General features: G+C 34.2%; 2 protein-coding genes and 1 pseudogene across 12 annotated transcripts; 2 read left to right on the top strand and 1 right to left on the bottom strand.

Annotated features, from left to right (window-relative positions):
* Window positions 1–10,325: 10,325 nt before the first annotated feature.
* LOC127710464 (fibrinogen C domain-containing protein 1-like) lies at window positions 10,326–57,690 on the bottom strand. 11 transcript variants are annotated; one of them, XM_052216336.1, is made up of 5 exons: window positions 57,514–57,690; window positions 56,426–56,556; window positions 54,949–55,045; window positions 32,428–32,592; window positions 10,326–11,005 (listed from the first exon to the last, which is right to left on the bottom strand). In XM_052216336.1, exons 1-5 carry the CDS (start codon window positions 57,650–57,652, stop codon window positions 10,743–10,745), a joined length of 795 nt encoding a protein of 264 aa, XP_052072296.1. In that variant the 5' UTR covers window positions 57,653–57,690; the 3' UTR covers window positions 10,326–10,742. The 11 variants fall into 11 exon arrangements, 6 of the variants coding, with proteins under 6 accessions (XP_052072296.1, XP_052072298.1, XP_052072293.1 ...); XR_007986201.1 differs by lacking the exons at window positions 10,326–11,005; window positions 54,949–55,045 and adding exons at window positions 22,800–27,305; window positions 32,744–32,840; XR_007986203.1 differs by lacking the exons at window positions 10,326–11,005; window positions 54,949–55,045; window positions 56,426–56,556 and adding exons at window positions 22,800–27,305; window positions 32,744–32,840; window positions 34,106–34,235.
* LOC127710465 (uncharacterized protein KIAA1958-like) lies at window positions 49,870–52,351 on the top strand (annotated as a pseudogene).
* Window positions 57,691–62,482: 4,792 nt separating the features above from the next.
* LOC127710723 (3 beta-hydroxysteroid dehydrogenase type 7-like) lies at window positions 62,483–92,887 on the top strand. The gene is made up of 5 exons (XM_052216683.1): window positions 62,483–62,578; window positions 70,730–70,870; window positions 87,390–87,554; window positions 89,356–89,571; window positions 91,907–92,887. The coding sequence occupies exons 2-5, from the start codon at window positions 70,741–70,743 to the stop codon at window positions 92,461–92,463; spliced, it is 1,068 nt and encodes a 355-aa protein (XP_052072643.1). The 5' UTR covers window positions 62,483–62,578; window positions 70,730–70,740; the 3' UTR covers window positions 92,464–92,887.
* The last annotated feature ends 29,009 nt before the right edge of the window (window positions 92,888–121,896 follow it).

The following is a 121,896-nucleotide window of genomic DNA, read 5'->3' as shown; positions in this document are numbered from 1 at the left end:
TATTCTGACATCGGACTCGGACTTCTTTTAAACTGAGTTTTACTGTGCGTACTGCTGTGTGTTTGTTTATTCTACATTAGCTAGAGGTATAGTGGTAGGGTTGAGATCTCACAAAACATGTTTAACCCCGCCGCATTTTTGCGCCTGTCCCAAGTCGGGAACCTCTGGCCTTTGTTAGTCGTATGTTTTTTTTTAATTTTGGTTCATTTATATGTTTCGGAGTTAAGTGTGACGTACATTTTCGCTGAACTAGTTTACATTTTTGTTAAAGGGCCAGCTGAAGCCCGCCTCCGGGTGCGGGATTTTCTCGCTTTGTTGAAGACCCATTGGTGGCCTTGGGCGGTTTTTCTGCTCTTTGGTCGGGTTGTTGTCTCTTTGACACATTCCCCGTTTCCAATCTCAATTTTATAGTATACGATTGCTGCAAAAAAATAAGTCAGTAAAAAAAAAGAAAACAAAAATTAAAAGAGTTAAGTTTTGACTTCTATGGTGCAGTACTTTAGTTCTCTTCATTACATTCTGTTTTACTTGTCACTTTGTGGTGTTGAGTCTTACCTCTTTGTTTTGAAACGTCTTCCGAAGGAAATTAGCCTCGGATCTGCATAGCTTCCGGTGAAAGTTTTCACTCCTCCCGGCCGGTATATCTCCATCACTACTTGATAGAATATCGGTCATCTTACTGATTGATTTACAAAGAGTTTCATCAAAACTAGTACTGCTGTGTGTGAACGATCGGAGTCTTCGCTCCTGTTTATCTTGTTGAGGAGGAACGTATAAGCTGAAGCACCTTTGCCGCCGTATCCCGTGACGATTCATTGTGCTCAAAATAAATAAAATCTCTATTTATTCGTAAATGATTGCTGTTAAAAGTTATAATTAAAAGTCACAGTGATCTATTCTCGCATGTTTACGTCAGATTTGAAGCATCCATAGTGAAAATCATTTTAAAGTAATTTAAAATTAACTTCGGCAAATATACAGTAATTTGACCATATGCGGCGACATTACACATAATATATCACAATTATTTTACAATAATCTTCGGGATTGATCCGACTGAGACGAACAATTTTATATGTGTTGTTTTTATTATTCGAACACGAGATAAATGGATGAACAATGAATTTACATGATTGTTTAATACAGGTGGTGGAAGCTGTTTACAAGTTAAATATTTCCCCTTCAGGCTGATGGAGCGATATGAAAACAAAATTTCGAAATTTTCGCACATATTTTGGTATTAAAAGATATAAACTTGAATCGCCAACAGCGAGGAAGATGACAATCTTTCACAATTGTGAACACGTGATTACGCCACAAGAAAAAAAAAATGAGAGGGGCTTCATTCAAGGTGTTGCTTGTCATGCATCTGGTAGGAAATATATGTAAATATTCGACATCTCAACCAATTTCTGCAGGTCATTTTCTATAATCGTATTGTTATTAAATTTACATTAATAAAAATCAAAACACCTGTTTTTTGGAAATATATAATTTTGTATAAAAACAAATTGTAAAAATAGCCCTAGTCCTAATTTCTTTAAAACGAATGGCAACACGGGTGGGTTTTCAGCTTGTTTTCAAAATGAAAAATAGTATTTTCCATTTAATGGTCAATATTGGAAAAAGAATATGGCAGCTGTTTTTCGCTTGTTCCGTTGATTGATAGCGTTTGATTTTGTCAATTTTTCATGGACTTTCCCTTTTAGAATATGCCTTGGAGGTCGATATTTTTGTTTTCTAGGTAAATGAATTGCGCATTTTTAGACTTTTGAAAAACAAATTCAGCTTTATATTCCGTAACCTGATTATACAACACAGTAAATGTTTTTTCAACATTTTTGTGTTGTTGGGTTACTGCCCAATTAAAATATACAAACATGTCCTATAATTATCCAATGCAATATCAGCTTTATTTCCCTTTAACCGAAACTTTTGCAAGTAAACAATTTCATACAATAATAAAGTATTTACATATAAATCATTACATTAGAGTGTTTGAATGATTTAAATGTCACATATAAATTAGTCTAAGAGTGATTGAATCAGTTGAATGTCACTTTTAAATAAATGATAATATTTCTGAAAGTAAGTTAACTGTTATAGAAAACGCTGTACATTCGATGATCATGTGTTATACAAGTTTTTGGTGAATAAATACTGTTACCATTATCCAGATGATATTCCGTATCACAAGACAAAAGTGTTGCTGTGAAAGTGGTCGGCGTTAGATTGTCTAGATCAACAATGAACACAATCGGATTACTATTTCTTATGTCCTTCCAAAGCTTCGCTCTTAAGGATGTTCGCTACTCTGTTTCAAAATAACAAGCTTTTTAAAAGACTGTTATATATTGAAAGTATATGAATAAAGGAACTTAAAAAGCAGAAAACATTGAAGGGGCCGTGTACTTGTTTTCGAGATATAAGCCATTGAAAATTTGGCGGGAAGTGATTCTCTCTAGATTTGTCTTATATTTAACATTGGCACCTTTTTTCTTTCAAAATCTTTGAAAAAAAAACCAAGGATTTTATAAGATTTTCAAAAATGGCTTTTAAAACTATATGTTATAAATTATGAAAAGAAAAGTAGGTGTTGTTAGACAAAAATTTTTAATGGCAAAACATGGATAAAACCAGAGGATTCCCAAAATCTGGCAAAAATTCAAAAACAAGAGGAGCGAACATCCTTAAGTCTGATAGACGATCGCCCATCCAAATGAAATGTTCAATTCTGTAATAGAAAAACTGTCCACATTTATCAATTATATGGTCATTTTTATAAATTTCCTGTTACAAAACTTTGAATTTTTTCGGAAAATTCAGGATTTTCTTATCCCAGGAATAGATTACCTTAGCCGTATTTGGCACATTTTTTTTGAATTTTGGGTCCTCAATGCTCTTCAACTTTGTTCTTGTTTGGCTTTATAACCATTTTGATCTGCGCGTCACTGATGAGTCTTATGTAGACGAAACGCGCGTCTGGCGTATTAAATTATAATCCTGGTACCTTTGATAACTATTATCACATTAGACTGGAGACTCTTCTGATTGGATGACGGAATATAGGTCAACAATGTATTTAGCTCCTTCTCTGAAATTGGGATTGAATAATGTTGCATATATATATGTGAGAACGTTCTAACATTGTTGATTCAGTATTTGGTAGTCTTTACCAAAGTTCACAAGCAAACAAAGTTGAAGACCCATTGGTGGCCTTGGGCTGTTTTCTGCTCTTTGGTCGGGTTGTCGTCTATTTGACACATTCCCCATTTTCATTCTCAATTTTATTTTAATGCTTTTGGATAACACATATGCACTACTATCTTGGAGCACTTTAATGGATTAGGAAAGATGGGTGTATTCCGGATTTCATTACAGATAAAGTAGTTGCACGCAAAATTCGACATGCATTTAAAGTTCTAGACATCATCTTAAATTCAGTATTAAATATGATTTCAACATGATTGGTTGAGGTTACTACTTGAATTTCCGCTCCGTAAAGTTTCGATGGCTTACTGATGGTAGCACGTTTTGAAGAACAAAATTTGCAGATGAGAATCTAAAGCCCCAATTTTACTGTACGTTTAGCAAATGTCTATTAAAGTTTTTATACCTTTTGAAGTTGTAAATATAAGGCAATGTGTTCTGCTTATAAAAAAGAAGATGTGGTATGATTGCAAATGAGACAACTCTTCACAAGACACCAAATGAATCAGAAATTATACAACTATGGGCCACCGTACGGCCGTCAACAATGAGCAAAGCCTATACAACATAGTCAGCTATAAAAGGTCATGAAATGACAAATGTAAAAAAATTCGAACGAGAAAATTTCTTCTGCTTGTACAGCACTACTTTCACTTACATGTTTATTTCCGTTTTAAATCCAACCGTTTTGTCCATTTAAGGTGGTACATAACACTACAGGGAGATAACTCTGTAAAAATCAGCTGAACGTTTTAATAACGTTCTATTGTTAAGGAATTATGAAGCTTCTCAATGATCAAAATTAGTGTTTGTCAAAATACTATATATCCAATGAAAATTTTCCGATAAAGTGTGTGGTTCAAGTTTTTTGAAATTTTTATATTTTTGTCAAAGGGTCAATGTTAATATTTTGTCAAAATTTTATGAAAATTAAACGAGCCAAATCAATTTTAATCAAGGTACCACCATAAAAAGAACATTCTTTTATTCAAACTATACATAAGCTCTCGTCACGATGTAGCTTTCGGTGGTGAAACAGCTAAAAACAATCAATCAATCGTATGACAACAATGTTTAACATCTTTAATCGTAACAATATTAACGATTATCTTAATAATTATGCGATAATATTGATTACTCGTATTGATAGTATTGGAAAAATAAACCCAATAATCAATCATATTTGGCAAAGGCGTCACACTGAAATATTTGCCACTGGACGTTAAACGAACGAGTATACTCATTGCTACATTTTTTTCTCTCCAGAAAAAGGCACTGCGCATAATCATTTAAGTTGGAGAACCAAGCAATCATAAAAAAATTACTATCAGTAAAAGTTCTACGTACAACATGTCATTTAATATGTGAACTAACGGGAAATTGTTAAGACATACATTTGTTTTAATGTATGACTGGCCAAATAGATATAAGAAGATGTGGTATGAGTGCCAATGAGACAACCCTCCATCCAAGTCAAAATGTATAAAAGTAAACCATTATAATAGGTCAAAGTACGGTCTTCAACACGGAGCCTTGGCTCACACCGAACAGTAAGCTATAAAGGGCCCCAAAAATTACTAGTGTAAAACCATTCAAACGGGAAAACCAACGGTCTAATCTATATAAAAACCAGAAACGAGAAACACTTATGAACCACATCAACAAACGACAACTACTGAACATCAGATTCCTGACTTAGGACAGGTGCAAACAAATGCAGCGGGATGTTCTTTTATTAATTTTTACATACCATCATCTCATTTCCCGGAAAATCGCTGTGGACACACGAGATTTATAAAGTCTTATTATTATTTATATCTTTTTATTCTGATATGCATCTTGTTTAAAAAAAAGTCTGAAATGCTAATAGCTCATTTCTTGTTTGCTAATTGATGGATTGAATATTGTCATTTAACGTCCAGTGGCTAATATTCCATATCAGGGCCTAGAACAAATCGGTAATAACTCCCAAAAATTGGGTTAAGTAAATTGAGTTGACTTGGATGAAATGAAGGCATTTTGAACAGGACGAAAGGAAATAATTTATTCTGAATAGGGATAGAAATTATATTATAAATTACTTATTTTTTTGTTTGAATTTTTTTTACATTATGAGATGTCGGGGCCGTATAGCTTATAGCTGACTATATGGTATGTTTTTTTGCTCAATGACATTGTTGGAGGCCCTACGGTGACCTTTATAGTTGCCTAAAACTGCTTTATTTGATATCTGTTAGATAGTGATCTCATTGGCAATAACACCACATCTCCTTATTATATATAGCTACTGTTTTTGTCAACTATTGTTTAGTAAAATATTTTTTTATTAAATATTTGATTATGGCGAATGCATGCCGGAACAAGATTATCCACTAGTTTACAGCAACAAACGTCAACCAATGAATTACAGACTCCTGAATCGGGACAGGCACATAAAGACTGTGGCGGAGTAAAACATGTTTGCGAGCACTCAATCGTCCTCTACTAACCTGGGACAATGGTTGAACAACACAACTTTTAAAATGAAGAAATTAAATGAACCAGTAAAATGAGATATCATAGCAATGATATTGAGGAATTTGATTTTTTATCAGTCTTCTTTTACACATATTTCACATTTTAAATTATTCAACCATGTGAAATGACATCCATAAAGCAATATTAAAAATTAAAGAATATAGCGATAAAAGTCATAACACAAAATTACAGCTCACCAATTAAAATTACAAAAACAAAGGAATGGCGCATTTAAAACTGATTTAAATTTTTATGAAATTTAATATTGCAAAGCCAAAAGCAAATGAAAGTCGCTTTTACAATAGTAACAGTAACTGTTCATCATTTATAATTTCCAGCGAGGCCTTCAACTTGTTTTGAAATTTACAGTTTGTATCAAATTAAATTAAATTTGATATTTGAGGCCAAAAGTTCATTGCAAAATATGAAATAGAAAACAATGAGAATTATATTTATAAAATGACCATATCATTCATAATTAAATTATAATAAACAAATGACATGAGTGGTCAGGAAAATAATAATATTTAGCTGCCTACATTCAATATATATCGACCTTTCTACACACCAAAAGTTCATACCCCAGCAGTTCATGAATTCAGCAAGTCGACATTGTTGTCTCATTATTAGTCTATAACAAGAGGTAAGTTTACTTTGTTAACATCAAATGAATATGCATGTTGGGTATACGACAATAAGACACCAACTGGAATAACACGAGGACGAAAATCATTGTGGTTCTCGAATTACAGGAGTAAATTTTACGTTAAATTTATATGAAACGAGTTTCTTGAAATTTTAATGTTATCGAAATTATTGAACCAATGCATGCATATATACTAAACTAAGTTTTGCATGGACGGCAAATAACATTTCATTCAGTGGTTGTTGATCGCAAACTAATTTTACTTTCGAGTTCGTTGCCGAAGTTTACCGGATCGTGACATTAATAAACAATAAAAAGGGAGCACGTGGAATTGATTTGATTTTTGGTGTTTTAACGCCACTTTCAAGCACCACTTTTGGGTTATTTCGTGGCGGCCAGTTTTTATTGGTGGAGGAAGCCGGAGTACCCGGAGAAAACCACCGACCTTCGATGGGAAAACTGACAATCCTAGTCAATTAAGATTGGAGTCGAGTGCACACGCACGAGCGGGGTTCGAAATCACAACCTCAGTGTGGACTGGCTAGTGATTACAGTAGTAACAACTTAGACCACTCGGCCACCGAGGCCCCTGGGAGCACGTGGAAAGCGTGACAGATAAGTAAATTGAAAGAGCAATGCCATTTGTTTTTATATTTTCCATGTATTCCCATTTGTTAATTAAACTATTCCTTAACAGTTGTTAAATCATTTGTTGTATTAAATTTGTTCTTTAAGAATCTGGTATTTCCAATTACCTACAAGAGCACGTGTTTTTACATTCTTTCATCACGGTTTTCCCCCTCGCGCTTGCGCTGTGCGGTGGCCGAAGTTATTACGAGATGTCTCGTAGTTAAGGTCACTGTATACGGGAAAATATCGGAGAATTAGTTTCTGGGAAGTAAATAATTCAATATCGATACATTTATGAAGATTTTGATAGTATAAAGGATTTTCTTTAAAAAAAATCACGTTCACTTCTTTTAGAGTAACACTCAGCCATTTAAGTATATAAAACATGTTCAACTTTCTTTTTAAATTTCAAGTTTCATATGACTTCAATTTCAGATACATGAGTAAAATTCAACATAAAAATGTGAAAAAATACTCATTTTAACATATGTATGCAAGGTTTGTAGAAGCGCGTAATCTTTCTAGAATCGCACTATTCATATTGAATGTGTTATATTTCCCATTTTGTAATTTGAAAATTTCATTTTACATTGAAGCGGAAACGGGTGTACCACTCCTCTTTCATGAATAAGTATTATAAAAATAATTGTCTTATAAAAATACGTTAAAATACATTCACAAATGACAAAAGGACAAGGCATAATTTTGAAGCGGAAACCATTCGTGCCCTCTCCATTTGCAAAAAATACCATAAATACGTTCGAAATTTGGTGAAATCGTGTGAAAAACCTTAACCACATGTATCCACTGTGTGAAGCGAAAAGTACATTTGAAATTGTTCAGTAACCACTTGACGTTAAGTAAACGAAAATCAATTACTTATTTAATATTGTCGTTGATAAACCACTTGTACAAAACCTATATCTTATATATCAATCCCACTTTTATTTCATATTTTAATTTTACAAATCCTTGTTTCAGAACAGAAATGGTTGTTGTTGTTTACATCATGGCAATAGCCTTCTTGGCATTTGGAACTGTATCAGCGGATTTAAAATGTAGAAGTAAATGCGCGACAGATTTTTTCCAGTGCATTGATGCGTTAGGTGTATAGAACGAAAAGAAGATAATCAGTGTCGCAAGTATTGTGATGAACGGTCAAAGAAATGTGAGAAAACATGTGACATTAATGATATAATACAGGACTAATGCTTACTAACTATTTTATTGGTCTGGTGCAAAGATGCATTTGAATAAAAAGATTTTTCGAAAAAAAATAGTTTTTAATTTGCAGGGTAATTAAACCATATATGAAACCTAAGATATTAATATACATTTTTCTTATATTGAAAATATAAATGTATACGGAAAATCTAAGGAATGCCAAAATTATGCGCCTGAAATGATATATTACAAGGAGAATTGTTACAAATAAAAAAATAAGAAGATATGTTATGATTGCCAATGAAACAACTCTCGACAAGAGACCAAATGACATAAGAAAAAATTAACAATTAAAGGTCATCATACGGCCTTCAACAATGAGTAAAGCCCATATCGCATAGTCAGCTATAAAAGGCACCGAAATGACAAATGTAAAACAATTCAAACGAGAAAACTAACGGCCTGATTTATGTACAAAATAATGAACGAAAAACAAATATGATATACAGTGACAAACGACAACCACTGAATGCCAGGCTACTGACTTGGGACAGGCATATATAGAATGTGGCAGGGTCAAAGTCATTTTCTTGACATGATGAGCAGTGTCAGATTCCTATATTAAACAAAGATGTATCAAAATATGAAGTTCTTGCAAAACAAGTGTTTAGTTTCCATGATAATAGACATGAAGCCTACAATCTTGTTGTGAGATTTTACTAATATTGAAAACAGAAAATACAATGACAGATCCAAGGAATGTCATAAAAAATTGTGACATGAATGATATATCATAATGAGAATGATTACGAACTCCTACATGTAACAAAAATGCATCAAAATAAAATGTTCTTGGAAAACATTTATCCATTTTGAAAACAGAAAACTACTTTTTACTTTGCAGCACACAATAAACTGATAGTCGATATTTTTTATGTTATTATCTCTTTCATTCTTTTTTCGCTGTTTCAGAACTTAATCTAATGTATTGTGGGTAAAATTTTCAAAAGCGTACACCAAAACGCCGTGATTGGCTTACAACGTCCCAAACAAATCCTTTGATTGTTGTGTCGGTGTGTTACTGTCTCATTAACATATAACCAAACTCCGCATTCACGATCGAGTTTCATACATTTTATCAAAACGAAAGTTCCTGTTTTGTTACTTTGAGATTGTTCTTTCGTCTTTTTTTGATATTCAAATAGTGGTTTAATGATACAAAAAATCCATAAGTCTGTATTAAATTTCTTTTAGCAAATTGCAACTTCCCGCAAGTAAAACTAACCCCGTACGATTATGTTTTCTTTGTTTCTGGTAAACTTAATTTTCATACTTTTTTCTCTGTTTTAAAAAAAAAATCTCAGTCTAGTCTTAGACAATAACATTCACGATTCAAATTTTACCATATCAGATGCGCATTTCGAAAACAAATGTCTCTTCAGTGATGCTCGAGGCTAAATGTCTAAATGGAATGAATAATGTGTTTCGTTTTTTTCATTGTACAACTATTGGACGCTTAAACATTGGTAAAACATTAAAAAATAAACCTAACGCAAGAGAACGGTTTGAAAAAAGAAAAAAAAAAAAACAACACCAAAGCAGGAACCTTTGACTGGCCAAATTGCAACATAAATCAGTTTCAATTAATACAAACATAATTCTTAAACTAAAAAGTTACATTGAAAATATACCAGTTCTAAAACACAGGGTACTGGGAAATAAAACCTGTGTAGACGAGTTATTTCCGTGTTTCAATGTTAGGTTCTTTCAAAAACAAGAGGCGAAGTTTCTTTTGGTGATATTATTTGCTAAACGAGAATTTTATCCTAAACAAAGAAACAACTAATTAGAACCAATTAACAAATTAACAAATACTTACATCAACTGTATCAATATTTTCTTTTCTATCTATAAAGCTTGGACATTACGTTCTTATACAAGAATAAACAGAGGTGATATGATTGCCAAGGATAACTATTCACCAGAGATCAAATGACGTAGATGTAAGTAAATAAACATCGTACAGCCTTCAAAATGAGCAAAAAGCATACCGCAAACTATCAAAGGCCCAGACAGAAAACCAACGACCTGATTTACGAGCAAAACAAAAAATAAAAAAATGATAGCCATCGATCACCGAAAACTAGAACAAGTCGTGTTTCCAACATGAATTTGAGAATAGATTTTTATTAATTTCCCGTTGTTGCCATTTTTTCATGCTGACAGAATCTAATTTCTATACATTTGAATAAAGAACATTGCGCAAAATAAATCATCGAATGAAAAACAATGGAAACGTTTTCCCTTTCAAATAAAAAAAGAAAACACATGTGAATTGAAAAATATGTAGGACATATATTTGATTAACTTATAACACAACACATACCAGAGTAGTAGCCTACATTGTGGCTAATTCATGTATATGATTACTATTAAGGACCAACCAGCAAATTCAATAGTTATAATATGATATCAGGTATCTAGAATAAGCTTAAGATATTTGATATACATGTATGACCGGAAAGACTTTGTTCAATAATGTTAAATACTGCTTTTTTTTTTATCTTATTAGGTTTTACAGAATTCTACGTATCATCATGGTTGTCTGTTTAAGTGTCAATATATCTAATGTCGGCTCGTGTAACCAGTAAATGCCATGAAAATCATCTGACTTTTCTTTTGAATACTCTCCATTAAGGTTTGTCCACGTACAGTCGATTTCTTCAGTAAACCACCACGGACCACCATCGTATTTTGCACAGTCCAAGTCTTTGAATTTAACATTGTGTTTATCCTTTGTTGAAAATGGCTTATTACTGTTTTTCTCTAAAATATTTCCTGTATAAGACAGATAAGAAGGTTACAATAAAAAATAAACGGAGAATGTGTCCATGGGACACATATGATACCATCGCCTGCAAAAAAATGTTATAAAGGGACACAACTAAAGAACTGTAAAAGTGACGCCAACCAAATTTCAACTTGATCTGTGTTTTTCAGCTCTCGTCACGATGTAGCTTTCGGTGGTGAAACAGCTAAAAAAAATCAATCAATCGTATGACAACAATGTTTAACATCTTTAATCTTAACAATATTAACGATTATCTTAATAATTATGCGATAATATTGATTACTCGTATTGATAGTATTGGAAAAATAAACCCAATAATCATTCATATTTGGCAAAGGCGTCACTGAAATATTTGCCACTGGACGTTAAACGAAAGAGTATACTCATTGCTACAATTTTTCTCTCCAGAAAAAGGCACTGCGCATAATCATTTAAGTTGGAGAACCAAGCAGTCATAAAAAAAATACTATCAGTAGAAGTCTACGTAAAACATGTCATTTAATATGTGAACTAACGGAAAATTGTTAAGACATACATTTGTTTTAATGTATGACTGGCCAAATAGATATAAGAAGATGTGGTATGAGTGCCAATGAGACAACCCTCCATCCAAGTCAAAATGTATAAAAGTAAACCATTATAATAGGTCAAAGTACGGTCTTCAACACGGAGCCTTGGCTCACACCGAACAGTAAGCTATAAAGGGCCCCAAAAATTACTAGTGTAAAACCATTCAAACGGGAAAACCAACGGTCTAATCTATATAAAAACCAGAAACGAGAAACACTTATGAACCACATCAACACACGACAACTACTGAAATCAGATTCGTGACTTAGGACAGGTGCAAACAAATGTAGCGGGATCTTCTTTTATCAAATTTTACATACCATCATCTCATTTCCCGGAGAATCTCTGTGCACACACGAGATTAATAAAGTCTTATTTTTATTTACTATAGTATATCTTTTTATTCTGATATGCATCGTGTTTAAAATAAGTCTGAAATGCTAATAGCTCATTTCTTGTTTGCTAATTGATTGATTGAATATTGTTATTTAACGTCCAGTAGCTAATATTCCATATCAGGGCCTAGAAAAAGTCGGTAATAACTCCCAAAAATTGGGTTAAGTAAATTGAGTTGACTTGGATGAAATGAAGGCATTTTGAACAGGACGAAAGGAAATGATGATTTATTCTGGGTAGGGATAGAAATTATTTTATAACTTACTTATTTTTTGTTTGAATTTTTTTACATTATGAGATGTCGGGGCCGTATAGCTTATAGCTGACTATATGGTATGTTTTTTTGCTCATTGTTGGAGGCCCTACGGTGACCTTTATAGTTGCCTAAAACTGCTTAATTTGATATCTGTTAGATAGTGATCTCATTGGCAATAACACCAAATTTCCTTATTATATATAGCTACTGTTTTTGTCAACTATTGTTTAGTAAAATATTTTCTTATTAAATATTTGAATATGGCGAATGCATGCCGGAACAAGATTATCCACTAGTTTACAGCAACAAACGTAAACAAATGAATTACAGACTCCTGAATCGGGACAGGCACATAAAGACTGTGGCGGAGTTACACATGTTTGCGAGCACTCAATCTTCCTCCACTAACCTGGGACAATGGTTGAACAGCACAACTTAAGAACAAACTATAAAAATCAGTTTAAAACACGTTTTACGGTTAAATAATTAAATTATACTCGAATTTCAAAAAAAGATTTCGTTTAAGATAGTGTTTAAAATGAAGAAATTAATTAAACCAGTAAAATGAGATATCATAGCAATGATATTGAGGAATTTGATATTTTGTCAGTCTTCTTTTACACATATTTCACATTTTAAATTATTCAACCATGTCAATGACATCCATAAAGCAATATTCGAAATTAAAGAATATGGCGATAAAAGTCATGACACAAAATTACACCTCACCAATTAAAATTACAAAAACAAAGGAATGGCGCATTTATAACTGATTTACATTTTTATGACATTTAATATTGCAAAGCCAAGAGCAAATGAAAGTCGCTTTTACAACAGTAACAGTAACTGTTCATCATTTATAATTTCCAGCGAGGCCTTCAACTTGTTTTGAAATTTACAGTTTGTATCAAATTAAATTACATTTGATATTTGAGGCCAAAAGTTCATTGCAAAATATGAAAAAGAAAACAAAGAGAATTATATTTATAAAATGACCATATCATTCATAATTAAATTATAATAAACAAATGACATGAGTGGTCATGAAAATAATTATATTTAGCTGCCTACATTCAATATATATCGACCTTTCTACATACCAAAAGTTCATACCCCAGCAGTTCTTAAATTCAGCAAGTCGACATTGTTGTCTCATTATAAGTCTATAACAAGAGGTAAGTTTACTTTGTTAACATCAAATAAATATGCATGTTGGGTATAAGACAATAAGACACCAACTGGAATAACACGAGGACGAAAATCATTGTGTTTCTCGAATTAAAGGAGTAAACTTTACGCTAAATTCATATGAAACGAGTTTCTTGAAATTTTAATGTTATCGAAATTATTGAACCAATGCATGCATGTATACTAAACTAAGTCTTGCATGGAAAACAAATAACATTGCATTCAGTAGTTGTTGATCGCAAACTAATTTTACTTTCGAGTTCGTTGCCGAAGTTTACCGGATTGTGACATTAATAAACAATCATGAAAAGGGAGCACGTGGAAAGCGTGACAGATAAGTAAATTGAAAGAGAAATGACGTTTGTTTTTATATTTTCCATGTGTTCCCATTTGTGTATTAAACTATTCATTAACAGTTATTAAATCATTTGTTGTATTAAATTTGTTCTTTAAGAATCTGATATTTCCAATTACCTTCAAGAGCACGTGTTTTTACATTCTTTCATCACGGTTTTCCTCCTCGCGCTTGCGCTGTGCGGTGGCCGAAGTTATAACGAGATGTCTCGTAGTTAAGGTCACTGCATACGGGAAAATATCGGAGAATAAGTTTCTGGGAAGTAAATAATTCAATATCGGTACATTTATGAAGATTTTGATAATATAAAGGATTTTCTTTAAAAAAATCACGTTCACTTCTTTTAGAGTAATACTCAACCATTTGAGTATATAAAACATGTTCAACTTTCTTTTTAAATTTGAAGTTTCATATGACTTTAATTTTAGATACATAAGTAAAATTCAACAAAAAGAATTTGAAAAAATACTCATTTTAACTTATGTATGTAAGGTTTGTAGAAACCCGTAATCTACTAGAATCGCACTATTCATATTGAATGTGTTATATTTCCCATTTTGTAATTTGAAAATTTCATTTTACATTAAAGCGGAAACAGGTGTACCACCCCTTTCATAAATAAGTATTGTAAAAATAATTGTCTTATAGAAATACGTTAAAATACATTCACAAATGACAAAAGGACAAGGCATAATTTTGAAGTGGAAACCATTCGTGCCCTCTCCAATTGCGAAAAATACCATAAATACGTTCGAAATTTGTTGGAATCGTGTGAAAGCCCTTAAACACATGTATCCAATGTGTGAAGCAAAAAGTACATTTGAAATTGTTCACCGGCCACTTGACGTTAAGTAAACGAAAATCAATTACTTATTTAATATTGCCGTTGATAAACAAAAGTTAAATCACAAAAATACTGAACTCCGAGGAAAATTCAAAACGGAAAGTTCCTAATCAAAATGGCAAAATCAAAAGCACAAACACATCAAACGAATGGACAACAAATGTCATATTCCTGACTTGGTAAAGTCACCTGTACAAAACCTATATCTTATATATCTATCCCACTTTTATTTCATATTTTCATTTTACAAATCCTTGTTTCAGAACAGAAATGGTTGTTGTTGTTTACATCATGGCAATAGCCTTCTTGGCATTTGGAACTTTATCAGCGGATTTAGAATGTAGAAGTAAATGTGCGATAGATTTCTTCCAGTGCATTGATGCGTATAGGTGTATAGAACGAAAAGAAGATAATCAATGTCGCAAGTATTGTGATGAAAGGTCAAAGAAATGTGAGAAAACATGTGACATTAATGATATAATACAAGACAATTGAGTACGAACTCGTTTCTTTATTAAAGGCAAATTGACAGATTTCTACATGTAGCAAAGATGGGGATTGCAGTTAAATAAAAATCTTATCGAAAAACTAGTGTTTAATTTGCATGATAATAAATATGAAACCTAAAATATTAAATACACATTTAACTTATATTGAAACAAGAAAATGTAATGAAAAATCTAAGGAATGTCAGAAAATATGCGACATGCATGAGATATTATAAGGAGAATAAATACGAACTATTTTCTTTCTGTAATGTACAGTGTCATATTCCTACATGTTAAACAGATGCATCAACATCATAGGTTCTTGCAAAACTCGTGTTTGCATGATAATAAATATGATACACTAAATCTTGATATACATCAACATAATTATCTCTTCCATTCTTTATTGAGTTTAAAACCCATATTCTGTGTCTAAGCATATACACACATAGAGTTCAACTTTATTAATGATGGAAACCCAACTTGTTGCGATATGAAATTTTCTCTGAAGTACAGCTATCGATATAAGATTGCAGGACACATGATTTATTATCATCAGGTTAAATATATTGAGCTTTCTTTAAAAGTAGTTGCGAACATTTGTGTATGTGGTATTGTTTTCCTTGTACTTGTGTTCTGCTTTCTTTTGTAACATTTTTATAGAATGCAGTTCGTTTAAACCTTGTATTCTAATTCTACGCTGCGTTTACTATTTATTTTTTTCTATTTTTGACTTTTAAATACTTTTACCTCAAGCATCGCTGAAGAAACATACATGTAAGTGCTGTAATGTGAATGTTTTATTTGTTTTTAGTACTAATTTTCATACTTTTTTTTTGTGTTAAAAATACTAAGTATTGTCGTAGGCAAATGACGAAATGGAATGCATGCATACTGTGTTTTCTTCGTTTTTTCATTATTATAAAAATATTGAACGCTTAGCATTCGTATTCAATGATGACCTAGCTATTCGACATAAAAATAAACCAACGTTAGAGAGGATTCAATAAAGGGAGCACAAATGTCTCAGATTAACTTTGCCTGGTCTAGTTGCAAGATTAATTAGTTTCAATTTATGTAAATACAATTTATAAACTAAAAAATCATCATTAAAATGTATCATTCAAATCATGGCAGTACTGAAGCATTGGAAACTGGGCGAATTAAACCTGTGTAAGCACTGGATACTGGACGAATTAAACCTGTGTAAGCACTGGATACTGACTAATAAAACATGTGTAAGCACTGGCTACTGGACTAATAAAACCTGTGTAAGCACTGGATACTGGACTAATAAAACCTTTGTAAACGGATCATTTCCATGTTTCAAGTTTGAAATGATACTTTAAGGTTCTTTCAACACATGATACAAATTTCTTTTGAGGATATTATTTTTGCCAGACGAGAAATTTATCCTGAATAAAGAAACAACTTATTCGAATCAATAAATTAACAAATACATTAACTTTATCAATATTTTCTTTTGTACCCCGATAACGTACGGACATTAAGTTATAATATAAGAATATGTAGTATGATTGCCAATCACACAAGTATTCACCAGAGACCAATATGACGTAGATATAAGCAACTATAAGTCACCAAACGGCCTTCAACAATGAGCAAAACCCATTCCGTATAGCAAGCAAAAAAGTCCCGACATGACAAAATGTAAAACAATTCAAACGAGAAAACTTACAGTCTGATGTACATGTATGTACAAAACAAAAAACTTAAAGCAAATGTGATCGACAGCAACTTACGACAACCAGCATAGGTCGTGTTTGTCACATACATTTTTAGGGCAGATGGATTTTATGTAATGAACGATCAATTTCCAGTTGTTGTCACTTTTTATGCTTACGTCGTTATAACAGAATCTAATTACAGGACTAAATATTTGAAAAAAAGAACATTGCGCAAAATAAATCATCGAATGAGATATAAATTAAACAATATCGCGTTCAAAAAAATATAAAAACCCATGTGAATTAAAGGATGTGTAGGATATATATACCAAAAAGATATCACATCAACCAAACTACACAATTAACATGATTAAACAGAATATACCTACCGTTTTTTACCAGAGTATACGTAGTAGCATGAATTTTTACTGGACTTGAAAGTTGTCGGGGAAACATCGTTATTTTTTAAAACGCTTATTATAAATGAGAATTCAACGTTCATTATGAGACGACGAACGGGGAAACATATTCGTAAATGAGACAACAATACAACTTCAGAAATATTTGTAACCAATAGACATATTTTTATCTTGTGAGTTGATATTTTATTGGAATTTGGTGGGATATAACTTTAAACTGAAAGGGAATTTCAAAATGACGCGGCAGTTAATGGTGCGTATTTCTGAAATAAGAACATTATGAAAATATGTTTTATTTATTGTTTCATCAACCATGATAATTCATAAATATGTATGGCTTTAATCTCATAACTTTAAATGTTTTATCATAAACATTAATGTTTCCAGTTAACACAAATAAATAATATTTATTTACAGAAATGTGAAAGTGCGAAACACCCTTTATAGTAGGGTGCCCAGTCAACGAATTTTATCGATTTAGGTTAACGGAATAACACACGGCTGTATTTGATATCATTGGAAAGAGGAGAACAAGACTCATCGAAATATAGATGTCGTCGTTGTCTACAGTGGTCACGATTTTCTTAAATTTGGGTCAAAGGTCAAAGCTAAAATTTCAAGGAAAACACAGAGTCACGTTTAGACAGCTGGTCGCCCCTTCATATATGCAATTATAGCAAAATAAATTCGAATAATTCAAAGGATCATAAACATAGTTTCTATATTTAGGACTAATTTGATATTTATGTTGGCAAATATGGTTCGAGATTGACATTTGTACTTATAGGGTGCACATTTACAATTTTCATTCAGCTGTTAAACAACAGTGACCTTGACCTATTAAAATTTCCAAATTCGGAAATTTTTCATAAGATTCATTACAAGTGATCTCTTGAGATGTTTTTTTTTTTAGATATTAACATGCATAAGTTGTCCTTCCAAAATGTTATTTTCCGTCTTTTGATAGAAGGTGTTCGCAATGATTTTCTGGGAAAATATCAAGTTTTCTTTTGGTGAGTGTAGAAGCACATAAAACTGTACTTAGTACCAAAACTGGTGTAATATTAACGTATAATGAATTGAATTAGCAGGTCTGAGTATATCTATGCTTTATAGAAATAAGAAAGACTGCAAACAGTGAAAAAGGGGGAGTATTGTCCGTCAAAGTTATGAAAACAAAGTGACAATTACAAAGAGGTTAATCAATCTATCTTACAAACTTATATGCCTTTTTGAGCATAAATTGGCCTACAATTGACATGAAGTTAAAGATTATCTACAAAAAGAGGGTTGTAACAACATCAATCTAATTAAAACATAGATCTCTGATTTCGTTATCCTCATGTGAGTTTATGTATACGAACACGCGAGTTAATATAGTTCAGAATTTTAATCAGATTGAAACATAGAAAAATTGCCTAAGCTAGCAGTAACTATTACGTTTCACTGTCGACTGTTAAGTTGAAAGCCCACCGACCAGGTTTAGATTAGAGAGCTAATTTCAGTTGGTTTTTTAAATCGCACTCGAAGCAAGTTGCAGAATGCGAGGCATACAGCATACAATCTGATGGTGGAGGCGGCAACACCGTAAACTATTTGTATATCTTTATATTTCAGAGGGTACAGGAATGGGATGAACCATACTTTGTATATAGATCCTTTGTGTTACGAAGTTCCCGTCTGTCATATAATTATTTTCCTTGACCTCATTTTCATGGTTTAGTGACTGCTAAAAAGCTGTTTTTTTCCCCGTCATGTCCCTTTGGTATCCTTCGCATCTCTTTTATCATGAGTTCTAGGATACATTGTAACAATATTTGGTTACTAATATGTGGTATCCTTGCAAGGTCAACATGTCGGTCATACATGGTTCACCTGGCCTCGACCTCATTTCATTGATCAGTGAACAAGGTTAAGTTTTAGTGGTCAAGTCCTTGTCTCAGATACTGTAAGTACATAAAGTAGTGGGTAAAATATATTTGGTGTATAGAATGGTAGCAAAGTGTACATGTCTTTGTGACCGAGTTCATCTGTCTTTACCTCATTTGCATGGAACATTGATAATGTTAAATTTATGTAATACTTGTATAATATAAAAATAAGGAGATGTGGAAGTAGGTAGTTATAGGCAACCGTACAGCCTTCAATAATGAGAAAAACCCATACCGTATGGTCGGCTATAAAAGACCCGGATATTTAGGCCTCAGACTATATATTGATAACGTCCTTTCATTAGCTTTCAGTAAGGGACCGACCATTTGATTTCAAAAGGAGGGAGGAGAGGAGGATTTTGAAAATCAATAACTTGATCTGATATGAACTGAAAATCAGTGACTTTGCACAAGACCGGATGAAAATGAATACTCTGCAACATGAAATGCAGTATATTTAAGGATATAAATGTGTACAAAAGTGAAAATAAATTTTCGCGCAGCAAAGCCGCGTAAAAATAAGAATGCCTAGTAACAGATAAAAAAAATGGTCAATCCGGAAAAAAAGTTTCCTGCTGCCAGCTTGGCACATATAGGTCATGGGCTTCAGTGGTTTGCTCGAACAAACCTATTGCCAATTCAGCTTTGAAATTATTGCAGTTGTTTCTGCTGGTATTAAATATAGCAGGAACGGTGATACATTTTTGTTGTCTTTCACACCAAGGGGGGTTTAGGTCCAAAACAGCATGCAAGACCATAACATAGACCTGGTGTGCCATATTCCGGATGTGTTACCAAACCGACCGATTTGATTCTTATACTATAATTATAACAAAATTTCATTTCAATAAATAGTTGAAAGTATTAAAAAACTGAAAAAAACATATTCCTCCGAAGAAAATAATAATTTACAAAGTTAGCTGGCTATTCAAAACAAATAAATCAACCACACAACAAGCAAAAAAATGAGAAATGTAATAAGTGACCACTGTCCTTGTTAATGACCTAATAGTGTAAGCAACAAAATGATTGATGTCACGGGATAATCCGTGTTTAACCTATGCCAAAATGATGACTTAACTTGTGTTTTTAATTGCTAATTTCTTCAAAACTACTTTTATTTCACACATGAAATTTGACACACACATGCACCGTGTCTTATTGCTTTAATCAGAGTAAAAATTATTGTGATGATACACGTAGTAATTTTGCCTTCGATGAAAATGTCTGACTAAAATGCTGAAATAATTATACTAAAATCACTTAAATACTTTCCGCTTTTGTTATATGATATATTTAATGTATAAACTATATTATAAGTACTATTTTAACAACCAACAAAGAGCGTAATAATTTTAATTTTCATGTTAAAGATTTCCCGTACAATACGGTATCTGGGGGTACCCTGTAAAAACACGAAATTTAGAAAATCGTGACCATGGGAACTTACGACGACAATCATGATTGTAAAATATAATGATTTTCCTATAATTTGCAAATAAAAATAGCCGTGTGTTATCCGTTAACTTAAGCTCGTTAACAAGAGGACTTTTTGGACACTGGGCATCCTACTATTAAGGTTAGGCTAATTATAAATTATAATAATGAGGAAGTGAATACGTATATGGCTGTTCGATAAGGTTTCCGCCATAATTTGAAAGTTTTAGTGTATAAAGTGGAAAAATTAAATTATACACTAAAAAGAGTATTACTTAATGTGCGCTACTTGCTGAATTAAGATGGGAATGAATAAATAGATTTGTGAATAGACAAGCAATGTTATCCTACTCATCACGAATAAAAAACCTGCCTGAAAATCGATTGAATAAAAAAATCTGGTAACTTAAAAATGTAACTTTAAACAGTAATGAATACGGAATTATATAGATATCGAATGTATTCTACAGTAAAGGAGTAGTTGCACAATAATATATATATATATATATATATAATTATTAGATGGTATGAGCAAATCAGTCTAATACGGATAATTCAGCATGTGCAATACTGGTGACGTTGACTGTCCTGTCGATATAAATCCGGGGTAAATATTGGTCTTCGAACAGGGCCAATACGGGGGCCAATACGGAAAAGGCCGTATTGGCCCCCGTATAAGCCCATGGGCTTCACTTCCTGTTTTAATTTACTTACGCCTAAGCTTACTTTACAGTTAACTTTGGACGTAACGTTATGCATAAAATACATTTGTATTCATATATTTGAACTTAATAGCATTAAAAGTTTAAATGATGTTCAGTGTTTTGTAACAGTCTTGAAACAGAAATATTTCTCAGCCTTTTCGAGTACCACTTCCGATTATTTTTACTGTTTCATTTCCGTTGATCAATCATCAGAACGCAGACGATTCTAGAGCAAGAAAAGTTAAACAGTCGGATTAATTCTTCCCAGCTGCTTAATATTTGCTAGATAAAATAATTTGTAATAGCATAAGATTAAGTACTCGGACGAGAAATCAGAAATGACATCTGACAATGTTGACAAAAAATCCATCGTGAATGCGAAAAGACAAGTTCAGATATGAATTTCTGTATCTTCTACTTTTAAGTAAGTTGCTTAGTTTAATTGAAGAATTAAAATCATTTAATAAAAGTGTTATGAACTGGCTGGTTCTGTATTGGCCCTGTTATAGATTCGAGGTTAGCTGTATTGGACCCGAGACTCGAAGATTTTTTATAAATGTCCATAAAAACGACCAACCAGAAAATTTAAAAGGTATGACACACGGTTGACAAAAAAACCCCGGGTTTTATGAGTATTGCCCAGCCCAGTGGGGAATACTGGGAAAACCCGGGTTTTACCGGGTAATACTGGGCAATACTGGGTAATACATAAAAGATATGTGTATATATATATATCTATATAATGTCTAAAAATAGCAACAATCAACATCTAATCTATTTAGGCGTAGACATTTATATATATATATCCGTTTATTTGGCAATCGCCAATGGCAGTCAGCAGGGTTTAAGAACATTTGTTGTTCGACCTGTTAGTCAAATGCGTTTTGTTAAAATATACTTTTTCACTTTTTTGGTCTTTTGGAAAATGTTGCTTGTGCTGTATTTAGACCCCTCTAACAAGAAATTTGTTTTGCATGCACACGTATAAAAATTGCTGTTTTTATCCAACGCAATCATAGGTTTGAACGTTGTTTTCAATTTAGACCTGTTTATATCTATATATATACATGACATAGTATTTTAATTTATAAGTTCACTTGTTTGAGACTCTTATTATAAAGGGAATTAATCTGAGAAAGTATTGGTCCAGCAACTCTAAGACATACATGTAAACACATAGACAAATATGAAAAGCTTTGTAAAAAATCCTCCTAAAAATCTATTAAATTGCCATTCTGTCAAAATCAGTCAAACTGTTAACACGAAGCCAAAGAATTCAATGTTTTGTTTGTTTAAATATATATAAACTAATATTAAGAATAAACGATTAATTATATGGAATGAAATGACTTTTAAGTAATTTTTGTTCATTGCGTGAACCCCTGGAATTTTTTTTACAAAATGTTAGTACACTTATATGTGCATCACTAATTAATAAGTAATTATTCAGATTATAACAAAGATTTGTTGATAACAATAATCAGCATTTTTCATTAATACAAGTGTTCATGACATGTCCCTTTAGGGTGTTTATTTAGCAATATGATTGTATAACAATTAAAATCTTCATTTCACTATAATACTGCACTAAAAAAATTTTTTTTCAAACTTCGGATTATTGAAACATTGCTTGGTTATAAACAAGGTGTATCAAAAAATGTGTAAAAATCTTACTTGTATTCTGCCTACATAGAATTATTGGAGAAAAGGAAGAAATTGAATATTCAATCCTGAATATGACCCTCAATGGTTATCTGTATAAAATGTATATAAGTTAGCGGCAATAAGTAAAATTATGAATTAGGCTTAAATCCTAGGCAATTAGCTAACGCCTAGGCATTAACTTATTGTCTGAAATTTTCAGGCATTAAGCTTATATCCTAAAATCTGTTGATGATTATTCAACCTATTGCCAAACATCATTTCAGGCAATAACTGAACTTTGGGATAATGTTCCATGTAAATGTACATTTGGTGAAAAATTCTTGATGTAAAGTATTGTTTATATCATATTCCAAATATTAATATACATTAATTTGATGTAGTCACGTTTCTCCAACATTTGATATTTTTGTATACAGGTAAATAATTTCTTGTTGGAGAAACGTGAAGTTTTTGCAATACGGATTAATGAAATTTACCTGTTAGTGGAGTTACAGTGAATCCAGCTCAAATTAACTTTTGAATAATCTGACGGATTGATTATTGAAAAAAAAAAACTGAGTCAAAATTGGAAAAATATTCCCCAAAGAGCACTAATATACAAAACAGTGATTAACATCGAGGATTTTTCTCAATGGAAAATGCTGTAAATTGCTGACACATTAAAAGTGTTATTCAACAATTTAAATTTAAACGGGGTAATGGTAAGATGATCCCTGCAGACAGACATTTACACTTTTCAATCATACCATACACCAAATATAGTTAGCCTATTGCTTAAATATAGTATCCGAAAAACATTTATTGACTGTAGTGCAAAAAGCAGCTTCTCTAAGTAATGCTGACGAATGCTCGTTAGGCGGAATAACGGGTATCTGCCAGTAAAGAATATATGTGGTGCTAGTTAGAGTTGATGCCTTCAACAAGTTGAATAAGCGGTCGTATATATGTCTGCTCACTTTTATTGGATAGAAGACTACAGATGAGTTGGTATATTGCGTGCACTGTAGAGTTGAGCAAACTGGGAATGGTACTTTTTAAAGGAGTTGCATTAGTCCAATTTATTTAATATTATGGGCAATGAGTTATTTTGTTAAATTTCACAATTTACAAATCACGGTGCTATATGGAAATCAGGTTCATGCATTAAGTTTTTACAGAAAAAATACAAGACTAGATAATATATGTAAATTGTGCTCTACATGGGGTTTTGAAATTTCTATAAGTAAAAATGTAGTTATGATACTTACTAGGAGGAAAACTGTAAATACAACTTAATAACTTGGCAGTCTCATATTGGAAATAGTTTTTAGCAGAGGCAGATTATATGTGCCCGGTCTCCCTTATGGACCTACATATATGGTTGATGCATAGACTTTTTATATGTCCCTCCAAACGTTGCTTACTTTGGGGGACCCGGACCCCTTTATCAAAATCCTGGATCCGCATCTGTTTAGGATTAATTTATTACGAGAACATAAATTTGCATTATAATCATATTCAAAATTTACGAACTGAGTGCGTGAATATTATTTTGAAGTGTAGGGCTGGTTGCGCCCAATCTAGTTCTTGTACGTAATTTCATACAATTTAGTATGAAATTTCTTACAAGAATCAGATGGGGCGCAACCATCCATACATTTAGAAAAAAAAATATTTATCTTTGATTGGATGAAAAATTTATCATCTTTGTGAAATATGTAATTCCTTGAAATCTTTACCGGACCAAGCTGCAATGGGTGGGGTGATCCATCTCATAATATAAAAAGACAGAGTCCAACTAAAGATGCGGAACGATACTGTTATCTTTTATTGTAACTCTAAAATTGTCAAACCTTTTTTCAAGCTGTCATAAATATTTTTATTTAATACTATAATCGGAAATTATTAGAAGAATTTTTATAAAAAGTACCCCATTTATTTTTGAATTTTCTGAATTTATTTTTTATTTTACATTTATTTTTAAAAAGTATAATATGAAAATTGTATTATACATTGTATACAGGTCTCACTATAACTTTCTAAAACAACAATTTTAATTGCTGTATAAACACCAAGCCCATCTATTGTTTAATACTTGTTGGATAAACGTTAGTTGGATTTTTAGAATGTTGGAGAAACGTGAATAAACCATTAATTCAACAGATCTTCAAATTTTAGTATTTTTTTTATATTAATAACAGAATTAACTTATATTTCTTTGTGGTATTACAAATATTCATATGTTTCAAACAATGATTGTATCTAATGAAAGGAGAGGGATTGATGATTCTTTTTGAAAATTGTAATTGAAGAAAATTCGCACTTCACTTGTCGAATTGATTTTGGTCTGGTCAAAAGTAGACAAATGCATAGTTATGAGTTTTTACTGACATCTTCTTTCCATTGATTTTATTGGATATATAAAACATTACTGTTAAACATTTTGTTAAATGTCCCCAAGCAATCTTGTCTTTTTCACTTCATAATTTGTATTATTTGCATTTATGTGACATGTCTATTGAGGACAGATTTCTTAGAGTCTTTGCGGTCTAAATTTTAATCAGTGAAAACAAGGAGTATAATGATCTTTTGGCAAAGATTGAACTTTCACCTTTTAGAATCCCCAGAAAAGACGGCTACTATAGACTACTACAATTAAAAACGGTATTGCATTGTTAGCATTGGAGACTTTGAAATGTAAAAAGTAAAGTAAAGGAGGATAATGAGGAAAATAAAAAAAAAAATGTTTTTCTACATGAACTGTATGGCACTTTGGAAAAGGCACATGGACTGGTCATGGCGACAGAGATCGTATGATTTAACCAACTGATAATGGATATGCAAATATTTCTCGTGATTCCATGGCTATGCAAATATTTCTCTTCATTCCATGGCTATGCAAATATTTCTCGTGATTCCATGGCTTTGCAAATATTTCTCGTGATTCCATCGAACTATTTCTTTCACTTTGTGAAAATTGTAACATGAAGAAAAAGTATTTAGGGAAGGGAGTAGTAGTGAACACACATTTTATCCAAATAGTTCAACAGAAGAGAACAGAATGATTTAATGGATTTCAAATCGAACCCAGATGGAAACTATAAATTTCTATAAAATCCCCTTACAAAAGTTTGTAACATTAGAGCTCTCACGTCAAAATGTGTTTCAGATTTGACATTTGATTTAATTGCTGTTTTTACAACTTTTGGTGTGCCCCATAAACTGCAAAGTGACATGGTTGTGAGTTTACAGCTTTGGTCATATCGAGTTAAAACTAAAGTGGCCAGAAATAGTGACTTTATTTCAGGTAAATGACATTTTAAACTTCAATTCTTATCATGTTATTGTGTACCAACTGTATTTTAACTTTGAATAATTGTCTTTTTATTGACTCGCATTTACATTTTAGGCATTGAGATTAATACCTTGACACATTCTTTAGGATTTAAGAATAATGTCCAACATCATCTAGGCTATAGACTTACTGCCTAGGCGTTAGTTAATTGCCTAGGATGTAAGCTTAATGCCTAATGTCACTTATTGCCTCTAACATATATATTTAGCTATAATACTATGAAACTACACCATTTCTTTACTATTTTGTTTAAAAATAAGTTTAAAAATCATATTGCCTAGTATTAACTATTTCTGTGAGTATTGCCCAGACCGGGAAATCCCGGGTTTTATCACCCTGGTAATACTTGGTCAACCCTGGCATGATATCAGGTATCGGATCGTCTAGAATAAGCTTACGACTATTATACATATTTACATGGAAGTGTTATCATTTATCAGCAAAAAGTTCAGATTTTAGCAATCAAACCAGAAAAATACAAGATAGTAGACGATTCATATTGTCACACAAAAGTAGTGATAAGGTATCAATTTGATGACAGAAAGTGTTCCTGCATCTGGAAATTTGAGATAATGACACTTTTCCCGTTTGATCAAATCTATTTGCTCCTTTGAGAACAAGAGAAAAGATAAAATTTTTATGTATTACTAATATGTAAATCAGATGCATGTAATCGTCTCATATCTCATACATAATATATAATCATACGGACTAACGTTACATACTGCTATTATTTATATTATCAGGTATTACAGAATTCTACGTATCATCATCGTTGTCTTTTTAAGTGTCACTTTAAAAGAGTTCTGCAAGTCACGCCAGTAAACGCCACCAAAATCATTTGACTTTTCCTTTAAATACTTTCCATTAAGGTTTGCCCACGTACAATCTCTTTGTTCAAAAAACCACCACGGACCTTCTTCATATATTTCACATTCTTTGCTATCGAATTCTATATTGTGCTTATCCTTTGTTGTAAATGGTTTATTATTGTTTTTCCATAAACTATTCCCTGCATAAGAAATGTAAGAAGCTAAGAATAAGAAAACTAGATTTTAAATGAATGTTTTAAAACATGTGTATACACACATTTTAAATAAGAGAATTTTTTTTCCGTTCAGAGCTGACGCAATTTCAATATAAATTTGTCATCGATGTTTTAAGGACATTATACAAACCGTTACAAATTGTTCAATTCTTGTTAGTGATTACTAAATTATGGTAAATGCTCACTTTCTCATTAAACAATATTTTATAACGTTTTACCGTACATAAAATGTTTCAATATGCACAAGTTTCAGTGCCTATAAAAGAAATTTATTAAAATTGTTTTTAATATTTTCTCATATTTTTCTTTATTCTTTGGTTTGTCCATTCCAGTTTTTTTGCCTGTGAGTTTTATAAAAGTATCATTTTTGATTGCATTTTTGGTATCTTTCGCCTCTAAATTTTTGCTAAATCAAGCTTTAAGAAAGAAACAACGTCGCTTTCTCAACAACAAACAAAATATGTCAGACCTTTCTGTAAACGCTCGTCAGCTATACTTATAAACCGATTCAAATAATATTAGTTTCTTCGAAGAAAAAAAGACAATTTGCTACGTTCCGATACCCTGAGATCACTTCAGTACAAAGCAACTTAAAGTTATTTTCTTGAGAAAAACTGATATCAGGAATTTCTCATTATTAAAATTATCCAAATAAACAAAGAGTATACACAGCCTTATTTGATATTCAAGGCATGTGCAAATAGAACAAACAACGGGACATCTGACGGTCAAATTATCTTCAGATATTTGTGGTGACTATGTTCAGGGAATGCATCTTTTTTGTTGTCAAAGGACATTTATTAAGCTTTAATCAAAACTAACCAATTATATTATATTTTAGTGTGTTATTGAAATATAAAATAAGGAGATGTTGTATGATGAGACAATTATCCACAAGAGACAAAACGACGTCGATGGAAACAACTTTAGATCACCGTATGATCTTCAACGATGAGCCAAATCCACACCGCATAGCAAGATTTAAAAGACATCGACATGATAAAATGTAAAAAAAAATCATACAAGAAATCCAACGGTCTAATTAATTCTGACAGACACTCAGAAGTTCATAATCCATCAATGAATACAAATATCGATTATGCAAAAAGAAGAAATCGTACTTATCGCATGGGTTTCTCTCCATTAAAATTGACACTTTCAGAGTCGGCGTAACAAACATTTAATGATAAAGTTGAACGAAAAACGACGTTTGTGTAACGTTTTTCTCCTCTCGGAAACCGTAGAAAGTTTCGAAAGATTTCCTAAAAAAAGATTTGAAACAAGCATTTCTCAAATTTGATTTGATTTTACATGTACATGTTACTTCAAACGCTGATACATTATTGTTCATCCTTAATTTGTTTTGAACTTGTTGGAAAGATAATTTCATTTTTTGTTGTTTGGATCCAACCTAAACGGCTTTTGGCGAACTTTTCTCAAGAGTAATTTTTAAAACAAATAAAGGTCACATGTCAGACATTTACACTATCTCAAGATTCCCATTTAGTAGACAAACACTAAGAGTTCTTGTGAATATATTATCATTTTTAGACACGAAAAATTCAAACTTAATAAACAACGAAGAAACAGTTTTGACCAATTTTACTGTAGTCATGCTAAGGGGTTCTTACTTATACAGTTTTGAATATGCATGACATAATTGGAGTATGATATAAAGTGTTTTTGAAAATATTTAAAATAGCCAAAGTTCCATTTCTCCTATTAAATGGTGGATTCATAATGACGGTACAATATGGTAAATTTCATATGATTGCAAACAATTAATCCATGTATGAGAGCTTGCTGGCAAAGGATAAGTCCCAATGGTGTAAGATTGTCACATCAAAATTACGGTACAGTATGGACAAGATGATATGACGACAAATAATCCGACCAAGTATGAAATATAAATAAGAAGATGTGGTATGAGTGCCAATGAGACAACTATCCATCCAAGTCACAATGTGTTAAAAGTAAACAATTATAGGTCAAAGTACAGCCTTCAACATGGAGCCTTGGCTCACACCGAACAACAAGCTATAAAGGGCCCCAAAATGACTAGTGTAAAACAATTCAAACAGGAAAATCTATATAATAAACGAGAAACGAGAAACACTTATGAACAACACCAACAAACGACAACCACTGAACAACAGGCTCCTGACTAAGGACAGGTGCATAAAAATGAAAGCTTTCTTTCAAACGGTCTATAAGTATTGATGTGTCTCGGGCAGACGGACAGAATGAGACTATTTCAATATCCCCAGCGGAGCAAACGCAGGTGAGAATATAACGTTTTGTTATAATGTATTTATTCATATGCACAGACACGTAATTGTCATACATATTATGGACATTAAAACATATTTATTAAGACCCAATACAAATGTAAAGGAAAAACAACGATTAGATATAAAGTCACTACTCAATCAATTTTTGAACTTATGAAATACAAGTATGATGGGATTGTGGTTACTTCAATTTACAGCTGTACAACTGAGTTTAACACAACAGAGAAAGGCCAAATATTATGAATGCAGGTAGAAGGCTGCTATTTATAAAGTTAAAAAATATTTCATACAACTTATCATACCTGTTGTTGTTATAACAGTGACCGTCTAAATCATGTTTTTCTTCATATAGTTTTTCGTGGCTTTTATTTGTTCCCGTAATGATTTATTTCTATGTATATAGAATATGGATACAACAATTTTTAGGTTTCTCGAGAATACCAAATAAAGAAAATCTGTATTAAACATTAGGTCAGTATTTATTTTATTCTAAATCCAAGAGTGGACTTCCCGTTGTATGGCTATGCATTGACGAGAGATTTGTTTGGAAAAAGAATTCATTTTCCCCTGAAATTCAATGTATTTATATATTTTATTGGGACGCGGAAATTGTATTACAAACATATTTATGTTTGGCGGGACTTTATGAGTTCCCCATTCATTTGGCAGTTCAAGGAGACAATAAACGGACTTAGAACTGTCCCCCTCTGGAACATATCTCTACCCTACCTGTTCTATGTTGGAGGGTATAAAATTATTTCCTAGGGTTCACTCTTGCCATTGAGAGGAATCCTCTCCACTTCTGGTAACAGAATTGAGGTGTCACCTCCGCAGTACACGTAATTCAGGTTGTTTGCACATAAAACATCGGAGGGACTGTTGTTTTTGCAGAGGTTTGTGTAAACAGAGGGGGGTTCTTCGTGCAGTTCATTCTTGCACGTAGGAAGGCTATTTTGGACACTTATGTTATCATAGGGTCCCCGATATGCTCTTTTCAATTCAAAGGCTATCGGGTTGTTTGTCTCCCTGGAACTGGCAAAACATTTTTATCTGCAAACACACGATGTTGTATATATATATTATTTGCATTATTAGTAATAAATATTCTGTATTCATTTCTCTTTTCTAAAAAAACAAAGAGTTTTACTTGTTTTGAATTATTTCTGTTTATTCCTCTTTTCAATATTTATTTTAAACATTTTATGGTTTTTCAATGGTAACCATTTTCAGACTTCCTATTCAGTGTGGTTGTGATGAAATGTCTCTTCTAATTATATATAATTTGTTATTGCAAATAGTGGAGATCATTTTGTCGATAAAGTGTTTAGTATTGTCTTATTTGAAATACCAAGTATCTATAGGAACTAATATTTTAACATGTGTTTTTGCGCAAAAATGATAGTATTTGGGAAAAGTATTTATTTCATTTATAAATTAATCTAACCTTCACAAGACAATTATAAAGGATTTTGATCATTTAAAATATTCAGTCCTAGACCATATATCAAATTGTCATGACAAAACCTTCACAGTAAAACATATGTTTTGTCCCTGGGAGTGGTGGCCCAACTAATATTTCGCTGCCTTAAGGTGGCTGGGGCGTCTTAATCAAAATTGATAGAATTTTTTGATAATTTGTCAAAATGGAAGTTCTTATCATGCTTTATTCAAAAATATAATAAAAAGTATGGGTCACCGAATTTTTTTTCACGCTAGAGGTTGTGCAAAATTGTCAGATTTTGTATAGATTATGCATGAAATTTTGTGTGATAAATAGAAAACTATTTGATAGAACTTTAAGATAAAATGTGAGAAGATAGCTCTTATGAGACGCTTTCAGATAAGAAAAAGAAAATAGGGGGTCACCGAACTTGTTTTCTTGCTACATATCAAAATAGGTAAATTCACCACACTTTCTATTATAAAAATTACTTTATCTGAGTTATCTCCCCTTATTTAGCAAAGTTGAAAAAAATCTAATCAAACACAAATTAGGTGTTTTTGAGAAATTACAGCCGTACTTATGATAAAACACACAATTTTCTATATTTACATAAAAAGTCTTCTACATAAGTTACATACTACTCTCAAAATTTGCATATTTCATGAAATATCTAGACCAACGTTATCTGCTACTTCGAAATCCAAGATGGAGGAAGACACCCGAGCCACCTTAAACATGTGTATTCTGAATTTACCAGACCAGATGTCTACTGTGCACCTTAGGTTTTGATATTGAAATTAATGCAACACACCGTATGTCGTATATTGGTTAAATTATCAAAAACTGTTCGGATTCCCACACTACGCCATGATTTCTGAATTCTATTTTCTATAATTCACTTTCATTAACAGTGTATATATGCTTGTGTGATATGGCAATATATCTTTCCAGTACTACATTTTGTTTGTTGGGAATCTTTTTACTGGCTTGTCTAATGATGAAGGTGATAATTAGCTTTAGCCCACTTAAACAGTTCACCTAGTTTGTCGTATTGTTACATTTTAATGTTTGTTGTATTACTAGTATTCAATAAACCATTATTACATTTCTATAGACCCTTCCAAAAACTAAAAGATTTCAGGCAAACTTAAAGCAGCCCAGCTTATTTCATGGATTAATTTGAAAACCTTACACGTTGTTTATTCATATGGACTTAATGTTTTAAATCCGACATTTTACATATTATCTAAATGTCTGAAATTTTCCTTTATATCCTGTGAAGATTTTGGGGAAAAAAATTTTGCTAAATAAAAGAATATTTTACTTATTATATACTAGATATTAAATTTACCAGCCGTTCCGCTATATCCTCCAATAGACAGTTTGTAATTCGAAAATACACCGCCTATTTTGAAAGAGTTATATCTGGCAAATGCTTTGTTGTTTTTAAAGTCTTCTATCATTACCATCAATTCATATCTACCTTGGTCTGTAATTATATAAAGGTTACTGTTACCTGAAACAAATATTAACAATTAAAGCACAATATTTCAGATTATGGTGTATTCTGTTTCAAATCCGACATTTTACAAGTTGTCTAAATAAAAATTGTCTGACATTTTCCGTTTATATCAAGTTAAGAATGTGAAAAATAAAATAATACAAACCTAACCAGAATTCTTTACGTAAATTTCCAAAGCCATTCTCATAATCAATCCATTCCCGATTGAAGTCCTCTTCGCCAGTTGCTCTGTGTTGAAAAACCTTAAATCAATCGAAATGGTATTATAAATAACCCGCTAAAATACTATCACTCACCTAGGACCAAATGAAGCGTGAGACTTCACAGAGATATGATAGTGGCATAGCATTTTATATTTATTATAGCGATTTCTCATAAAGAAACCACAAGAAAAGGCAGACACAATTGAGAAAAAAGTTTATAAATTAAATTTTAAACTGCTTAGTTTGCATGTTTAAAAACAATTTTATGCAAAAAAGGGCCGATAACAGATGAGACCGTCTCACCTTTTAGTAAATTTTTAAGGTCAAAGTTCCTTTATTAAATTAAAGTAGCTCATCTACTCTAAAAGCTTAGCTCACATTTTTTTGTTATGTAAAGATCCGAAAAATATATAAAAGATCTTAACAAAATAAAACTTATATTCATTCATTTTATCATTAAAATGTGAAACCAACCAAATGATATATACAATGCAAAAAAAGTCAAATAATCCGGCGTTGTCCGAAGTGCACAGACCCCAATGGTAAAACATCTCTTAGGACAAAAGTTTGTACATGTATAATACACCGTTAATTATCATTGTCATGTCAGTATCCCATGACCTTGTAAGCTATGTAACAATGTCATTGTTGAAGAAGACATTTATATTCCACTTCAATGTCCATCACTTTGGACTGAAAGGTCGATTTTTGTTTCTGATATATTAAAATAAAAATTTACTTATTTTAATGCTTTAGATGACCATACAAAATTCATATGGTAGATGTCAAATGAAGATCCCATAGTTGTTTATTTGAAAATACATTTATTGATTACTTTGATTAAGACTTTAAGAGCAAAATTAAATAGTACGATATGAGTGACCCTCCAGCTCTTTAGACACTTTACAGGAAAATCTATCTACAAAGTTCACACTTTGTCTGTTGTCCCCCCTTTCATATATTCTTACTAATTAAGTTTTTTGATATTCTCCAATTAAAAACAAATATTATAACTATTTGTACACTGTAAAAATAATTGTAATGTATATTTACGTAAATCAGTATAAAGCATTTTTTTGTTCTTTTTATGTGTTTCGGTACTTGTTCAGCGTTGGTTATGGGCGTTACTGATGAATGTAAATCTTGGAAATACATTTTATAAAGTGTTATTTTTGTTTTTCATCTTTACAAGAAAAGTGTAAAATAGCAAAAATACCGAACTCCAAGGAAAATTCAAAACGGAAAGTCCTTTATCAAATGGCAAAAATCAAAACAAACATTTCGATACGTTATACTTTACTTACTGTCCAGCCTCCTTCAATATTGGATGTGTCAAGGTCACAGTAAACGTTAATGCGTCCAATGCCCTTTGATATATAGTATAGATACCACTTCCCTGGCTTACATGAATATCAGTACAGTCGATAGGTGTTTCTAAAGAAAACATGTGTTTTCTACATTGTTTTGTTAACGACAAAAAGGACAAAAAACTATAAAAAAAAGAGCAACGCAATAGTTTATTAAACATTGTATTTGTGTTTTTGAAAGCACTTCTTGTTGTATACTAGTTCTGCAACTGCGATCCTAATACATTGATACAACTTTCGGCTTCTTACTTTCTTCTGATGTTAAAAATTGCTAAATAGAAGAAATTGAAAAAAAACATCTAAGCTTCATGAATATCCGCGTGCTTTCAAACCCGTATTCAAAACACAAATTAAACTGTCGTAAATCTTAATTCATCTTCATCGTTGAGCAGATTCCGTGATTTTTATAAGGTAGACAATGCCTCTTTAGCCAGATTAATCAATAGAGATGCACGTGGACAAGTTTTCAGATGCAATGCTCCTGATGCTAGAAAATAACAAACCAGCTCCAGATCATCTTTACACAGAGACGTTCGGTCATTAGTAAAAGGAAGAAATGTTTGCTCACATTTTCCTATTACATTAAGTTATCTTGTTCAGGAACCTAACCATAATGTAGTCAATAAGTAGGGAAAAAAAAAAAAGAAGTGATTTGTGCTCGTATGAAACTCATGAGCATTTGAAAGAATAAGTGTATATGTCCACGTACATCTTTGTTGAATAGACGAATAAACAGCTACAGAAAATGATAGTTATATTTAAAATGTTTTTTTTTTTTTCTCTAAAATATTCAAATGTGTGAATTTAAGTACCCACCCATATGATAACTTCAAAGTACATTTTAAATCGGTTGATTCTATTTTGTTTTAAATATATAATAGTGCATGTCAAAATAAGTCTCTTTTTTTCAATGTCAAGAAGATAAAAAAAAAAAACAGTTTATTTTTAAACGATTGATAAATAAAACGAGAAATTATCTAAATTGAAATTGTATTTCATGACTGTGCAACCTGAACTTTCAGTTCTAAAAAATACCAATACCTTCAGACACTCGTTCCAATTGCAATGATTTTCTAACATCCTCTTTTAACTGCAATACCAATCGTTCCGTATGATTTACATATATAGCCATCACAAGAATAATCAATGCATTGAGAAATAAAAAAATTGTATCGATCAATTTACTTCCTTTAGTTACGTGTCATACGCAAGTTCTTAACAGTTATCTCCCTTCCATGTAGTTGTATTTTTCCATTAAAATACCTAATTTGTGTTTTTGTAACTGTTAACAATTTTCCTCAAAGTTATTCATACTTTTTACAGTTATTGTAATAAAAAGCAAGATAAACGATCGTCTTATATGGTCCTCTTTATTATTTTCAGGTATAAACGAACATACTTTTATGCTCAAGGAACGTAATAAATGATCAATGTATATTAATATGTTATTAAAGGGTTGATTCTACAAGGTCAAGCTTAGAAACTTCTTCTGTAATAAGCATATTCAAGAACTGTTATAATCACGCTACTCGACATTCTTTCAGTAATTGCAAGCGTGTTTTATTCGTTTGATACTATTGTTTTGCATGTACTTGTGATTTTGCTATCTTTCATGGCATTATTATTGAATAAGAGTGAAGTCCTTTTCCAGTTTTTAGTTTAATTTTAAGTTGTTTTTTTCGGTCCACTTTTGTTTATATGTCCAATTTTGATTATAGGTCCAATTTTGTTTTATCTGCTCTTCAAAGTTGGTAGTAGATTTTGAACTTGAGCATCACTGAAGAGACATTAGTTGTCGAAATACGGATCTCATAACGTAAAATCGGTACCTTCAAAGCTATAGTTATTCCACTGGTTGAAAAAGGAGGGTGTTCCAAAACAAAATACAAAAAAATTTGCTACATGTTCATTTATACTACTTAAAAAAGTTTAGCAACACAACCTCTGACTGAAAATAAAGTAAAACAAACCCTCTATTTATCTTTTAAGTGTTTGTTTTCTTAATCTTCAATCATTTGTGTATTTAAAAGTACTACTGTTATGTTGGTCAAATTTCAGACAGATACACTGTTTGCAGACTTTGAGGAAGGAGTCAACATTGAAAGTCACAATTTAAACAATTTTTTGCTCATGATGTAGTAAAAAATGCATAAAATGAACAAAATGGACGAAGTGGCGAATCTGATGCCATAATTTATTAAATATGAACAGAAACTGACATTTCCCTTGTAAAAGAGATGAAAAAACAGGAATGCTGTTAATTTCAGATGATTTTGAGTATTTTTTGCAAAGATATGAACCCTCGGATACCATTGATGGTGTCTTTGTTTACATGCAATTTGAAATAGTAGTAATCTGCGCTCTTATGCTTTTTTAATTGTGTGTTGTGAGAAGGGGATTGCTTATTCGAAATATCACGGCCTTAATCCTATCTTTTTAACAAAAGTCTAACAAAATAACGAAGGAAATCAATTATGATATACAGCAACAAACTAAGCATATACACTCAGAGCGTTCAACTTTATCAAATGATGGAAACGCAACCTAAAACATTCCGAACAATTGTTTATGCATTATTGTTTATTGTTGTTTTACTTGTACTTGTATTTTACTTTCCATGTAACATTTTTATAGAGTGTTGTCGTTTTCAAGCAATGATATTATTTCTACACTGTATTTTCGAACAATTTGGTTTTATCTGCTGTTTTTAGTTTGTCAGTGCAGTAAACTTGGTACCGTGAAGTTAATGTTATTCAACTGAACAAAGGATCGTGTTGGGTTGAGATGGTAAAAAGAAAGCACCGCCACATGTTCCTTGTCTTTTCCAAGTATTTTTTTGTTTTATCAGAATATGTTTTCATCATTTAGAGAATTCGAAATTGATTGCACGTTTTTTATAGACTCTGTTACATAGTTTTGAAACTTTTTTAGACCATGGGTGATTAAATGTTTGTTGTATTTTAAAGACAACTGTGTTATCCCGAAGAACATAACGTTTTTATTATGACCTCAATAGGTCATTGGATTGTTGTGTCGTTGTGTTGCTGTCTCATTAACATATAATCAAACTCTGCATTCACGATCGAGTTTCACTCATTTTATCAAAATGAAAATACCTGTTTTGTTAATGGGTGTTTGTTTATAAGTTTTTTTTTTGCTCTTTAAACATGTTAAATAAAGGTTTAATGATCCAATCCATAAGAGTAAAATAAATCTGTATTAAACTATTTTTTTTAGAAAATTGAAGTGTAGTGTACTACTATTGGGACAAATAATATCAAAAATATAGAAAAGTCTACCAGCTCTAACTCAAAATATTGACAATTCTATGTTCAGGAGGTCTTAACTTCAGTTTGACAGCTTCAGACATACTAGTTTTTGACCTTTTTTAACTGGACCAAATCACTACTTAACATAAAGATTCAGCACTCAAATGTTTTTAGCGTGTAATTTTATCCCCTTTATTAATATTTCATGCATAAAATATAAAGAAATAAATTTGGAAAGTGTATGAAACAAATTTGCAAGTTATACACTGTCCACGCTAGGGACTATATTTGTAGACAACGAAAATCTAAGGACGATAACTGTGTCCTCGGACCAGATGCCGTTTTCGACAATTAATGTCTCTTCATGCAGTGCTGCACCAGGCAAAATAAAATAACGAAATGAAATGATAAATGTGCTTTTGTTGTTTTTCATTGTACAAATATTGGACGCTTACCATTTGTATTCCATAATGACCTACTTTATATTAAAATAAACCTAACGTTAGAGAATAGTTTGAAAAAAGGGAAAACACAGATTAACTTGCCTGGTCTTTTTGCAACACAAGCACGTTTCAATAAATAAAAACATTATTCATAAACTAAAAAATTAAATTTAAAATGTACCATTCAAATTATGCAGTACTGAAACACTGGATACTTGGCGAATGATTTTCGTTTCTTTTCAAACAGGACTCAAGGTTTCTTTTGAGGATATTATGTTTGCCAAACGGGAAATTAATTTTTAATAAAGAAAAAACTAATTCGACTTAATAAGTTAACAAATATTTACATTAACTTTATATATATATTTTTTCTCTTGTACCCCAAAAACGTGTCATGCTGACAGAATCAATAGTTACTGGACTATACATTTAAAAAAAGAACATAACACAAAACATTCAGTTCTTATATAAGATTAAGAAGATGTAGTATGATTGCTAGTGACACAACTATTCACCAAATAACGTAGATGTAAGCAACTATACCTCACTGTACAGCCCCCCCCCCCCCCCCCAAAAAAAAAATGAGCTTAACACATATACATAGGCAACTATTCCGACAGGATAAATATGAAACTATTCAGACGAGAAAAACCAACGGCCTGTTTTACGTATAAAACAAATATGATAGCCAGAGAACACTGACAACCAGGCTAAGTAAAGTTTATCACAAACAATTGTGAACAGATCGATGTAACAAAAGGTCAATTTCCCATTGGTGCTATTTTGTCATGCTAACAGAATCTAATAACAGGACTATACATTTGAAAAAAAGAACATAACACAAAATAAATCATCGAACGAAATGAAATTGAAGATTTTATTTTCTTTCAAATAAAAAATGAAAACACATGTGAATTAAAGGATGTGTAGGACATAGATTCCAAAGAGACACTAACCCAACTTCTCAATTAACATGATAAGACAACATGTACACTCTAAAAAAAATTACTTAGTAATTTGTTTTTAGTTATTTTGAGTAATGATATTACTTACAGATTTACTTAATATTACTTACTATTACTAAGTATTACTCACTATGCTTATTGAATTACTTGAAATTACAAAATTGAATGTTTTACTTGATTTAAATAATAACTTATAGTTTTAAGTAAAATTACTTGAATTTAGTAAACTTTAAACAAAAATTATTAAGTAATTTATTTTTACTTCAATGCAGAAAAAATTACTGATCTTGCTACTGATTACTTGGGAAAAAAACTTATTACTAGATAGGCTTAGAGAATATAACCTCCAGTACATAAAGTTGTTTACTTGAGTAGGATAAGGTAAATTACTGATAATGCTGACTATTAAATTTTACTCCATAATATTACAACTTCTAAAATAAATAGTGCGTCTTCCGTGTAGATTACATTTCACTGTGGATTGATATAATGAAATTAACGGAGAACACTGATTAGCACAAAAGACCCCCGGGATGTTGGTTTCTAAATTTGTACTTCTTTCTTGCAATTACCAAAGGTGGTGAGGAATCAGTGATTTAAAATATAAATTGAAAGTCTTTACCAATGCAAGTAATAAAAATAAGAAGCTGTAAGCAATATGCAATAAACCAATGACTTACTGTCCTAGCTACATGTAGGTGTCAGTGAATGGCACAAGCTTTGGATAACTAACAATGTTCTTGGAATGTTACTTTGAACAATTTTAAATGTTTGCTTTGGATTACTTGATATTACTTAAAATTACTAAAAATGATTACTATGAATTACTGGCAATTACTTGGATAAAATATCTAAAAGCTATTATTTGTCATTTTAATGTAATGTGTATATTGTAAACTGGGTCTTACTAAAATTGATACTTATTGACCATCTAATGTATCAAAGTATATCATAAATTCCAGTTTTAAATAGGTAGTGTTTGGTTGGAGACTAATATAAAAATTCAGCCAATCAGAATTAAGCTCTAATTTGACTTTGGTCAGCTATTTTTTAAAAATGGCAGGAACTCATGGTTGGTTGGTATTTATGTTTCTGGCTACTGTTTGTGTACTATTTCAAATAAATAAAAATGTAGCACCAAAGCGTGTCTGGGAAGGTAGCCCATGTTGACATAAAGGCAAAAGAGAATAGAAATGGATTAAAATAAAGGATATAGTATATGATCATTCTTTGAAATTTAGGTTTATCTAATTATATGCATTTATAATAAAACAGTGTAGCCTTTTCATACCGATCAATATATACATTCAAATTTTTATAGACCAATGAAAGTATATCTCCTTCGTACTGCATCCTCATTCGAAATACTTTTTTTGGTTGATAAAAACATGTATTGACTAATATGAAAAGGCAATTAATGTATTCGATCCCTCAAAAATACTTCACTTCACTTGGGAATAACTTGTAATATTACCAATTATAACTTATCAATATTTATATCATTACTTGTAAAAATATAATAAATCAATATTTAAATATATCTTGCATTTACAGGAATACTTAGAAGTACTAGAAACATTACTCAGAATAAGAAGAAACTTTACTTGGAATTACAAAAAACATTGCTTGGAATTACTAAAAACTATACTTGGAATTACTTAAAACATTACTTTGAATTACTAAAAATATTACTTAGAATTACTTAAAACATTACTTGAAATTACTTAAAACATTACTTGGATATTGATTTCTAAAATTTATTTAAATTGATTACTTAGAATATTCATGAATTACTAGTATTTACTATGTCTACTAAAAATTACTACCTATGATAAAAAAATTTGACAAATGCAATTACTTAATTTGAGTAATTAAATTACTTGTTTTTAGAAATTTAAAGTAATTAATTTTTTTAGAGTGTACCAGAGTAGTACCTTTACTTTTCGCTGCTTTGGGAATTTTTTGGCGGTGAAACATGGGTCAATATTTTTAAACACTGAAGGAGAATTTTTGTGAAATATGAGACGAGGGTCGAGGAAACATATTCGTAAATAAGACAGCCAGCCAACTTCACACAACTACTTGTAACCAACAGACATCTACAATTGGAATTTGGCGGGATATATTTTTGAACTGATGGGGAATTTCCCGTACAGTATGACGCCGCGGTTTATGCGTATTTTTTTGAAGTGAGAACATTAACACATCATTCTTTAATTCTTCGTGAATTCTATAACCACAATGACAACAAACACATATAAAATGACAAACTAAATATATACGAAAGGCTTAATATATTTCTCATATATTGCACCATGTAAGGTAGCTGTTGACCAAAGATAACTTTTCATGAGATCCTTAAATCACATTTTAAAAAAAGACGGAAGATACCAAAGGGTTTTTCAAAATTAATCAGTCAAAGGGAAACTGAGAATGCCATTGCAAACAAAAAAAAACAACGAAAAACAAGAAAAAAAAAAACAACAAAGAATCTACAAAACACCATACAGAAGTCTAAAGACTGAGCAACGCGAACCTCACCACACTGGGGGTGATTTCGAGTGCTACCTGAGTAATATTAAATGAAAAATTATTTTAGTAGTGAGGAAGAATGGTAAATCAAACTCTCGAAAACAGCTACCTTTTCGGTTTTTGTGATACACCATTATTGGTTTATGATAAATAGTTGATAAATAACCATAACATAAGCTATATTCTGCGTCATCAATCCATATTTTATCATGTGGTAAAAGCGAAGAAATATGTGAAAAACATGTTCTATCCTCTCAGTACTTCGGTGGGGGCATTCAGGAATTGTGTCCAGTCTCGGGTGACTAAGCCTCCAAATTATTATTACGTTGGTAAGCGATTAGGTCAAATTTATCACTCAAGACTTCGAATGCAATGCAGTTCTCTAAATCAACATCTTTTTGGCCTCACAACTTTGTTTATGTGGTGCTATAGAAACAACAGCGCATTACTTGTTGAACTGCCCTCGATTTCACATCATGCGTGAACAGCATTTTTATAACATCAATATCATACATTTCTTGTCGGAAGAAATTTTGCTACACGGTTCAACGGATTTCAGCTACGAACAAAACATTGAAATATTCTTGGCAGTTCAAACATTCATACTCAGTAGCAAAAGATTTGCCATATGATTACAATCATCTTGTTCAACAAGTAATACTTATATCTTAAATAATTGTGTCCGTTCAGAAACATACACTTTATTATTGTAGTTTTGATGTATAATTTTTTTTTCTCTTTTGTGTTCACAACCTAATTACATGTATATGTTTTGTTTGTTTTCCATCAAGTGTAACATTGTTATTTGTTTTACATTCTACTCCTTGAGTATTACAATATGAAATGTTCTTATTTGAATTAGGAAACGGATTAATATAAGCTAACAGCTTGTTTCTAGATCCTATTAATTATTCACTTGTATTAATATGTAAATGCCAATTTGTGTACATAACTTAACCTGAATCTAATTAATAAAATATGTTAACACTAACAATGATTTATAAGCATGTATGTTCGATATGGTTTCCGTCATACAATTACTTGAAACTTTATGATATAAAGAGGGAAAAGTTAACCTGAACACTAAAAAATTAGTATTCATTAATGTGAGCAACTTGTTGAATTAGGATGTAATCAATAAATAGATTTATGGATAAATAAAAAATAAGGATAATCATTTGTCTAAAAAATCACTCTATCTTAAATTTGTAACTTTAAACTGTAATGAATACAGAATCATTAAGATATCGAATGTATTCCACAAAAAGGGATAGTTACACCATTATATAATATACATAATTATGATTAATATGAAGGTATCTACAAACGGGCAAACAGCAAATTCAATAGGCATGATATCAGGAATCTAGAATAAGCTTACAAATTGTATACATATAAAATATACAATCGGAAAGACTATGTGAAATAACGTCAAATACTGATGTCTTGTTTTTATTAGGTATTACAGAATTCTACGTATCATCATTGTTGTCTTTTGAAGTGTAACTTTATAAGATTTCTGCCAGTCATACCAGTAATTGCCACCATAATAAACTGACTTTTCCTTTAAATACTTTCCATTCAGGTTTGCCCCAAAACAACTTTCTTGTAACCACCACGGACCTTCTTCATATATTTCACATTTATTGTCAGTGAATTTTATATTGCGTCTATCCTTTGTTGTAAATGGCCTATTATTGTTTCTTCGTAAACTATCCCCTGTGTAAGACAGATTAGAATCTAAGACTAAGAAAATTAGCTTTTCATTTATTATTTAAAAACATGCAAATACGTACATTGTAAACAAAAGTACTTGGTTCGTTCAGAGGTGACGCAATTTCAATATAATATTAAAGAAGATGTAGTATAATTGCCAATGAGACGACTATCCATCAGAGTTCAAATGAAGTGAATGTACAAATGTAAGCAATTATATACACCAATGACAAAAACCCATGCCTTATAGTCTGCTTTAAAAGGTCCCGATAAGCTTGTCATTGTTGTTTTAAGGACCATATACAGATTGATACAAATATCTTCCAATTCTTTTTGCCATGAAATTGTCGGTTTTTCTGCGACTTATGATTTTTGATTGCCTCTTTGGTATCTCCCGTTTCTTATACCTTAAATCACGTTTTGAGAAAATAACACACATTCCTTTCCATATTTTCTCTGAACAATTTATTTCAGACCTTACTTTTTAAAAAAACTTCTCTACGTTTTTTACTCTTTAACCGCTTAATATAAGTTTAATATCTAACATGTGTTGCGGAACCGAGACCCTTGTGTCACTTTAATTCTAAAATACTTTCCAGAGATTTACTGATATCAAGAATTTCTCATAACCTGTTTAAGCGAAAGACAAAAATGCATACAGCATCCTTTTTAGTCTAAAGAAGTGCTAATAGAACAAACAACATAGCATTTTACGATCTACTTATCTTCAGGTATTGATGGCGACTATATTCAGGTAATGAATCATCAAACTTTAATAATAACAAACCTATCATAAACTATTTTAGTGTATTATTGAAAAACACTTAATAGTTTATAATTAACTAATCAATTAATACAAAATCTCGTTTAATTTAAACAAGATATTGTTCTTGTCGCGTAGGCTGCCTTCCCTTTAATTTAATACTAACAGAAACGAAGTGCTAAAACATGTTGAAAAGCAATATTCTCTCAAAAAGTCGTTTGGGTAACATGTACCTGTTTCTGGACACTAAAGATATTTTTGAAAGTTAAAAAGAAAAGATTATACTTCTAAATTAGTTGTATGTGTAACTTCAAACGATCATAAATTTGATCATCAACCGATTTGATTCATTTTGGACTTGCTGAAAATAAAATAGTTGTTTCTGCAATTATTGAAGCCACCTAACCGGCTTTGGGTTCCCAAGAGTCACTCTTAAAACAAAAGTGTTTACACGTCATCTACACAATCAAACTAATTTCCATTCATAAGACAAACTTTAAGAGTCCTTAAGAATGAATAACACTCTTGAGATACGGAAATATCAAACGTCCGAAACATCTCTCTTTTATCATACCCAGTCCAAAGTATTAGTGTGATCTATTATTTTTACTTTGAGTTCGTGTTGTGTTTTAAAACGATATTTGTCATTTCAGAAAATGAACCGCCAATTTAGACCAATTTCGCAGAGGTCATGCCAATTAGGTTTTACTCAAACAGTTTTATCCTGAATATGCATGAAGCATTTGCCACCGGACATTTAGCAAGCAACAATCAATTAATTGATAACCCCGATGTCTGATACAAAATCCAAACAGCATTTGTTTTTGTTCCTGTTATTCAATAGGCAGAACATAGTGTCGTCGATGTACAACAATGGAAAAATACTCAACGTCCTCTTTCTCCAATACAATGGTGGAATAAAAAAACCCGGTAAAATACGGTTAATTTCACATGATTGCAAACAATTAAGAGCTTTGAGAGCTTTCTGTCAATTGATTGGGGATTTTCCTTTTTGGATTTTCCTCGGAGTTCAGTATTTTTGTGATTTTACTTTTTTCAAAGGGTCTAAGAAAATAATTGCGTTCACAAGGTGCCTTTGTGGTAGGACATAGAAAAAAGTCAAAGTACTCAAATGATCAACTCAAAATGGCAGTGTAATTTGGTGAACTTAATATTATGGCAAACAATCCGAACAAGTATGAGAGTTTGTTTGTCAGAGGGGTTGCATTCAACAGATTTTAAGGTAGAATATTGTCCCAAAAATAGTTAAAGTCTCATAAATCTAATAAAATGGTCAAATATAAATGTCAGTACACTATATGTTCAACTACATATGATGGCAAACAATCCTGCAAAATATTGTCGAGCTCCAATGAAAATAATCAAGTCAAAATGACGTTACAATATCATGATTAATTACATATAGTTGCATAGAATCCTGCTAAATATGAGATATTTCTGTCAAATAGTGGTAGAGAAGTTGCGTCACAATGTGTTATTTTGTCAATACTCCAACACCGTGGTCAAAGTCCCGTACCTCTTATAATTATAGTCGAATCATTACCCAGTACAATATGGTCAACTACACATGATTGTAAACAATTCTATCAAGTATGAGGGCTTTATTTCCAACAGTTTTAGAGGAATTACGTTCATAACGTGTCAAAATACTTCAAACACAGCCAAAGTCCCATAAATACTGTAAAAATTGTCACATAAAAACGATGGTAAAGTATGGTCAAGATAATATGACGACTAATAATCCAACTAAATTTGCAAGCTGTCTTTAAAACGGTATCTAAGAAATTATACGGAGACTATGACCATATCATTCTCGGCGCCAACACAGGAGACACGTAAGTTTTGTTATAATGTGCTTATTGTATAAACAGCAACACGTATTTTTCATACATATTATGCACATTAAACCATATTTATAACAACAGATACAATACAAATGTAAAAAACATATAACGATACGATATATAGTCAGTACATGATTAATTTTTGAACTCATAAATACAAGTACAATTTCGGTAGTAAGTCTCATTCAGTGATATTACAATCGGGGAAAAGAGGATGTTATGGGATTGTGTTTACTTCAATTCTTAGCTTAACAAGTATTATTTGTTGTATTCTTAAACGTACCATAATTTTTGTATCTGATTTACAAGTGGAGGGTGGACTTGTAAATCAGATACAAAAATGATGGTACGTTTAAGAATACAACAAATGATTTGTGACTCGGACCGTTCCGAGTCGGCCCGAGTTTTTCTACGACATGTGGCTTTTAAAAAGCTCCGCCAATGAAAATCTTGTTTTTTGGGGCGAAAATTTTTAAAGTGACCACATGGCAAGCTGATGCGGACATTTAACTTGAAGATGGAAGAGCCAGCAGATTGCGGAATGAATGTAGCAGAAATTGACTTTTTGAATGTCGATATGGTTGACGATGTAGATGACTTAACTTTGTCACAAGTTTGCCAGAATGTGGAAAATGAGTATTTTGCATTTGATGGGTTGCAAAACCTGACGTTGACTCAGACATTGCAAAACTACCAGCAAGGTAATATCGCCATAAGTTTCCACTGCCCAATTCTGGTATATAACGCCCGTCAATTATTTTCAGTAGTTTTGATCAATTTTAAAAAGCAATAACCAAAAAATAGCAACACCGGCAGTAATTTTATCATTCTAACCAAACGAACACACCGCTTGACGTGGCATATTACAATATTTTATTGTTACATATTATGGTTTCATGTCGCCAGTTAATCAATATTAACCTAACAATTCAATTTTATGTTGAAATTAAAGGTATATCCGTTTTAAGACGTATTTTTCCTGAACGAATTTAGGGTGACGAGGGTGCGTTCGAGTGGTTAGATTTTGTTATCATTGCCCACATGAACTCTACCTTTGATTTGTGTGTCACATCATATATATATTTTAAAGTTTGCAGAATAAATTTGTTAAGTACAATTCAAGGATCCCTTTCCGGTGCTATAAAGCTTTTTATGCACTTCAGAACTTGCGTTTAACTGTTTCCATAGCAGGGGCGATTCCATGTTTTTTAAATGGGGGCGTAATTCAAGAAAACGGATTATATACCGCTGAGCGGAGCGATGCAAAAAACGTTTTGGACGATTTTATGATAAAAAAATATAAATCGTGAAAAACATGATATAATTAATTTTTTTTGGCGATCAAAGGGGAATGTACCCCAAAATAATGGGTCATTTTTTAGGCCAAAAAAAATTAAGATAAGAATTTTATCTCCTCCCTCCCAATTAAATGTTCCCCAAAAAATTATCAGAATCACCACTTTTTTGCATTTTTGAGGAAAACTTCTATTTTTTTAAATATATGTCTAGGTAAAAAATACAAAATAAAATAATCGTCCCACCCGCCCCTATTTTTCGACAGAAGGTGGATGAAAATCTATAAATTTGGTCACTTTATAATTTTCGCCCCCCAAACACACGATTTTAATTGGCGGAGCTTTTTTAAAGCCACATGTCGTAGAAAAACTCGGGCCGACTTGGAACGGTCCGAGTCACAATTCATACTTTTGAATTTTATATACTGGGAGTTACTACAGTTGAGCACTGAAATCATATTTACGGATAATGCAATTAAAGCATGTGAAACAAAAGTTCAGAATTTTATAATGGAAACAAAAAATCATTTCAAAACAAATGTGGCGGGTTTTTCGAAAATATTTTTCATCGAATAAGTATTTTTCCGAAAAGTTAAAAATTAAGTTCAGCTGACAAAAAGCTTTTTTTCCGAGGAATAAACATCCAACTTTTGTTTTATTTTTGCCTTTATTAAAAAATATTTACGTTCAATCACATGCGGTTTTTTACACAGCCTCTAGGGTGCGTTTGATTGATAAGTTGTAGAACATGGCCGACTTTATGTAATAAAATAATATCCGTTTCTGGAGGATTGGAAAACGGAACAAGTTCGATACATACACATGCCGTCATATTTTTTAACGTTTTAGTTATCGGGATTAATATGGAATCTTTTTAAATTTGAGACAAAATACAGCTTAAGTTAGATTTTCGTGTCTTTCTTTTTTATACTATTTCCGTTCTTGACTTAGTTAAAAATCGACGTTTTTACAGCAAATAAACTGACCCCCAATTGCTCATTGAATATTGCAACATTGACAGGAGATGGTGTTTTAAACTCCTGGTTGATAAACTGGTATTGAACTGCGAGAGATCTAGAGTTAAATTTCCTATTGGATATTCCTAATAGAGTTCCTATTGTATTGTTGAACAATATCCATTGTCTACCTATTGCACAGCTCGTCACTGTATTATACCTTGGAGAATTATATCACTTTGATTAAAACACAGCTATGGAGATTAAACACACATTCCTCGGTCAATGTTGCAATATTCACACATTTTGGTTATCTGCTGAAAGTTTCCGTCACTGTCTTAAGTATTCTTTAATGGCAGCACTAGTTCGATTGTGCGGATTTTAGCTGTTGTGATTCGTAATTTTCGCAAGTATCCCTCGATATTATCGTATGCAGTTCAAACATCGGGGGCGGATCCAGCCATTTTTAAAAGGGGGTTCAAACACTATAAAAAAGGTGGAGGTGTGGGGGGGGGGGGGTGTCCAACCATTAGGATTAGTTGTCAAACATAAAGGGGGTTCCAATCCCCGGGATCCCCCCTGCCTGGATCCGCAACTGAACATATTGGTGGGATTTTCATTTTTACGCATAATGTTTAGACAAGTTTTATGTTGTACTTTAGTAAGCATATATATACTTATTTTATTCCCATGTTGGAAACGTAATCAACTAAGGCAGAACTTTTTCAGGTTTTAGACTTTGCCAAATCATGGTTTCTTATCAAATGACTGCTGCTGTTTTCGTCCTTTTGTCTTATGTTTAAGCTGTACATAAAAGGAGATATATAGTAGCAAATGAGACAAAATTTAATATACAGCACTGGAACAGCGCTTTAAATGCTGTTATTCATTCCTGCATCAAATATTTTTGAAAAGGCGAAGTAGCATGCAGTGCCCCCTTACTATTTTTTAATAATGGTAAATAGAAGAAATCTAAATCTTTGTTTTTTGATAAATATGAATGTGTGGAAACTGGTTTTGTTAAAAAAAAATATACCATCAACCTTCAAATGCCATTTCAGTGAGTTCATGATTTCTTTATTGTGTACCTTGGGAGAAAAATGAGGTCCACGCGACTCATGCCACTCACGTTATAAATATTACACATATTATTGTTACAAATTAATTAATTTATGGTTTATCATGACCCATTGTAGGGTGTGTTTTGATTGGTTAAATTATTTTTTTCTATTTTGTAAATTACCCCTTAACTTGAAAAGTTTTGTTTGCATTATTCATTAAAAAAAAGTGAATAATCTGATAACTGTTCAGTCCATTTCAACAGTAAATTATGAAGTTTATGATGAGAGCTATATGTCCTGCTACCCTGATTTAAAAAAAATGTCATGAAAAAAAACCCGATTTTATAGTTGGAATTCATCACAAATTCAACATGCAATTCACAAAAGGCCAGTTTTTGTTTTTATCCTTCATTTTTGAAAATCTTGAGGGTGACAAAACACAGCTATTATCATTATCTTCTCAATTTTTTATTTAAATTGTCTGAATAGTTACAAGAGGTTAAGATTCATTTTTTTTAGAATGGGTTTCGACTGAGGTCGTTTGATATTTCATTTAATTAAAGTTATAATGTATAAACCAATCAAGCACACCCTACAATGAGTCAAGATGAACCTTAAAGAACCGCGAGAAAATTCATATCGTTTGGCCATTAAGAAATGTTATGGATTTAAAAGGACAAAGGTTGTCTAAACCGATTTCTTGCTTATTTTTGTAAATTCTTGAATCCGCGTTGTCAGAAGGCACATGCACACATTTACATTGTACGCTGACTTGTGGTATAATAGTCGAGAAAAACGACGTGGACCAATCTAGTGTAAAGTGATTTGAAGAGTCTTTGAAATATTTAATGTAAGCAAAATAGATATATTTTACCTCAATTATTTTTTGGAGAGCAGTAATGATTTGGAAACCGATAGCTATGGGGAATTCGTTGTGGATAGTGAGCTTGGTCAAAATAAAAGATTCGGGGCGCCCGTTTCAGAAGAAGACCTTTCTTTAATGATAAAACAAACTGAGAATCAGAACACTTAAAATAACACAAAATGGGCGTTCAACGTTTTTGAGAAATGGCGTTTAAGAAGAGAAGGGGTGGTGCCAGAGCTTCTAAATATGAATTTAGAGGACATGGATTTCTGGCTGCAACGTTTTATCGTCGAGGCACGTAGAAAGGACGGAATGGAGTACCCACCAAAGTCTCTATATCTCATTACATGTGGATTGCTCCGATATCTTAGAAATGCTGACGTGAACGATAAACATTTCTTAGATGAGCAGAATCTTAACTTCTGTAAATTTCGAAAGGTTTTGGATGCTCGTATGAAGATGCTGATAGAAAAGGGAATCGGAAGCGAGATTAAACAAGCAGAACCAATAACCCAAGAACAGGAAGAATCGATGTGGAGAGAAAAGGTGTTCGGGAAGGAGTCGGCAGAAATGCTTCAACGAACCATGTTTTTTTTTATTCCGCCAAACTATTTGGACTGCGTGCATGCGATGAACATCATGACCTACAATGCAGCCAATTTGTTGTTGGGGATGAAAATGGTACACCATTTGTGCAGTTTATTGGAAGACAATCAAAAACCTTTAAAGGGGGACTTGGTCACATGAATATCACCAATAAGAATATTAAACACTACTGCAAACCAGGTAATATTATGTTATTTCATCAATAGTTTGACAGAATTTTATATCATTAAAATTTCATCACAACGCTGTGCATAAAATAAATCGACTAACAAAAAAAAAAAAAAAAAAAAAACAAGAATCACACATACATTGGAATTTTACAAATAATCCTGTCAATATGAAGTGAAATTGTAGCATATATTTTTTTTTTTTTCATCATTTTCTCAACTTTATAATTTTTTGTAAAAAAATACTCAGTTCTAAAACGAAGGTTTTTGTTAAGTATGCCGCCAAAACATTTGAATAACTTTTATAATTCATTTGTTTTTTTCTTTTACAAGTCTTGTCTTGTCCGTCTGTCCGTCCGTTTGTCTGTCTATAGCGCGACCCCATCGGGTCTCTTCCGAAAACCTTTACATGTTGTTATTACCAGGTGGAAATGTGCATATCGTTGCGGGAATTTAATCAGACTATATTTGAAGGAGTCACTTGATGACATATTTTTTCATCATTTGTCACAAAATTGTTCTGGCAAAACTCTTCTTGCATTTTAAATCAAATATCCTTGAAACTTTTCATGCTTGTGTATTATTATACATGTATAAAGATGCGCATACCGTTTTGGCAGTTGACCAGACTATTTTTAAGGAGTTTATAACCTTTATTACTTAAAACTGTTGATCCTTTGTGACAAAATTGCTGTGAGCGCAACTCCTACATTTTAAATCGGATCTATTTGAAACCATGCTTGCTTATTATTATCTTGTCTGGGTATTTCATTTTCGTTCGCCAGTCAACTGACTTAAACGAAACATTTGAAATACTGTTAAAGTGCGAAACAAACTGTGAAAATCCTCCTTGTTTCTTATTAAATCTCATTATTTTTTTTTGTCTTTATTAAAGCTGGTTTTTTCCTTTATAGGTGAACGTTGTATCGCTGATTTCTTTAAAGTCCACCTTGACGCATTAGCAAACGACGGAATTTTTTTTATAGGAGACCACTCAAAGGTATCCCCGGAACACCAATACGATATGGAAATCAGCCGCTTGGCATAAATAAGTTGAAGTCATTTATGAAGGTGATTTGTACCAAGGCAGGATTGTCCGGTAACTTCATAAATCATAACTGCAAACGCACGTGTGCAACACAGCTGTACAATGCAGGAGTCGATGAGCAGGAGATTATGGCCAGGACAGGCCACACATCTCAAGCAGGGGTAAGGAAATACAAGAGAACATCTGCCGAAATTTCAGCGACCGTGTCGAGAATTTTAGACCCTCCATGCAGTAGTTCAAGCATTGAAGATTCTGCCGAGTCGTCTGTAGCTCCACAAAAGAAACTTCGTACTGACGGAATGGAAGAGGATATTTCGGACAAAGGGTGTGAAAATTCCAACAGTGATCAAATTTTTCACGGATGCAATGTTTACTTTCATGCTTAAACATGAAAAAGAACCAAATCAAAATAAATTCTATAAAATAATCATTATTTTCTTTTTATGAAGTTATTTTAATCGAGGTTTAACACGGATTCATGAATAAGCTATCAGGGAAGTCTTCTCTTGTGCCATTTTATTTGCAGTAAAACATTTTGACTTCTCGCTGGGATCTTGACGAGTGTTTCAAATGGTTAAGTTTTCGTATTTTATGGTGATCCGGAAATTCTTGTCTTGAACAAATATTTGTCTTGTGATATATATATCGAACGTATGTAATAACTGAAGGGGTGGAGCCATAAAACTAGATCATTTGTAACTGTTCTGTAACTCCACCCCTTCACAAGTGTTCTTGTATTGGAAATTGTAGTACACTCAGAACAAAGGAAATTTTGGCTAAACGTGTCACAAATGATTTTATTACAGCACAGAAAGACAAAATATTATGTTTGCAGGACAATGGCTGGTCTTTGTAAAGCTAATGAATACGTCATTCAACTTATTTAAACTGTTGTGGTTATAACAATCCCCTTCTTAATCATATTTTACAATTCTTTTCTATTAACATGTTTTTCTTCATATAGTTTTTTTGTGGCTTTTATATGTTCCCGTAATAATTTATTTCTATGAATATAAAATATGGACAACAATTTTTAGGTTTCTAGAGAATACCAAATAGAGGAAAATCAGTATTAAACGTAAGGTCTCTATTAACTTAATTCTAAACCAAGAGTGGTCTTGCCGTTGTATAGATACGCTCAGACGAGACCCGCTGATATGTTCTACTGTTTCGGCTTCTCAACATCCAAAACTAAACTTATTAGTGTTTTTCAACTTTGTTTTGAAGTAGAATTCATTTGTATCTGAAATTCTTTACATTTTTATATTCTATTGGGACGCGGAAATTGTATTACAAACATATTTTTCTTTTCTACAAAAAAACAAAGGGTTTTACACGTTTTGAATTATTTCTGTTTATTCTTCAGATCAATATTTAATTTTAATTCTTTTTTGTTATTTCAGTGGTTACCATTTTCAGACATCGTATTCAGTGTGGTTTTGATGTAGTGTCTCTCCTAATTATATATCATTTGTTATCTCAAATGGTAAAAAATCATTTCGTCGATAAAGTCTTTAATAGTATTGTATTTTTTTGAAATACTAGGTATCTATAGGAATAAATATTTAATTTGTGTTTTTCCGTGACGGTCATAGCATTTCGGGACAAGTATTTATTTGATTTATGACCTAATCTTCGCTAGAAAAATTACCTGTGTGACGTTTACATTCTGACGTCAAACACGCGATTCTACGCCAGAGTTAATGTTAAAATTACGATTCGGTCCCAGTGCTTAAAATCCCTCGATCCTTTATGGGTTGATTTGGCAAACATAAATAAACTACAAAAATAAGTAAGCAATGAACGAGGTTTTTAAATGTGATATACGCTTTTTTGTGCTTCTTTATTAAATATTTGTTTGTTTTTGTTGTGATTAAGATTGTGACACGGTGTAGACTGCTGTACCCCTATTTTCACATTTTACCTATTATGTCTGTTTGTTTTATTCACGCATCGTTGTCAATATAATGGAATTTGATGCGACTGTCATACAAGTGAGAGGTTTTAATAGCGCTATAAAACCAGGTTCAATCCACCATTTTCTACATAAGAAAATGCCTGTACCAAGTCAGGAATATGACAGTTGTTGTCCATTCGTTTGATGTGTTTGTGCTTTTGATTTTGCCATTTTTGTTTTTGAATTTTTCTCGGAGTTCAGTAATTTTGTGATTTAACTTTTTACAAATGATTTGTTTTCATTTCAAAAATTTCAGTTCTAAACCATTTTTAATTTATTAGATTGTCATGACAAAACCTACACAGTAAAACTACAAAATGTATAATTTGTTTTTAGGAGTGGTGGCCCAACCATTGTTTAATTCGTTGGTTTTTAACATTGCAAAAAAAATTCTGATCACCATGCCTTAACCATGTTAACCATGGGTATTCTGAATTGACGAGACCAGATGTCTATTGCGCACCTTATGTTTTGGTATTGAAAGTAATGCAACACAACGTATGTCGTATATTTTAAAAAATATCAAAAACATTTTGGATTCCCACATTAAGCCATGCTTTCTGCATTCTATTTTCTGTGATTCACTTCCATTAACAGTATACAGTCAATATCTTTCAAGTACAATATCTTGTTTGTTAGGCCGCTCTTTCTTGGCGTGTCTAATGATGAAGGAGCAACATTAACTTTAGCCCACTTAAACGGTTCACCTAGTTTGTCGTATGTTTTTTTTTTTATTGTATACTGTATAATTTATTATTTAATTTCCATAGACCCTTCTAAAAACTAAAAGATTTCAGGTAAACTAAAAGCAGCACAGCTTCTTTCATGGGTTGTTTTAAAAACCTGACACGATGTTTATTCATTTTATATGATGTGAACATTTGAAAAAAAAAAACCTTGATAAATAAGATAATATTTTACTTATTATATATTGCATATTAAATTTACCAGCTGTTCCGCTGTATCCTTCAATAGACAGTTTGTAATTCGAAAATACATCGCCTATTTTGAAAGATTTATATCTTGCAAATGCTTTGTTGTTTTTAAAGTCTTCTATCATTACCATCAATTCATATCTACCTTGTTCTGTAATGATATAAAGTTTACTGTTACCTAAAACAAATAAACAATATTAACAACTAAAGCACAAGATTTCAGACTATGCTGTATACTGTTTCAAATCCGACATTTTACAAGTTGTCTGAATAAAAATAGTCTAGCATTTTTCCGTTTATATCAAGTTAAGAATGTGAAAAATAAAATAATACAAACCTAACCAGAATTCTTTACGTAAACTTCCAAAGCCATTCTCATAATCAATCCATTCACGATTAAAGTCCTCTTCGCCAGTTTCTCTTCGTTGAAAAACCTTAAATCAATCGGTATGGTATTATAAACAACCCGCTAAAATGCTATCACTCACGTAGGACCAAATGAAGCTTGTTGCTTCGCAGAGATACGATAATGGCGTAGCAATTTATATATATTATAGCGATTTGTCATAAAGAAACAACAAGAATAGGCAGACACAATTAGAAAAAAGGTTTATAATGAAATTTTATACTGCTTATTTTGCATGTTTAAAAAAAACAATTTTATGCAAAAAAGGGCCGATAACAGATGAGACCGTCTCAACTTTTAGTAAATTTGTTAGGTCAAAGTTCCTTTATTAAATAAAAGTAGCTCATCTAGAGCATAGCTCACATTTTTTTTGTTATGTAAAGATCAGAAAATCTATCAACGATCTATAAACAAGAATGTGTCCATAGTACACGGATGCCCCACTCGCACTATCATTTTCTATGTTCAGTGGACCGTGCAATTGGGATAAAAACTCTAATTTGGCATTACAATTAGCAAGATCATATCATAGGGAACATGTGTACTAAGTTTCAAGTTGATTGGACTTCAACTTGATCAAAAACTACCTTGACCAAAAACTTCAACCTGAAAGACCAAAAACTTTAACCTGAAGCGAGACAAACGGACGGACGGACGGACGAACGAACGAACGGACGCACAGACCGAAACACATAATGCCCTTAGGTGGGGCATACAAAATAAATATTTATTCATGTTACAATGACATTGTTGAAGAAGACATTTATTTTCCGCTTCAATGTCCATCACTTAGAACTTAAAAGTCGATTTTTGTTTCTGATATATCAAAATAAATATTTACTTATTTTCAAATCTTTAGATGACCATACAAAATTCATATGGTAGATGTCAAATGAAGAACCTATAGTTATTAATTTGAAAATACAATTATTGATTACTTTGATTAAGACTTTAAGAGCAAAATTAAATAGTACGATATGAGTGACCCTTCAGCTCTTCCAACACCTTACAGGAAAATCTATCTGCAAAGTTCACACTTTGTCTGTTGTCCCCCCTTTCATATATTCTTACTAATTAAGTTTTTTGATATTCTCCAATTAAAAACAAATATTATAACTATTTGTACACTGTATATATAATTGTAATGTATATTTACGTAAATCAGTATAAAGCATTTTTTGTTTTTTTTTGTGTGTTTCGGTACTTGTTCAGCGTTGGTTATGAGCGTTACTGATGAATGTAAATCCCGAAAATGAATTTTTGAAGTGTTATTTTTATTTTTTAATCTTTACAAGAAAAAAGTAAAAAAAGCAAAAATACCGAACTCGAAGGAAAATTCAAAACGGAAAATCCTTAATCAAATGGCAAAAATCAAAACAAACATTTCAATACGTTATGCTTTACTTACTGTCCAGCCTCCTCCATTATTGTATGTGTCAAGGTCACAGTAAACGTTAATGCGTCCAATGCCCTTTGGATATATAGTATAGATACCACTTCCCTGGCTTACATGAATATCAGTACAGTCGATAGGTTTTTCTAAAGAAAACATGTGTTTTCTACATTGTTTTGTTAACGACAAAAAGGACAAAAAACTAACAAAAAAAGAGCTATGCAATAGTTTATTAAACATTGTATTTGTGTTTTCGAAAGCACTACCTGTTGTATACTAGTTCTGCAATTGCGATCCTAATACATTGATATGACTTTCGTCTTCTAACTTTTCTCTGATTTTAAAAATTTCTTATCCGGAGAAATTGAAAAACATCTCGGCCTCCTGAATATCTGCATGCTTTCAAACCCGTATTCAAAACACAAATTAAACTGTCATAAATCTTAATTCACCTTCATCGTTTAGCAGATTTTGTGATTGTTAAAATGTAGATAGTGCCTCTTTAGCCAGATTATTCAATAGAGATGCACATGGACAAATTTTCACATGCAATGCTCCTGATGCTAGAAAATAACAAACCTGCCCCAGATCATATTTACACAGAGACGTTCGGTCATTAGTAAACGGAAGAAATTTTCGCTCACATTTTTCTATGACATATCTTGTTCAGGAACTTAACCATAATGCAGTCAATAATTAGGAAAAAAAAAAGTGATTGGTGCCCGTATGAAACTCATGAGCATTTGAAAGAATATGTGTATATGTCCACATACATCTTTGTTGAATAGACGAGTAAACAGCTACAGAAACTGATAGTTATATCTAAAATGCTTAAATTGTTTCTCTAAAATATTCAAATGTGTGAATTTTAGTACCCACCCATATGATAACTTCAAAGAACGTTTTAAATCTGTTGATTCTATTTTGTTTTAAATATATAATAGTACATGTCAAAATAAGTCTCTATTATTCAATGTCAGGAAGATCAGTAAAAACAGTTTATTTTTAAACGATTGATAAATAAAACGAAAACTTATCTAAATTGAAATTGTATTTCATGACTGTGCAACCTGAACTTTCAGTTCCTAAAAAATTACCAATACCTTCAGACACTCGTTCCAATTGCAATGATTTTCTTACATCCTCTTTTAACTGCAATATCAATCGTTCCGTATGATTTACATATATAGCCACCATAAGAATAATCAATACATTGAGAAATACAAAAAGTGTATCGATCATGTTGATATATTTAATTTACTTCCTTTAGTTACGTTTCATACGCAAGTTCTTAACAGTTATCTCCCTTACATGTACACTTATTGTTACAAATATATTTAGATGTCGTTACCGATGAATGGTATTCGTTAATTACAAGGTCGAAATAATTAATTAATTTTACATACGACAGACACCAAAAGAGAAAACAGATCTATCAACTACTACATGGCGTTCTTATGGCACATAGATAATCCAGTTTGTGTTATCCTCAACTCAACCTCCAAAATATTTTATTTTTTCAAAGTGAGCATAATTCGATTGAAGACAGTTTCAAAATTATTTTCCTCCTCATATATAGAGGTAGTGGTATTTTTCCATTGATTGATACATGAGATACCTTATTTGTGTTTTTGTAACTCTTAACAATTTTCCTCAAATTTATTCATATTTTTACAGTTATTGTAATATAAAACAAGGTAAACGATCGTCTTATATGGTCCTTTTTATTATTTTTTGGTATAAACGAACATACTTTTATGCTCAAGGAACGTAATACATGATGTTCGACCTGCTAGTCAAATGCGTTTTGTTAAAATATACTTTTTCACTTTTTAGGTCTTTTGGAAAATGTTGTTTGTGCTGTATTTAGATCCCTCTACCAAGAAATTTGTTTTGCATGCTCATATATAAACAATTCTAAATTGAAAACAACGTTCAAACCTATGATTGCGTTGGATAAAAACCGCAATTTTTATACGTGTGCATGCAAAACAAATTTCTTGTTAGAGGGGTCTAAATACAGCACAAACAACATTTTCCAAAAAGTGAAAAAGTATATTTTAACAAAACGCATTTGACTAACAGGTCGAACAACAAATGATCTTAAACCCTGCTGACTGCCATTGGCGATTGCCAAATAAACGGATCACCGATGTAATAAATGGATCTTAATTTCAAATTTAATACTAAACAGAAAACAATAAACTTGCGGAGAAGATGATATACCGCAAACAAAAGGTACAAAGGTTTTTGTACACCATATCCGGATTTCGACAAATAATGTCTCTTCAGTGATGTTAGGAATCGAAACGGTATTTGGAAAGCCTAACAATTTACCTCAATTTAGGATAGACTATATATATATATATAATTCGTCTAAACAACAGCCCAACAATGTTAGATCTGTAAATTTGCGGAAGCAAATTTTTTGTTCTTCCCTGGCCGGGATTCGAACTCATGCTACTGAGATATCGTGGCACCAAATCGCCTTGCACTATGCCCGACGCGCTAGACCACTCGATCACCTAGGCTCTATAAAAATAAAGCTTTTGGTGGCCGGTTGTTACCTTTCCTCGTCAGTTTTTATCTAGCGTCGTAACACAGTACATCATATATAAGGCATGAAGATGGAATTGTTACAGATCAGTTGAAATATCTATTGTAAAGGATCTTACAAATTAATGTAAGATGCAGTCACAGAAATAATTATGTTATAAGTACGTCTGAACCAGTGACGACTCTACAGCAGATTTTATCCATCGGATCACCAGCAGTGATGGTGATACAAGGCTGAAAATACATTCTGAATATATAATTCGTTTAAACAACAGCCTAACAATGTTAGATATATATATATATAAGTACGTCTGAACCAGTGACAACTCTACGACAGATTTTAGCCATCAGATCACCAGTGATGGTGATACAAGGCTGAAAACACATTCAATACATATAATTCGTCTGAATTATTTATTATATATATATATATATATAATAAATATGTTATTAAAGGGCTGGTTCTGCAAGGTCAAGCTTAGAAACTTCTTCTGTAATAAGCATATTCAAGAACTGTTATAATCACGCTACTCGACATTCTTTCAGTAATTGCAAGCATGTTTTATTCGTTTTTTTCGTTTGTTATTATTGTTTTGCATGTACTTGTGTTTTTGCTATCTTTCATGGCATTATTATTGAATAAGAGTGAAGTCCTTTTCCAGTTAGTTTAATTCCAAGTTGTTTTATCGGTCAACTTTTGTTTATAGTTCCAATTTTGTTTATTGGTCCAATTTTCTTTTATCTGCTCTTCAAAGTTGGCAGTAGATTTTGAACTTGTGCATCACTGAAGAGACAGTAGTTGTCGAAACACGGATCTCATGTAGAAACATCGGTACCTTCAATGCTATAGTTATTCCACTGGTTGAAAAAGGAGGGTGTTAAAAAAAAATAAACTCCGCTTCATGTTCATTTATACTACTTTCAAAAGTTTAGCAACACAACTTCTGACTGAAAATAAAGTAAAACAAACTCTCGATTTATCTATTAAGCTTGTGTTTTTTAACCTTCAATCATTTGTGTATTTAAAATCACTACTGTTATGTTGGTCACATTTCAGACAGCGACAGTTCGCAAACTTCGAGGAAGGTGTCAACATTGGAAGCCTCAAATTTACAGCCGATTGCATTGAGTGTGTAGGTAAAGGTAATATCGTTGGTTAGCTTGCTTGCTAGCTGAACCGTGAAATCATTATTAGGTAAGGTATACTTCCCTCCTTTCGAAGTAACCTAGTCCTGGAGACAGATAGATTGGTTATCTGTTGGACTAGTCTACTTTTAAAGGAGGGTAGTTTACCTTACCTAACAATGACTTCACGGTTCATCTAGCAAGCAAGCTAACCAAAAAATATTACCTTTACCTACACACTCAATGCAATCGGCTGTAACAATTTTTAGCACATGGTCTAGTTATAGTTAAAAATGAATACAACGCAGAAAATGGAAGAAGTGACGAATCTGATGCCATAATTGAATACATATGAACAGAAACTTTTATTTCCCTCGAAAAAGAAATAAAAAAAAAATAGGAGAGCATTTTTTACCACTGAATTTTAAGATTTTTCTTGTGTTTTCTTCTCAATGAATTAAACAGCATTTAAAACAGGAATGCTGTTAATTTCATATCATTTTGAGCATTGTGTGCAAGGATTGCAAAATTTTTTTCAAGTAGGATTTTTTTCGGGAGCAATCCGCTTGCGCCAGAAATGCATCCTTTTGCGCCACAACTTATTTGCTATTCGCCCATTCTTATAAAAAAAAATCTTATTAGTATTAAAACGGTGAGACCTTTGCACACTATCAAGACCGATAGATTAACCTTTCTTGAATTTTTAAGGCTGATATTTGTAGGTTTTGTCAACCACTAATAGTTTTTCAATCATATTTGCTTTTCACGGCTGTTGGTTTTGTACTCCGTCAAGGTAATGTATAGTATACACCTGTTGAAAATACAGTCCTCTTCATTAACATTGAACTATCAAAAAATCATTGTTGATGGTCTCTCGGATACCATTGATGGTGTCTTTGTGTCTTTGTTTACATGCCATTTGAAATACTAGTAATCTGCGCTCCTACTTCCTTGGGTTGGTCTCGTATAGATAACATGATCATCTACATAGCAGACCATGTGTTTGGTTTTTTTTTATTACGTCACCTTATTTTTCGCCTCTTTTTATGCGATTATCGTCCTGTTTCTTCCATATTTAATTGTACGTAAGGTATCTTGATTCATTAAGAATTTATCTAATACTAGTAATTTATAACAAGTAAATATAGGCTAATTGTCAAAAATCCATACACTGTAGGATTCTGAAGTTTTATGAAATCCAGGGATTTTATTTACTCCTTTTTACTGGAGAACAATGCATGTCTGTCATATTTGTATTTCGTAAATTGTTTGGTTATAAATCAGTCCTTTAGTTTTCTCAATTGAATTGTTTCATATTTTTCATGTCGGGGCCTTTTATAGCCGACCATACGGTATGGTATTGTTGAAGGCCATACGGTTGCCTATAATTGCTTACATCCACTTCATTTGAAATTTGGTGGATAGTTGTCTCATTGGCAATCATACCACATCTCCTTATTTTTATAATGCAAGCAACGTACTTTTTAAAACTATTGTTTTCATATAGAATGCAAAAATAGTGTTCACGTCACTTTAATTTTATAGTTATTTTGCTTATAAGAATTTAAAAAAAATGTCCAAGGGATTTTTATTAATAGACATAGATCCCATTAATTTCTTAACATGGCCTTTGTTTTACAAATACTTGATGCAGTCGGTCACTAGCGTTAATTATATAACGGAGAATTTGCATGTTTCTCATTCAAAAAGAAAATAATGAAGATGTTCTGACCCAGTTCTACATGAACTTGTAACTATTCGGTTTAAACGGAGCATTTGTTGAAGAAAAACATAATCATTTTTATGACCCCAAAGCTACTTGCGCTAAACCAAAACAAAAGAAGCTTCTATACATTTGTGTTACATTCACGCATGAACTACTCAGGAAGAGTAAAAAGAAGCTAGCATTTCCATATAACTGCACTGTACGCTATGAACGTATCTATATGATGTCTTCTAAAAATAATTTATAGTTTGGTGACTATGCAGTGGTGGTTATTTTGGGGAATTGTAGATGGCGAACGCTGTCCCTGTGGTCGCCCAAAAAATAATAGCATTATATCATGTTTTTTCACGATTTATATGATTTTTTAGCACTAATAGTTCCAAAAAAAATTACGCATCGCTTTGCTCGGAAGTATATAATCAGTTTTATGGAATTACGCCCTATTTAAAAAATCATGGATCCACCTTTTTTTAAGTAACGTCTTTTCGTTGTTTTTCGTTTTTTGATATGGTTTTGTCAGTTTCTCATCGACCGATGAATTTGGATTGTCCCTTTTGGTATCTTCAGCCTACTTTTTAAAATGTATTTACAATTTACGCAAACTATTGTACAGGTAGTTCAACGTGTTTAAAGGGATATATCAGTATAATCAATATATATTACACCATTTTTCGTTCATGCGATAATTGTGTATATTTATGTTTGTAACACTATGTGTATTTACAATGTACTTACCCAACCCTTGAACCGGTAAATTAAAGGTAGGTGTATTCTTATTATAAATGCATAATATTTACAACCTTCAGTTGTATTCATGGCATGCAAATGGTTAAAATTGAGTCGGTTGCTGTCCTTTCCCAGGCTAGCTATTTTAGTTTAAAAGATAGTATTAAGGTCATGATATTTCGAATAAACAACCCCCTTCTCACAACACACAATTGAAATAGCATTGTCTGTAGCATGACGGAAGTTGTTGAGAGAGGTTTCATTCCATATCCCACCTAAAATACCGACTGCAGCATGTCAGTATTATCAGAATTTAATAATTAAGTCCTCGAATCAAGACCTACATGTTTAGTTATCATGTAATACCTTTAGATGGAAACGGTCTCTGCACGTTTCAGTTTATAAAGAAATTATTGTCTCGCCTGCTAAGAATGTCGCTAATGTAGACATGGCGATCCCACAGGATTCCATCGTCATAGTCAACATTTGGATACAATCTCACAGTGCAGGAACGAAATAAATAACTTGTTTGCCGAAATATGACATGGGGTCTAAAAAAATCATCGTTGTGATCATACATGTATCTATACGAATCGCTATGTTTTAAAACAATCATCGCTTTGCCAACAGTGGATACAAGTTTTATTCAGTCCCGTTCCTTCATGTAAACACAGGGGCTTAGGTAATCCCCCCTCCCCCTTTTCTAAATTTTGTCTTGTTTTGTTTGTTTTAAATAAATATTCTGTGATAATTTAACTTTTTCAATGTGATATTGTTTTTTTTTAATTAACATTAGTTTATGAATATTGACCCATATAATAGAAAATCGAAATATTTACATTCAGTCTGGGTTTTGTTAAACATTAATAAATTGTATGCGTCCGAAGCGCTTTTCTTTGTTTACATTCATCGAGAACGCATAAAGCCGAATATATGAAAGCTAAGAATGTATAAGAACCAAAACAGGTGAAGAGCTATATGACCAAATAGGATCTAAATATATTAGCCAAATCCATCTAAGAACTTTGCCTGAGGAAGTTGAAACCTTAGTTTCTTAATAATTTCTAAATTTATAAAAGGACAATTTGAGAAATGTATGTTCAAAAAAGCATGTCAGTACCTAAGTATTGCCTACTGACCTGTACGATACCCTCGGGGATATATAGTTCGACAGCAGAGGTATTGACACAGTGCTATAACAAAAATGAAAATAACACTTAATAAATTTTATGCATCCGAAGCTCTTTTCTGGATTTACCTTTATCAGGAACAGTCAAAGCCGAATAGGTAAAAGCCAAGGATTATAAGAACTGAATCAGGTGAAGAGCTATATGACCGTAAAAGACACTAAATATTAAGTACGCAATACGTGAACTTGAAAAAACTTGAAAACTGTAAATTCAGAAATTATTGCGAGGTTTTTATTATTGCGAATAATGCGACTAGGTGAGTATCGCAATAATTAGAACTCGCATTCTGATATCTGAAACATACATCAGTATGCAGATATTCCTGAAATCGCAATAATTAGACTCGCATTTTTGTCCATTCTTCAAAAATTGCAATAATAAATGCACGCAATAATTTCTGAATTTACAGTAGTAGCTTCTTTATGAACTATGATATGTAGCATCTGGTGAAAACTTTTGACTATTTTTCCTATTTTCTGTATTTTAGTGATGAATGGACTTATTCTGTAGTTAAAATCATATGAAACTTCAAATTAAAAAAAAAGTTGAATATGCTTTATACATACTTGAATTGCTAAGGTTTACTATAAAACAAGTACACGTGAACTTTCTTGTAAAAGAAAATCCTTTATATCATCAAAATCTTCATTAATGTACTGCTCTTGAATTATTGTCTTCCCGTACACTAATTCGCCGATATTTTCCTGCATGCAGTGACCTTAACTACGAGTCCTCTCGTTAGAACTTCGATCACCGCACAGCGGAAGTGCGAGGGGAAACCCGTGATGAAAGAGGGAACACAAATGTGCACTTGAAGGTAATTAGTAATAACTGATTCTTAAAGAACAATTTTAATATAACAAATCATTTAACAACTGTTAATGAAAAGTTTAATTAATAAAGAGGAACGCATGTAAAATATAGAAAACAATATATTATAGCTCTATCAATTCACTTATTTGTCACATGCTCCGCGTGCTCTGGGTTGATTGTTTATCAATGTGACGATCCGGTAAAGTTCGCCAACAAACTCGAAAGTTATTAAGCTTGCGATCAACTATCACTAAATGAAATATTATTTGTCGATAATACGTTATAGATACGTACAGGACTTAGTTTAACATAGACTCGGTTTAATAGTTTCATTAACATTAAAATTACAAGAAACTCTTTGCATACGACTTTAAAGTTTTAAGTTACGTTAACAGATTAGGGTTATAGTTTTTGTCTCGCCTTGACGGAGTCAAAAAGCGAGACATAGGTATGCTGTTTCCGGCGTCGGCGGCGTCAACAATGTATTAGTTTGTGACTAGGTCTAGTTCATGGTGAACAACTAGTGGTAGGTCAATGATATTTGGTATGCAGTTGTATTAGCATTGGCACATCTCATTACCATGGAGATTATTTGGCCCCGCCCCCTCAGTCAAGGTCTATTGACTTTGAAACTTTTCATAGTTTACATGTATTAGTTTGTGATTAGGTCAATTTATGTGGAACCACTAGTGGTAGGTCAATGATATTTGGTATGCAGTTGTATAAGCATTGACATATCTCATTTCCATGGAGATTATTTGGCTCCGCCCCCTTAGTCATGGTCTATAGACTTTGAAAATTTTGCTAAGTTAACATGTATTAGTTTGTGATTAGGTCAGTTCAAGTGGAACCATTAGTGGTAGGCCAATGTTAATTGGTGTTCATTTGTATAAGCATTAGCACATCTCATTTCCATGGAGAATATTTGGCCGCGCCCCCTCAGTCATGGTCCATTTTACTTTGAAACTTTTGCTTAGTTTACATGTATTAGTTTGTGATTAGATCAGTTTAAGATGAACTGCTTATGTTAAGTCAATGATATTTGGTATGCAAATTTATTGGCATTTTCAAGTATCGTTTCCATGGAGATTATATAGCCCCACCCCCGATCATGGTTCATTGACTTTGAAACTTTTACATAGTTTACAAGTTAATGTTTGTGTTTAGGTTTGTTTAAAGGGAACGACTTATAATAAGTCAATGGTATTTGGTATGCAGTTGTATTAGCATTGGCACATCTCATTCCATGGAGATTGTTTAGCCATGTACCTTCAGTCATGGTTCATCGACTTTGAATATTTGCATAACTTACATGTTAAAGTATTGCTATTTTAATTTCAACATTTGCATTATCAAAATTACAAAAAGGGGAGACATATCTCTGTGATAACAGTTTATTAAAACATCCATACATAAAGGCAACAGTAGTATACCGCTGTTCGAAACTCATAAATCGATAGAAATAAAAACAAATCCGGGTTACAAACTAAAACTGAGGGAAACGCATCAAATATAAGAGGAGAAAAACGACACAACAAAAACACAACATTAAAATGTAACACACACAGAAACGAACTATAATATAACAATGGCCATTTTCCTGACTTGGTACAGGACATTTTAAGAAAAAAAAATGGTGGGTTGAACCTGGTTTTGTGGCATGCCATAACCTTTTCAAACCATCATGGAATTTTTGGAAACTTTCATATAACCAGCTCCCCAAAGGGTGACTTGGAAATAGAAGTATAGTCACTTGACCTTTTTTCCGACCGGCAGTAAAACCCTTGCCAAAGTGGGGCGTCCGTTTGGCTATGCGGGATGTACAAGTACGCAGCCATATCCGGTCAGAATGGGGGAGTTAAATCTGATGCCTCGTGTAAAGAGAGTGCCACTCTCTTTGCACGTTGAGAACCCTTGCAACAACTCTTTGAGTTGTCCGTAGGTGGCCTGTTGCTAAGCAAAACTTTTGTCCCTATCAAATATACCTTCATTTTCCAGTGGCAGTCCAAATTTTCCCGACCTTCATCCCGGACGGCCTCTATTACAGGACCTATCTATTGTATTTATTGTTTATGTGTTCTCGTCCTGAACATGCATATGCATGAAATATTTGCCACTGGATTTTAAGCAACCAACATTCAATCAATCATACAACATCAACTACAACAAAACTGTAACACACACACACACACAAACTAATTTGTACCGTGGAGATAATACCAGTAATATAATGTTATATTTTATTAACATATACCCGAACGAGAAATGCCAAGTTACAATAGTTTCAGGAGAAATAAACAGTGAGTTCAAATCTGGTTTGTCCATTTATTAAACATGTAAGCATTCCTTATTTTACTTGGAACAGAAGATTTTAGCATACAAAATAATAGTTCTGTTTAATCGAGAAATATATGTCTTGAATTTGTATTTACCATTGTAATAGCTAAACGTTTTTTTCCCTTCCATTCCAATATCGATACGTATTGTAGGAATCACTTATGTTTGATATCTTATTATTTAGACGATCAGTTTGTCCGGCATGGTAGGTGAATCTTTTTTTTAAAGTTTGTTTTATATTCTTCACATGCGTGAGCCGGTAATGGTCGGCACCGTCCTTTAAACATTTATGCTTGTTTAACTGCATTATTATTATTATTATTATTATTATTATTATGAGGAATGTACATGTACATATATGTACATGTACATATATGAAGGCTTGACAATTATTTAAATTCACGCATGAAATCGTCACGGGCATGTATGAAATATTTGCCACTGGACGTTAAGCAACTAATAATCAATCAATCCAGCTTGAAACATAAAAGACGATATTCAGAGAAATAATAAAAGAATGAATTAAAAAAATTGCAGTTATATATACATATATACATATATTGGTGTGAGCCAAGGCTCCGTGTTGAAGGCTGTACTTTGACCTATAATTGTTAACTTTTTATACATTGTGACTTGGATGGAGAGTTGTCTCATTGGCACTCATACCACATCTTATTATTTATATATATATATGTATATATATAAATATTTATGCAGAAATATTAATCATTCGTTTCAAATGCGAAAATTGAATAATAAATAAGAATACAAAAATGAAATTATAGCTAACTGTACCTGTAAATTTACAAATCGAGCAAGTAATGTCAAGAATCATTAACATACGTGGTCTCTCCGGGATTTGGGTAGATATCGGAGTGTCGGTCAATCTGCAGACAAATAATACGACATAATGTAGTAAATAATACTATTCGTTATCTTGGTGTAAACCGGGTCGTACGGGATTTTCAACACCGTTGTAATATTCCGTATATCCCGATAACTAGTCCATTTCTGATGAAGCGCTCCTTCGTAGCACCTTAATAACAATAAACCAACTTCACTTGCATATGGGATATACATGTACATTTCCCAACTCATTCGGTATTCAAAAGCTTGCAGCTGCTACCCATACTTTATAAAACGTCAACAGTGTCTGAGCAGAAAGCTGATGAACCAGGGCTATGTCAAAGATCGTCTCGTCCTTTTTATAAAGAAGTTCATCGGAAGATACCAAGACCTTGTTGAAAAATATTCCGTATCAACTTCACAAATAATACATGGTCTTGAAGTATAGATTCTAGGTACTGACGTTATTTATCATCTTAATTACGTGTTACAGTGATCTTTTATTTGTCTTTGTAAATTATTAACCTTTACTGTTTAGTCCGTTTTTTTGGTAATACCCTTTGGGCGTGGCTCGGTTCTTATGCATTCCGACAATTTGTTGTTGTTCTGTGGTCATTTTTTGTATTCTTGTCTTTCATTTTTGCTTATGTGCATTGTCTATATGCCATTTTGTTTTTTCTTTGTTGACATATTTGTTTGTTTTTATAGTGATTAAGATTATAACACAATGCTGACTGCTGTACCCCTATTTTTGACATTTTTACCTATTATGTCTGTTTGTTTTGTTCACACATTGTTTTCAATATAATAGAATTTTATGCGACTGTCATGCAAGTGAGAGGTTTAGTTATCTACAAAACTAGGTTTAAACCACCATTTTCTACATAAGGAAATGCCTGTACCAAGTCAGGAATATGACAGTTGTTTTCCATTCGTTCGATATGTTTGAGCTTTTGATTTTGCCATTTGTTAAGGGACTTTCCGATTTGAATTTTCCTTGGAGTTCGGTATTTTTGTTATTTTACTTTTCACTCATTTTTATACCAGAATGTCAAATTGAAAAATTCTTATGAAGAACTTCCACTATACAATTTCACATACTGATGTTTAGAAATAAAATAAAACTTGACATTGCCGGGATAGGTCTTTTTTTACCCTCTTCGTCGAGTATTTTTCCCAAAAGTATATACCTTTTTTACCCTTCACGGAGACGCTTGGTCGTTTGTTTGCTTTATTAAATGCAGAAGTTTTTTTTTAATATCCCTTGGTGTTTGAATTTATCAAGTCTTTTTGGTTGACCTGTAAAGAAAACAAAGAAATACTAATGTGTTGAATAGAAAACCATACAAAAAACCTGACAAGTCACCGATTTTACTGAAATAGATTTGGTTTAATACCAGTTGATCGACTCAAAATACAGAATTTTATTTGCTATCGGCAATGAATTTTTCATAATATTTACATGTATATACAGAAAACGTAATTCGGCACTTCCGATGTGTTACGGATTCCTTCATGTCAGTCATGACGTACTACGACAAGAATGAAGCAGCATCAAATTTGCTAAATTGTTGAGGAGTAGCAGTCATCTCGTAATATATCTCTTTGTTCCTTTTAAAGCAAGAATCTTGCAATCTGATTGTTAAATTGCCCGGGTGTTAAAAAAAACCCCACCCTTCTTCACCCGGGGATCAAAATTTGCAAAAATTCCAAAATAAAAATAAAAATTTGATAATGCGCAGCAACATAGGTGTTGAAAAATGTGTAGTAGATGTTCTTCACAAAAATTGTATTCCCCGGTATAAAAAGAAATAAAGGAACGCTTCATAAGATACAAATTCGTTATCTTGGTACCGGTGCAATCAGGGGTGTATATAATTTTACAACGGTGTTGCAATTTCTACACCCCTGATTACACAAAAATAATTAATATTATTCGTGTTTTAGGATTTGCTGGTACGCTGAATTATTGTTGCTGTCATATGTATGTTTCATAATGGTTCTGATATTCATAAAACAGGTTGCAATTTGTTTGATCACATGGCTGATTGCAATCTGTATAACGTTTATTAGTAAATATTACATGCATATTCAGGACGAGAACAAATTCTCAAATAATTTAAAAGGTAGATTTTATAAAGTGGCATGAGGTTTATGAGGGGCGGAAGGTTTTGACTTGTCATTGGAAAAAGTTGTTATTTTGGGTAAGAGATGTAATTTTGACTTTTTTTCAGATTCTTTATCGGGTCGGAAATTTACATCGTAGCACTCCCTCTACACGAAACACCGGATTAAACGTCCACTTGTTGGTTTATCTATATACATGTACACCCTCTCCGCCAAAAAGGCGATTGGTAGTTTGCGAACGTCCAGTGGCAAATATTTCATGCATAACTTATTTTTAAAATTCACAAGGTTAATTTTGTAAAACTGGTCTATCTGATTCGGGAAGTTTCGACTGCCACTGGAAATTGAGTTTACCAGGCGGGAATTTTCCCTTAAACAGGCCAACTACAGAACTTGCAGACAACAACCAATCAAATTCCGTTTTTTTCTGTACTGAAAACAGCTAAAGCAATATACAGGTGATGATTTGAGTCAAAATACATCTGAAAAAGGTTGCTAAATGCAATCGGCCATCCCTTTTCTACTTGTATATACTAGTATTTAGATACTGGTTACTTATTTGAGAGTGATTTATTAAGGCGAGTTTCGCAAGTAGAAAGATGATTAAGATGTATATCTTTGATCTCCTTTTATATGAATACACGATCAAAGAAACAAAACAAAAAATTCGCAACTGAAAAAGGCTAAACGCCGAAAGTTATCCGCGGAAGAAATAATCTAGTTCATATTACAGTGTGTGTTTACCTTTTTGCTGTAATGTTTTGATTTGCCCATTTCATGCATTTTAATTCGTATTTATTATAATATTTAGAATTTCCAAGTTTTCCTTTTTGTATCTTCTTTTATATTTTAATTATATATTTTTTTTTGCAGATTATTGAAAAATGCACACAGTATTAGTGACAGGAGGATGCGGTTTTCTAGGCCAACATGTAGTCAAACATTTACAGCTCTATGGAGAGAATGTTGAAGAAATACGGGTTTTTGACTTCGTTCCATTTAAAAGAAAATTAGGTAAAAAAGGCAATATTAGATCATACAAAAAATGTGCAAATGAAAAGAAGGGACAGCATGCACAACGATAATGGCCAAAAAGAAAATTGTTATTCTAGAAAATATACGACTTTTAAGATGTTTCGGCCGCTGGCCTTTTCTGATTCTATGGTATCTTTCTAAGCTTCATGGTATTCTAAAAAAGTTTAAAAAGATAACAGAAGAAGGCCATGCAGCGACCGATGCGTATTAAAAATGGTTTATTTACTACATTAATGTAAAATATGTTTACTTTTTAAAATTTCTACACATAAAGAACGGAAAAAACACAAATACATAAATTGTATAGTACACTTAACTGAGGAACAATCGCATAATAATATCTCATTAAACAAATCGTGCTTTACCTTCATTGGTCCATAAAATTAATTCTAACTTTATGTATCTAATTGATTGTTGTTTACTTTACATCCAGTGGCACATTTTTCATGCATGTTCAGGACGAGTAAATTAATAATAATATAAAGAATACATACAATATGTATGTGACGTACTAGGGTTCGACCGGGATGAAGGGCGGTGAATAGCATCGGAAATTAGGTTATATTGGATAGTGACAGAAATTTAGCCGTGCACAAAGTCACCTACGGGCCCCTCAAAGAAATGTCCCAATGGTTCATGAACGTAAAGATAGCCTGGCAACCAATACACGAGGCATCGAATTTAATGTCCTAATTCTGACCGGGTATGACAGCAAAGGAGTAGAGCCAGTAACCACAATAAACGGCCCGGTAAAGGTGCATTTTTAAAACTCTAATTGTTCGAGTAAATTTACTGTGTACAGATGGTTTGCTAATTGTGTTATTTTTGAAAGTATAATAATAAAAAATGTATATCTGCTTCATATATTATAAATATATAAGCCTGAAATAGGTATAGATTTCATTTTAGTCCATTTTTCTAGAAATTCGTCATCTTTTTCGACCTTATTTCATGATTTCATATGTGACGCCACACCTCGCCCATTGAAATTTTGGTTGAAAAGTAAAGAATATGGAGTATTTAAAATATTTCAGCAAAAATATTTGTGGGCGAGGGGTGGCGCCACTTTTAATTTTTCAGAAAACTGACATAAATTTCACCAAATCATGCCAAAAAGCAGGCGTTCACAAATTCACCTACATTTATGATGTCACATATACATCACTAATAACGTAATTGGTGAAAAATCTTTTATAACTGAAACAATTGGACATTTTAACATATGTTTTCATATTATTTTCACAACATCATCGAAGTTAAAAATTTCAGGTTTTTAGGGCCAAAATTATGAGTTAGTGAACCAACTCCTTTATACATCCCGCACAACCAAACGGACGCCACACGCAATGGTGTTCGTACCACATCGGAAGAAGACTAGTTTTATACCTAAGTCAACCTTAGTACTTATTCGAGGATATATTTTGATACAATATTTATAAATAAATTGTTTGTGAATCATCATACAATGGCATGGGTTTGAAATATACGATGGTTATCCCAGAAACACGTGCTAAGAAAAAGGAGTTAGGTATTGTACGTATCATGGGCGTTGTTTTAATATTATTTTTTTAAAAGAAAGCGTAAATAAGAAAAGAGATTTTAAAGCGTAAATAAGAAAAGAGATTTTAAAGCGTAAATAAGAAAAAGATAAAAAAAACTATATAATATCCTCTGTATATATTTAATTCACAGGGTCTCAATCAGAACCTTCATGAAGCTAATAACATAGATTTGTAAACGAATTATCTTTACATTTTTTTAAAAATTGCATTTCTACATCAAAACGTTATTAAGCTCATGACATTTTTGTTGAAAACAGTTTTGAAAGACTTTATTGACAATTTCGCATCGAAATAAATAAATTGATTCACATCTCATATAGACAATTAATACATTTACTAATATATGATTAGTGTTGTGGTTAGGAATGTCCTTTTAAATCATTTTCCGATTAAATATACACATGAACTACTAATATATCAAAATCCATTAAATTAAAGCTAAGAGTCGTCAAAAATTTGATCACATGTTCGGAAATGGTCCATAATGTTGTTTTAAACTTACGTACACACATACCGTTGTGAAACTATGAACTATTTATTTAAAGTTGGTTCTCAATCAAACATCAACCATTTGAAATGATTTTAAGTAAGTTCCATGGTGATGAGGGGTCCCGCTTGAGGTATGAATACGAAGACACATCTGGTCAGAATGCGAAATGCATTTGCTCTGTGCACGTGAAAAATACCTATTACTTAATTTTTGAAGATCACTAAGTTGCTTAATTTAACTTCCTCGCCTATTATGCATTTCTTTTTTTTAGCTCACCTGGACCAAAGGGCCAAGTGAGCTTTTCTCATTACTTGGCGTCCGTCGTCCGTCGTCCGTCGTCGTCGTCCGTTAACTTTTACAAAAATCTTCTCCTCTGAAACTTTAGGCCAAATTTAACCAAACTTGGCCACAATCATCATTAGGGTATCTAGTTTAAAAAATGTGTCCGATGACCCCGCCTGCCAACCAACATGGCCGACATGCCAAAAAATAGAACATAGGGGTAAAATGCAGTTTTTGGCTTATTTCTCTGAAACCAAAGCATTTAGAGCAAATCTGACATGGGAAAAATGTTCATCAGGTCAAGATCTATCTGCCCTGAAATTTTCAGATGAATCAGACAACCCGTTGCTGGATTGCTGCCCCTGAATTCGTAATTTTAAGGAAATTTTGCCGTTTTTAGCTCACCTGACCTGAAAGGTCAAGTGAGCTTTTCTCATCACTTTGCGTCCGTCGTCCGTCGTCCTGCGTCCGTCGTCCGTCGTCCGTAAACTTTTACAAAAATCTTCTCCTCTGAAACTACTGGGCCAAATTTGACCAAACTTGGCCACAATCATCATTGGGGTATCTAGTTTAAAAAATGTGTCCGATGACCCCGCCAACCAACCAAGATGGCCACCATGGCTAAAAATAGAACATAGGGGTAAAATGTAGATTTTGGCTTATATCTCTGAAACCAAAGCATTTAGAGCAAATCTGACATGGGGTAAAATTGTTTATCAGGTCAAGATCTATCTGCCCTGAAATTCTCAGATGAATCGGACAACCCGTTGTTGGGTTGCTGCCCCTGAATTGGTAATTTTAAGGAAATTTTGCCGTTTTTGGTTATTATCTTGAATATTATTATAGATAGAGATAAACTGTAAACAGCAATAATGTTTAGCAAAGTATGATCTACAAATAAGTCAACTTGACCAAAATGGTCAGTTGACCCCTTAAGGAGTTATTGCCCTTTATAGTCAATTTTTAACCATTTTTCGTAAATTTTTGTAATCTTTTACAAAAATCTTCTCCTCTGAAACTACTAAGACAAATATAACCAAAATTGTCCACAATCATCATTAGGGTATCTAGTTTAAAAAATGTGCCCGATGACCCTGCCCGCAAACCAAGATGGCCGACATGGCAAAAAAATAATACATAGGGTAAAATGCAGTTTTTGGCTCATATCTCTGAAACCAAAGCATTTAGAGCAAATCTGATGGTATAAAATTGTTCATTAGGTGAAGATCTATCTGCCCTGAAATTTTCAGACCAATCAGGCAACACGTTGTTGGGTTGCTGCCCCTGAATTGGTAATTTTAAGGAAATTTTGCAGCTTTTGGTTATTATCTTGAATATTATTATAGATAGAGATAAACTGTAAACAGCAATAATGTACAGCACAGTTAGATCTACAAATAAGTCAAATGACCAAAATTGTCAATTGACCCCTTAAGGAGTTATTGCCCTTTATAGTAAATTTTTTACAATTTTCATAAATTTTGTAAAATTTTGTAAATTTTTACAAAATATTTTCCACTGTAACTACTGGGCCAAGTTCATTATAGATAGAGATAAAAGTAAGGAGCAAGAATGTTCAGTAAAGTAAGATCTACAAACACATCACCATCACCAAAACACAATTTTGTCATGAATCCATCTGTGTCCATTGTTTAATATGCACATAGACCAAGGTGAGCGACACAGGCTCTTTAGAGCCTCTAGTTGGTTATTATCTTGAATATTATTATAGATAGAGATAAACTGTAAACAGCAATAATGTTCAGCAAAGTAAGATCTACAAATAAGTCAAATGACCAAAATTGTCAATTGACCCCTTAAGGAGTTATTGCCCTTTATAGTCAATTTTTAACCATTTTTCGTAAATTTTTGTAATGTTTTACAAAAATCTTCTCCTCTGAAACTACTGAGACAAATTTAACCAAACTTGTCCACAATCATCATTAGGGTATCTAGTTTAAAAAATGTGTCCGATGACCCCGCCCGCGAACCAAGATGGCCGACATGGCTAAACAATAGTACATAAGGTAAAATGCAGTTTTTGGCTCATATCTCTGAAACCAAAGCATTTAGAGCAAATCTGACGATGATAACATTGTTCATTAGGTCAGGATCTATCTGCCCTGAAATTTTCAGACCAATCAGGCAACACGTTGTTGGGTTGCTGCCTCTGAATTGGTAATTTTAAGAAAATTTTGCAGCTTTTGGTTATTATCTTGAATATTATTATAGATAGAGATAAACTGTAAACAGCAATAATGTACAGCAAAGTAAGATCTACAAATAAGTCAAATGACCAAATTGTCAATTGACCCCTTAAGGATTTATTGCCCTTTATAGTCAATTTTTAACCATTTTTCGTAAATTTTTGTAATGTTTTACAAAATTCTTCTCCTCTGAAACTACAAAGACAAATTTAACCAAACTTGTCCACAATCATCATTAGGGTATCTAGTTTAAAAAATGTGTCCGATGACCTCGCCCGCGAACCAAGATGGCCGACATGGCTAAAAAATAGTACATAGGGTAAAATGCAGTTTTTGGCTCATATCTCTGAAACCAAAGCATTTAGAGCAAATCTGACGAGAATAAAATTGTTCATTAGGTGAAGATCTATCTGCCCTGAAATTTTCAGACCAATCAGGCAACACGTTGTTGGGTTGCTGCCCCTGAATTGGTAATTTTAAGAAAATTTTGCAGCTTTTGGTTATTATCTTGAATATTATTATAGATAGAGATAAACTGTAAACAGCAATAATGTACAGCAAAGTAAGATCTACAAATAAGTCAAATGACAAAAATTGTCAATTGACCCCTTAAGGAGTTATTGCCCTTTATAGTCAATTTTTAACCTTTTTTCGTAAATTTTTGTAATCTTTTACAAAAATCTTCTCCTCTGAAACTACTAGGACAAATTTAACCAAACTTGTCCACAATCATCATTAGGGTATCTAGTTTAAAAAATGTGTCCGATGACCCAGCCCGCGAACCAAGATGGCCGACATGGCTAAAAAATAGTACATAGGGTAAAATGCAGTTTTTGGCTCATCTCTCTGAAACCAAAGCATTTAGAGCAAATCTGACGAGGATAAAATTGTTCATTAGGTCAAGATCTATCTGCCCTGAAATTTTCAGACCAATCAGGCAACACGTTGTTGGGTTGCTGCCCCTGAATTGGTAATTTTAAGAAAATTTTGCAGCTTTTGGTTATTATCTTGAATATTATTATAGATAGAGATAAACTGTAAACAGCAATAATGTACAGCAAAGTAAGATCTACAAATAAGTCAAATGACAAAAATTGTCAATTGACCCCTTAAGGAGTTATTGCCCTTCATAGTCAATTTTTAACCATTTTTCGTAAATTTTTGTAATCTTTTACAAAAATCTTCTCCTCTGAAACTACTAAGACAAATTTAACCAAACTTGTCCACAATCATCATTAGGGTATCTAGTTTAAAAAATGTGTCCGATGACCCAGCCCGCGAACCAAGATGGCCGACATGGCTAAAAAATAGTACATAGGGTAAAATGCAGTTTTTGGCTCATCTCTCTGAAACCAAAGCATTTAGAGCAAATCTGACGAGAATAAAATTGTTCATTAGGTCAAGATCTATCTGCCCTGAAATTTTCAGACCAATCAGGCAACACGTTGTTGGGTTGCTGCCCCTGAATTGGTAATTTTAAGAAAATTTTGCAGCTTTTGGTTATTATCTTGAATATTATTATAGATAGAGATAAACTGTAAACAGCAATAATGTACAGCAAAGTAAGATCTACAAATAAGTCAAATGACAAAAATTGTCAATTGACCCCTTAAGGAGTTATTGCCCTTCATAGTCAATTTTTAACCATTTTTCGTAAATTTTTGTAATCTTTTACAAAAATCTTCTCCTCTGAAACTACTAAGACAAATTTAACCAAACTTGTCCACAATCATCATTAGGGTATCTAGTTTAAAAAATGTGTCCGATGACCCAGCCCGCGAACCAAGATGGCCGACATGGCTAAAAAATAGTACATAGGGTAAAATGCAGTTTTTGGCTCATCTCTCTGAAACCAAAGCATTTAGAGCAAATCTGACGAGAATAAAATTGTTCATTAGGTCAAGATCTATCTGCCCTGAAATTTTCAGACCAATCAGGCAACACGTTGTTGGGTTGCTGCCCCTGAATTGGTAATTTTAAGAAAATTTTGCAGCTTTTGGTTATTATCTTGAATATTATTATAGATAGAGATAAACTGTAAACAGCAATAATGTACAGCAAAGTAAGATCTACAAATAAGTCAAATGACCAAATTGTCAATTGACCCCTTAAGGATTTATTGCCCTTTATAGTCAATTTTTAACCATTTTTCGTAAATTTTTGTAATGTTTTACAAAATTCTTCTCCTCTGAAACTACAAAGACAAATTTAACCAAACTTGTCCACAATCATCATTAGGGTATCTAGTTTAAAAAATGTGTCCGATGACCTCGCCCGCGAACCAAGATGGCCGACATGGCTAAAAAATAGTACATAGGGTAAAATGCAGTTTTTGGCTCATATCTCTGACACCAAAGCATTTAGAGCAAATCTGATGGGATAAAATTGTTCATTAGGTCAAGATTTATCTGCCCTGAAATTTTCAGACAAATCAGGCAACACGTTGTTGGGTTGCTGCCCCTGAATTGGTAATTTTAAGAAAATTTTGCAGCTTTTGGTTATTATCTTGAATATTATTATAGATAGAGATAAACTGTAAACAGCAATAATGTACAGCAAAGTAAGATCTACAAATAAGTCAAATGACCAAATTGTCAATTGACCCCTTAAGGATTTATTGCCCTTTATAGTCAATTTTTAACCATTTTTCGTAAATTTTTGTAATGTTTTACAAAATTCTTCTCCTCTGAAACTACAAAGACAAATTTAACCAAACTTGTCCACAATCATCATTAGGGTATCTAGTTTAAAAAATGTGTCCGATGACCTCGCCCGCGAACCAAGATGGCCGACATGGCTAAAAAATAGTACATAGGGTAAAATGCAGTTTTTGGCTCATATCTCTGAAACCAAAGCATTTAGAGCAAATCTGACGAGAATAAAATTGTTCATTAGGTGAAGATCTATCTGCCCTGAAATTTTCAGACCAATCAGGCAACACGTTGTTGGGTTGCTGCCCCTGAATTGGTAATTTTAAGAAAATTTTGCAGCTTTTGGTTATTATCTTGAATATTATTATAGATAGAGATAAACTGTAAACAGCAATAATGTACAGCAAAGTAAGATCTACAAATAAGTCAAATGACAAAAATTGTCAATTGACCCCTTAAGGAGTTATTGCCCTTTATAGTCAATTTTTAACCTTTTTTCGTAAATTTTTGTAATCTTTTACAAAAATCTTCTCCTCTGAAACTACTAGGACAAATTTAACCAAACTTGTCCACAATCATCATTAGGGTATCTAGTTTAAAAAATGTGTCCGATGACCCAGCCCGCGAACCAAGATGGCCGACATGGCTAAAAAATAGTACATAGGGTAAAATGCAGTTTTTGGCTCATCTCTCTGAAACCAAAGCATTTAGAGCAAATCTGACGAGGATAAAATTGTTCATTAGGTCAAGATCTATCTGCCCTGAAATTTTCAGACCAATCAGGCAACACGTTGTTGGGTTGCTGCCCCTGAATTGGTAATTTTAAGAAAATTTTGCAGCTTTTGGTTATTATCTTGAATATTATTATAGATAGAGATAAACTGTAAACAGCAATAATGTACAGCAAAGTAAGATCTACAAATAAGTCAAATGACAAAAATTGTCAATTGACCCCTTAAGGAGTTATTGCCCTTCATAGTCAATTTTTAACCATTTTTCGTAAATTTTTGTAATCTTTTACAAAAATCTTCTCCTCTGAAACTACTAAGACAAATTTAACCAAACTTGTCCACAATCATCATTAGGGTATCTAGTTTAAAAAATATGTCCGATGACCCAGCCCGCGAACCAAGATGGCCGACATGGCTAAAAAATAGTACATAGGGTAAAATGCAGTTTTTGGCTCATCTCTCTGAAACCAAAGCATTTAGAGCAAATCTGACGAGAATAAAATTGTTCATTAGGTCAAGATCTATCTGCCCTGAAATTTTCAGACCAATCAGGCAACACGTTGTTGGGTTGCTGCCCCTGAATTGGTAATTTTAAGAAAATTTTGCAGCTTTTGGTTATTATCTTGAATATTATTATAGATAGAGATAAACTGTAAACAGCAATAATGTACAGCAAAGTAAGATCTACAAATAAGTCAAATGACCAAATTGTCAATTGACCCCTTAAGGATTTATTGCCCTTTATAGTCAATTTTTAACCATTTTTCGTAAATTTTTGTAATGTTTTACAAAATTCTTCTCCTCTGAAACTACAAAGACAAATTTAACCAAACTTGTCCACAATCATCATTAGGGTATCTAGTTTAAAAAATGTGTCCGATGACCTCGCCCGCGAACCAAGATGGCCGACATGGCTAAAAAATAGTACATAGGGTAAAATGCAGTTTTTGGCTCATATCTCTGACACCAAAGCATTTAGAGCAAATCTGCTGGGATAAAATTGTTCATTAGGTCAAGATTTATCTGCCCTGAAATTTTCAGACAAATCAGGCAACACGTTGTTGGGTTGCTGCCCCTGAATTGGTAATTTTAAGAAAATTTTGCAGCTTTTGGTTATTATCTTGAATATTATTATAGATAGAGATAAACTGTAAACAGCAATAATGTACAGCAAAGTAAGATCTACAAATAAGTCAAATGACCAAATTGTTATTTGACCCCTTAAGGAGTTATTGCCCTTTATAGTCAATTTTTAACCATTTTTCGTAAATTTTTGTAATCTTTTACAAAAATCTTCTCCTCTGAAACTACTAAGACAAATTTAACCAAACTTGTCCACAATCATCATTACGGTATCTAGTTTAAAAAATGTGTCCGATGACCCAGCCCGCGAACCAAGATGGCCGACATGGCTAAAAAATAGTACATAGGGTAAAATGCAGTTTTTGGCTCATATCTCTGAAACCAAAGCATTTAGAGCAAATCTGACTAGGATAAAATTGTTCATTAGGTCAGGATCTATCTGCCCTGAAATTTTCAGACCAATCAGGCAACACGTTGTTGGGTTGCTGCCCCTGAATTGGTAATTTTAAGAAAATTTTGCAGCTTTTGGTTATTATCTTGAATATTATTATAGATAGAGATAAACTGTAAACAGCAATAATGTACAGCAAAGTAAGATCTACAAATAAGTCAAATGACCAAATTGTCAATTGACCCCTTAAGGATTTATTGCCCTTTATAGTCAATTTTTAACCATTTTTCGTAAATTTTTGTAATGTTTTACAAAATTCTTCTCCTCTGAAACTACAAAGACAAATTTAACCAAACTTGTCCACAATCATCATTAGGGTATCTAGTTTAAAAAATGTGTCCGATGACCTCGCCCGCGAACCAAGATGGCCGACATGGCTAAAAAATAGTACATAGGGTAAAATGCAGTTTTTGGCTCATATCTCTGAAACCAAAGCATTTAGAGCAAATCTGACGAGAATAAAATTGTTCATTAGGTGAAGATCTATCTGCCCTGAAATTTTCAGACCAATCAGGCAACACGTTGTTGGGTTGCTGCCCCTGAATTGGTAATTTTAAGAAAATTTTGCAGCTTTTGGTTATTATCTTGAATATTATTATAGATAGAGATAAACTGTAAACAGCAATAATGTACAGCAAAGTAAGATCTACAAATAAGTCAAATGACAAAAATTGTCAATTGACCCCTTAAGGAGTTATTGCCCTTTATAGTCAATTTTTAACCTTTTTTCGTAAATTTTTGTAATCTTTTACAAAAATCTTCTCCTCTGAAACTACTAGGACAAATTTAACCAAACTTGTCCACAATCATCATTAGGGTATCTAGTTTAAAAAATGTGTCCGATGACCCAGCCCGCGAACCAAGATGGCCGACATGGCTAAAAAATAGTACATAGGGTAAAATGCAGTTTTTGGCTCATCTCTCTGAAACCAAAGCATTTAGAGCAAATCTGACGAGGATAAAATTGTTCATTAGGTCAAGATCTATCTGCCCTGAAATTTTCAGACCAATCAGGCAACACGTTGTTGGGTTGCTGCCCCTGAATTGGTAATTTTAAGAAAATTTTGCAGCTTTTGGTTATTATCTTGAATATTATTATAGATAGAGATAAACTGTAAACAGCAATAATGTACAGCAAAGTAAGATCTACAAATAAGTCAAATGACAAAAATTGTCAATTGACCCCTTAAGGAGTTATTGCCCTTCATAGTCAATTTTTAACCTTTTTTCGTAAATTTTTGTAATCTTTTACAAAAATCTTCTCCTCTGAAACTACTAGGACAAATTTAACCAAACTTGTCCACAATCATCATTAGGGTATCTAGTTTAAAAAATGTGTCCGATGACCCAGCCCGCGAACCAAGATGGCCGACATGGCTAAAAAATAGTACATAGGGTAAAATGCAGTTTTTGGCTCATCTCTCTGAAACCAAAGCATTTAGAGCAAATCTGACGAGGATAAAATTGTTCATTAGGTCAAGATCTATCTGCCCTGAAATTTTCAGACCAATCAGGCAACACGTTGTTGGGTTGCTGCCCCTGAATTGGTAATTTTAAGAAAATTTTGCAGCTTTTGGTTATTATCTTGAATATTATTATAGATAGAGATAAACTGTAAACAGCAATAATGTACAGCAAAGTAAGATCTACAAATAAGTCAAATGACCAAATTGTCAATTGACCCCTTAAGGATTTATTGCCCTTTATAGTCAATTTTTAACCATTTTTCGTAAATTTTTGTAATGTTTTACAAAATTCTTCTCCTCTGAAACTACAAAGACAAATTTAACCAAACTTGTCCACAATCATCATTAGGGTATCTAGTTTAAAAAATGTGTCCGATGACCTCGCCCGCGAACCAAGATGGCCGACATGGCTAAAAAATAGTACATAGGGTAAAATGCAGTTTTTGGCTCATATCTCTGACACCAAAGCATTTAGAGCAAATCTGCTGGGATAAAATTGTTCATTAGGTCAAGATTTATCTGCCCTGAAATTTTCAGACAAATCAGGCAACACGTTGTTGGGTTGCTGCCCCTGAATTGGTAATTTTAAGAAAATTTTGCAGCTTTTGGTTATTATCTTGAATATTATTATAGATAGAGATAAACTGTAAACAGCAATAATGTACAGCAAAGTAAGATCTACAAATAAGTCAAATGACCAAATTGTTATTTGACCCCTTAAGGAGTTATTGCCCTTTATAGTCAATTTTTAACCATTTTTCGTAAATTTTTGTAATCTTTTACAAAAATCTTCTCCTCTGAAACTACTAAGACAAATTTAACCAAACTTGTCCACAATCATCATTACGGTATCTAGTTTAAAAAATGTGTCCGATGACCCAGCCCGCGAACCAAGATGGCCGACATGGCTAAAAAATAGTACATAGGGTAAAATGCAGTTTTTGGCTCATATCTCTGAAACCAAAGCATTTAGAGCAAATCTGACGATGATAAAATTGTTCATTAGGTCAAGATCTATCTGCCCTGAAATTTTCAGACCAATCAGGCAACACGTTGTTGGGTTGCTGCCCCTGAATTGGTAATTTTAAGAAAATTTTGCAGCTTTTGGTTATTATCTTGAATATTATTATAGATAGAGATAAACTGTAAACAGCAATAATGTACAGCAAAGTAAGATCTACAAATAAGTCAAATGACCAAAATTGTCAATTGACCCCTTAAGGAGTTTTTGCCCTTTGTAGTCAATTTTTAACCATTTTTCGTAAATTTTTGTAATGTTTTACAAAATTCTTCTCCTCTGAAACTACAAAGACAAATTTAACCAAACTTGTCCACAATCATCATTAGGGTATCTAGTTTAAAAAATGTGTCCGATGACCTCGCCCGCGAACCAAGATGGCCGACATGGCTAAAAAATAGTACATAGGGTAAAATGCAGTTTTTGGCTCATATCTCTGACACCAAAGCATTTAGAGCAAATCTGCTGGGATAAAATTGTTCATTAGGTCAAGATTTATCTGCCCTGCAATTTTCAGACCAATCAGGCAACACGTTGTTGGGTTGCTGCCCCTGAATTGGTAATTTTAAGAAAATTTTGCAGCTTTTGGTTATTATCTTGAATATTATTATAGATAGAGATAAACTGTAAACAGCAATAATGTACAGCAAAGTAAGATCTACAAATAAGTCAAATGACCAAATTGTTAATTGACCCCTTGAGGAGTTATTGCCCTTTATAGTCAATTTTTAACCATTTTTCGTAAATTTTTGCAATCTTTTACAAAAATCTTCTCCTCTGAAACTACTAAGACAAATTTAACCAAACTTGTCCACAATCATCATTACGGTATCTAGTTTAAAAAATGTGTCCGATGACCCAGCCCGCGAACCAAGATGGCCGACATGGCTAAAAAATAGTACATAGGGTAAAATGCAGTTTTTGGCTCATATCTCTGAAACCAAAGCATTAAGAGCAAATCTGACGATGATAAAATTGTTCATTAGGTCAAGATCTATCTGCCCTGAAATTTTCAGACCAATCAGGCAACACGTTGTTGGGTTGCTGCCCCTGAATTGGTAATTTTAAGAAAATTTTGCAGCTTTTGGTTATTATCTTGAATATTATTATAGATAGAGATAAACTGTAAACAGCAATAATGTACAGCAAAGTTAGATCTACAAATAAGTCAAATGACCAAAATTGTCAATTGACCCCTTAAGGAGTTTTTGCCCTTTGTAGTCAATTTTTTACATTTTGCATAAATTTTGTAAATTTTTGTAAATTTTTACAAAATATTTTCCACTGTAACTACTGGGCCAAGTTCATTATAGATAGAGATAAATTAAATTGTAAGCAGCAAGAATGTTCAGTAAAGTAAGATCTACAAACACGTCACCATCACCAAAACACAATTTTGTCAAGAATACATCTGACTCCTTTGCTTAATATGCACATAGACCAAGGTGAGCGACACAGGCTCTTTAAAGCCTCTAGTTTTATATTTCAAAATTCCCCGTTCGATTCACTACAAAAATCTGAAAAGACAATTTTTTGTCTTGATTTGCATGACCATTACTCGACATTTTCAAAAAGTATGACTTATGTCTTAATTTTTCTTGACAAATTCTGACTTATATTAAATATGTTTGAAATTTACTCGACATATTCTCTACATTCTGAATACGGTCTTAAAATTTCTTGACAGGTTCTCGACATTTTTTTTTCTCAGTATGGTTTGACATATTTTGAACATTTTGAATTGTGTCTTGAATTTACTTGACAATTCTGAGATTTCCAAATCATGACCAATATATATGATTTATATTTTGTCTTATTTCTCTTTATAGAATATACTGTTATTTCAAGTTACATAATTTTTTTATAAATACAAATTTGAGAATGGAAATATTTACAAATACAAATGTGAGTATTATAATTTAAACCACTTTAAATGTGGGTTTGTAAATAATTACAAATGTTGATTTATAAATATTATAAATACGTGCTAAATGATTGAAATAAATCATACTGTAGATATATTTCATTTTTCATGCATAATATTCAATGTAAACATAGTAAATTATATAAATAACACATAGCTGAGAGGGTGATAGAGCAGATTGTTACCCCGAGATAACATTGCCAACTGAGGCGAAGCCAAGGTTGACAATGTCTTTTCGAGGGATAACAATCTGCTCTATCACCCTCTCAGATATGTGTTATTTAATTTATTATGCTGAATGTTCTGTTATTACTGTCGATTAAATTCAAAGTAATAAACTATGACGTCTTGTACATAACAACCATCCGTATTTAATAAAGCGCACACTTGATCAAGCGTCTTCGTGAAGGATAATAAGAGTATTTGCCATAGGATAGAGTCGTATTTAATAAAGCGCACACTTGATCAAGCGTCTCCGTGAAGGGTAATAAATTATTTGCCATAGGATAGAGTTGTATTTAATAAAGCGCACACTTGATCAAGCGTCTCCATGAAGGGTAAAGGAGTAAATTAACACCCTCGTATTAGCCAATCAAAATATGGCATTTTAACGTGAAGTATAATAAAAACAATTATTGTTCCAAAATGTTGTTTTTTATTATTAGCAATGTATTATTGTATCCTAATTCTTCTAAGCTTATTTTAGAGGTTATTGAAATGAGAATAAAACAGCATAAGAAAGTGTTTAGACTGTCAGGAATGTGTCAATACACAATTCAGACGAAATTTATACTGTCGAGATAGTGTCAAGACATATTAAGACATCTTTAAGACCGCCAAGAATGTGTCAAGATATATTCAGACATCTTTGAGACTTTCGAGAATGTGTCGAGACATATCAAGTAAAAATTCATGCAAATTCAGACAAAAATTTGTCTTTTCAGACTTTTAGACTTTTGTAGTGATTTAATCGTCAACACACCAAGATGACCTTATCCATCTCGTTTTTTGTTGCATGGTTTTCTACCCAAAATGCGACTGCTTCTGTGAATCAAACAAACAAATGTAATTATATTGTTTAAATCTTCTGGTGTAATACCATGGCAAATACAAAGATTACTCCCCGGAAAAGACCCACAGAACCTATTAACATTTATTGTACCAAATGTAGCAAAAAAATCAAAAGCCTACAATCCATTTGAAGACACTACAATGTGTTTCACGGAGCAACACTTACAGAATATTGTTGTCAATGTTGCCAGTCCAAATTTCTCAAAAAAGACATCGCCAAGCGGCACATAAAATTAAAACGTGATATGGAATACGCAGATCTTATTATCCAACAGAAAACCCCACGGGAAATGACAGAGATAATTCAAAAGTGGATCCCATCCCCGAAAGCTAGGCCCCACGAAAATTTTAGAAGAAGACCACTTTTTATCATCCGATGCACCCCTGCACCGTAATGCAATTACAAAAGCGGAGAAAGATACAGATGAAAACCGTACAAAAATTAAAAATACGACTACTTCAGGGAATTTAATAAACAAATGTTATTACATGGTTTAAATTTCCGGGTATAATACTATGGCAAATACAAAGACTACCCCACCCCAACCCCCCGGAAAAGACCTACAGAACCTTCGACATTTATTGTACCAAATGTAGTAAAAAAATCAAAAGCCTACGATCCATGAGAAGACACTATAATGTTTTTCACGGAACAACACTTACAGAATATTGCTATCAATGGTGCCAGTCCAAATTTCTTAGAAAAGACCTCGCCGTGCGGCACTTAAAATTAAAGCATGATATAGAATACGCAGAAGATCTTATTATTTAACAGAAAACCCCACGGGAAATGGCGAAAGTACTCAAAAGTTGATCCCATCTCCGAAAGCAAGGACCAGAATCAATCCTCAAGTGTAATTCAATTCAAGGAGATAAAGCCGCAAAACAGAATGAAGCAGAAGAAACAGAAAAAGAACCCATGCCCCACGACAATTTTAGAACATGACCCCCTTTTATCATCCGATGAAGATGATGAACAAGACCCATGCACCGCAATTACAAATTCGGAGGAAGATACAGATAAAAACAAGATCCACAACAACGCCATATATGCAATATTTAGAATAAGCAAGGATTGACATTTGTTTCATATTTTATTTATATTAACTCTCTATAAAAATTAAGAATATTAATTTATACATAATACATTTAATTTATAATTTCCATCACTATCAAGTCACAATTAAAATAAACCGCCATTATTGTACTTTAAATAACCAAAACTATGTATTATTATCCCGAGGACGCCGCACTAGCGGCGAAACATGAGCGTCTGGATGTGGGTCCTTCATTTCTGCATTCTTTAATTTTTTTGCCATTTTCTCTATAGTTCTTTATACTTTTTGCACATTATTCTCTATTCTTTATATTTTAGCATCTCATTTTTCTCTTTATTTTTTGCCCATTATTCCCTATTCTGTAAACCCCCAGCCACACCCTCCAACATGTCGACAGAATAAAACAATAACCTAACGGTAACCTGGTTGTTGTCTTCTTTTTGTAGTGAATGTTATTACAGATACATTAATAACAAGAGGCCTTGTCTGATTTGTTTGTTTCAGAATATGACTGTGATAAGACGATAACGTCAATTATTGGAGACATACGGGATGCAGACTCAGTCACACGAGCTTGTAAAGGTGTCGATGCTGTGTTCCATCTAGCGTCAAAAATAGATGTTTCCTTAATTCCTGACGACAAATCTATGTATGCTGTTAATGTGAAAGGTATATGTTTAACAAGATTATAATTTGTATGGGATGAATGAAGAAAATACGTGTACGCGTACAGAAGTGTCAGGTTAGAAAATAGACCAACCGCTAACATGTTTAATCCCGCCTCATTCTGAATGTGCTGTCCCAAGTCAGGAGCCTGTAATTCAGTGGTTGTCGTTTGTTGCTGTATATCATAATTTTTTATTTGTGTTTCGTTCATTATTTGACCAAAATAGTAAACGTCTTTTGTTTAAGCATATAAAAACTGAATATAAACAAGAATTTTATTTGACATACCCTTATCTTGATACAAGAAAACTTATATGTAAATTTAGAATTAGTGATCATGCCCTCGCTATTGAACTGAAATAAATAAAAATATTCCACGCCCTCAAAGACTTTGTAATAAGTGCAATATTCTGGATGACGAATCCCATTTGTTTTTATTATGTAAAATAAATCAAGATTTAAGACGATTTAAGAGCCCAATACAAAGATGTTTCTGATAACAAAATGAAATATATTCTAAATCCAACTACTAGTCAGCAAGTGAAATCTTTGGACTCCTTTATTAAACAGTCTGTGGAATGAGAACAGGGGGCACTTGAGGTCATTTGTTGTGTTGTGTGTTTATTATTTTGTTTTATTTGATGTGAATGTAAATGTCATCATTATACTGTTGTTCATACATGTAATTGTTATGCCTTTGACCCTCTTATGGGTGTAATTTGTGCTTATTAAAGTTAATTATTTTTTACTTAAATCAGGCCGTTAGTTTTCTTATTTGAATTGTCATTTCGGGGCCTTTTATAGCTGAATATGCGGTATGGGGTTTGCTCATTGTTCAAGGCCGTACTGTGACCTATAGGTGTTAATTTCTATGTCATTTTGTCTCTGGTGGAGAGTTGTCTCATTGGCAATTATATCACATCTTCTCATAATTATTTATATAAGACTTGTTACCTTACGTGGCTTTTGAATTTTATGCCCCCGCAACTAAAAATTGGGGGCATATTGTTTTACCCTTGTCCGTCCGTCCTTCCGTCCGTCCGTCCCATTATGGTTATATAGTTATTCCAGATAACTCCTCCTACAGTTTGAATGCTAGGAAGTTATTACTATGCTTGCTATTTGTACATATATTGAAGGTGTGCATGAGGTCAGGGTTTTGATTTTTATTGATATTTGCTCTTTTGGGAGATAGTTGGACTTTGTCATTTTTGGAGTATATACTGGCATAAGAGGTACATAGCATTTCCAGATAACTCCTCCTACAGTGAACATTAGACGTATGTGCTCCCATGCTCAACTTTGTGTATTTTTAAATAACACTTTGCATCTGCAGGGGCACCATTTGTTTCTCCCAGACACAATAATATCTCAAAGAAAGTACTACATTGACTCGAGCTTCAATTCACCTTATAACTAATTACAGACCCAAATTCACCTGAGTATACAGTATATACGCACAAATTACATTTGGTAATAGCTTACGTCTGTAACAGCAATCTTAAATAAAACCAACAGAGACAAAAACATCAAGCAGTCAATATACATTTTGTACTATTTTCTACACTAAACAAAACATAATTTACATACTAAATCTACAGCTCTTAACAAGTTGTACCGTGTACGATTATTAAAATGTCGATCTCTGGATCTATAAAAACAAACAAATTCGATCTTACAAAATCAAAGGATCGACAAAAAAACAAGTATATTTTAGCTCAACCCTACCACATATTCAGTTGTCTTACCAAGTCAGTAACCACTAGATGGTTGTCTTATGTCAATTGTCTTATGCGTTTTGTAGGTACACAAAATATAATTAGAGCGTGCACAGAACAAAACGTACAGTACTTGATATATTGTGGTACATTAGGATCATTTTATGGGTACGATGCTGTTCGGAACGGAACAGAAACATCGGTTACATTTCCAAAGATATGTTCACATGGACATTACGGAGAAACAAAACGGAAAGCTCTGGAGATAGTTATAAATGAAAATGGATCAACTTTGAAAAATGGTGAGAAGTATATTGGTAGTAAAAGCAATTTTGTGCAATGAATTACAAAAAAAAAAAATCATAAAAGTGTAACAAACTGTAAACGGAGGCTAATTAGCTGGAACAAATATTGATCGAATATCAAAAGGACAGCCCGCGAGTAAGAAAATTATTAAATTAAAATGCATTATTTCTTATCAACTCAACTTTAAAATAAACATTTGCATATTGAAGATCGAATATACCACTGAAAACTGTGAACATTTATAATAAAATGTCAGAGGTCGTTTTGGGTATACATATAAGGTCAAATAGGCTTCACCCGTCCCGCAATAAAACTAACCGTTTTGGTTGTGCAAGATATATGTCATTGTCAGTCGGAATCGGAACACCCTAGCCAGGTGCAGGAGGTGCCACTTAGAAAACAATAAAACAAAATGTTTGCTTTATTCCAACGTTCACTAATTTTGACCACGTTAATACGGTATAGAAATTGGCTGAATCTAGACTACGCATGCTAAGAGTGGCTTGTTTGTGCGGGGTTATCAATTTACAGCTTTAAAGTTTGATGTAAGCGGGGACAAAAACTGTTACCATAAAAATAGGAAGATGTGGTATGATTGCCAATGAGACAACTCTCCACAAGAGACCAAATGACACAGAAATAAACAACTATAGGTCACCAATGAGTAAAAACCATACCGCATAGTCAGCTATAAAAGGCCCCGAAATAACTAATGTAAAACAATTCAACCGAGAAAACTAACGGACCCATTTATGTACAAAATAATGAGCGAAAAAACAAATATGAGATACAGCAACAAACGACAACCACTGAATTACAGGCTCCTGACTTTGGACCGGCACATACAGAATGTGGCGGGGTTTAACTAGTTTGAAGACGCGCCAACCCTCCCCTAACCTGGGTCAGTGGTGTAACAGTACCACATAAAAACAAACTATAAAAATCAGTTGAAAAGGACTTAACTCATCAGATCGATAAAAAACAGAAATACAGAGTGGACGTGGCAGGGTACTTATACATCCCCACAACACAAAGACACTAAGTACAGATCTGAGAGTACTCTCAGTTACTGACAGCTAGTTCAAAGCCAATAAAAACTAATAAAAAATCATGCATCTAAGACTAAAATATCCAATGGATTTAGTGTAAAGCAGTCAGAGAAAGACATGACCTTGTACAATGCCAAGATACAGGTATCGATGCCTAGTTGAAATATCACACAGTTGCACGTTAGAAAACCCACCATTGCAACACTTTCACTGAAGAGTCCGTACATGGCGTGTCACTTCGCAGAAATTAGATATTCGATTAAGAGACATCCACCAGAAACTAAATTACGATGTAATTAATTATAGGTCACAGTACGGCCGTCATCAATCAGCAAAACACATACCGTTAAGTTCTACGACATGACAAAATGTAAAAGAATCAATACGGGGAAATGTGCGGCCTGATATGTGTTCAAAATAATAACCAATAAACAATATGACAGAAAGCAACCAACAACAACCCCTGAATGATAGATTCCTGGCTTGGAACAGTCACCTATATACTATGGCGGGGGTAAACATGTTTGCAAGTGCTCAACCTACCCCTAACCTAGGACAATAGGACATGATTGCGTTTTTATACATCCACGAGTGGATCTTCTATATATTTCTAAATTTGCATCAAATATTTGTCATTCGACATAAAGCTTAACACATAAAATAAATCCTTTTTGTATGCGTATTCACACATCAAGCACCGCAAAAAAAAAACTAAAAAAACTAACGTACTTTGTAGTTCCTCCTACTTTAAACTGTTGTTCAATGAATATTCTGCAGTCAATAGTATTCTACTTTACAAAGGCTATCATGCAAAAGCGCAATCTTACGTGAAACATAATATTCTAAATTATGCTTCTTGTATGTTCTTTCAGAATATAAGATGGTAACTACTTTCTTACATGACAATCGTTACGATTTAAGTCTTCAGCTTCTCTTTGAACAAATTCTCCTTCGAACAACATCATCTTCAAGAGTCTAAAACGTATAGCTGCAATGGATAGTCTTTGTACCATGTTTCATCGGCTGCGAAGTAACCCGCAGCATCACTGATGAATTCGAGGGTCATTAGGGACGACGTTAAGCGCTAATTTTCCTTAGCTACCAAACTACCGTATATACCCCCTCTTTTTCTTTTATCCCACACGACTCATTTTGAAAATTCATGCAAACGCCTCACAAATACCTTTATCTGATGCGTAAAATTCCAACAATCAATCGATTGAATCAAGACATAGCATGCGATGATATGATTCTTTACACTATTTACTTTCTTATCTTTCAGGTAATGTTCTTAGAACTATTGGTATTTTACCTCCCGGGATGTATGGTGAGCTTGATCCAACAAATAAAATTTCTCGTAACAGATCAGTGAGAAATGGAATATACTATCGTGTAATGGGAGCCATGGAGGCAAAACTACAATACAGTTATGTTGGAAATGTTGCTATGATGTTTGTCAAAGCGTATCAGTCATTGCAAAACAATGAAAAGCTTGGAGGACAGTATTTTTTTGCAGTTGACGATTCCCCACCACAGACACATATCGAATATCGAAAACCGTACATAGGCGAAAATATTGGTATTTCGTCATGGCATTTGTCGCATCGCTTCGTGTGTGCTGTACTCCATTTCATATATTTTTGCTTACTTATAATCAGTCCGTTTAAAAAGGCAAATTTTCAGTTATCGCCTAATGTAATTAATTTTGTCAATACAACTTTCTATGTAACATATGAGAAGGCGAAAACGTTGTTTGGTTACAAACCTTTATACGACTACAAAGAATCCGTCCGGAGAACAATAGAAAGTTTGTCTAAAGTAAAAAGTATTGACCAATAGAAAGTTTGCCTAAAAAAAGTTTTTGAACATTTGATAGTTTGCCGGAAGTAAATTATTGAGGAAGGACATACTAAATTTAAATGTAAAGACAGGCGTTGGTGTTATCTTGTAACCAGTGTTTAATCTTAATGTTCATTTGAAATAAGCTTTTATATTTCAATTTGCCTATTAGAAATGTCTTGCTAAACGATAGCATCCTGATTAGCAAATTCAGATTTGTTGCTTATTGTAGTTACCAAAATATAAATTTGGTTTTAATGGAAGAACTAAAGTCTTATATCCTTTTAATTTTTAAACATGTCTTGTAAACGAACGTCAGACAAAAATTTAGAAATTATAAACTTTTGTCTTGTTTGTTATAGTTGATGTATTTAAAAAACCTTATATTTTATATGATTTCTAATATAAAGAATATTTAAGCCAACTGTTTTAAAACTGTTACTGATCTACAAAAGAACGTGTCATCTTTTTCTTTACCCTGTTAACATTCCCTACCCCAAAAATACTTTTTTTTATAATACCAGTATGCTACTCTTTTTGCCTAAATGTTCCTTTATTCTTATGAGACAGACTTCATACACACTGGTGTTTAACTGGTCATGGTAACTGCAGTTACCACGATCCCAATATGGCGAAGGTAGAAATAGGTGAAATCGTTTTCTGCTTATTTCTACATGTATACGTGTTGTTTTCAAGAATTACTCAGCCACCAGGTTGATCTGTACGGTTTAGTTGTGGATGTTTGTTATAAATATCATATATAGCCTCGATACCGAAACAATCACCATCGAAAATTTTAGGAGGATACTCGTAACTCCAAAAAAAGATAATCGTAACTGCAGAATATTTCAATGATAAAAGTAATTGATTTTGATAAAAAGGTTGCGTCATAATAACAACGAACGCGATATTTTTTGTTAACCACCATACCTCAATGGACGACTGAAATATGGTATGCAATTATTGCACACAACATTTCCAATCTTTCCAACACAGATTTAATCACTTTTTTAGTCTGAATTTAGATTATTTACAAATGTAAGCATGGAAATGTATCAAAAACTTATTGTTGTTTAACTTTCAAAATAAAAATAAGATGTTGTTGTATGATTGCCAATGAGACAACTATCCACCAGAGACCAAAAGACATAGACGTAAGCAACTACGGGTTATTGTACAGCCTTCAACAATGTGCAAAACTTTTAGAAAATGATAACGTCAACCACTAAATTACAGACTCCTGAATTCGGACAAGCGCATACAGAATTTAGCAGGGTTAAACATGCTTGTGAGCGCTTTCCTCCTTCTTTTTATGAAGAAGTATCTCTTTTATTCCCAGATATCTTATTCTTTTTGTATGCTCTATTCTATCTTTTGATTACCCTTCTTATATCTGCCCCAAACAACACTGGGGTGAGTAGGGAATATAAGTATGGGCACCATTTTCTTCTTCCGACGTGCAGTCAAAACCCTCCTTGCATAAGTGGGGCGTTCGTTTTGGCTTTGAAGGATGTATAAATACGCAGCCACGTCTGGTCAGAATGGTGACATTAAATCTAATGCCTCATGTAGAGAGTATGCTACGCTCTCAGCAACCAACAATCAATCAATCTTATATCTCCTGTCATAAAAGGCATCCATTATTTCACGATCAGCATTAATAGGCGAAAGCGCATCTGGCGCAGAACAATTGGTACCGTTAATGTTATAACTAACACCGGGCCGATACCTTTATGAGTTGTCGAAAAAAGCATCTGTTGCAGTACATGCAATTTGCATATTTCTCGGGGCCACTCGGATCTTTTCTTCATTTTTAAGGTAAGTCAAGAGAAATATTCTATAGCAGACGATAGACTACCATAAACAAAGAAGAAACATATAAATATTACTGAATTTATCGAACTATAATTATTCCAAAATAAAAATGCCACGTAAAAACAAAAATGTAGTCAGAAACCTACAGGTAAATACTTGTAAACAAAAGAAATAAAAAGAAATCCAAATTTTAAACACAAAACAAATAAAAAAAGCAGACAAATAATCTGGAAAGGAACTGTTCATCATGACAAATCCTATATCACACTATTTCTGCATTAGGATATTCAATTAACAATTTTATTATCCCCCCCCCCCCCCTTTTATGAAAACATTTATTGGAGGCTGTCGTTTTAGTAATTAAATTTTAACACCTATAGCATACTTTACCAGGTGAAAGGCATCTGTAGTGTGATTTAGTCACGTGTTATGTTATTTACCTTTTAAAACCATACATTTTTAAGTAAAAAAATATCTTATGTTGAAACAATTAATACAGTTATACTACACTTCTTAAGTATGGAATTCCATCAGGACCCTTATAAATCTAACTTCAAATTTAATGAATTACAATGTAAATTCAAATTCAAATATTTCCACCCCTCTCTTCCAAATATCATTTAGCAATCAATTTGTTTATTGCTACCAGCAAAATGAATGAGTCCAGGAAAATATTCACAACACATAATGTTATATTTCAAAACAATTCAACAAAAAGGAGTCATTTGAATAAATGAATAGGCGCTCAAAAACATATACCCGCGACACATTTTGAATGTACCTGTCTTAAATCAGGAGCACGTAGATCAGTGGTTGTCGTTGTTTCTTGTCGGTCATATTTCTTCTTCAGAAATAATTTTGTTATAAATAAGGTCGTAAGTTTTCTCGTTAAAATTGTTTCACATTTTCATGTTGAGACCTTTTATAGCCGAATATAATAGAATAGAATAGAATAGAATATTTTTATTTCCCAAATTACCGTATATACGGTATGGGGTTTTCTCATTGTTGGAGGCCGAAAGGTTATACCAAATATATGGTTCAAACGACACTTTCTTCATTTATTATTAAGTTTCCTTTTTTTAAAGAAATGTTTTTCATCATCTGAATCTTTACCAACTAGATAATTGTCAATAATTATATTCGATGTTCAATATAAGAATGTAAAAGACTTATGATTCACATTCTCGTACATGTATCATTTCCTTGTTTGCTTTTTATGCTTTTTGTCTAACAATTTCTTATGAAGTTATAGACTTGCAAGCATACAGAAATATTACTTTTCCATCTCAAGAAATCAATTTAAAAAAATGCATCTGTTATAAACCTTTTTCTTAAAAGCAATAAAAATAAGATCTATATACAGGTTGTCTATTAGTTATGTTAGGGTATTTAATTGGTGGTGCTTAGGGTATTGTATGGTCGTAGTACAGGTATTCATTAAACATCAGGTAGTTGTACCGTTATTACTTTTACAATAATATATTCCAATCTCACCTGTGCCCTCGGCAAAACCAACATCCAGGATGTACACAAAGAACTAATGAAGTAATATTGCGTAATAACTATGTCTTATCAATTGTGGCGTGACACCTGAAGCTTACAACTTCAACCGAGACCTGAAATTGCGAAATTCAATCACCCGTACCGCACACCTGTGACCTATGATGAACTTATGGCATGGCACCCGAGACCCCAACTCTCGATTCCTTATGAAAGTGGGAGGAAAGAAGTGTAGTTTGGGCTTGTTAAAATGTCCCATCTTTACACCTTCTAAGTCTGCGTGTCATTCGAAAAACAGAAAACATCATTTCAATATTCTTTTTAATTATATTGTTGAATCCATCGGCATCACACATAATCATTTTTTATCACTGTCATGCGTTTTGATGGATAATAATCGAAACTAAATTTGCGCTGTACCTATATGCCAATATGAATGAAAGTAACCACTGACGTAGTAGCCTCATTCTGAGTGACTTCCGGGATGGAAATATGCATATTTGACAGGTCATAAATCGTTGCATTAAAATCTCATTAAAATACATATTTTACCAAATATTTGACACTTATATTGCTATCGATGTATTTTTAGGGAAGATTAAGTATAAATAAACATTTTGAAACACAAATTGAAAATCGTGTCATGTCTCCTTTAATGCTGTGCGACATGATTAAATTTAAAAGCTGCAGAATCAATTTTTCAAGTATGCAGTAAAAATCAAAATGAGATAAAAAACAAACCCATTTTATAGTGTCTTTCTATGTTGTGATGTTATACTATTGTTTCAGAAAAGGGAGAAGGTTTGGTACCATTAAAACGTTTAATCCCACTGCAAATGTTTGCACCTGTCCTAAGTCAGGAATCTGATGTAAAAACATGACCCTGTGCAATGCCAAGAAACAGGTATTAACAGATTGTAGATCCATGAAATTACACATATTTGTATAACCATAATATTTAGTTTTCCTTTAATTAACTGATAACAAAATCAATATTAATACCAATAAAAATACTTTGCTACATATCAATGATATCCAAACACATTTGACTGACCCTTTTTGAGAGATGGAGCCAAGGGGTCAAGGAAAATGGAGCATAAACTATTAGTTCATGAATGTTTATCCAAATATTAAAAAGGACTTAGTATGGCGGAATTTAATACCCCCCCCCCCTCCCCCTCAAAGAAAAAACAAAACAAAACAACATTAATTCTCCTTTTAAATATGTTTGAGTGTTGGAGGTGAGTTTCAAGCTCTAGTCTCCCACCTTCATCAATTTCTGTTAATTTTATTATAATGCAGTGTTACGAATCCATACAGTATCGGTTTAAATTTAAGAACTGGTAAAGGCCAGAATATTTCCCTATAATTGAGTATTTTATAATAAAAACAAAATAAACAGGGAATGTGTCCATGGGACACAGATGATGCCCACACTTGCATATTAAAGTTGAGGACTATAATTCAAGAACTGTAAAAATGACGCTACCCAAATTTCTACTTGATCTGAGTTTTGTGGTAATAAGCATTGTGTCAAAGTTTCATAACATTTGGTTGAGGCAAACTTTACATTGTAGTTAGAAAATGGAAACATATATTTCAGCAATTTTTCCATTTGTAAAGGGGCATAACTCCATAATAGTAAAAATGACGTCACCAAAATTCAACCTCGATCTGTGTTTTGTGGTAATAAGCATTGTGGAAAAGTTTCATAAAGAACGGAAAACTTTTTTGGGATGTACGGAGGGACGAACGTACAGATGGACAAGGGTAAAACTTAATGCCCCCTCCGCTATGGCGGGGCATAAAAAGACTCAGAAAACAAGAACTACTTTTTGCTCATATTTTTTTAATAGGAAAGATAGCACCATAGGCAACACTTCTACATAGTTTGGGTTACCAGTTATATGAGGGTCTGAATAGGATGGTGTTCATTTATATGCATTTTAATTGCATGCCATTGATATATATTCTTTAAATTTTAACACGTAATTATTTTTTTTTTATCTTTTATTAAAAAAAAAATGTTTTTCTATTTTCCTTTCTTGTTCTTAATCACCATGCTTTTTCCATTATTTTTTAATTTGTAAACCCCGTCCAGACCGCCTTATATGACTGATGGTAATGAAGGAATAAACAGCTACCATAATTATACAATTAATAATGTACTCACAAAATTACAACAAAAGAAAAATATAAATATCACCAAGAAGTAAATGTACTTAGAACAAATCATAAATCTTTCAAATTATTTAAATTTTACTACAAGTGTAGTACCTTAAATCAATTTCACAGCTACATTAGAACAAATACTTCGATATACTAGTATACAACAGTAATATATAAATGATAACTGTTGATTAAGAAAGCCATACAACATGTTAGTGTCTTGCAATCATAAATAACCTTAAAAATTGGTTTAATCAGCGACAACATTTATACAAAAATCATTACACGATAACAAAAATTCAACTCCACTCTTTATACATAACTACATGTACATAATTCAATCATGTGCACTGTCATTTTTACCAAACCCTCTGCATTTTGAAAATTAAAACTTAACAAGAATCTGTAAGTCGAACAATCACATCCCATTCTTACTTTGGATTACCTCCCTTTGATCATCTACATGTTGGTTTTTTTTCAGACAAAAAAATTATTGAGGAAAATATACCAATTCTTTGTGGGAGAGAAGGAGAAAAATAAGCCGTGGGCACTACAAAATCCAATTAAAAGACTTGTAAAGGCAACAGGTAAAATTAACATATTTTTTTTAAAACATTTTTCAGTTATATAAATAAATAAAATTATTTGCATAAAATCAACAATTATGATTTTAAAGCAAACAAACTTTGTTGGAGACCTGAATTATTGGGGTCTTGTTATTTTTAATAACATATAATTGTGCAAACCAAATGATGTCTATAGATAAAATTTGATGAAAGATATTTTCAACCTCATAAGTATCAATTCATAAGGTCAAGGCATCAATAGCAAATTTGCAGGTATAACAGTTAACTGTAAATACACATCAACAATTAAACATGAAAATGAAGCAAGGGTCAGATGTACCCTTGGTCATAAGTTCCCATTCCAATCCTTCCACATGAACCAAATATAGTAATTTTAAATGAATCACGTGTACATTAGGATGATAAGATTCAGAAAATGTAATTTGGGCAAATCTATACATTTTTTAAGTGATGATAAGAAAACTTGAAATATATTGTCAAGCTATGCAAGTCGAACAACAATTTTTTATGACTATGCAAACAAGAAGATATATAAATGCCCCCAACCACCTTGAATACACTCTATACAATGAAATACAAGTTTTTTCTATCATTTTTATGTTATATGCTGAAATAAATGGACAATTGAAATTTCAGGGATTAAACCAACAACATTGAGACGTTATGTCCATACAGATGCCAGTGATAATGCTGTGCAGGATGTGGTGAAGGCAGTTCATAAGGCCGCTGTCCAGAAAATGTCAAGAAGAACCAGAAGTTGGATGATTTCGACAAAGTTGTGGTGAGAAGGACCATCTATGATCTGCATAAGAAATCCCAGTCAGTTACCATGCCAAATCTGCAGCAAGCTCTGAAAAAGAAAGACATCGACGTTTCCATATCAACAGTGTCGTGAACAGTGCGTTTACTGGGGTTTCGGTAATTAATTTCATTCATAATGTTTGAACTTAATCCATTGTTTTGTAGTACATGTATCTTAAATCATCTCTTTTAACATGTTTAATTATCAATTATATATACACACAAGTCTAAATTGAAAACAACGTTCAAACCTATGATTGCGTTGGATAAAAACCTCTATTTTTGTACGTGTGCATGCAAAACAAATTTCTTGGTAGAGGTGTCTAAATACAGCACAAACAACATAAAAATCATTAATTCAAAACTCTGAAACACTTACATAACTTGAATTTATGAAATATTTACCTGCCTTAAATACACGTTTCAGTATTGAAGGACATCATCTATACATCTTGGAAATATTTTTTTGCTCTGTAGTCATCAGCAAAAAAGTCTGAAAATAAATAAACCACTATTGAAATTTATAGCTACAAATTATTAAACATATGTGAAAAATTAATCACATGCATCAATCACTATGATAATGTTCCTTTTCAACATAAACCTGCAGAAGTCTCTTTCAAAATGTGGTATCCTCTTAAAGCGACAAATATAGAAAGTTAATGACACCCACCTTTAGTTGTTGAGATTTAAAAGTACGTTCTCTGCGCACCATGTATGTTTTAGTGTAATAACCCTTAAATGTTATGCAATTGTGAGTGTATATATTTATATAAATTTGTTTTTTCAGGTTCTACAAGAATGCGTCAAGCCGAAGATTTGTGTCAGAGAGGGAGGACATCTTTCTCATGAGAATGACATATATTCGTAAGATACGTAAGTTTAGGCAGCAGGGGCGTCATATTGTATATCTAGATGAGACATGGTTGGACACCTATCATGTGGTAAACGGTGACTGGCTGGATGTTCCCAGCACGTCCATGTCTTTGAGCCCCACTGTAAAGGTACCCATCGGAAAGTCCCTTCTGGAAAGGGTACTAGATTGATAATCCAACAGCTCTGATTATCATGAACCACCCAAGCCTATTCAAAAGGATAAGTATATATCCTGGTTTCAGTGTGATGCTTGTGATCGGTGGGTACACAACAGGTGTTGCACAAAACCTGCTCTTGCGAAGAATGTCTGTCTTCGGTGCTTCTCCATTTTCAACCACCGGAACCTCAGTGAACCACTGATTTCGCCACTTGAAGTGATAAAACAGTGATGTCTTCCTTTCATGCCAGTAAAATAGTAACATGAACACCCCATAATTTTTATTTTTTAAAGATATTTGTAAATGTAGATTAATTAAACATACTTATAGAAATGTATAAAATTGATTTTTTATTCAAAGCATGTTAAGAAAAATGATAAACAGAAAAAACTCCCATCTTTTCTATAAAAAGTTATTTCCTATATATACATGAGATAATACCTGTAACTTTTTAAAACGTAAAAAAATGTCTTCCATTAAAATTAAAAAAATTAAAAACCTGATGGCTAACTGGCTTAGTTGATCTATGATAAGTGGTGGAGGGTGGGGAAATAGAATATTTTTAATTTGAATTATAAACAAAAAAAATGTTTCCTCCCTACACTTGCACATTAAAACTTATTTTACTGTCAAAAAGTTATGTCCAATCATTGACATAAGCAAAGATTATCAATTATGTATTTTTATATTTTTGTTCAAAGAAAGTGTAGATACATGTACATGCAACTATTTTACTGGCAGTTTCAGAACTGTTACAGCTTTAAACATGGGAACTGTCTACATTTCTTTACCAGACTCAAGCTAGCGACCAATTCTAGCGACCAATCAAGCTAGCGACCAATTCTAGCGACCACTAAAGAACACAATGAGAATCAACTTGTCTAAGAATCATTATGTGGTGTATGAAAAAACCACAAAACCACATTATGAAACAACGTTCTGTTAAAAAGAAAATCTATCTACCAGTACGGTATATATATTGTTTTTTAACGTTTAAATGATCAGAAATGTCCATCAAATTAAGGGAGAAGGGACACTACAATACGAATGACGTCTGTAGCTGAATGCACTAACTAGTTTGGTTGCTAAATGTCTGCATCAATATCAATGAGTAAAATATAACGTGCCAGAAAATCGTAAAAGTCAAAACAATTTAATACAATAGAAAAACAAAGGATATAGGGTATCCCTCCATGACACAAAATCAGTAAATGCACAGCGAAAAACACACAAAAAGCTAAGGAACATTCTTTGTTAACGAACTATTTTTATTCCCCTACATTCGAACACATACTATATGTTATCATATATGTATTTATATAAATAAAGGTGCGCCCCTCTCCGGAGTTTATTCTATCGGGAGAGTGACTAGTTGGGAAATAAAGTAATCCATATTTTGACGTCTTCTTTACGTTTTCTCTGTTTTCCAAACTCTAATCCGAGATCGCAAAGATAAATCAATTATTGGAAACAAAATATTAAAAACGGAGCGTATATCCCCCAAGCACATAATGGTTATACAATACATTTGTAGTACTTTGCGGTTTAGAAATCAGAATAAAAAGCTAAAGAGTTTCTAGAATTTGAATAATAAAAAAAAAGAGTGTTTGTTTATGATGATTTGCTCGCACAATCGTTTTCAATATTCAGTGAACCGTAAATAATTTAAAAAGTACATATTTTAATGAACATGTGTACCTAGTTTCAAGTTAACCAGACTACAACGTCATCTTAGACTAGATTCAACACTAACGTCATCTTAATGCAGTATGAATGGACGGACAAACGGACAAACGAATTAACGAACGAACACAAAAACCAGATAATATTATGGGCTTTACTGTCGTAGGCGGAGCATAGAATAACTATTTAATGTGAGTTCACTTAATCTTGTTCCTTTGTACAATGTATCAGCTTTCAAATAAAAGAAATAAGAAAAATATTATGTGCGAAAGAATAACTATATACTGGCTTTCCATACACTCGGCATCCTCAAATATCCTTTATTTTCTAGAAAAGGAACTTTTAATGTCTATTCCCTATACTGAAATTGAAAACATACAAAATAACAAACTGTAAGAGTACATTTCATGCCCACAAACTATATTTTGATTTGAAAGTATACGTGCACTATTTTGTACGGCATGCAGCCTTACTTAAAAGAAATGTAAAGATTTTTTTGATTAAAAAAAGACCGTACACTTTGAATGTCAACTTTGAACCCCTTCAATTCCCAGAAGGTCCTAACCCCCAAAAAATCATTTCAGTGGGTCCTGCTCTGATTCATTACCTTTCATTTGAGCTATGTCCGGTGTCGAATTTTGCCGTACGAAGCTGACGAGACTTGCCGAAAGAATGTACGGTGGACACGTAAAAAAAAAATAATACAAACTTTGAACCCCTTCAATTCCCAGAAGGTCCTAACCCCCAAAAAATTATTTCAGTGGGTCCTGCTCTGATTCATTACCTTTCATTTGAGCTATGTCCGGTGTCGAATTTTGCCGTACGAAGCTGACGAGACTTGCCGAAAGAATGTACGGTGGACACGTAAAAAAAAAATAATACAAACTTTGAACCCCTTCAATTCCCAGAAGGTCCTAACCCCCAAAAAATCATTTCAGTGGGTCCTGCTCTGATTCATTACCTTTCATTTGAGCTATGTCCGGTGTCGAATTTTGCCGTACGAAGCTGGCGAGACTTGCCGAAAGAATGTACGGTGGACACGTAAAAAAAAAATAATACAAACTTTGAACCCCTTCAATTCCCAGAAGGTCCTAACCCCCAAAAAATCATTTCAGTGGGTCCTGCTCTGATTCATTACCTTTCATTTGAGCTATGTCCGGTGTCGAATTTTGCCGTACGAAGCTGGCGAGACTTGCCGAAAGAATGTACGGTGGACACGTAAAAAAAAAATAATACAAACTTTGAACTCCTTCAATTCCCAGAAGGTCCTAACCCCCAAAAAATCATTTCAGTGGGTCCTGCTCTGATTCATTACCTTTCATTTGAGCTATGTCCGGTGTCGAATTTTGCCGTACGAAGCTGACGAGACTTGCCGAAAGAATGTACGGTGGACACGTAAAAAAAAAATAATACAAACTTTGAACCCCTTCAATTCCCAGAAGGTCCTAACCCCCAAAAAATCATTTCAGTGGGTCCTGCTCTGATTCATTACCTTTCATTTGAGCTATGTCCGGTGTCGAATTTTGCCGTACGAAGCTGACGAGACTTGCCGAAAGAATGTACGGTGGACACGTAAAAAAAAAATAATACAAACTTTGAACCCCTTCAATTCCCAGAAGGTCCTAACCCCCAAAAAATTATTTCAGTGGGTCCTGCTCTGATTCATTACCTTTCATTTGAGCTATGTCCGGTGTCGAATTTTGCCGTACGAAGCTGACGAGACTTGCCGAAAGAATGTACGGTGGACACGTAAAAAAAAAATAATACAAACTTTGAACCCCTTCAATTCCCAGAAGGTCCTAACCCCCAAAAAATCATTTCAGTGGGTCCTGCTCTGATTCATTACCTTTCATTTGAGCTATGTCCGGTGTCGAATTTTGCCGTACGAAGCTGGCGAGACTTGCCGAAAGAATGTACGGTGGACACGTAAAAAAAAAATAATACAAACTTTGAACCCCTTCAATTCCCAGAAGGTCCTAACCCCCAAAAAATCATTTCAGTGGGTCCTGCTCTGATTCATTACCTTTCATTTGAGCTATGTCCGGTGTCGAATTTTGCCGTACGAAGCTGGCGAGACTTGCCGAAAGAATGTACGGTGGACACGTAAAAAAAAAATAATACAAACTTTGAACTCCTTCAATTCCCAGAAGGTCCTAACCCCCAAAAAATCATTTCAGTGGGTCCTGCTCTGATTCATTACCTTTCATTTGAGCTATGTCCGGTGTCGAATTTTGCCGTACGAAGCTGACGAGACTTGCCGAAAGAATGTACGGTGGACACGTAAAAAAAAAATAATACAAACTTTGAACCCCTTCAATTCCCAGAAGGTCCTAACCCCCAAAAAATCATTTCAGTGGGTCCTGCTCTGATTCATTACCTTTCATTTGAGCTATGTCCGGTGTCGAATTTTGCCGTACGAAGCTGACGAGACTTGCCGAAAGAATGTACGGTGGACACGTAAAAAAAAAATAATACAAACTTTGAACCCCTTCAATTCCCAGAAGGTCCTAACCCCCAAAAAATCATTTCAGTGGGTCCTGCTCTGATTCATTACCTTTCATTTGAGCTATGTCCGGTGTCGAATTTTGCCGTACGAAGCTGACGAGACTTGCCGAAAGAATGTACGGTGGACACGTAAAAAAAAAATAATACAAACTTTGAACCCCTTCAATTCCCAGAAGGTCCTAACCCCCAAAAAATCATTTCAGTGGGTCCTGCTCTGATTCATTACCTTTCATTTGAGCTATGTCCGGTGTCGAATTTTGCCGTACGAAGCTGACGAGACTTGCCGAAAGAATGTACGGTGGACACGTAAAAAAAAAAATAATACAAACTTTGAACCCCTTCAATTCCCAGAAGGTCCTAACCCCCAAAAAATCATTTCAGTGGGTCCTGCTCTGATTCATTACCTTTCATTTGAGCTATGTCCGGTGTCGAATTTTGCCGTACGAAGCTGGCGAGACTTGCCGAAAGAATGTACGGTGGACACGTAAAAAAAAAATAATACAAACTTTGAACCCCTTCAATTCCCAGAAGGTCCTAACCCCCAAAAAATCATTTCAGTGGGTCCTGCTCTGATTCATTACCTTTCATTTGAGCTATGTCCGGTGTCGAATTTTGCCGTACGAAGCTGGCGAGACTTGCCGAAAGAATGTACGGTGGACACGTAAAAAAAAAATAATACAAACTTTGAACTCCTTCAATTCCCAGAAGGTCCTAACCCCCAAAAAATCATTTCAGTGGGTCCTGCTCTGATTCATTACCTTTCATTTGAGCTATGTCCGGTGTCGAATTTTGCCGTACGAAGCTGACGAGACTTGCCGAAAGAATGTACGGTGGACACGTAAAAAAAAAATAATACAAACTTTGAACCCCTTCAATTCCCAGAAGGTCCTAACCCCCAAAAAATCATTTCAGTGGGTCCTGCTCTGATTCATTACCTTTCATTTGAGCTATGTCCGGTGTCGAATTTTGCCGTACGAAGCTGACGAGACTTGCCGAAAGAATGTACGGTGGACACGTAAAAAAAAAATAATACAAACTTTGAACCCCTTCAATTCCCAGAAGGTCCTAACCCCCAAAAAATCATTTCAGTGGGTCCTGCTCTGATTCATTACCTTTCATTTGAGCTATGTCCGGTGTCGAATTTTGCCGTACGAAGCTGACGAGACTTGCCGAAAGAATGTACGGTGGACACGTAAAAAAAAAATAATACAAACTTTGAACCCCTTCAATTCCCAGAAGGTCCTAACCCCCAAAAAATCATTTCAGTGGGTCCTGCTCTGATTCATTACCTTTCATTTGAGCTATGTCCGGTGTCGAATTTTGCCGTACGAAGCTGGCGAGACTTGCCGAAAGAATGTACGGTGGACACGTAAAAAAAAAATAATACAAACTTTGAACCCCTTCAATTCCCAGAAGGTCCTAACCCCCAAAAAATCATTTCAGTGGGTCCTGCTCTGATTCATTACCTTTCATTTGAGCTATGTCCGGTGTCGAATTTTGCCGTACGAAGCTGGCGAGACTTGCCGAAAGAATGTACGGTGGACACGTAAAAAAAAAATAATACAAACTTTGAACCCCTTCAATTCCCAGAAGGTCCTAACCCCCAAAAAATCATTTCAGTGGGTCCTGCTCTGATTCATTACCTTTCATTTGAGCTATGTCCGGTGTCGAATTTTGCCGTACGAAGCTGGCGAGACTTGCCGAAAGAATGTACGGTGGACACGTAAAAAAAAAATAATACAAACTTTGAACTCCTTCAATTCCCAGAAGGTCCTAACCCCCAAAAAATCATTTCAGTGGGTCCTGCTCTGATTCATTACCTTTCATTTGAGCTATGTCCGGTGTCGAATTTTGCCGTACGAAGCTGACGAGACTTGCCGAAAGAATGTACGGTGGACACGTAAAAAAAAAATAATACAAACTTTGAACCCCTTCAATTCCCAGAAGGTCCTAACCCCCAAAAAATCATTTCAGTGGGTCCTGCTCTGATTCATTACCTTTCATTTGAGCTATGTCCGGTGTCGAATTTTGCCGTACGAAGCTGACGAGACTTGCCGAAAGAATGTACGGTGGACACGTAAAAAAAAAATAATACAAACTTTGAACCCCTTCAATTCCCAGAAGGTCCTAACCCCCAAAAAATCATTTCAGTGGGTCCTGCTCTGATTCATTACCTTTCATTTGAGCTATGTCCGGTGTCGAATTTTGCCGTACGAAGCTGACGAGACTTGCCGAAAGAATGTACGGTGGACACGTAAAAAAAAAATAATACAAACTTTGAACCCCTTCAATTCCCAGAAGGTCCTAACCCCCAAAAAATCATTTCAGTGGGTCCTGCTCTGATTCATTACCTTTCATTTGAGCTATGTCCGGTGTCGAATTTTGCCGTACGAAGCTGGCGAGACTTGCCGAAAGAATGTACGGTGGACACGTAAAAAAAAAATAATACAAACTTTGAACCCCTTCAATTCCCAGAAGGTCCTAACCCCCAAAAAATCATTTCAGTGGGTCCTGCTCTGATTCATTACCTTTCATTTGAGCTATGTCCGGTGTCGAATTTTGCCGTACGAAGCTGGCGAGACTTGCCGAAAGAATGTACGGTGGACACGTAAAAAAAAAATAATACAAACTTTGAACTCCTTCAATTCCCAGAAGGTCCTAACCCCCAAAAAATCATTTCAGTGGGTCCTGCTCTGATTCATTACCTTTCATTTGAGCTATGTCCGGTGTCGAATTTTGCCGTACGAAGCTGGCGAGACTTGCCGAAAGAATGTACGGTGGACACGTAAAAAAAAAATAATACAAACTTTGAACCCCTTCAATTCCCAGAAGGTCCTAACCCCCAAAAAATCATTTCAGTGGGTCCTGCTCTGATTCATTACCTTTCATTTGAGCTATGTCCGGTGTCGAATTTTGCCGTACGAAGCTGGCGAGACTTGCCGAAAGAATGTACGGTGGACACGTAAAAAAAAAATAATACAAACTTTGAACCCCTTCAATTCCCAGAAGGTCCTAACCCCCAAAAAATCATTTCAGTGGGTCCTGCTCTGATTCATTACCTTTCATTTGAGCTATGTCCGGTGTCGAATTTTGCCGTACGAAGCTGACGAGACTTGCCGAAAGAATGTACGGTGGACACGTAAAAAAAAAATAATACAAACTTTGAACCCCTTCAATTCCCAGAAGGTCCTAACCCCCAAAAAATCATTTCAGTGGGTCCTGCTCTGATTCATTACCTTTCATTTGAGCTATGTCCGGTGTCGAATTTTGCCGTACGAAGCTGGCGAGACTTGCCGAAAGAATGTACGGTGGACACGTAAAAAAAAAATAATACAAACTTTGAACTCCTTCAATTCCCAGAAGGTCCTAACCCCCAAAAAATCATTTCAGTGGGTCCTGCTCTGATTCATTACCTTTCATTTGAGCTATGTCCGGTGTCGAATTTTGCCGTACGAAGCTGACGAGACTTGCCGAAAGAATGTACGGTGGACACGTAAAAAAAAAATAATACAAACTTTGAACCCCTTCAATTCCCAGAAGGTCCTAACCCCCAAAAAATCATTTCAGTGGGTCCTGCTCTGATTCATTACCTTTCATTTGAGCTATGTCCGGTGTCGAATTTTGCCGTACGAAGCTGACGAGACTTGCCGAAAGAATGTACGGTGGACACGTAAAAAAAAAATAATACAAACTTTGAACCCCTTCAATTCCCAGAAGGTCCTAACCCCCAAAAAATCATTTCAGTGGGTCCTGCTCTGATTCATTACCTTTCATTTGAGCTATGTCCGGTGTCGAATTTTGCCGTACGAAGCTGACGAGACTTGCCGAAAGAATGTACGGTGGACACGTAAAAAAAAAATAATACAAACTTTGAACCCCTTCAATTCCCAGAAGGTCCTAACCCCCAAAAAATCATTTCAGTGGGTCCTGCTCTGATTCATTACCTTTCATTTGAGCTATGTCCGGTGTCGAATTTTGCCGTACGAAGCTGGCGAGACTTGCCGAAAGAATGTACGGTGGACACGTAAAAAAAAAATAATACAAACTTTGAACCCCTTCAATTCCCAGAAGGTCCTAACCCCCAAAAAATCATTTCAGTGGGTCCTGCTCTGATTCATTACCTTTCATTTGAGCTATGTCCGGTGTCGAATTTTGCCGTACGAAGCTGGCGAGACTTGCCGAAAGAATGTACGGTGGACACGTAAAAAAAAAATAATACAAACTTTGAACTCCTTCAATTCCCAGAAGGTCCTAACCCCCAAAAAATCATTTCAGTGGGTCCTGCTCTGATTCATTACCTTTCATTTGAGCTATGTCCGGTGTCGAATTTTGCCGTACGAAGCTGACGAGACTTGCCGAAAGAATGTACGGTGGACACGTAAAAAAAAAATAATACAAACTTTGAACCCCTTCAATTCCCAGAAGGTCCTAACCCCCAAAAAATCATTTCAGTGGGTCCTGCTCTGATTCATTACCTTTCATTTGAGCTATGTCCGGTGTCGAATTTTGCCGTACGAAGCTGACGAGACTTGCCGAAAGAATGTACGGTGGACACGTAAAAAAAAAATAATACAAACTTTGAACCCCTTCAATTCCCAGAAGGTCCTAACCCCCAAAAAATCATTTCAGTGGGTCCTGCTCTGATTCATTACCTTTCATTTGAGCTATGTCCGGTGTCGAATTTTGCCGTACGAAGCTGGCGAGACTTGCCGAAAGAATGTACGGTGGACACGTAAAAAAAAAATAATACAAACTTTGAACCCCTTCAATTCCCAGAAGGTCCTAATCCCCAAAAAATCATTTCAGTGGGTCCTGCTCTGATTCATTACCTTTCATTTGAGCTATGTCCGGTGTCGAATTTTGCCGTACGAAGCTGGCGAGACTTGCCGAAAGAATGTACGGTGGACACGTAAAAAAAAAATAATACAAACTTTGAACTCCTTCAATTCCCAGAAGGTCCTAACCCCCAAAAAATCATTTCAGTGGGTCCTGCTCTGATTCATTACCTTTCATTTGAGCTATGTCCGGTGTCGAATTTTGCCGTACGAAGCTGACGAGACTTGCCGAAAGAATGTACGGTGGACACGTAAAAAAAAAATAATACAAACTTTGAACCCCTTCAATTCCCAGAAGGTCCTAACCCCCAAAAAATCATTTCAGTGGGTCCTGCTCTGATTCATTACCTTTCATTTGAGCTATGTCCGGTGTCGAATTTTGCCGTACGAAGCTGACGAGACTTGCCGAAAGAATGTACGGTGGACACGTAAAAAAAAAATAATACAAACTTTGAACCCCTTCAATTCCCAGAAGGTCCTAACCCCCAAAACATCATTTCAGTGGGTCCTGCTCTGATTCATTACTTTTCATTTGAGCTATGTCCGGTGTCGAATTTTGCCGTACGAAGCTGACGAGACTTGCCGAAAGAATGTACGGTGGACACGTAAAAAAAAAATAATACAAACTTTGAACCCCTTCAATTCCCAGAAGGTCCTAACCCCCAAAAAATCATTTCAGTGGGTCCTGCTCTGATTCATTACCTTTCATTTGAGCTATGTCCGGTGTCGAATTTTGCCGTACGAAGCTGGCGAGACTTGCCGAAAGAATGTACGGTGGACACGTAAAAAAAAAATAATACAAACTTTGAACCCCTTCAATTCCCAGAAGGTCCTAACCCCCAAAAAATCATTTCAGTGGGTCCTGCTCTGATTCATTACCTTTCATTTGAGCTATGTCCGGTGTCGAATTTTGCCGTACGAAGCTGGCGAGACTTGCCGAAAGAATGTACGGTGGACACGTAAAAAAAAAATAATACAAACTTTGAACTCCTTCAATTCCCAGAAGGTCCTAACCCCCAAAAAATCATTTCAGTGGGTCCTGCTCTGATTCATTACCTTTCATTTGAGCTATGTCCGGTGTCGAATTTTGCCGTACGAAGCTGACGAGACTTGCCGAAAGAATGTACGGTGGACACGTAAAAAAAAAATAATACAAACTTTGAACCCCTTCAATTCCCAGAAGGTCCTAACCCCCAAAAAATCATTTCAGTGGGTCCTGCTCTGATTCATTACCTTTCATTTGAGCTATGTCCGGTGTCGAATTTTGCCGTACGAAGCTGACGAGACTTGCCGAAAGAATGTACGGTGGACACGTAAAAAAAAAATAATACAAACTTTGAACCCCTTCAATTCCCAGAAGGTCCTAACCCCCAAAAAATCATTTCAGTGGGTCCTGCTCTGATTCATTACCTTTCATTTGAGCTATGTCCGGTGTCGAATTTTGCCGTACGAAGCTGACGAGACTTGCCGAAAGAATGTACGGTGGACACGTAAAAAAAAAATAATACAAACTTTGAACCCCTTCAATTCCCAGAAGGTCCTAACCCCCAAAAAATCATTTCAGTGGGTCCTGCTCTGATTCATTACCTTTCATTTGAGCTATGTCCGGTGTCGAATTTTGCCGTACGAAGCTGGCGAGACTTGCCGAAAGAATGTACGGTGGACACGTAAAAAAAAAATAATACAAACTTTGAACCCCTTCAATTCCCAGAAGGTCCTAACCCCCAAAAAATCATTTCAGTGGGTCCTGCTCTGATTCATTACCTTTCATTTGAGCTATGTCCGGTGTCGAATTTTGCCGTACGAAGCTGGCGAGACTTGCCGAAAGAATGTACGGTGGACACGTAAAAAAAAAAAAAATACAAACTTTGAACTCCTTCAATTCCCAGAAGGTCCTAACCCCCAAAAAATCATTTCAGTGGGTCCTGCTCTGATTCATTACCTTTCATTTGAGCTATGTCCGGTGTCGAATTTTGCCGTACGAAGCTGACGAGACTTGCCGAAAGAATGTACGGTGGACACGTAAAAAAAAAATAATACAAACTTTGAACCCCTTCAATTCCCAGAAGGTCCTAACCCCCAAAAAATCATTTCAGTGGGTCCTGCTCTGATTCATTACCTTTCATTTGAGCTATGTCCGGTGTCGAATTTTGCCGTACGAAGCTGACGAGACTTGCCGAAAGAATGTACGGTGGACACGTAAAAAAAAAATAATACAAACTTTGAACCCCTTCAATTCCCAGAAGGTCCTAACCCCCAAAAAATCATTTCAGTGGGTCCTGCTCTGATTCATTACCTTTCATTTGAGCTATGTCCGGTGTCGAATTTTGCCGTACGAAGCTGGCGAGACTTGCCGAAAGAATGTACGGTGGACACGTAAAAAAAAAAATAATACAAACTTTGAACCCCTTCAATTCCCAGAAGGTCCTAACCCCCAAAAAATCATTTCAGTGGGTCCTGTTCTGATTCATTACCTTTCATTTGAGCTATGTCCGGTGTCGAATTTTGCCGTACGAAGCTGGCGAGACTTGCCGAAAGAATGTACGGTGGACACGTAAAAAAAAAATAATACAAACTTTGAACTCCTTCAATTCCCAGAAGGTCCTAACCCCCAAAAAATCATTTCAGTGGGTCCTGCTCTGATTCATTACCTTTCATTTGAGCTATGTCCGGTGTCGAATTTTGCCGTACGAAGCTGACGAGACTTGCCGAAAGAATGTACGGTGGACACGTAAAAAAAAAATAATACAAACTTTGAACCCCTTCAATTCCCAGAAGGTCCTAACCCCCAAAAAATCATTTCAGTGGGTCCTGCTCTGATTCATTACCTTTCATTTGAGCTATGTCCGGTGTCGAATTTTGCCGTACGAAGCTGACGAGACTTGCCGAAAGAATGTACGGTGGACACGTAAAAAAAAAATAATACAAACTTTGAACCCCTTCAATTCCCAGAAGGTCCTAACCCCCAAAAAATCATTTCAGTGGGTCCTGCTCTGATTCATTACCTTTCATTTGAGCTATGTCCGGTGTCGAATTTTGCCGTACGAAGCTGGCGAGACTTGCCGAAAGAATGTACGGTGGACACGTAAAAAAAAAATAATACAAACTTTGAACCCCTTCAATTCCCAGAAGGTCCTAACCCCCAAAAAATCATTTCAGTGGGTCCTGCTCTGATTCATTACCTTTCATTTGAGCTATGTCCGGTGTCGAATTTTGCCGTACGAAGCTGGCGAGACTTGCCGAAAGAATGTACGGTGGACACGTAAAAAAAAAATAATACAAACTTTGAACTCCTTCAATTCCCAGAAGGTCCTAACCCCCAAAAAATCATTTCAGTGGGTCCTGCTCTGATTCATTACCTTTCATTTGAGCTATGTCCGGTGTCGAATTTTGCCGTACGAAGCTGACGAGACTTGCCGAAAGAATGTACGGTGGACACGTAAAAAAAAAATAATACAAACTTTGAACCCCTTCAATTCCCAGAAGGTCCTAACCCCCAAAAAATCATTTCAGTGGGTCCTGCTCTGATTCATTACCTTTCATTTGAGCTATGTCCGGTGTCGAATTTTGCCGTACGAAGCTGGCGAGACTTGCCGAAAGAATGTACGGTGGACACGTAAAAAAAAAATAATACAAACTTTGAACCCCTTCAATTCCCAGAAGGTCCTAACCCCCAAAAAATCATTTCAGTGGGTCCTGCTCTGATTTATTACCTTTCATTTGAGCTATGTCCGGTGTCGAATTTTGCCGTACGAAGCTGGCGAGACTTGCCGAAAGAATGTACGGTGGACACGTAAAAAAAAAATAATACAAACTTTGAACCCCTTCAATTCCCAGAAGGTCCTAACCCCCAAAAAATCATTTCAGTGGGTCGTGCTCTGATTCATTACCTTTCATTTGAGCTATGTCCGGTGTCGAATTTTGCCGTACGAAGCTGACGAGACTTGCCGAAAGAATGTACGGTGGACACGTAAAAAAAAAATAATACAAACTTTGAACCCCTTCAATTCCCAGAAGGTCCTAACCCCCAAAAAATCATTTCAGTGGGTCCTGCTCTGATTCATTACCTTTCATTTGAGCTATGTCCGGTGTCGAATTTTGCCGTACGAAGCTGGCGAGACTTGCCGAAAGAATGTACGGTGGACACGTAAAAAAAAAATAATACAAACTTTGAACCCCTTCAATTCCCAGAAGGTCCTAACCCCCAAAAAATCATTTCAGTGGGTCCTGCTCTGATTCATTACCTTTCATTTGAGCTATGTCCGGTGTCGAATTTTGCCGTACGAAGCTGGCGAGACTTGCCGAAAGAATGTACGGTGGACACGTAAAAAAAAAATAATACAAACTTTGAACCCCTTCAATTCCCAGAAGGTCCTAACCCCCAAAAAATCATTTCAGTGGGTCCTGCTCTGATTCATTACCTTTCATTTGAGCTATGTCCGGTGTCGAATTTTGCCGTACGAAGCTGACGAGACTTGCCGAAAGAATGTACGGTGGACACGTAAAAAAAAAATAATACAAACTTTGAACCCCTTCAATTCCCAGAAGGTCCTAACCCCCAAAAAATCATTTCAGTGGGTCCTGCTCTGATTCATTACCTTTCATTTGAGCTATGTCCGGTGTCGAATTTTGCCGTACGAAGCTGGCGAGACTTGCCGAAAGAATGTACGGTGGACACGTAAAAAAAAAATAATACAAACTTTGAACCCCTTCAATTCCCAGAAGGTCCTAACCCCCAAAAAATCATTTCAGTGGGTCCTGCTCTGATTCATTACCTTTCATTTGAGCTATGTCCGGTGTCGAATTTTGCCGTACGAAGCTGGCGAGACTTGCCGAAAGAATGTACGGTGGACACGTAAAAAAAAAATAATACAAACTTTGAACTCCTTCAATTCCCAGAAGGTCCTAACCCCCAAAAAATCATTTCAGTGGGTCCTGCTCTGATTCATTACCTTTCATTTGAGCTATGTCCGGTGTCGAATTTTGCCGTACGAAGCTGACGAGACTTGCCGAAAGAATGTACGGTGGACACGTAAAAAAAAAATAATACAAACTTTGAACCCCTTCAATTCCCAGAAGGTCCTAACCCCCAAAAAATCATTTCAGTGGGTCCTGCTCTGATTCATTACCTTTCATTTGAGCTATGTCCGGTGTCGAATTTTGCCGTACGAAGCTGGCGAGACTTGCCGAAAGAATGTACGGTGGACACGTAAAAAAAAAATAATACAAACTTTGAACCCCTTCAATTCCCAGAAGGTCCTAACCCCCAAAAAATCATTTCAGTGGGTCCTGCTCTGATTCATTACCTTTCATTTGAGCTATGTCCGGTGTCGAATTTTGCCGTACGAAGCTGGCGAGACTTGCCGAAAGAATGTACGGTGGACACGTAAAAAAAAAATAATACAAACTTTGAACCCCTTCAATTCCCAGAAGGTCCTAACCCCCAAAAAATCATTTCAGTGGGTCGTGCTCTGATTCATTACCTTTCATTTGAGCTATGTCCGGTGTCGAATTTTGCCGTACGAAGCTGACGAGACTTGCCGAAAGAATGTACGGTGGACACGTAAAAAAAAAATAATACAAACTTTGAACCCCTTCAATTCCCAGAAGGTCCTAACCCCCAAAAAATCATTTCAGTGGGTCCTGCTCTGATTCATTACCTTTCATTTGAGCTATGTCCGGTGTCGAATTTTGCCGTACGAAGCTGGCGAGACTTGCCGAAAGAATGTACGGTGGACACGTAAAAAAAAAATAATACAAACTTTGAACCCCTTCAATTCCCAGAAGGTCCTAACCCCCAAAAAATCATTTCAGTGGGTCCTGCTCTGATTCATTACCTTTCATTTGAGCTATGTCCGGTGTCGAATTTTGCCGTACGAAGCTGGCGAGACTTGCCGAAAGAATGTACGGTGGACACGTAAAAAAAAAATAATACAAACTTTGAACCCCTTCAATTCCCAGAAGGTCCTAACCCCCAAAAAATCATTTCAGTGGGTCGTGCTCTGATTCATTACCTTTCATTTGAGCTATGTCCGGTGTCGAATTTTGCCGTACGAAGCTGACGAGACTTGCCGAAAGAATGTACGGTGGACACGTAAAAAAAAAATAATACAAACTTTGAACCCCTTCAATTCCCAGAAGGTCCTAACCCCCAAAAAATCATTTCAGTGGGTCCTGCTCTGATTCATTACCTTTCATTTGAGCTATGTCCGGTGTCGAATTTTGCCGTACGAAGCTGGCGAGACTTGCCGAAAGAATGTACGGTGGACACGTAAAAAAAAAATAATACAAACTTTGAACCCCTTCAATTCCCAGAAGGTCCTAACCCCCAAAAAATCATTTCAGTGGGTCCTGCTCTGATTCATTACCTTTCATTTGAGCTATGTCCGGTGTCGAATTTTGCCGTACGAAGCTGGCGAGACTTGCCGAAAGAATGTACGGTGGACACGTAAAAAAAAAATAATACAAACTTTGAACCCCTTCAATTCCCAGAAGGTCCTAACCCCCAAAAAATCATTTCAGTGGGTCCTGCTCTGATTCATTACCTTTCATTTGAGCTATGTCCGGTGTCGAATTTTGCCGTACGAAGCTGACGAGACTTGCCGAAAGAATGTACGGTGGACACGTAAAAAAAAAATAATACAAACTTTGAACCCCTTCAATTCCCAGAAGGTCCTAACCCCCAAAAAATCATTTCAGTGGGTCCTGCTCTGATTCATTACCTTTCATTTGAGCTATGTCCGGTGTCGAATTTTGCCGTACGAAGCTGGCGAGACTTGCCGAAAGAATGTACGGTGGACACGTAAAAAAAAAATAATACAAACTTTGAACCCCTTCAATTCCCAGAAGGTCCTAACCCCCAAAAAATCATTTCAGTGGGTCCTGCTCTGATTCATTACCTTTCATTTGAGCTATGTCCGGTGTCGAATTTTGCCGTACGAAGCTGGCGAGACTTGCCGAAAGAATGTACGGTGGACACGTAAAAAAAAAATAATACAAACTTTGAACTCCTTCAATTCCCAGAAGGTCCTAACCCCCAAAAAATCATTTCAGTGGGTCCTGCTCTGATTCATTACCTTTCATTTGAGCTATGTCCGGTGTCGAATTTTGCCGTACGAAGCTGACGAGACTTGCCGAAAGAATGTACGGTGGACACGTAAAAAAAAAATAATACAAACTTTGAACCCCTTCAATTCCCAGAAGGTCCTAACCCCCAAAAAATCATTTCAGTGGGTCCTGCTCTGATTCATTACCTTTCATTTGAGCTATGTCCGGTGTCGAATTTTGCCGTACGAAGCTGGCGAGACTTGCCGAAAGAATGTACGGTGGACACGTAAAAAAAAAATAATACAAACTTTGAACCCCTTCAATTCCCAGAAGGTCCTAACCCCCAAAAAATCATTTCAGTGGGTCCTGCTCTGATTCATTACCTTTCATTTGAGCTATGTCCGGTGTCGAATTTTGCCGTACGAAGCTGGCGAGACTTGCCGAAAGAATGTACGGTGGACACGTAAAAAAAAAATAATACAAACTTTGAACCCCTTCAATTCCCAGAAGGTCCTAACCCCCAAAAAATCATTTCAGTGGGTCGTGCTCTGATTCATTACCTTTCATTTGAGCTATGTCCGGTGTCGAATTTTGCCGTACGAAGCTGACGAGACTTGCCGAAAGAATGTACGGTGGACACGTAAAAAAAAAATAATACAAACTTTGAACCCCTTCAATTCCCAGAAGGTCCTAACCCCCAAAAAATCATTTCAGTGGGTCCTGCTCTGATTCATTACCTTTCATTTGAGCTATGTCCGGTGTCGAATTTTGCCGTACGAAGCTGGCGAGACTTGCCGAAAGAATGTACGGTGGACACGTAAAAAAAAAATAATACAAACTTTGAACCCCTTCAATTCCCAGAAGGTCCTAACCCCCAAAAAATCATTTCAGTGGGTCCTGCTCTGATTCATTACCTTTCATTTGAGCTATGTCCGGTGTCGAATTTTGCCGTACGAAGCTGGCGAGACTTGCCGAAAGAATGTACGGTGGACACGTAAAAAAAAAATAATACAAACTTTGAACCCCTTCAATTCCCAGAAGGTCCTAACCCCCAAAAAATCATTTCAGTGGGTCCTGCTCTGATTCATTACCTTTCATTTGAGCTATGTCCGGTGTCGAATTTTGCCGTACGAAGCTGACGAGACTTGCCGAAAGAATGTACGGTGGACACGTAAAAAAAAAATAATACAAACTTTGAACCCCTTCAATTCCCAGAAGGTCCTAACCCCCAAAAAATCATTTCAGTGGGTCCTGCTCTGATTCATTACCTTTCATTTGAGCTATGTCCGGTGTCGAATTTTGCCGTACGAAGCTGGCGAGACTTGCCGAAAGAATGTACGGTGGACACGTAAAAAAAAAATAATACAAACTTTGAACCCCTTCAATTCCCAGAAGGTCCTAACCCCCAAAAAATCATTTCAGTGGGTCCTGCTCTGATTCATTACCTTTCATTTGAGCTATGTCCGGTGTCGAATTGTGCCGTACGAAGCTGGCGAGACTTGCCGAAAGAATGTACGGTGGACACGTAAAAAAAAAATAATACAAACTTTGAACCCCTTCAATTCCCAGAAGGTCCTAACCCCCAAAAAATCATTTCAGTGGGTCCTGCTCTGATTCATTACCTTTCATTTGAGCTATGTCCGGTGTCGAATTTTGCCGTACGAAGCTGACGAGACTTGCCGAAAGAATGTACGGTGGACACGTAAAAAAAAAATAATACAAACTTTGAACCCCTTCAATTCCCAGAAGGTCCTAACCCCCAAAAAATCATTTCAGTGGGTCCTGCTCTGATTCATTACCTTTCATTTGAGCTATGTCCGGTGTCGAATTTTGCCGTACGAAGCTGGCGAGACTTGCCGAAAGAATGTACGGTGGACACGTAAAAAAAAAATAATACAAACTTTGAACCCCTTCAATTCCCAGAAGGTCCTAACCCCCAAAAAATCATTTCAGTGGGTCCTGCTCTGATTCATTACCTTTCATTTGAGCTATGTCCGGTGTCGAATTTTGCCGTACGAAGCTGGCGAGACTTGCCGAAAGAATGTACGGTGGACACGTAAAAAAAAAATAATACAAACTTTGAACCCCTTCAATTCCCAGAAGGTCCTAACCCCCAAAAAATCATTTCAGTGGGTCCTGCTCTGATTCATTACCTTTCATTTGAGCTATGTCCGGTGTCGAATTTTGCCGTACGAAGCTGACGAGACTTGCCGAAAGAATGTACGGTGGACACGTAAAAAAAAAATAATACAAACTTTGAACCCCTTCAATTCCCAGAAGGTCCTAACCCCCAAAAAATCATTTCAGTGGGTCCTGCTCTGATTCATTACCTTTCATTTGAGCTATGTCCGGTGTCGAATTTTGCCGTACGAAGCTGGCGAGACTTGCCGAAAGAATGTACGGTGGACACGTAAAAAAAAAATAATACAAACTTTGAACCCCTTCAATTCCCAGAAGGTCCTAACCCCCAAAAAATCATTTCAGTGGGTCCTGCTCTGATTCATTACCTTTCATTTGAGCTATGTCCGGTGTCGAATTTTGCCGTACGAAGCTGGCGAGACTTGCCGAAAGAATGTACGGTGGACACGTAAAAAAAAAATAATACAAACTTTGAACCCCTTCAATTCCCAGAAGGTCCTAACCCCCAAAAAATCATTTCAGTGGGTCCTGCTCTGATTCATTACCTTTCATTTGAGCTATGTCCGGTGTCGAATTTTGCCGTACGAAGCTGACGAGACTTGCCGAAAGAATGTACGGTGGACACATAAAAAAAAAATAATACAAACTTTGAACCCCTTCAATTCCCAGAAGGTCCTAACCCCCAAAAAATCATTTCAGTGGGTCCTGCTCTGATTCATTACCTTTCATTTGAGCTATGTCCGGTGTCGAATTTTGCCGTACGAAGCTGGCGAGACTTGCCGAAAGAATGTACGGTGGACACGTAAAAAAAAAATAATACAAACTTTGAACCCCTTCAATTCCCAGAAGGTCCTAACCCCCAAAAAATCATTTCAGTGGGTCCTGCTCTGATTCATTACCTTTCATTTGAGCTATGTCCGGTGTCGAATTTTGCCGTACGAAGCTGGCGAGACTTGCCGAAAGAATGTACGGTGGACACGTAAAAAAAAAATAATACAAACTTTGAACCCCTTCAATTCCCAGAAGGTCCTAACCCCCAAAAAATCATTTCAGTGGGTCCTGCTCTGATTCATTACCTTTCATTTGAGCTATGTCCGGTGTCGAATTTTGCCGTACGAAGCTGACGAGACTTGCCGAAAGAATGTACGGTGGACACGTAAAAAAAAAATAATACAAACTTTGAACCCCTTCAATTCCCAGAAGGTCCTAACCCCCAAAAAATCATTTCAGTGGGTCCTGCTCTGATTCATTACCTTTCATTTGAGCTATGTCCGGTGTCGAATTTTGCCGTACGAAGCTGGCGAGACTTGCCGAAAGAATGTACGGTGGACACGTAAAAAAAAAATAATACAAACTTTGAACCCCTTCAATTCCCAGAAGGTCCTAACCCCCAAAAAATCATTTCAGTGGGTCCTGCTCTGATTCATTACCTTTCATTTGAGCTATGTCCGGTGTCGAATTTTGCCGTACGAAGCTGGCGAGACTTGCCGAAAGAATGTACGGTGGACACGTAAAAAAAAAATAATACAAACTTTGAACCCCTTCAATTCCCAGAAGGTCCTAACCCCCAAAAAATCATTTCAGTGGGTCCTGCTCTGATTCATTACCTTTCATTTGAGCTATGTCCGGTGTCGAATTTTGCCGTACGAAGCTGACGAGACTTGCCGAAAGAATGTACGGTGGACACGTAAAAAAAAAATAATACAAACTTTGAACCCCTTCAATTCCCAGAAGGTCCTAACCCCCAAAAAATCATTTCAGTGGGTCCTGCTCTGATTCATTACCTTTCATTTGAGCTATGTCCGGTGTCGAATTTTGCCGTACGAAGCTGGCGAGACTTGCCGAAAGAATGTACGGTGGACACGTAAAAAAAAAATAATACAAACTTTGAACCCCTTCAATTCCCAGAAGGTCCTAACCCCCAAAAAATCATTTCAGTGGGTCCTGCTCTGATTCATTACCTTTCATTTGAGCTATGTCCGGTGTCGAATTTTGCCGTACGAAGCTGACGAGACTTGCCGAAAGAATGTACGGTGGACACGTAAAAAAAAAATAATACAAACTTTGAACCCCTTCAATTCCCAGAAGGTCCTAACCCCCAAAAAATCATTTCAGTGGGTCCTGCTCTGATTCATTACCTTTCATTTGAGCTATGTCCGGTGTCGAATTTTGCCGTACGAAGCTGGCGAGACTTGCCGAAAGAATGTACGGTGGACACGTAAAAAAAAAATAATACAAACTTTGAACCCCTTCAATTCCCAGAAGGTCCTAACCCCCAAAAAATCATTTCAGTGGGTCCTGCTCTGATTCATTACCTTTCATTTGAGCTATGTCCGGTGTCGAATTTTGCCGTACGAAGCTGGCGAGACTTGCCGAAAGAATGTACGGTGGACACGTAAAAAAAAAATAATACAAACTTTGAACCCCTTCAATTCCCAGAAGGTCCTAACCCCCAAAAAATCATTTCAGTGGGTCCTGCTCTGATTCATTACCTTTCATTTGAGCTATGTCCGGTGTCGAATTTTGCCGTACGAAGCTGACGAGACTTGCCGAAAGAATGTACGGTGGACACGTAAAAAAAAAATAATACAAACTTTGAACCCCTTCAATTCCCAGAAGGTCCTAACCCCCAAAAAATCATTTCAGTGGGTCCTGCTCTGATTCATTACCTTTCATTTGAGCTATGTCCGGTGTCGAATTTTGCCGTACGAAGCTGGCGAGACTTGCCGAAAGAATGTACGGTGGACACGTAAAAAAAAATAATACAAACTTTGAACCCCTTCAATTCCCAGAAGGTCCTAACCCCCAAAAAATCATTTCAGTGGGTCCTGCTCTGATTCATTACCTTTCATTTGAGCTATGTCCGGTGTCGAATTTTGCCGTACGAAGCTGGCGAGACTTGCCGAAAGAATGTACGGTGGACACGTAAAAAAAAAATAATACAAACTTTGAACCCCTTCAATTCCCAGAAGGTCCTAACCCCCAAAAAATCATTTCAGTGGGTCCTGCTCTGATTCATTACCTTTCATTTGAGCTATGTCCGGTGTCGAATTTTGCCGTACGAAGCTGGCGAGACTTGCCGAAAGAATGTACGGTGGACACGTAAAAAAAAAATAATACAAACTTTGAACCCCTTCAATTCCCAGAAGGTCCTAACCCCCAAAAAATCATTTCAGTGGGTCCTGCTCTGATTCATTACCTTTCATTTGAGCTATGTCCGGTGTCGAATTTTGCCGTACGAAGCTGGCGAGACTTGCCGAAAGAATGTACGGTGGACACGTAAAAAAAAAATAATACAAACTTTGAACCCCTTCA

The sequence above is a fragment of the Mytilus californianus genome, unplaced genomic scaffold, assembly GCF_021869535.1.
Source record: "Mytilus californianus isolate M0D057914Y unplaced genomic scaffold, xbMytCali1.0.p SCAF_8, whole genome shotgun sequence".
NCBI lineage: Eukaryota > Metazoa > Mollusca > Bivalvia > Mytilida > Mytilidae > Mytilus > Mytilus californianus.
Note: the sequence above shows the minus strand (reverse complement) of the source record. Positions and strands in the feature narration are given on the sequence as shown.

Coding starts and splice junctions, on each gene's coding strand:
- LOC127710464 (XM_052216333.1), bottom strand. CDS start 57,652: ATGATCGATACACTTTTTGTATTTCTCAATGTATTGATTATTCTTATG. Junction 32,593..54,948: donor ACGTAAAGAATTCTGGTTAG/GTTTGTATTATT, acceptor TATTTGTTTCAG/GTAACAGTAACCTTTATATA. Junction 27,327..32,427: donor AGGATATAGCGGAACGGCTG/GTAAATTTAATA, acceptor TCTTATTCTTAG/CTTCTTACATTTCTTATGCA.
- LOC127710723 (XM_052216683.1), top strand. CDS start 70,741: ATGCACACAGTATTAGTGACAGGAGGATGCGGTTTTCTAGGCCAACAT. Junction 87,555..89,355: donor GTATGCTGTTAATGTGAAAG/GTATATGTTTAA, acceptor TGCGTTTTGTAG/GTACACAAAATATAATTAGA. Junction 89,572..91,906: donor TGGATCAACTTTGAAAAATG/GTGAGAAGTATA, acceptor CTTATCTTTCAG/GTAATGTTCTTAGAACTATT.